Source organism: Phyllobates terribilis, unplaced genomic scaffold (genome assembly GCF_046119375.1).
Source record: "Phyllobates terribilis strain yellow unplaced genomic scaffold, ASM4611937v1 Scaffold_5__5_contigs__length_657084704, whole genome shotgun sequence".
NCBI classification, from domain to species: Eukaryota; Metazoa; Chordata; class Amphibia; order Anura; family Dendrobatidae; genus Phyllobates; species Phyllobates terribilis.
The window spans coordinates 12703738-12817145 of record NW_027362765.1 but is presented as its reverse complement, the minus strand read 5'-3'; the positions used below and the strand labels follow the sequence as shown (position 1 = coordinate 12817145).

At 48.3% G+C, this 113408-nt stretch overlaps 24 non-coding genes and 10 pseudogenes across 24 annotated transcripts; all 34 read right to left on the bottom strand.

The window, feature by feature from the left end:
• Positions 1 to 21719: 21719 nt before the first annotated feature.
• Positions 21720 to 21918, bottom strand: LOC141150773 (U2 spliceosomal RNA). Its single transcript, XR_012246890.1, has one exon. It is a non-coding gene; the product is annotated as a U2 spliceosomal RNA (small nuclear RNA).
• Positions 21919 to 22716: 798 nt separating this feature from the next.
• On the bottom strand, positions 22717 to 22808 carry LOC141151215 (U2 spliceosomal RNA; annotated as a pseudogene).
• A 1122-nt stretch (positions 22809 to 23930) lies between these two features.
• LOC141150138 (U2 spliceosomal RNA) lies at positions 23931 to 24121 on the bottom strand. The gene has a single exon (XR_012246407.1). It is a non-coding gene; the product is annotated as a U2 spliceosomal RNA (small nuclear RNA).
• A 1116-nt stretch (positions 24122 to 25237) lies between these two features.
• Positions 25238 to 25420, bottom strand: LOC141150381 (U2 spliceosomal RNA). Its single transcript, XR_012246597.1, has one exon. It is a non-coding gene; the product is annotated as a U2 spliceosomal RNA (small nuclear RNA).
• Positions 25421 to 25945: 525 nt separating this feature from the next.
• LOC141151077 (U2 spliceosomal RNA) lies at positions 25946 to 26061 on the bottom strand (annotated as a pseudogene).
• Positions 26062 to 27164: 1103 nt separating this feature from the next.
• On the bottom strand, positions 27165 to 27355 carry LOC141150152 (U2 spliceosomal RNA). The gene has a single exon (XR_012246420.1). It is a non-coding gene; the product is annotated as a U2 spliceosomal RNA (small nuclear RNA).
• Positions 27356 to 28473: 1118 nt separating this feature from the next.
• LOC141150083 (U2 spliceosomal RNA) lies at positions 28474 to 28664 on the bottom strand. The gene has a single exon (XR_012246353.1). It is a non-coding gene; the product is annotated as a U2 spliceosomal RNA (small nuclear RNA).
• Positions 28665 to 29785: 1121 nt separating this feature from the next.
• Positions 29786 to 29976, bottom strand: LOC141150151 (U2 spliceosomal RNA). Its single transcript, XR_012246419.1, has one exon. It is a non-coding gene; the product is annotated as a U2 spliceosomal RNA (small nuclear RNA).
• A 1110-nt stretch (positions 29977 to 31086) lies between these two features.
• On the bottom strand, positions 31087 to 31277 carry LOC141150137 (U2 spliceosomal RNA). The gene has a single exon (XR_012246406.1). It is a non-coding gene; the product is annotated as a U2 spliceosomal RNA (small nuclear RNA).
• Positions 31278 to 39009: 7732 nt separating this feature from the next.
• Positions 39010 to 39182, bottom strand: LOC141150169 (U2 spliceosomal RNA; annotated as a pseudogene).
• Positions 39183 to 40301: 1119 nt separating this feature from the next.
• Positions 40302 to 40492, bottom strand: LOC141150101 (U2 spliceosomal RNA). The gene has a single exon (XR_012246371.1). It is a non-coding gene; the product is annotated as a U2 spliceosomal RNA (small nuclear RNA).
• Positions 40493 to 41606: 1114 nt separating this feature from the next.
• LOC141150164 (U2 spliceosomal RNA) lies at positions 41607 to 41797 on the bottom strand. The gene has a single exon (XR_012246432.1). It is a non-coding gene; the product is annotated as a U2 spliceosomal RNA (small nuclear RNA).
• Positions 41798 to 42913: 1116 nt separating this feature from the next.
• On the bottom strand, positions 42914 to 43104 carry LOC141149955 (U2 spliceosomal RNA). The gene has a single exon (XR_012246231.1). It is a non-coding gene; the product is annotated as a U2 spliceosomal RNA (small nuclear RNA).
• Positions 43105 to 49990: 6886 nt separating this feature from the next.
• LOC141150810 (U2 spliceosomal RNA) lies at positions 49991 to 50173 on the bottom strand. The gene has a single exon (XR_012246918.1). It is a non-coding gene; the product is annotated as a U2 spliceosomal RNA (small nuclear RNA).
• A 794-nt stretch (positions 50174 to 50967) lies between these two features.
• On the bottom strand, positions 50968 to 51059 carry LOC141151292 (U2 spliceosomal RNA; annotated as a pseudogene).
• A 1118-nt stretch (positions 51060 to 52177) lies between these two features.
• Positions 52178 to 52356, bottom strand: LOC141150704 (U2 spliceosomal RNA; annotated as a pseudogene).
• An 816-nt stretch (positions 52357 to 53172) lies between these two features.
• On the bottom strand, positions 53173 to 53248 carry LOC141151170 (U2 spliceosomal RNA; annotated as a pseudogene).
• A 1131-nt stretch (positions 53249 to 54379) lies between these two features.
• Positions 54380 to 54570, bottom strand: LOC141150044 (U2 spliceosomal RNA). The gene has a single exon (XR_012246316.1). It is a non-coding gene; the product is annotated as a U2 spliceosomal RNA (small nuclear RNA).
• A 1123-nt stretch (positions 54571 to 55693) lies between these two features.
• Positions 55694 to 55884, bottom strand: LOC141150131 (U2 spliceosomal RNA). Its single transcript, XR_012246400.1, has one exon. It is a non-coding gene; the product is annotated as a U2 spliceosomal RNA (small nuclear RNA).
• A 5945-nt stretch (positions 55885 to 61829) lies between these two features.
• LOC141149697 (U2 spliceosomal RNA) lies at positions 61830 to 62020 on the bottom strand. Its single transcript, XR_012245986.1, has one exon. It is a non-coding gene; the product is annotated as a U2 spliceosomal RNA (small nuclear RNA).
• A 1118-nt stretch (positions 62021 to 63138) lies between these two features.
• LOC141150289 (U2 spliceosomal RNA) lies at positions 63139 to 63321 on the bottom strand. The gene has a single exon (XR_012246546.1). It is a non-coding gene; the product is annotated as a U2 spliceosomal RNA (small nuclear RNA).
• Positions 63322 to 65081: 1760 nt separating this feature from the next.
• LOC141150161 (U2 spliceosomal RNA) lies at positions 65082 to 65272 on the bottom strand. The gene has a single exon (XR_012246429.1). It is a non-coding gene; the product is annotated as a U2 spliceosomal RNA (small nuclear RNA).
• Positions 65273 to 66404: 1132 nt separating this feature from the next.
• Positions 66405 to 66595, bottom strand: LOC141149857 (U2 spliceosomal RNA). Its single transcript, XR_012246139.1, has one exon. It is a non-coding gene; the product is annotated as a U2 spliceosomal RNA (small nuclear RNA).
• A 9144-nt stretch (positions 66596 to 75739) lies between these two features.
• On the bottom strand, positions 75740 to 75930 carry LOC141150162 (U2 spliceosomal RNA). The gene has a single exon (XR_012246430.1). It is a non-coding gene; the product is annotated as a U2 spliceosomal RNA (small nuclear RNA).
• Positions 75931 to 77046: 1116 nt separating this feature from the next.
• LOC141150842 (U2 spliceosomal RNA) lies at positions 77047 to 77227 on the bottom strand (annotated as a pseudogene).
• A 796-nt stretch (positions 77228 to 78023) lies between these two features.
• On the bottom strand, positions 78024 to 78115 carry LOC141151214 (U2 spliceosomal RNA; annotated as a pseudogene).
• Positions 78116 to 79233: 1118 nt separating this feature from the next.
• Positions 79234 to 79425, bottom strand: LOC141150596 (U2 spliceosomal RNA). The gene has a single exon (XR_012246753.1). It is a non-coding gene; the product is annotated as a U2 spliceosomal RNA (small nuclear RNA).
• A 5552-nt stretch (positions 79426 to 84977) lies between these two features.
• On the bottom strand, positions 84978 to 85067 carry LOC141151059 (U2 spliceosomal RNA; annotated as a pseudogene).
• A 1123-nt stretch (positions 85068 to 86190) lies between these two features.
• LOC141150833 (U2 spliceosomal RNA) lies at positions 86191 to 86372 on the bottom strand. Its single transcript, XR_012246931.1, has one exon. It is a non-coding gene; the product is annotated as a U2 spliceosomal RNA (small nuclear RNA).
• Positions 86373 to 88150: 1778 nt separating this feature from the next.
• Positions 88151 to 88341, bottom strand: LOC141150042 (U2 spliceosomal RNA). The gene has a single exon (XR_012246314.1). It is a non-coding gene; the product is annotated as a U2 spliceosomal RNA (small nuclear RNA).
• Positions 88342 to 89457: 1116 nt separating this feature from the next.
• Positions 89458 to 89640, bottom strand: LOC141150311 (U2 spliceosomal RNA). Its single transcript, XR_012246563.1, has one exon. It is a non-coding gene; the product is annotated as a U2 spliceosomal RNA (small nuclear RNA).
• A 524-nt stretch (positions 89641 to 90164) lies between these two features.
• Positions 90165 to 90280, bottom strand: LOC141151096 (U2 spliceosomal RNA; annotated as a pseudogene).
• A 1117-nt stretch (positions 90281 to 91397) lies between these two features.
• On the bottom strand, positions 91398 to 91585 carry LOC141150797 (U2 spliceosomal RNA). The gene has a single exon (XR_012246908.1). It is a non-coding gene; the product is annotated as a U2 spliceosomal RNA (small nuclear RNA).
• A 14359-nt stretch (positions 91586 to 105944) lies between these two features.
• On the bottom strand, positions 105945 to 106134 carry LOC141150819 (U2 spliceosomal RNA). Its single transcript, XR_012246923.1, has one exon. It is a non-coding gene; the product is annotated as a U2 spliceosomal RNA (small nuclear RNA).
• Between the last annotated feature and the right edge of the window lie 7274 nt (positions 106135 to 113408).

The window sequence follows — 113408 nt, the reverse complement described above, 5'->3', positions numbered from 1 at the left end:
TCTTGAAAGGATTGTTAAGAAAAGGCCATTCAAAAATTTGGGAGAGATTCACAAGGAGTGGACTGCTGCTGGAGTCATTGCTTCAAGGGCCACTACACACAGACGTATCCAGGACATGGGCTACAAGTGTCGAATTCCTTGTGTCAAGCCACTCATGACCAATAGACAATGCCAGAAATGTCTTACCTGGGCCAAGGAGAAAAAGACCTGGACTTTTGCTCAGTGGTCCAAGGTGTTGTTTTCAGATGAAAGTAAATTTTGCATTTCATTTGGAAATCAAGGTCCCAGAGTCTGGAGGAAGAGTGGAGAGGCCGCAATCGAAGCTGCTGGAGGTCTAGTGTGAAGTTGCCACAATCATTGATCGTTTGGGGAGCCATGTCATCTGCTGGTATAGGTCCACTGTGTTTTATCAAGACCAAAGTCAGCGCAGCTATCTACCAGGAAATTTTAGAGCACTTCATGCTTGCCTCTGCCGACAAGCTTTTTGGAGATGGAAATTTCATTCTCCAGCAGGACTTGGCACCTGTCCACACTGCCAAAAGTACCAATACCTGATTTAAAAACAACAGTATCACTGTGCTTGATTGGCCAGCAAACTCGCCTGACCTTAACCCCATAGAAAATCTATTGGGTATTGTCAAGAGGAAGATGAGACACACCAGACCCAACAATGCAGACGAGCTGAAGGCTGCTATCAAAGCAACCTGGGCTTCCATAACACCTCAGCAGTGCCACAGGCTGATCGCCTCCATGCCACGCCGCATTGATGCAGTAATTGATGCAAAAGGAGCCCCAACCAAGTAGTGAGTGCATTTACTGAACATACATTTCAGTAGGCCAACATTTCGAATTTTAAAAACATTTTTCAAGCTGTTGTTATAAAGAATTCTAGTTTACTGAGATAATGACTTTATTGTTTTCATTGGCTGTAAGCCATAATCATCAACATTAACAGAAATAAACACTTGGAATAGATTACTATGTTTGGAATGACTCTATATAATATATGAGTTTCACTTTTTGTGTTGAAGAACTGAAATAAATTAACTTTTTGATGATATTCTAATTGAGAGAGAAGCACTTTTATCTCGATATTTTGGCCAACAACCTCCTTCCCTCAGTAAGAGTATTGAAGATGGGTCGTGGCTGGGTCTTCCAGTATGACAATAATCTGAAACACACAGCCAGGGCTACTAAGGAGTGGCTCCGTAGGAAGCATTTCAAGGTCCTGGAGTGGCCATGCCAGTCTCCAGACCTGAACCCAAGAGAAAATCTTTGGAGGGCGCTGAAACTCAATGTTACCCAACGACCTTCCTGAAACCAGAACGATCTGGAGAAGGTTTGTATGGAAGAGTGGGCCAAAATCCCTGCTGCAGTGTGTGCAAACTTGGTCAAGAACTACAGGAAACGTCTGACCTCTGTAATTGCAAACAAACGTTTGTGTACTAAATATTGAGTTCTGTTTTTATTATTATATGAAATACTTATTTCATGCAATAAAATGCAAACTATTCATGTAAAGATTCTGTTTCTGACAGTTGAAGTGTACCTACGATAAAAATTATAGACCTCTTCATTCTTTATAGGTGGGAAAACTTGCAAAATCGGCAGAGTATCAAATACTTATTTTCCATACTGTATGTATATGTGTGTGTGTGTGTATATATATACTGTAAATATATCTGCATACTTGGGCTAACATACAAATATAGTTTATATTGGGCATCTGGGGGAAGAAAAAAACCCAGGAAAGGATCCTCCAGAGGTTCTACTGGCCTGGTTGTCATTGAGAGATCATGAATTATTGTAGGTCCTGTCCCACTTGTCAGCTGACCTCCCCTGTGGCTCACTTCCGAGGTCCCATTCGATTGCATCACCATGGATCTAGTGGGGCCCCTGGTCAAGTCCGCCAGAGGACATCATTATATCCTAGTGGTACTGGACTACGCTACCCAGTACCCAAAGGCTGTACCACTACGAAACGCCTCTGGCAAGGGCATAGCCCGTGAGCTGGTCCACATCTTTTCGAGAACGGGTTTGCCTAAGGAGATCCTAACGGACCAAGGGACCCCATTTATGTCAAGCGTGATGAGGGAGTTGTGCAAAACCCTGCAAATCACACAACTCAGGACCTCAGTCTACCTCTCGCAGATAGACAGCTTGGTGGAGAGTGTTAAAACCTTGACGGCCATGTTGAAGAAGGTCATAGAGAAAACCGGCTGGGACTGGGACTGTCTACTGCTATACCTTCTGTTCTCCTTTAGAGAAGTCCCATAGGCCTCTACTGGATTCTCCCCATTTAAGCTATTATATGGCCAACACCCCTGCAGACTCCTGGACGTCGTGAAGGAGACCTGGGAGGCGGAGTCTACACGCTACAGGAGTGTAATCGAACACGTGGCTTAGATGCAAGAGAGGATTGCAGAGGTGATGCCCATTGTGAAAGAACACCTCTTCAAAGCACAAGAGGCACAGTCGAGGGTGTACAATAGATCGGCGAGGGTGAGACACTTTAACCCTGGGGATCGGGTACTGGTACTGGTACCTGCGGTGGAAAGCAAGTTCCTGGCCAAGTGGCAGGGCCCCTATGAAGTAGTCGGAAAGGTTGGCGATGTCAACTATAGAGTCCATCAACCAGGGAGAAGGATGCCCTACCAGGTGTACCACGTCAACCTGATTAAGCCTTGGCGAGATAGGGAGCCTGTGGAAGCTCCACGTTTGGTGGCGAAGACTGAAGCCGATGTGGAGGAAGTCAATGTGGCAGAGTCACTGTCACTTACCCAGAAGCAACAGTGCCGAGAGTTGCTACATCGGAACAGAGATCTGTTCTCTGAATTATCAGGTTGTACCCAAATCATAGAGCATGAGGTTCTCACGGAACCTCATGTCCGAGTAAACATGAAGCCGTATTGGATTCCGGAAGCCTGCCAAGAGGTGATCTCGAAGGAAATGAAGCGGATGCTGAGCCTGGAAGTCATTGAGGAGACCAAGAGTAGCTGGTCCAGTCCCATAGTCTTGGTGCCGAAACCAGATGGAGAATGGCGGTTTTGCAATGATTATAGGAAACTCGACGAGGTCTCAAAGTTCAACACCTACCCAATGCCCAGGGTATACAAACTGATTGAAAGGTTAGGACTGTCCAGGTACATTACCACGCTTGGCCCACAAAAGGGTATTGGCAAATTCCTATGTCCCAAGATGCCAAGGAGAACACAGCCTTCTCAATGCCAGACGGATGCTTCCAGTACACAAGGATGCTGTTTGGGTTACAAGGAGCGCCAGCCACCTTCCAGAGAGCCACGGACCGGATCCTAGCTCCTCATAAGAAGTCCGCAGCTGCCTACCTGGATGACATCGTGATCTACAGTCAGGATTGAGAAAGCCATCTGAGCAAAGTCCAGGAGATACTTGATGCTCTACGGAAGGCGGGGTTTTCCATAAACCCAAAGAAATGTGCCATGGGCATGTAGGAAGCCAAATACTTGGGCAATGTCATAGGCAGAGGCGTAATAAAGCCCCAAATAAATAAAGTCGATACGATCTGGGGGTGGCCACAGCCTTTCTCAAAAAAACAGGTAAGAGCATACCTGAGCATCATGGGCTACTACCGTCAGTTCATACCTACCTTTGGCATGACAGCCGCCCCTTTGACAGACCTCCTTAAAGGGACAAAATCGGCTATGGCTAAGTGGTCTCCAGAAGCTGAGACGGCCTTCCAGGAGCTCAAGCAAGCCCTGTGTAAGCAACCAGTGTTGGTGGCACCGGATTTCTCGAAGGAGTTTGTGATCCAGACGGATGTGTCAGATGTCGGGTTGGAGGCTGTCCTATCACAAGAGATTAACGGGGAAGAGCACCCCATAATGTATTTAAGCCGGAAGCTGACATCTTGCGAAAAGAATTACTCCATAGTGGAGAAGGAATGTTTGGCCATCAAGTGGGCGTTGGACATGCTGAGATACTACCTCTTAGGCAGAAAGTTTAGGCTGGTGTCAGACCATGGCCCACTCAGATGGATGCGTGAGAAGAAGGGGAATAATGCCCGAGTGACCAGGTGGCTCCTAGCTCTTCAGGATTTCAGCTTCCATGTAGAGCATAGGCTCAGGAAACTGCATGGCAATGCTGACGCACTGTCAAGTCCACTGTTTATTATCGGAAGGTGCCAAGCCCCCCGACTTTGGGCAGAGGAGGGGTATGTAAGATGGCCACTGGACAGGTCCTTAATGGGAGATATATATCACCAAGGTTGGTAGCTTCGGTGATGTGAAACCGGAAAAGTATGCTCCAGAACGAATAGTGCTGAGAGGGTTAATAGAGCGTATCATGGTCAGTTTTTACGAGCAGTCATAAGAGATGGGTGGGAGTAACTGCTCACATATCCCCACCCCGGGGCGTGATTTGTTGTAAATAAAATGGAGGCCAAGTATCTCATTTGGTGTCTGTTTATGGAGACATGTGGGTCTCCAGTGTGTTCGTCTGTGCTAAGTCCATGAGAACTGGACACTGACCTGTAGCGGACAAACCCGCACCATTGCATGGACATTTTGCTTTCTGTTTTCCTTTTTGTGCCGGAAAAGGCTGTCTTTTGTTTGCCTATGCTTAGCGGTTTATGAAGTCTGAATAAACCTGCCTGAACATTTTTATGAAAATGTTTCCTGTTCCTACCTGAACTGCGGCTGAGTGAGTATCAAACCCCTACAATTGGTGCTAGAAGCACGGGCAGAAATCCCAAGGGGCAGTGTGATTGCTCCAGAAAACCGTTTATGTCCCGGGTGAAGGCCGCCAGTCAGCAAGGGACGTCCGGCAGCATGGAGGAGCTGATTAAGCAACTGGTGCAGGCTAACATTCAGCAGCATCAACAGCAGCAGCAGCAGTGGCAACAGCAGCAGGCACAGCAGCAGCAGCATCAACAACCGCAGCGGCAACAGCAGCAGCAGATGCAGCAACTACAGCACAAGCAGCAGAAGGAGCTCCTGGCTGAGGTGATCCGAGGCAGGGCAACAGCCCCACCCCCTACTCCAGGTGATGACTCTCACGTGAGGAAGACGGTAAGAAGAGCATTGCAAAAGATGACCCCAGGTGATGAAGTTGAGGCGTTCCTGACGGTCTTTGAGAGGGTGGCAGAGTGGGAGAAATTGCCTCCAGAGCAGTGGGCGGAGGTGCTGGCTCCATATTTAACAGGGGAGCTGCAGAAGGCCTATTATGACCTGGCCTTGCAGGACGCATAAACCTGCCTGAACATTTTCATGAAAACGTTTCCTGTTCCTACCTGAACCGCGGCTGAGTGAGTACCAAACCCCTACAATGTATATATACAAAATACTGTATGTCCCCTCTGATGTTAGGACAGTGTGCTTTGTTGGAGGGGGTAGGACTTTGCTCAGACTGGGCATATCAAAAGCAGATGGACAATAGTTTTGTAAAGGTAATGTATAACACTTGTAAAACCAGTTCCATTCTGTCCTATCAGTTGAGGTACATCATAGTTCTCAGTCAGTGATGGGGGATGAACCATAGTCAGTGAGTGGGAGAAAATGGGAGAATATAATAGACTGGTGACATCATTCCCCCACATCTGGAGCTGGAGACACCCCACTAGGACTGGATGTAAAATCCCAAGACACATGTCCTGGCTCTCTCTTACTCCATGGACACCACGAGAACATATCTGGCTGAGTATGTACTGATCCCCTGTGACCCCTTGCTTACTTACTAGGCCCTGTTTACCCTGTGCTCCTGCATTAACCCCCTCTATTCATATATATAACTCCTTGATTTATATGTATATACATAGGTACAGTAAATAATGTTAGTCAGAAGGGTAGCTTATTGGATGTAACATGGGTGGAAAATATATTATTAGGTAATTGTGGGTTTGAGTGTGTGATATTGTTTTGCTATTACTGTATTAGTGTTGTAGCATCAGTGTATGTACATTATATACACTGCCCAAAAAATAAAGGGAACACTCAAATAACACATCCTAGATCTGAATGAATGAAATATTCTCATTGAATACTTTGTTCTGTATAAAGTTGAATGTACTGACAACAAAATCACACAAAAATCATCAATGGAAATCACATTTATTAACCAATGGAGGCCTGGATTTGGAGTCACCCCCAAAATTAAAGTGGAAACACACACTACAGGCTGATCCAACTTTGATGTAATGTCCTTAAAACAAGTCAAAATGAGGCTCAGTGTTGTGTGTGGCCTCCACGTGCCTGTATGACCTCCCTACAACGCCAGGGCATGCCTGTAGTGTGTTCTTCCACTTTAATTTTGGGGGTGACTCCAAATCCAGGTCTCAATTGGTTAATAAATTTGATTTCCATTGATGATTTTTGTGTGATTTTGTTGTCAGCACATTCAACTTTGTACAGAACAAAGTATTCAATGAGAATATTTCATTCATTCAGATCTAGGATGTGTTATTTCAGTGTTCTCTTTATTTTTTTGAGCAGTGTATATATATATATATATATACATATATATATATATATAATATAATATATATATGTGTATATACTGTGTATACAGTACAGACCAAAAGTTTGGACACACCTTCTCATTTAAAGATTTTTCTGTATTTTCATGACTTTGAAAATTCTACATTCACACTGAAGGCATCAAAACTATGAATTAACACATGTGGAATTATATACTTAACAAAAAAGTGTGAAACAACTGAAAATATGTCTTATATTGTAGGTTCTTCAAAGTAGCCACCTTTTGCTTTGATGACTGCTTTGCACACTCTCGGCATTCTCTTGATGAGCTTCAATAGGTAGTCACCGGAAATGGTTTTCACTTCACAGGTGTGCCCTGTCAGGTTTAGTAAGTGGGATTTCTTGCCTTATAAATGGGGTTGGGACCATCAGTTGTGTTGTGCAGAAGTCTGGTGGATACACAGCTGATAGTCCTACTGAACAGACTGTTACAATTTGTATTATGGCAAGAAAAAAGCAGCTAAGTAAAGAAAAACCAGTGGCCATCATTACTTTAAGAAATGAAGGTCAGTCAGTGCGAAAAATTGGGAAAACTTTGAAAGTGTCCCCAAGTGCAGTTGCAAAAATCATCAAGCGCTACAAAGAAACTGGCTCACATGAGGACCGCCCCAGGAAAGGAAGACCAAGAGTCACCTCTGCTTCTGAGGATAAGTTTATCTGAGTCACCAGCCTCAGAAATCGCAGGTTAACAGAAGCTCAGATTAGAGACCAGGTCAATGCCACACAGAGTTTTAGCAGCAGACACATCTCTACAACAACTGTTAAGAGGAGACTTTGTGCAGCAGGCCTTCATGGTAAAATAGCTGCTAGGAAACCACTGCTAAGGACAGGCAACAAACAGAAGAGACTTGTTTGGGCTAAAGAACACAAGGAATGGACATTAGACCAGTGGAAATCTGTGCTTTGGTCTGATAAGTCCAAATTTGAGATCTTTGGTTCCAACCACCGTGTTTTTGTGCGACGCAGAAAAGGTAAACGGATGGACTCTACATGCCTGGTTCCCACAGTGAAGCATGGAGGAGGAGGTGTGATGGTGTGGGGGTGCTTTGCTGGTGACACTGTTGGGGATTTATTCAAAATTGAAGGCATACTGAACCAGCATGGCTACCACAGCATCTTGCAGCGGCATGCTATTTCATCCGGTTTGCGTTTAGTTGGACCATCATTTATTTTTCAACAGGACAATGACCCCAAACACACCTCCAGGCTGTGTAAGGGCTATTTGACCAAGAAGGAGAGTGATGGGGTGCTACGCCAGATGACCTGGCCTCCACAGTCACCAGACCTGAACCCAATCGAGATGGTTTGGGGAGAGCTGGACCGCAGAATGAAGGCAAAAGGGCCAACTAAGCATCTCTGGGAACATCTTCAAGATTGTTGGAAGACCATTTCCGGTGACTACCTCTTGAAGCTCATCAAGAGAATGCCAAGAGTGTGCAAAGCAGTCATCAAAGCAAAAGGTGGCTACTTTGAAGAACCTAGAATATAAGACATATTTTCAGTAGTTTCACACTTTTTTGTTAAGTATATAATTCCACATGTGTTAATTCATAGTTTTGATGCCTTCGGTGTGAATGTACAATTTTCATAGTCATGAAAATACAGAAAAATCTTTAAATGAGAAGGTGTGTCCAAACTTTTGGTCTGTACTGTATATATTATATATATATATATATATATATATATATATAGATTTATATTTAAAGTCGCCAGCTTTCGTATAAATGTAAATGTATGTAATAGACTGCAGACTTTAATGCAATGAATATTCTTTATTGATGCATGTTTGTCTCAGTTAGTATATAGCATAAGTAACAGATAATGTTAATCATCACTAATATTTGTATATTAACCCTTTTCACCCTCGGGCCATTTTCCGTTTTTGCGATTTCGTTTTTTGCTCCCCTTGTTCCCAGAGCCATAGCGTTTTTATTTTTTGGTCAATATGGCCATGTGAGGGCTTATTTTTTGCAGGACGAGTTGTACTTTTCAGCAACATTACTAGTTTTACCATATCATGTACGGGAAAATGGGAAAAAAAATCCAAGTGCGGTGAAATTGCAAAAAAAAGTGCAATACCACAGATGTTTTTTTTTTTTTTTTTTTTTTACCACGTTCACTGAATGCTAAAACTGACCTGCCATTATTATTCTCCAGGTAATTTCGAGTTCGTAGATACCAAACATGTGTAGGTTCTTTTTTATTTAAGTGGTGAAAAAAAATTCCAAAGTTTGGTTAAAAAAAAAAAAAAAAAAAATGGTACCATTTTCCGAGACCCTTAGTGTCTCTATTTTTTGGGATCTAGGGCCGGATGAGGGCTTATTTTTTGCGCACCGAGCTGAAGTTTTTATTGATACAATTTTGGGGTAGATCTGATGTTTTGATCACCCGTTATTGCATTTTATTGCAATTTTGCGGCGACCAAAAAACGTAATTCTGGCGTTTAGAATTTTTTTATTGTTACACCATTTACCGATCGGATTAATTCTTTTTTTATATTGATAGATCGGGCGATTCTGAACGCAGCGATACCACATATGTCTATGTAGGTTTTTTTTTTTTAATTATTTTATTTTGAATGGGGTGAAAGGGAGGTGATTTAAACTTTTATATTTTTTAAATGTTTTAAATATTTTGTAAAACATTTTTTTTCACTTTTTGCTTGCTTCATTAGTCTCCATAAGAGACTAGAAGCTGCACTTGTCTGATCGGCTCTGCTACATACAGGGGATGAGCAGATCCCCTGCATGCAGCAGAAATGGTCCTGTGCTATGAGCGCCGACCGCTAGGTGGCGCTCATAGCGACCAGCTCATGACAATCACTGGGGTCTGCTGCAGACCCAGGGTTGTCATGCCCACCCGCGATCACGTGACGGGGTTGGCGATGGGCGGGGTAAGTGACGCGCTTCCTGGAAGCGCAAGTTAAATGCCGCTTTCAGAGATTGACAGCGGCATTTAACATGTTAACAGCCGCGGGTGGATCACGATTCCACCCGTGGCTGTTGCGGGCACATGTCAGCTATAAGAATCAGCTGACATGTGCTCGGTTCAGTGCGGGCTCAGCGCCGGAGCCCTCACTGAACCGGGGGTGATGGCCCAAGGCGTACTAATATGCCATGGGTCGTTAAGGGGTTAATTATTAATAGTCAAGTTTGATGTTAATAATATCGGACCCCAATAGAGGTGGAGAAAGTCCCCCTGTAATAACTATAGTTTAGAGGAAACTTTCTGCCCTATTTCAAATAGTAAAATAAGCTAATAAGACAAAACGGCCGTATGCATAAGACTGCGGGGACCCCCAACCAAGCCCTGAAGCATGCATAGTTCCTCTACCACCGCCCTTTCCCTTGCCAATAATATGCAAGGTACAACTGGATGGGTGACGGTCCGTCACAGCTTTATTAAATTCTCCATTCATTTTGTTAGAAAGACATTTAACTTTTCAAACCAGTTCGTTGCCAAATACCCTGTGTCTCCACAAAGGCAAGTTACCCAACAAGCAGAACTCTCCAACATGTCCTTTCTTTATTTCCAGGCTGCTGTGACTTGTAAATTCTCAAATTGTCCATTTTGCCGTGTTCTCATAGGGGAGGGAGGGAGGGACAATCGATATCAGGACCACCGTGGAAAAGGAAGGAGGGTGGGACTTCACTGTGTTTATATACTTATGGAACGGCTTGTGATGGCTGTCCCTTTCACTTTATTGGTCCCTCCGGGGACTTCCTATTTCTCTGGCCAGTAAGGGGAAGCGAGGGGGACCACCAAATGCCACAGCCAGGGAAGGGCCACCAGAGTCAGAGGCTCTTTTTTTTTATTCAGGGCAGCACCTGCCAGACTGCAGAGACCCCCAACCAAACCCAGACGCATTCTTAGTTCCCCTACCGACCCCCTTTCCCATGCCAATAATATACAAGGTACGACTGGATGGGTGAGGATCTGTTACAGCTTTATTAAATTCTCCACTCATTTTGTTAGAAAGACATTTAACTTTTCAAACCAGCTCGTTGCCAAATGCCCTGTGTCTCCACACAGGCAAGCTAGCGCCAACTAGTGGAACTCTCCAACATGTCCTTTCTTTACTTCCAGGCCATGGAGGATCCTGCTTACCCATACCCAGAAGGGCTGTGGAGTTGGTAAGCCAAACCTCCGACTCCAACTCCGACGCCTCAAATTCCATGACACCGACTCCAACTACGACTCCCTCATACATGGCTCATATTTAAGTGATAAATTTACTGTAGCACAGATTCATCTCAGCTAAAAGTTTAGACCCTTAAATCAGGAATAGGACAGACATTTATAGGACATTTCATAACTTTCCCAAATTCTTATGAAAAAAATATTCCCCACAAACTGCATTGAACTACTGTACCCAATTTATTATATATTTTAGGAGTTGGAGTCAGTCCATTTTATACCAACTCCGATTCCAAAATGGACACTGACTCCGACTCCACGACTCCAACTCCACAGCCCTGGTACCCAGGACTACGAACCCCACCCATCTCGTTTTGTGCTTGCTCAACTCGGTCTTGGAGCCCTGACCATAATATGTCTAGTCCAATGACTGTGAGGTGCCCTCCATCGGGCTTCATAAGCTTTGCGTTGTCCCCTCGATTCCAATCGAGGGGACAACGCAGAAATATGTTGTTTCCAATGTCGGTAAGGTGCACTCCATCTGACCTTAGCAGGCTTGCATTATCTCATTCTCATCGCCTATGGCGTATCACCACTCCACCTCTTTCTGCCTAGATTTTTCAATAGCCACTCCGTCTTGGGCTCCTTGATCGCTGCACCATCTCTGACCAAACCAATGTCCGAAATCTTGTACGAGCAAGGGTCGTTGCCCCCGGGGTGTAAGACCAACACCACCGGACCTCTTGACTCTCTTGTGTTGTCTCTCATTTCCATGAATATCTGTGGCCACATTAAACCTCCTATACCTCTCCACTTAACTGTAATCCCCTTAAAACCCAAGTTATTTTCCCCTGGGCGGCATTCAGCCATTTGGGCGTCCCAATATACAGTGGGTACGGAAAATGTTCAGACCCCTTTAAATTTTTCACGCTTTGTTTCATTGCAGCCATTTGGTAAATTCTAAAAAGTTCATTTTTTTCACATTAAAGTACACCCTGCACCCCATCTTGACTGAAAAAAAACAGAAATGTAGAAATTTGTGCAAACTTATTAAAAAAGAAAAACGGAAATATGACATGGTCATAAGTATTCAGACCCTTTGCTCAGACACTCATATTTAAGTCACATGCTGTCCATTTCCTTGTGATCCTCTTTGAGATGGTTCTACTCCTTCATTGGAGTCCAGCTGTGTTTAATTAAACTGATAGGACTTGATTTGGAAGTTACACACCTGTCTATATAAGACCTCACAGCTCACAGTGCATGTCAGACCAAATGAGAATCATGAGCTCAAAGGAACTGCCCAAGGAGCTCAGAGACAGAATTGTGGCAAGGCACAGATCTGGCCAAGGTTACAAAATAATATCTGCATTACTCAAGGTTCCTAAGAGCACAGTGGCCTCCATAATCCTTTAATGGAAGAAGTTTGGGACCACCAGAAGTCTTCTTAGACCTGGCCGCCCAGCCAAACTGAGAAATCGCGGGAGAAGAGCCTTGGTGAGAGAGGTAAAGAAGAACTCCAAGATCACTGTGGCTGAGCTCCAGAGATGCAGTAGGGAAATGGGAGAAAGTTCCACAAAGTCAACTATCACTGCAGCCCTCCACCAGTTGGGCCTTTATGGCAGAGTGGCCCGACGGAAGCCTCTCCTCAGTGCAAGACATATGAAAGCCGGCATAGAGTTTGCTCAAAAACACATGGCAGACTCCCAGAGTATGAGAAATAAAATTCCCTGGTCTGATGAGACAAAGATAGAACTTTTTGGTGATAATTCTAAGCGGTATGTGTGGAGAAAACCAGGCACTGCTCATCACCTGCCCAATACAATCCCAAGAGTGAACATGGTGGTGGCAGCATCATGCTATGGGGGTATTTTTCAGCTGCAGGGACAGGACAACTGGTTGCAATTGAAGGAAACAACATGAATGTGGCCAAGTACAGAGATCCTGGATGAAAACCTCTTCCAGAGTGCTCTGGACCTCAGACTTGGCCGAAGGTTCACCTTCCAACAAGACAATGACCCTAAGCACAGGGCTAAAATATCAAAGGAGTGGCTTCAGAACAACTCTGTGACCATTCTTGACTGGCCCAGCCAGAGCCCTGACCTAAACCCAATTGATAATCTCTGGAAAGACCTGAAATGGCTGTCCACCAACGTTCACCATCCAACCTGACGGAACTGGAGAGGATCTGCAAGAAAGAATGGCAGAGGATCCCCAAATCCAGGTGTGAAAAACTTGTTGGATCATTCCCAAGAAGACTCATGGCTGTACTAGCTCAAAAGGGTGCTTCTACTCAATACTGAGCAAAGGGTCTAAATACTTATGACCATATGATATTTAGTTTTTCTTTTTTAATAAATTTGCAAAAATTTCTACATTTCTGTTTTTTTTCTGGTCAAGATGGGGTGCAGAGTGTACTTTAATGAGAAAAAAAAATGAACTTTTTAGAATTTACCAAATGGCTGCAATGAAACAAAGAGTGAAAAATTTAAAGGGGTCAGAAGACTTTCCGTACCCACTGTATATATGAATGTCCTTGCAGCCCAACTGTTACTATCACTACTGGTACTATTACTATCGCTGCTAGTACTATTACTACCATCATTACTATAACTGCTAGTACTATTACCATCAGCATTACTGTCACTGCTAGTACTATTACTACCATCATTACTGTCAGTGTTACTACTACAATTGCTATCATCACTACTCTACTACTGCTCTTACTACCAGCGTTACTATCATTAGTAACATCACATCACAAATAGTGAGACTTCTGATATCACTACTGTTATTAATACCAATAATATCACTATTAATATTAATATTACTGACTCCTCTACTAGTGATATCAATATTGTTACCGCATCCACCACTACTTATATTACTTATATTACACCGGTTACCACCACTTCTGCTATTACTGATACTATCATCACTATTACTACTCTTATTACTGCCACTATTATTAATAATACTACTAATGTTAACCCCTTCACCCCGAAGCCTGTTTTCACCTTCCCGACCAGGCCAATTTTTCCATTCCGACCACTGTCACTTTATGAGGTAATACCAAAACGCTTCAACGGATTTCACTGATTCTGAGCTTGTTTTTTTGTGACATATTGTACTTCATGATATTGGTACAATTTCTTCGATATGACTTGCATTTATTTGTGAAAAAAATGGAAATTTGGCAAAAAATTTGAAAATTTTGACATTTTCAAATTGTAATTTTTATGCCCTCAAATCAGAGAGTCATGTCACACAAAATAGTTAATAAATAACATTTCCCACATGTCTACTTTACATCAGCACACTTTTGGAAACATTTTTTTTTTTTTTACGAAGTTAGAAGGGTTAAAAGTTGACTAGTGCTTTCTCATTTTTACCACAAAATTTACAAAACCATTTTTTTAGGGACCACATCATATTTGAAGTGACTTTAAGGGTCTATATGACAGATAATGCTCAAAAGTGACACCATTCTAAAAACTGAACCCCTCAAGGTGCTCAAAACCACATTCAAGAACTTTATTAACCCTTCAGGTGCTTCACAGGAATTAATAGAATGTGGAAGGAAAAAATTAACATTTTACTACTCACAAAAATGATCTTTTCGCCCAATTTTTTTTATATTCACAAGGGTAACAGGAGAAAATTGACACCAAAAGTTGTTGTGCAATTTCTCCTGAGTATGCTGATACCTGTGGGGTAAAGCCACTGTTTGGGCACACAGCAGGGCTCAGGAGGGAAGGAGCACCATTTGACGTTTTGAATGCAAAATTGGCTGGAATTGAGAGCGGACGCCATGTCGAGTTTGGAGAGCCCCTGATGTGCATAAAAAGTGGAAACCCCCCCACAAGTGACCCCATTTTGGAAACTAGACCCCTCAATGAACTTATCTAGATGTGTAGTGAGCACTTTGAACCCCCAGGTGCTTCACGGAAGTTTATAACGTAGAGCCGTGGAAAAAACAACAACATATTTTTTCCACAAAAATTATCTTTTCGCCCAATTTTTTTATTTTCACAAGGGTAACAGGAGAAAATGGACACCAAAAGTTGTTGTGCAATTTCTCCTGAATATGCTGATACACCATATGTGAAGGAAAACCACTATTTGGGTACACGGCAGGGCTTGAAAGGGAAGGAGTGACGTTTCGGAATGCAGACTTTGATGGGACGGTCTGCGGGCGTTTTGTCCCGTTTGGAGAGCCCCTGATGTGCCAAAACAGTAGAAACCCCCACAACTGACCCCATTTTGTAAACTAGACCCCCAAGGAACTTATCTAAATGTGTGGTGAGCACCTTGAACCCCCAGGTGCTTCACAGAAAATTATAATGTTGAAAAGGAAACTACACCCCTCAAGGAATTTATCTAAAGGCATAGTTTTATAGTAATGAGTATAATGCTTTAGGCTTTACTGGTGTATGAATTCATAATGTGGTATGTGTGAATTGTGCAGAGTACATCAGATTATAAAAGTGTGTTGTGTCAACAGGGTAAAATCAAATTTTATTAATTTTTCGCCGTGTGGTACGCTTTGAAGCAATTCTTCATGAAAAGGCCTGGTTTCTCAGGGCAGGTTTCACAATGGTAAATTGTGTCTTTTCGGATTCCCCATTTGGAGCATTCTCTGCACCGTTTTTGTGATCTTTCCTTCCTCACAGTTTGGGGAACCTCTCCTGGAAAATGCTGACCTGGGACAATACGGGCACTATCAGTTTCAGAAGTACTGGGACCTTCAACTTCCTGAGTGCCAAACATTAGGGTCTTAATGACTACCTCCTGAAACTGAAGGAAGATCCCCGTACTGCCTGCAGATCTAAACAGCACAAAAGCATTATACAGTGCTATCTGTACAATGTGCGTGGCTAATTTTTTGTACCATACTTTAGCTTTCGCATGGCACTGTATGGTTTGAGGACCTGATCTGAAAGATCTACACCCCCCATAAACTTATTATAGTCCAAGGTACAATTTGGCTTTGGGGCTTGTGTTGTTGTACCTCGGACAGTGACAAGGGAGCTGTTGTCACGGTGTATGGTGGTCAAGATAAGGACATCCCTCTTGTCCTTATACTTGAGCACAAACATGTTATTGCAGAATTGAGCTCTGCTTTCGCCCCTTCTCAGCGGTTGCCCAATTAGTGGCTTAGTGAGGTCTCTCTGATTTTTTCGCACGGTGCCGCATGCAACTGTACCTCTGAAAAAAAGGTCTTGAAGAGCGGGATGCTGGTGTAAAAGTTATCAATATAGAGGTGATAACCCTTATCCAGCAGTGGGTGCAGCAATTCCCACACAATTTTCCCACTCACCCCCAGGACATGAGGGCATTCAGGGGGGCAATCTGGGTGTCCTTCCCTTCGTAGAACCTAAATCTGTGGGTGTATTCTGAGTTACTCTCGCACAGCTTGTATAGTTTTATTCCGTACCTGGCCCTGGGCAGGTGTTGTCAGAATTTTAGCCTCCCTTTAAAATCAACCAGAGATTCATCTATATCGATGTCCCTTTGGGGGTTGTACGCCTCAGCATTATTTTTTGCTGAAGTGTTCAACTACTGGCCGAATTTTGTATAGACGATCAAAGTTAGGATCATCTCGGGGAGGACACAGCGCATTATCATTATAATGCAAACATTTTTGGATTGCTTTAAATCGTGTCCTTGTCATGGCCATACGGAATACCGGTGTGCTGTAGAGTATATCAGTAACATAGTAACATAGTTTTTAAGGTTGAAGGAAGACTAAGTCCATCTAGTTCAACCCATAGCCTAACATGTTGATCCAGAGGAAGGCAAAAAAACCCATGTGGCAAACACTAAGCTCCACATTGGGGAAAAAAATTCCTTCCCGACTCCATACGACAATCACACTAGTTCCCTGGATCAACGCCCTATCAAGGAATCTAGTATTTATAACCTGTAATATTATACTTTTCAAGAAAGGCATCCATGCCCTTCTTAAATTTTAACAGTGAATCACTCATTACAACATCATTCGGCAGAGAGTTCCATAGTCTCACTGCTCTTACAGTAAAGAATCCCCGTCTGTCATTATGATTAAACCTTCTTTCCTCCAGACGTAGAAGATGCCCCCTTGTCCCCGTCTCAGGCCTCAGAGTAAAAAGATCAGTAGAAAGGTCTTTGTACTGTCCCCTCATATACTTGTACATAGTAATAAGATCACCCCTAAGCCTTCTTTTTTCCACAGTAAATAACCCCAAGTGTAATAACCTGTCTTGGTATTGCAGACCCCCCAGTCCTCTAATAACCTTGGTCGCTCTTCTCTGCATCCGCTCTAGTTCAGCTATGTCTTTCTTATACACCGGAGACCAGAACTGTACACAGTATTATAAGTGTGGGCGCACTAATGACTTGTATAGAGGTAAAATTATGTTCTCCTCATGAGCATCTAAGCCTCTTTTAATGCATTCCATTATTTTATTTGCCTTTGCAGCAGCAGCCTGACACTGGCCACTAAACGTGAGCTTATCGTCCACCAATACACCCAGGTCTTTTTCAGTTACAGTTTTGCCCAGTGTTTTACAATTAAGCATATAATTATACATTTTATTTCCTCTGCCCAAGCGCATTGCCTTACATTTATCCCCATTAAAGCTCATTTGCCATTTATCAGCCCAAGCTTCTAGTTTACATAGATCCTCCTGTAATATAAAATTGTCCTCCTCTGTATTGATTACCCTGCAGAGTTTAGTGTCATCTGTAAATATTGAAATATTACTCTGTATGCCCCCTACAAGGTCATTAATAAATATGTTAAAAAGAAGGGGGCCCAATACTGACCCCTGTGGTACCCCACTGTTAACTGAGACCCAGTCTGAGTGTTTTCCATTAATAACCACCCTTTGTTTCCTATCACTGAGCCAATTCTTAACCCACATACATATATTTTCCCCTATCCCCATTGTTCTCATTTTATGTATCAACCTTTTGTGTGGAACCGTATCAAAAGCTTTTGAAAAGTCCATATACACAACATCCACTGCATTTCCTTGGTCCAGTCCAGAACTTGCCTCCTCATAAAAACTGATCAGATTAGTTTGACAGGAACGGTCCCTCGTAAACCCATGTTGATATTGGGTCATGAGGTTATTCTTCTTCAGATACTCTATTATAGCATAGAAACCCTCCAGGATTTTACCCACAGTAGAGGTTAAGCTTACCGGCCTATAATTTCCAAGTTCAGTTTTTGTCCCCTTTTTGAATATTGGCACCACATTTGCTATACGCCAGTCCTGTGGTACAGACCCTGTTATTATGGAATCTTTAAAGATTAAAAATAATGGTCTATCTATGACGTTACTTAATTCCTGCAGTACTCGCGGGTGTATCCCATCCGGGCCCGGGGATTTGTCAACTTTAGTGATTTTTAGATGCCGCAGTACTTCCTGCTGGGTTAAGCAAATTACATTTACTGGAGAATTTTTGTTATCACTAATCATGTTTTCTTTCATGCGATTTTCTTGTGTAAATACGGTTGAAAAAAAATCATTTAGCATATTGGCTTTTTCCTCATCCTCATCCACCATTTCACCCAGACTATTTTTAAGGGGGCCAACACTATCATTGTTTTAGTTTTTTACTATTTATGTAGTTAAAGAATATTTTTGGGTTATTTTTACTTTCTCTGGCAATGATTCTCTCTGCCTCAATCTTTGCTGCCTTGATTTGTTTTTTACATAATTTATTTAATTTTCTATATTTATTTAATGCCTCATCACTACCTACTTGCTTTAGTTCTCTAAATGCTTTCTTTTTGTCACTTATTGCGCCCCTTACAGCTCTATTTCGCCATAGTGGTTTCCTCCTATTTCTAGCATGTTTATTCCCAAGGGGTATATATTGTGCACAGGTCCTATTCAGGATGTTAATAAATGTCTCCCATTTGCTTTGTGTAGCTTTATGTCTCAGGATATCGTCCCAGTTTATTGCACTAAGATCATCTCTTAACCGTTGGAAATTTGCCTTCCTGAAGTTTAGTGTCCTTGTAACCCCTTTACTACACATCTTATTAAAGGTTACATGAAAACGTATTATTTTGTGATCAATATTACCCAAGTGACCCCCAACTCGTATATTTGATATGCGGTCTGGCCTATTGGTTAATATTAGGTCTAGCAGTGCCCCCCTTCTTGTTGGGTCCTGAACCAGTTGTGAAAGGTAATTGTCTCTCATAGTAGTCAAAAACCTATTTCCTTTGCTTGAACTACAGGTTTCTGTCCCCCAATGTATTTCAGGGTAGTTGAAGTCTCCCATAATAATGACTTCTCCTTGAGTCGCTGCTTCATCTATTTGCTTTACGAGGATATTCTCAGCTACTTCCATTATTTTTGGAGACTTATAACAAACCCCTATCAGTAATTTAAGATTTTTCCCCCTCCCCTTATCTCCACCCACAGGGACTCTACATTTTCATTAGATTCACATATATCCTCCCGCAAGACAGGTTTTAAGGATGATTTTACATATAAACACCCCCCCCCCTTCGCTTGTTTGTACAGTCATTTCTGAACAGACTATAGCCCTGTAAATTAACTGCCCAGTCATGGCTCTCGTCCAGCCACGTCTCAGATATCCCTACCATGTCATAATTATTTTCCAACAAAATTAATTCTAATTCCTCCATTTTGTTGGTGAGGCTTCTGGCATTAGTGTACATGCATTTTATGTATCTCTCTGTACCTCTATTCCTTCTTACTTTATTGACTGTTCTAACCCCACCCCCAATTTCTTTATTTGTGCCTAGGTCACTATCTGCACTGTCTTCCCCACCTATAAAATGAATACCCTCCCCCCCAATCCCTAGTTTAAACACTCCTCCAACCTTCTAGCCATTTTCTCCCCCATCACAGCTGCACCCTCCCCATTAAGGTGCAGCTGGTCCCTAGCGTAGAGTCTGTAGCCAACTGAGAAGTCGGCCCAGTTCTCCAGGAACCCAAATCCCTCCATCCTACACCAGTTCTTGAGCCACTTATTTATCTCCCTAATCTCCCGTTGCCTCTCTGGTGTGGCACGTGGTACCGGTAGTATTTCAGAGAATACTACCTTGGAGGTCCTTGCTTTCAGCTTGCAGCCTAATTCCCTGAAATCATCTTTAAGGACCTTCCACCTACCTTTAACTTTGTCATTTGTGCCAATGTGCACCATGACCGCTGGGTCCTCACCAGCCCCTCCCAGTAATCTGTTAACCCGATCAGCGATGTGCCGGACTAGAGCGCCAGGTAGGCAGCACACTGTTCGACGATCCCTGTCTTTGTGACAGATTGCCCTATCTGTTCCCCTAATAATTGAGTCCCCCACTACCAGCACCTGCCTAGCCTGCCCTACTCTCCTATTTCCCTCTTTACTGGTGCTGACACTCCTCCGGCTTTCAGGGGACATGCCTTGCTGCAGCAGTGCTACCCCTGTGCCGTCACTCCCCTCATCTGCCAACTTTGCAAACTTATTGGGGTGTGCCAGATCAGGACTAGCCTCCCTGGCACTCTTCCCTCTACCCCCCCTTCTAACTGTCACCCAACTAACGGCCTCACTGTCTTGCAGCTCCCGACTACCACCCTCCCCCACATCTACCCCAGTGAGCTGCAGCTCAGTGAGCAGCAGACTCCTTTCCATATTGTCAATGGATCTCAGTGTTGCCAGCGGCTCATTTAGATCCAGTATCTGGGCTTCCAAACGCACAACGTGCACACATCTCACGCAGCAGTAAGCAACCCCAACCGGCTGTTCAAGGATTGCATACATGTGGCAAGATGTACACTGGATAGCATTGTCAATAATGGAGCTCATTTCCTAATGGGGATTGCAATAGGCAGAATGTTAAGTAAAAAGAAAAGTAAAGAATTAATGAAATACAGACAGCAATTCAGTCCAAAGTCCTCCCTTCCAAACTCCCTGAATCCAAGTCACTGAAAAACAAGTCACACACTTACTTTCGTTCGCACTTATGCTCCGGCACACTCAGCTCGTTCACACTCGCAGATTAAGAGATTTAAAGAGTTTTTTTTTTTCCCTTTTCCAGCAATGCACCCTTCACCTCAATGCACTTCCAAAGGACTGGATGCCCAACCAGCTGCCCCTTATAAACCCTCAATTATGACCCTTTCCCCTTAATTAACCCCTTGTGAGTAAAGCTACACCTCAGGATTTTAGTGCAATGTAGTTAACCCTTAAATACACAGGTAGTAAACTAAGAAACTAAAACTGTAGTGAGAAAATAGGTTTTAAAAAGCCCAATAAAACTAAACAGGTAGAAAAGCACTCAGCAGGTCACAATGCATCAACTCACCGCAATTCACACAGGTATTTTCTGCAGGATTCCCAAATACCTCTTCACTGAAAAATAAGTCACACACTTACTTTCGTTTGCACTTACGCTACGGGCAGGAACTCCAGCGTGTCAGGTCACTCACCCGCTCCGCAGCTGGCGCTTTCCTCCCCTATGCTCTGCCTGCTTCCAGCAGAGCTTCTGGTCGTATGCTTAGGGCATGCGCGCGCACTTGCCATTACGTCCCCAGCCAATGGCTGTGGGACATTACATACAGTTGTGCTCAAAAGTTTACATACCCTGGCAGAATTTTTCCTTTCTTGGCCTTGTTTCACAGAATATGAACGATAACAGAAAAACTTTTTCTCCACGCATGATTATTGGTTGGGTGAAGGCATTTATTGTCAAACTACTGTGTTTTCTCTTTTTAAATATTAATGACCACCCAAAACATCCAAATAACCCTGATCAAAAGTTCACATACCCCAGTTCTTAATACCATGTATTGCCCCCTCTAACATCAATGACAGCTTGAAGTCTTTTGTGGTAATTGAGGATGAAGTTCTTTATTTTCTCTGATGGTAAAGCTGCCCATTCTTCTTGGCAAAAAGCCTCCAGTTCCTGTAAATTCCTGGGCGGTCTAGCATGCTGCAACTTTTAACATGAAAAATCCAATGAGGAGAAGAAAAGAAAGCCAAAAAGTCCATCCAAAAATCTGACAAACAAGCAAAAGCAACAAAAAGCATTGAATTCAATTCATTCTGATTTTAGAAACTGCATTAAAGAATTAGTGCACCGGTCCTGGAAATACTGCAATACCAGGTCAATGCGTGGAGTGGACAGAGCAAGCTCTTTTTACATCTCCCTGTTGTAAAAATCCATTTAATATATAGTCCCCAGATAGGGGACGTATCAGATATTAAACTGATAAGAACAGATTTTTATTTTATTTTTTTTTTTTTAATTTTTTATCGAAAGCCCGAATTCGTGTACAAAACCCGAGTGCGCTTAAAAAAGTGACAAGTGCCACAAAAAAAGTGCACTAGGATGCTGGTCTTCTTGAAACCCTCTCCAAAAGGAGAAGGGTCCCCCAAACCATTCCCCGTCCCTCCGAGCCAGAAGGCCACAGCGAGGAACAGGGACAAATAGCCACCTCCAGCCGGAGCCAAAGGCGACCCAATCTTACCCCCAATACCTGCCCGAGTTCTCACCCGAGCAAGGCACTGGGAGCCAAAGACTGTGCTCCCCTCCCGGAAGAGGGGAGCCAACAACGCTCTCCTCCCGAAAGAGGAGAGCCAGGGGGGTTCAGGGGGGAGCGGAACCTGATGGCCACACACTCCCCCCCTAGACCTGCCAAGAGAGGAACCCGTAAGGGAACCGCATCCCGACAAAATCCTAGTAAGGACGTGGACACACGTGAAAAAGTGGACACACAGTGACAAAAAAAATTTAAATAAATAGTGAAGGTTTCACAGTATAATACTGCCCGGACCTTCGACCGGGAATTGAAAAATTCCCCATCCTAAGGCCAGAAGGCCCGGAATAAGGGTGTGTGTGAAGAAAGAAATATTGAAGTGCTAGTGCAAATGTGCCATAAACTCAAGTGGGGTTCCCAATCCCAGTGAGTTAAGGCACCCCAGGGTCACCACTCCTGGGGCACTTCACACTTCGGGCATTCGATCTTCCCCGGCCCAATGGCGTCGATCCTGGGGGGCCATGCTTTCCACCAGATGACTATATTAGCCACCTGGCGTACTAACAAGCGCCTAAACCCCAGTGTGCATAATGTATCAATCTACTAGGGCGGCCAACATCCAAAACCGCCTTTTCGAAAGATACTACACTTGATCTTAGCCAAAAGGCCGAGAAGCGATAACCAGAATTGGTTTCGGCCCAGGGTGCCACCCTCGGATTCCGAAAAGTCCATTTGTGCAGATGGGCGCCTGGACTCCCGTTACGAAGACATGTTGTCAACCTCTAGATCCCTTACATGCCTGCACTTTTTGGCTTGCTGCTGCCGCAATCCACGCGTTTTAGATCTGCATAACTCCACCTATTTTAGCACAGCACCCTCACTCTCTGCTGTTCCCACCCGCCTCAACACCGGTGGTATGGAGGAGAACCAATTAAGGGGGGGGGGGGAACGAGCAGCTGTCTACCCTTAGCAGGAGTGTTGCTGATTACTTACCTTTCCTGCTGCTGCTGGCTGTCCAGCAGCAGACTGAAGGAGGCTGCTGCCGTGCGCAGGTATATAAAGGCTCAGAGCCTATGGTGACACGCGCAGCGTTCCATTGCCACATTCCATCTACTGCAGGCCGGATACCTGGCTGGCTAAACAGCACTGAGAAGCTCACAGAGAACACCATAAGCAACACTTTAAAAGAACGCCACAGACCAATTAACCTAACTTTTTTGGGGGGGGCTATTTTTTTATAGTCTGCAGGCTTGAAATTAAAGAACTCAGTGTTCCACCAGAGGGAGACAACGCTTCAGAAAAGCTATTGTAGCAAGCCAAAAAAGAAATTTTAAGTGCAGCACAGTAACCAGCACACATACCTGTTAGCTCAGGTGAGTTTAAAAGGCTGCAGTTGATAACAAGGGCATTTGCTAAATAGATGGTGTGTGTGCAACAATATACTGAAAAGACAATTATATTGTGCAGCTTATCTCACCACCTGTAGTTAGTTAGTTAGTTAGTTAGTTAGGTACGTGAAAGCTCCAAAATGCTTTCCTAATATGGCTGTTTATCCAAAAGGAAATATAGGGGGAGAGCTAGATAGATAGCATTGCAGTACAGTACATGGCAATGCAATGCAGAGTTGCTGAAGTTGAGCCAAAATGAGTTTGTCATCTGGCTTCTGCAACTTTTAACATGAAAAATCCAATGAGGAGAAGAAAAGCAAAGCCAAAAAGTCCATCCAAAAATCCGACAAACAAGCAAAAGCAACAAAAAGCATTGAATTCAATTCTTTCTGATTTTAGAAACTGCATTAAAGAATGAGTGCACCAGTCCTGGAAATGCTGCAATACCAGGTCAATGCGTGGAGTGGACAGAGCAAGCTCTTTTTACATCTCCCTGTTGTAAAAATCCATTTAATATATGGTCCCCAGATAGGGGACGTATCAGATATAAAACTGATAAGAACAGATACTACACTTGATCTTAGCCAAAAGGCCGAGAAGCGATAACCAGAAATGGTTTCGGCCCAGGGTGCCACCCTCGGATTCCGAAAAGTCCATTTGTGCAGATGGGCGCCTGGACTCCCGTTACGAAGACATGTGGTCAACCTCTAGATCCCTTACATGCCTGCACTTTTCGGCTTGCTGCTGCCGCAATCCACGCGTTTTAGATCTGCATAACTCCACCTATTTTAGCACAGCACCCTCACCCTCTGCTGTTCCCACCCGCCTCAACACCGGTGGTAGGGAAGAGAACCAATTAAGGGGGGGGGGGGGAAACGAGCAGCTGTCTACCCTTAGCAGGAGTGTTGCTGATTACTTACCTTTCCTGCTGCTGCTGGCTGTCCAGCAGCAGACTGAAGGAGGCTGCTGCCGTGCGCAGGTATATAAAGGCTCAGAGCCTATGGTGACACGCGCAGCGTTCCATTGCCACATTCCATCTACTGCAGGCCGGATACCTGGCTGGCTAAACAGCACTGAGTAGCTCACAGAGAACACCATAAGCAACACTTTAAAAGAACGCCACAGACCAATTAACCAAACTTTTTTTGGGGGGGCTATTTTTTTATAGTCTGCAGGCTTGAAATTAAAGAAGTCAGTGTTCCACCAGAGGGAGACAACGCTTCAGAAAAGCCATTGTAGCAAGCCAAAAAAGAAATTTTAAGTGCAGCACAGTAACCAGCACACATACCTGTTAGCTCAGGTGAGTTTAAAAGGCTGCAGTTGATAACAAGGGCATTTGCTAAATAGATGGTGTGTGTGCAACAATATACTGAAAAGACAATTATATTGTGCAGCTTATCTCACCACCTGTAGTTAGTTAGTTAGTTAGGTAGGTGAAAGCTCCAAAATGCTTGCCTAATGTGGCTGTTTATCCAAAAGGAAATAAAAGGGGAGAGCTAGATAGATAGCATTGCAGTACAGTACATGGCAATGCAATGCAGAGTTGCTGAAGTTGAGCCAAAATGAGTTTGTCATCTGGCTTCTGCAACTTTTAACATGAAAAATCCAATGAGGAGAAGAAAAGCAAAGCCAAAAAGTCCATCCAAAAATCCGACAAACAAGCAAAAGCAACAAAAAGCATTGAATTCAATTCTTTCTGATTTTAGAAACTGCATTAAAGAATTAGTGCACCGGTCCTGGAAATGCTGCAATACCAGGTCAATGCGTGGAGTGGACAGAGCAAGCTCTTTTTACATCTCCCTGTTGTAAAAATCCATTTAATATATGGTCCCCAGATAGGGGACGTATCAGATATTAAACTGATAAGAACAGATTTTTTTGATTGAAGCTGCATCCAAGGCACTGAAAAATGTGACCGAAGTCACACCAAAACAGCGCACGAGGCGAGGATTCATGTGGACCCTTCCCGGAGGAGAGGGTCCCCAATAAACCATCCCCATCCCTCTGAGCCAGAAGGCCACAGCGAGGGTCAGGGATCTCCGATGCTCTCCCTAGCCGAAGCCGGAGAAGAGCCGTTTTCGTGCTCCCAGCTTCCATCTAGGCTGCCACCCTAGTGGAGCTGGAGCCTGTGTTGGTTTCTCAGCCCAAAGCTGACCGGACCTCCGACCGGGTTTATAAAAATTCCCCTTCCTAGCCCGGAGGCCAGGAATAGGGGGGGGTTGCTCAGAAAGTATGATTGGCAAAGGTGCGGCGTGCTACGAAGCCAAGTCTTTCTGGGGTTCCCAGTCCCAGTAAGCTTGAACTCCCACCAGGGCGCCTACTCCTGGGGCACATTGCTCCAAAGCCCTCACACTTACCCAGCCTAGTGACTTCGATCCTGGAGGGCCATGTTTTCCATCAGATAACTCTATGAGCCACCTGGCGTACTAACAAGTGCACCAAACCAGTGTGTAAAATGCATCAATTTACTAGGGCAGCCCAAGGACAAAACTGCCTTTTCAAAAGATACTACACTTGATCTTAGCCAAAAGGCCGAGAAGCTATAACCAGAATTGGTTTCGGCCCAGGGTGCCACCCTCGGATTCCGAAAAGTCCATTTGTGCAGATGGGCGCCTGGACTCCCGTTTCGAAGACATGTTGTCAACCTCTAGATCCCTTACATGCCTGCACTTTTCGGCTTGCTGCTGCCGCAATCCACGCGTTTTAGATCTGCATAACTCCACCTATTTTAGCACAGCACCCTCACCCTCTGCTGTTCCCACCCGCCTCAACACCGGTGGTAGGGAGGAGAACCAATTAAGGGGGGGGGGGGAGAGCAGCTGTCTACCCTTAGCAGGAGTGTTGCTGATTACTTACCTTTCCTGCTGCTGCTGGCTGTCCAGGTGGCTGCTGCCGTGCGCAGGTATATAAAGGCTCAGAGCCTATTGTGACACGCGCAGCGTTCCATTGCCACATTCCATCTACTGCAGGCCGGATACCTGGCTGGCTAAACAGCACGGAGAAGCTCACAGAGAACACCATAAGCAACACTTTAAAAGAACGCCACAGACCAATTAACCAAACTTTTTTTGGGGGGGCTATTTTTTTATAGTCTGCAGGCTTGAAATTAAAGAAGACAGTGTTCCACCAGAGGGAGACAACGCTTCAGAAAAGCCATTGTAGCAAGCCAAAAAAGAAATTTTAAGTGCAGCACAGTAACCAGCACACATATCTGTTAGCTCAGGTGAGTTTAAAAGGCTGCAGTTGATAACAAGGGCATTTGCTAAATAGATGGTGTGTGTGCAACAATATACTGAAAAGACAATTATATTGTAGAGCTTATCTCACCACCTGTAGTTAGTTAGTTAGTTAGTTAGGTAGGTGAAAACTCCAAAATGCTTGCCTAATATGGCTGTTTATCCAAAAGGAAATAAAGGGGGAGAGCTAGATAGATAGCACTGCAGTACAGTACATGGCAATGCAATGCAGAGTTGCTGAAGTTGAGCCAAAATGAGTTTGTCATCTGGCTTCTGCAACTTTTAACATGAAAAATCCAATGAGGAGAAGAAAAGCAAAGCCAAAAAGTCCATCCAAAAATCCGACAAACAAGCAAAAGCAACAAAAAGCATTGAATTCAATTCTTTCTGATTTTAGAAACTGCATTAAAGAATGAGTGCACCGGTCCTGGAAATGCTCTAATACCAGGTCAATGCGTGGAGTGGACAGAGCATGCTCTTTTAACATCTCCCTGTTGTAAAAATCCATTTAATATATGGTCCCCAGATAGGGGACGTATCAGATATTAAACTGATAAGAACAGATACTACACTTGATCTTAGCCAAAAGGCCGAGAAGCAATAACCAGAATTGGTTTTGGCCTAGGGTGCCACCCTCGGATTCCGAAAAGTCCATTTGTGCAGATGGGCGCCTGGACTCCCGTTACGAAGACATGTTGTCAACCTCTAGATCCCTTACATGCCTGCACTTTTCGGCTTGCTGCTGCCGCAATCCACGCATTTTAGATCTGTATAACTCCACCTATTTTAGCACAGCACCCTCACCCTCTGCTGTTCCCACCCGCCTCAACACCGGTGGTAGGAAGGAGAACCAATTAAGGGGGGGAAACGAGCAGCTGTCTACCCTTAGCAGGAGTGTTGCTGATTACTTACCTTTCCTGCTGCTGCTCGCTGTCCAGCAGCAGACTGAAGGTGGCTGCTGCCGTGCGCAGGTATATAAAGGCTCAGAGCCTATTGTGACATGCGCAGCGTTCCATTGCCACATTCCATCTACTGCAGGCCGGATACCTGGCTGGCTAAACAGCACTGAGAAGCTCACAGAGAACACCATAAGCAACACTTTAAAAGAGCGCTACAGACCAATTAACCAAACTTTTTTTGGGGAGGCTATTTTTTTATAGTCTGCAGGCTTGAAATGAAAGAAGTCAGTGTTCCACCAGAGGGAGACAACGCTTCAGAAAAGCCATTGTAGCAAGCCAAAAAAGAAATTTTAAGTGCAGCACAGTAACCAGCACACATACCTGTTAGCTCAGGTGAGTTTAAAAGGCTGCAGTTGATAACAAGGGCATTTGCTAAATAGATGGTGTGTGTGCAACAATATACTGAAAAGACAATTATATTGTGCAGCTTATCTCACCACCTGTAGTTAGTTAGTTAGTTAGTTAGTTAGGTAGGTGAAAACTCCAAAATGCTTGCCTAATATGGCTGTTTATCCAAAAGGAAATAAAGGGGGAGAGCTAGATAGATAGCATTGCAGTCCAGTACATGGCAATGCAATGCAGAGTTGCTGAAGTTGAGCCAAAATGAGTTTGTCATCTGGCTTCTGCAACTTTTAACATGAAAAATCCAATGAGGAGAAGAAAAGCAAAGCCAAAAAGTCCATCAAAAAATCCGACAAACAAGCAAAAGCAACAAAAAGCATTGAATTCAATTCTTTCTGATTTTAGAAACTGCATTAAAGAATGAGTGCACCGGTCCTGGAAATGCTGCAATACCAGGTCAATGCGTGGAGTGGACAGAGCAAGCTCTTTTACCATCTCCCTGTTCTAAAAATCCATTTAATATATGGTCCCCAGATAGGGGACGTATCAGATATTAAACTGATAAGAACAGATACTACAATTGATCTTAGCCAAAAGGCCGAGAAGCGATAACCAGAATTGGTTTCGGCCCAGGGTGCCACCCTCGGATTCCGAAAAGTCCATTTGTGCAGATGGGCGCCTGGACTCCCGTTACGAAGACATGTTGTCAACCTCTAGATCCCTTACATGCCTGCACTTTTCGGCTTGCTGCTGCCGCAATCCACGCGTTTTAGATCTGCATAACTCCACCTATTTTAGCACAGCACCCTCACCCTCTGCTGTTCCCACCCGCCTCAACACCGGTGGTAGGGAGGAGAACCAATTAAGGGGGGGGGGGGAAACGAGCAGCTGTCTACCCTTAGCAGGAGTGTTGCTGATTACTTACCTTTCCTGCTGCTGCTGGCTGTCCAGCAGCAGACTGAAGGTGGCTGCTGCCGTGCGCAGGTATATAAAGGCTCAGAGCCTATTGTGACACGCGCAGCGTTCCATTGCCACATTCCATCTACTGCAGTCCGGATACCTGGCTGGCTAAACAGCACGGAGAAGCTCACAGAGAACACCATAAGCAACACTTTAAAAGAACGCCACAGACCAATTAACCAAACTTTTTTTGGGGGGGGCTATTTTTTTTATAGTCTGCAGGCTTGAAATTAAAGAAGTCAGTGTTCCACCAGAGGGAGACAACGCTTCAGAAAAGCCATTGTAGCAAGCCAAAAAAGAAATTTTAAGTGCAGCACAGTAACCAGCACACATACCTGTTAGCTCAGGTGAGTTTAAAGGGCTGCAGTTGATAACAAGGGCATTTGCTAAATAGATGGTGTGTGTGCAACAATATACTGAAAAGACAATTATATTGTAGAGCTTATCTCACCACCTGTAGTTAGTTAGTTAGTTAGTTAGGTAGGTGAAAACTCCAAAATGCTTGCCTAATATGGCTGTTTATCCAAAAGGAAATAAAGGGGGAGAGCTAGATAGATAGCATTGCAGTACAGTACATGGCAATGCAATGCAGAGTTGCTGAAGTTGAGCCAAAATGAGTTTGTCATCAAGCTTCTGCAACTTTTAACATGAAAAATCCAATGAGGAGAAGAAAAGCAAAGCCAAAAAGTCCATCCAAAAATCCGACAAACAAGCAAAAGCAACAAAAAGCATTGAATTCAATTCTTTCTGATTTTAGAAACTGCATTAAAGAATGAGTGCACCGGTCCTGTAAATGCTGCAATACCAGGTCAATGCGTGGAGTGGACAGAGCATGCTCTTTTTACATCTCCCTGTTGTAAAAATCCATTTAATATATGGTCCCCAGATAGGGGACGTATCAGATATTAAACTGATAAGAACAGATACTACACTTGATCTTAGCCAAAAGGCCGAGAAGCAATAACCAGAATTGGTTTCGGCCCAGGGTGCCACCCTCGGATTCCGAAAAGTCCATTTGTGCAGATGGGCGCCTGGACTCCCGTTACGAAGACATGTTGTCAACCTCTAGATCCCTTACATGCCTGCACTTTTCGGCTTGCTGCTGCCGCAGTCCACGCGTTTTAGATCTGCATAACTCCACCTATTTTAGCACAGCACCCTCACCCTCTGCTGTTCCCACCCGCCTCAACACCGGTGGTAGGAAGGAGAACCAATTAAGGGGGGGAAACGAGCAGCTGTCTACCCTTATCAGGGGTGTTGCTGATTACTTACCTTTCCTGCTGCTGCTGGCTGTCCAGCAGCAGACTGAAGGTGGCTGCTGCCGTGCGCAGGTATATAAAGGCTCAGAGCCTATTGTGACACGCGCAGCGTTCCATTGCCACATTCCATCTACTGCCGGCCGGATACCTGGCTGGCTAAACAGCACTGAGAAGCTCACAGAGAACACCATAAGCAACACTTTAAAATAACGCCACAGACCAATTAACCAAACTTTTTTGGGGGGGGCTATTTTTTTATAGTCTGCAGGCTTGAAATTAAAGAAGTCAGTGTTCCACCAGAGGGAGACAACGCTTCAGAAAAGCCATTGTAGCAAGCCAAAAAAGAAATTTTAAGTGCAGCACAGTAACCAGCACACATACCTGTTAGCTCAGGTGAGTTTAAAAGGCAGCAGTTGATAACAAGGGCATTTGCTAAATAGATGGTATGTGTGCAACAATATACTGAAAAGACAATTATATTGTGCAGCTTATCTCACCACCTGTAGTTAGTTAGTTAGGTAGGTAGGTGAAAGCTCCAAAATGCTTGCCTAATATGACTGTTTATCCAAAAGGAAATAAAGGGGGAGAGCTAGATAGATAGCATTGCAGTACAGTACATGGCAATGCAATGCAGAGTTGTTGAAGTTGAGCCAAAATGAGTTTGTCATCAAGCTTCTGCAACTTTTAACATGAAAAATCCAATGAGGAGAAGAAAAGCAAAGCCAAAAAGTCCATCCAAAAATCCGACAAACAAGCAAAAGCAACAAAAAGCATTGAATTCAATTCTTTCTGATTTTAGAAACTGCATTAAAGAATGAGTGCACCGGTCCTGGAAATGCTGCAATACCAGGTCAATGCGTGGAGTGGACAGAGCAAGATCTTTTACCATCTCCCTGTTCTAAAAATCCATTTAATATATGGTCCCCAGATAGGGGACGTATCAGATATTAAACTGATAAGAACAGATACTACACTTGATCTTAGCCAAAAGGCCGAGAAGCGATAACCAGAATTGGTTTCGGCCCAGGGTGCCACCCTCGGATTCTGAAAAGTCCATTTGTGCAGATGGGCGCCTGGACTCCCGTTACGAAGACATGTTGTCAACCTCTAGATCCCTTACATGACTGCACTTTTCGGCTTGCTGCTGCCGCAATCCACGCGTTTTAGATCTGCATAACTCCACCTATTTTAGCACAGCACCCTCACCCTCTGCTGTTCCCACCCGCCTCAACACCGGTGGTAGGGAGGAGAACCAATTAAGGGGGGGGGGGGAACGAGCCGCTGTCTACCCTTTGCAGGAGTGTTGCTGATTACTTACCTTTCCTGCTGCTGCTGGCTGTCCAGCAGCAGACTGAAGGTGGCTGCTGCCGTGCGCAGGTATATAAAGGCTCGGAGCCTATTGTGACACGCGCAGCGTTCCATTGCCACATTCCATCTACTGCAGGCCGGATACCTGGCTGGCTAAACAGCACTGAGAAGCTCACAGAGAACACCATAAGCAACACTTTAAAAGAACGCCACAGACCAATTAACCAAACTTTTTTTGGGGGGGCTATTTTTTTATAGTCTGCAGGCTTGAAATTAAAGAAGTCAGTGTTCCACCAGAGGGAGACAACGCTTCAGAAAAGCCATTGTAGCAAGCCAAAAAAGAAATTTTAAGTGCAGCACAGTAACCAGCACACATACCTGTTAGCTCAGGTGAGTTTAAAAGGCTGCAGTTGATAACAAGGGCATTTGCTAAATAGATGGTGTGTGTGCAACAATATACTGAAAAGACAATTATATTGTGCAGCTTATCTCACCACCTGTAGTTAGTAAGTTAGTTAGTTAGTTAGGTAGGTGAAAGCTCCAAAATGCTTGCCTAATATGGCTGTTTATCCAAAAGGAAATAAAGGGGGAGAGCTAGATAGATAGCATTGCAGTACAGTACATGGCAATTCAATGCAGAGTTGCTGAAGTTGAGCCAAAATGAGTTTGTCATCTGGCTTCTGCAACTTTTAACATGAAAAATCCAATGAGGAGAAGAAAAGCAAAGCCAAAAAGTCCATCCAAAAATCCGACAAACAAGCAAAAGCAACAAAAAGCATTGAATTCAATTCTTTCTGATTTTAGAAACTGCATTAAAGAATGAGTGCACCGGTCCTGGAAATACTGCAATACCAGGTGTAACGGGTCTGGGAGGCGGAACCTCTGAGCTACTATACAAGGGGGCGGCCCTTGTAAGGGAGCGGGTGGCGACCAGGGAAGACGGGCAGGCAGTCACAGCAGGTGACCGGGACAGTCTCTGGGTTAACGGGCTGGAGGTCACGGCAAGTGACCGGGGCAGTCTCTGGATGAACGGGCAGGAGGTCACGGCAAGTGACCGGGGCAGTCTCTGGATGAACGGGCAGGAGGTCATGGCAAGTGACCGGGGCAGTCTCTGGATGAACGGGCAGGAGGTCACGGCAAGTGACCGGGGCAGTCTCTGGATGAACGGGCAGGAGGTCACGGCAAGTGACCGGGGCAGTCTCTGGGTAAAGGGTAGGTACGACCTGTGATGGCTGAGCCTCCAGGTAGGCTAGCAGGCAGATGGTAGATGTGTGCTCCCAGGTGAGCAAGCGAGAGTCTCTGGATAAACGGGTGGTCACAGCATGTGACGGCGGAGCCTCCAGGTAGGCCAACAGACAGGCAGCAGATGAGCACTCCCAGGTGAGCGGGCAGGAGTCTCTGGAATGGCAGGTGGTCACAGCACGTGTCGGCGGAGCCTCCAGGTAGGCCAACAGACAGGCAGCAGATGAGCGCTCCCAGGTGAGCAGGCAGGAGTCTCTGGAATGGCAGGTGGTCACAGCACGTGATGGCGGAGCCTCCAGGTAGGCTAGCAGGCAGGTAGAAGATGTGCGCTCCCAGGTGAGCGGGCAGGTTGGTCCATAGACAGACTGACAGGAGTAGGAAGGCAGACCGTCGGACCTCAGGCTAGCAAGCAGGTAGGAGGAATGTCAGGCAGGAAACAGACAGCAAACTGGCAGGATTCTGGCAGGTAACTGGCAGGTAACTGGCAACGGGACCTGAGGGCTGAAGCAGAGTAGTGAACAGTGCAACAACATTGCTCGGGCACCTCCATTTTGGAGGAGGTGCCTTATATATGGTGAAGTCCTCCGGCCATTGGCCGGGGACTCCTTAGGACGGCGCGCGCGGCCCCTTTAAGAGGGGGAGAGCGCGCGCGCACCCTAAGCACAGTGGCCTGGAAGGAGCACGCGCTGCCAGCAGAGCGGGAGGAGGACTCCGGGCTCGGAGCAGAGGGGTGAGGGGAACAGCGTCCCTGCCTAGCAGAGGGCAGGGACGCCGGCGCTACAGTACCCCCCCTTTAGGCCCCCCCTTTTTTAGGCCAGAGAGAAATTTAGCTAGGATGAGAGGGGCATGGATGTTCTCCCGGGGCTCCCACGTTCTCTCTTCAGGACCAAACCCCTTCCAATCTACTAGAAAAAAGGTCTTCCCTCTTACCCTTTTGGTGGCCAGAATGTTCTCTACCTCAAATTCGTTTTCAGCGGAAACCGGAGCAGGAGGCGTACCTGTAGACTTGGAAAAAGAGTTAAGTACCACAGGTTTGAGGAGAGATACATGGAAGGAGTTAGGGATCCGCAAGTTGGCCGGGAGTTTCAATTTATAGGCCACCGGGTTGATCTGACTGATGACCTCCAGAGGACCGATGAACCGAGGCCCTAACTTATAGGAAGGAATCTTGAGCCGGACATACTTGGACGAGAGCCAGACCTTATCCCCTGGACGGAATTGAGGAGGATCCAGACGTTTTTTGTCAGCATGTCTTTTCATACTCTCGGATGACAGAAGGAGTGCGGACCGGGTGCTCTCCCATATGGAGGAAAATTTGATAACAAGAGATTCCGCAGCCGGATTGTCCACCGAGGTGGAGACGGGAAATGGGATCCGAGGATGCTGACCGAAGACTACAAAAAACGGGGATTTGGAGGAAGATTCGCTCTCGTGATTGTTGTAAGAAAATTCGGCCCATGGCAGGAGATCCACCCAGTCTGAATGGTGGGCATTAACGAAGTGCCGGAGGTAACTGGTCAGGTTCTGATTGATCCGCTCCACTTGACCATTAGACTGTGGGTGGTAAGCGGAGGAGAAGTCCAGGGTGACGTCTAGCAGTTTACAAGTGGCTCTCCAGAAGCGTGAGGTGAACTGTACCCCACGATCCGACACTATGTGGAGGGGCAGTCCATGAAGACGGGAGATGTGGCGGATAAAGTCTTTAGCCAGCTCGGGTGCAGATGGGAGGACTGGCAGGGGAACGAAATGAGCCATCTTGGAAAAGCGGTCAACGACCACCCAAATGACCGTACAGCCGGCAGAGACGGGGAGATCAGTTATAAAGTCCATTGCTATATGCTGCCAGGGGGCAGCAGGTACTGGAAGCGGAAGGAGGCGACCGGCTGGCAGATGTCTCGGAACCTTGTTGCGGGCGCAGGACACACAGGCAGAAACAAAGTCTATTACGTCATTGTGCAGGGTAGGCCACCAGTAGTGCCGGGTAATAAGCTGGAGGGTCTTTTTCTGACCGGCGTGGCCAGCTAGTTTAGACGAGTGACCCCAGTGTAGGATCTCCTCCCGATCAGGTACTGATACGAACGTCTTACCGGGAGGGAGACGATTTAGACTCACGGGAGCCACCTGCATTACTCTGGCGGGATCGATGATGTGTTTCGGTTCTTCCTCGAGATCAGACACCAGAAAGGATCGGGACAAGGCGTCCGCCTTGATGTTTTTGTCAGCCGGGCGAAAATGAAGAGTAAAATCAAAGCGAGCAAAAAACAAGGATCACCGGGCTTGGCGCGGGTTAAGTCTCTGGGCATGCTGGAGGTAAGCCAAGTTCTTGTGGTCAGTGTAAATTATTACCGGGTGAAGAGCCCCTTCGAGCAGGTAACGCCACTCCTCCAATGCCAGCTTGATGGCCAATAACTCTCGATCTCCTATGGAATAGTTGCGCTCAGAAGAGGAGAAGAGTTTGGAGAAGAAGCCACAAGTTACCATTCTCCCGGAAGATGATTTTTGGGTAAGTACCGCTCCGGCTCCAGAGGAGGAGGCGTCAACCTCCAGGAAGAACTGCTTGTTGCCATCTGGGCGATGCAGCACTGGGGCGGAAGAGAAGGCCTGTTTTAAGGAAAGAAAGGCCTCCTCTGCTTCGGGCGGCCACTCTCTGGGATTAGTGCCCTTACGGGTGAGCGCGGAAATTGGGGCAGTCCGGGAAGAGAAGTGCGGTATGAAGAGGCGGTAGTAGTTGGCGAAGCCCAGGAACCGCTGAATGGCCTTCAACCCCTCCGGTCGGGGCCATTTCTCGATGGCAGACAGTTTCTCTGGATCCATTCGTAGGCCGGTCTGAGAAATAATGTAGCCCAAAAACGGAAGCGAGGTCTGCTCAAAGAGGCACTTCTCATATTTAGCGAAGAGGTGATTCTGCCTGAGCCTGAGCAGAACCTGACGAACGTCCCTACGGTGAGTATGGAGATCCGGAGAGAAGACCAAGATGTCATCCAGGTACACCACTACGCAGGAGTAGAGAAGGTCCCGGAAGATGTCATTGACCAACTCTTGAAAGACGGCAGGAGCGTTACAGAGACCAAAGGGCATTTCCAGATATTCATAGTGGCCGTCCCGGGTGTTGAATGCAGTCTTCCATTCATCCCCTTGACGGATACGGACCAGGTTGTACGCCCCACGGAGGTCCAGTTTGGTGAAGATTCTAGCCCCCCTCAGACGATCAAATAATTCTGGAATGAGCGGAAGGGGGTACTTATTCTTCACCGTGATCTGGTTAAGGCCTCTATAGTCTATACAGGGACGGAGAGAGCCGTCCTTCTTTTTTACGAAAAAGAAGCCTGCTCCCGCCGGGGAGGTAGATTTCCGGATGAATCCCCTGGCCAAATTCTCCTCAATATATTCGGACATCGACCGGGTCTCAGCAGCGGACAATGGGTAAATACGCCCACGGGGAGGCGTAGTACCGGGTAACAGGTTGATAGGACAGTCGTATGGTCTATGAGGGGGTAATGTCTCTGCCTCTTTTTTATTAAAGACATCAGCAAATGACCAATAGGGAATCGGAAGTCCAGGTAGATTAGTTGGGGTAGGAGAAGGACGGGCGGGATGAACAGGAACCAAACAAGTCTTATGACAGTCCTGTCCCCAGCGAAGGACTTCTCCGGTCTGCCAGTCAAGCACGGGTGCATGTCTCTGGAGCCAAGGTAGACCTAGTAAGAGGGCGTGAGAGAGTCCAGGCAGAACATGAAAAGAGATGCTCTCAGAATGCAGCATTCCCACCTGCAGAGTTATGGATTCGGTGATGAGTTGGATGGGACGTGGTAAGAGGCCCCCATCCACAGCAGCGACAGATAATGGTATAGCCAGAGGTTTGGTGGGAATGCGGTATTTTTCTACCAGGGCCTGTGAAATAAGATTCCCGGCCGCTCCAGAGTCAAGTTGGGCTAGTTCGAAATAACGATTCTCCCCGCAGATAATTGAGACTGACAGCAGCAGAGATGGAGAGTATTTATTCTTGTCTAGGTCGACCTCTCTGAGCGAACCTAGACACAGGCGTTTCCCGACCTCTCCGGGCAGGTACAGATCCGGTGCTCCTTACTGCCACAGTAGAAGCAGCTCCCCTCGGCACGGCGTAAGTCCTGACGGGTTTTGACCATCTTGGTCTGGTCGACCTGCATAGGCTCAGGAGAGTGTACCTGGGGAGAAACGGAGGGAGTGACGGGTTTCTGAAAAGTAGGAGCTAGACGTGGAAACCTCCTCTCACGGGTGACTTCTTTTGCACGCTCCTGGAACCGTAGGTCAATCCGGGTGGCAAGAGTTATTAGGTCATCGAGAGTGGTAGCCATGTCTCGACCGGCGAGTTCATCTTTAATACGGCCGGACAGACCCTCCCAGAAGACAGATACCAGAGCGTCATTATCCCAGGCCAGCTCCGAGGCAAGGGTACGGAACCGTATGGCATATTGGCCCACGGTGAGACTTCCCTGACGGAGGCCCAGCAGAGATGATGCGGATGAGGTCTTCCGTCCGGGTTCGTCGAAGACTTTCCGGAAAGCCGTGAGAAAGGCAGGCAAGTCGGACACCAGGGGGTCTCCTCTCTCCCATAGAGGATTTAGCCAGGCCAGGGCCTCCCCGGTGAGATGGGACATGATGAAGGCAATTTTGGCCCGGTCGGAGTTAAACTGGTGGGACAGGAGTTCAAATTGCAGGGTGCACTGATTTATAAAGCCCCGAGCCTGAGCGGAGTCGCCTCCGAAGCGAGGAGGTGCAGAAAGCCGGGGTCCGGGGTAGGATACCATAGTATTGGTGGGCAGCGGAGCTGCCGGATTGCGAGTCATGGCACTGGCGGTGGTCGCTGGTGGAGCAGTCAGAGTGTCCAGGCGAGAATTGACATTCCGCAGGTGACCCAGGATGGACTCCTGTTGGGACCTCTGACGGGACAGTTCATGACACAGGTCCGAGAGTGAGGGAGCTTGGGTGCCACCGGGTTCCATGGCCCGAGCAAACTGTAACGGGTCTGGGAGGCGGAACCTCTGAGCTACTATACAAGGGGGCGGTCCTTGTAAGGGAGCGGGTGGCGACCAGGGAAGACGGGCAGGCAGTCACAGCAGGTGACCGGGACAGTCTCTGGGTGAACGGGCTGGAGGTCACGGCAAGTGACCGGGGCAGTCTCTGGATGAACGGGCAGGAGGTCACGGCAAGTGACCGGGGCAGTCTCTGGATGAATGGGCAGGAGGTCACGGCAAGTGACCGGGGCAGTCTCTGGATGAACGGGCAGGAGGTCACGGCAAGTGACCGGGGCAGTCTCTGGATGAACGGGCAGGAGGTCACGGCAAGTGACCGGGGCAGTCTCTGGATGAACGGGCAGGAGGTCACGGCAAGTGACCGGGGCAGTCTCTGGGTAAAGGGTAGGTACGACCTGTGATGGCTGAGCCTCCAGGTAGGCTAGCAGGCAGATGGTAGATGTGTGCTCCCAGGTGAGCAAGGGAGAGTCTTTGGATAAACGGGTGGTCACAGCATGTGACGGCGGAACCTCCAGGTAGGCCAACAGACAGGCAGCAGATGAGCGCTCCCAGGTGAGCGGGCAGGAGTCTCTGGAATGGCAGGTGGTCACAACACGTGACGGCGGAGCCTCCAGGTAGGCCAACAGACAGGCAGCAGATGAGCGCTCCCAGGTGAGCGGGCAGGAGTCTCTGGAATGGCAGGTGGTCACAGCACGTGACGGCGGAGCCTCCAGGTAGGCTAGCAGGCAGGTAGAAGATGTGCGCTCCCAGGTGAGCGGGCAAGCTGGTCCATAGACAGACTGACAGGAGTAGGAAGGCAGACCGTCGGACCTCAGGCTAGCAAGCAGGTAGGAGGAATGTCAGGCAGGAAACAGACAGCAAACTGGCAGGATTCTGGCAGGTAACTGGCAACGGGACCTGAGGGCTGAAGCAGAGTAGTGAACAGTGCAACAACATTGCTCGGGCACCTCCATTTTGGAGGAGGTGCCTTATATATGGTGAAGTCCTCCGGCCATTGGCCGGGGACTCCTTAGGACGGCGCGCGCGGCCCCTTTAAGAGGGGGGGAGCGCGCACGCGCGCGCCCTAAGCACAGTGGCCGGGAAGGAGCGCGCGCTGCCAGCAGAGCGGGAGGAGGACGCCGGGCTCGGAGCAGAGGGGTGAGGGGAACAGCGTCCCTGCCTAGCAGAGGGTAGGGACGCCGGCGCTACACCAGGTCAATGCGTGGAGTGGACAGAGCAAGCTCTTTTTACATCTCCCTGTTGTAAAAATCCATTTAATATATGGTCCCCAGATAGGGGACGTATCAGATATTAAACTGATAAGAACAGATACTACATTTGATCTTAGCCAAAAGGCCGAGAAGCGATAACCAGAATTTGTTTCGGCCCAGGGTGCCACCCTCGGATTCCGAAAAGTCCATTTGTGCAGATGGGCGCCTGGACTCCCGTTACGAAGACATGTTGTCAACCTCTAGATCCCTTACATGCCTGCACTTTTCGGCTTGCTGCTGCCGCAATCCACGCGTTTTAGATCTGCATAACTCCACCTATTTTAGCACAGCACCCTCACCCTCTGCTGTTCCCACCCGCCTCAACACCGGTGGTAGGGAGGAGAACCAATTAAGGGGGGGGGGGGGAACGATCAGCTGTCTACCCTTAGCAGGAGTGTTGCTGATTACTTACCTTTCCTGCTGCTGCTGGCTGTCCATCAGCAGACTGAAGGTGGCTGCTGCCGTGCGCAGGTATATAAAGGCTCAGAGCCTATTGTGACACGCGCAGCGTTACATTGCCACATTCCATCTACTGCAGGCCGGATACCTGGCTGGCTAAACAGCACTGAGAAGCTCACAGAGAACACCATAAGCAACACTTTAAAAGAATGCCACAGACCAATTAACCAAACTTTTTTTGGGGGGGCTATTTTTTTATAGTCTGCAGGCTTGAAATTAAAGAAGTCAGTGTTCCACCAGAGGGAGACAACTCTTCAGAAAAGCCATTGTAGCAAGCCAAAAAAGAAATTTTAAGTGCAGCACAGTAACCAGCACACATACCTGTTAGCTCAGGTGAGTTTAAAAGGCTGCAGTTGATAACAAGGGCATTTGCTAAATAGATGGTGTGTGTGCAACAATATACTGAAAAGACAATTATATTGTGCAGCTTATCTCACCACCTGTAGTTAGTTAGTTAGTTAGTTAGGTAGGTGAAAGATCCAAAATGCTTGCCTAATATGGCTGTTTATCCAAAAGGAAATAAAGGGGGAGAGCTAGATAGATAGCATTGCAGTACAGTACATGGCAATGCAATGCAGAGTTGCTGAAGTTGAGCCAAAATGAGTTTGTCATCTGGCTTCTGCAACTTTTAACATGAAAAATCCAATGAAGAGAAGAAAAGCAAAGCCAAAAAGTCCATCCAAAAATCCGACAAACAAGCAAAAGCAAAAAAAAGCATTGAATTCAATTCTTTCTGATTTTAGAAACTGCATTAAAGAATGAGTGCACCGGTCCTGGAAATGCTGCAATACCAGGTCAATGCGTGGAGTGGACAAAGCAAGCTCTTTTTACATCTCCCTGTTGTAAAAATCCATTTAATATATGGTCCCCAGATAGGGGACGTATCAGATATTAAACTGATAAGAACAGATACTACACTTGATCTTAGCCAAAAGGCCGAGAAGCGATAACCAGAATTGGTTTCGGTCCAGGGTGCCACCCTCGGATTCCGAAAAGTCCATTTGTGCAGATGGGCGCCTGGACTCCCATTACGAAGACATGTTGTCAACCTCTAGATCCCTTACATGCCTGCACTTTTCGGCTTGCTGCTGCCGCAATCCACGCATTTTAGATCTGCATAACTCCACCTATTTTAGCACAGCACCCTCACCCTCTGCTGTTCCCACCCGCCTCAACACCGGTGGTAGGGAGGAGAACCAATTAAGGGGGGGGGGGAAACGAGCAGCTGTCTACCCTTAGCAGGAGTGTTGCTGATTACTTACCTCTCCTGCTGCTGCTGGCTGTCCAGCAGCAGACTGAAGGTGGCTGCTGCCGTGCGCAGGTATATAAAGGCCCAGAGCCTATTATGACACGCGCAGCGTTCCATTGCCACATTCCATCTACTGCAGGCCGGATACCTGGCTGGCTAAACAGCACTGAGAAGCTCACAGAGAACACCATAAGCAACACTTTAAAAGAACGCCACAGACCAATTAACCAAACTTTTTTTGGGGGGGCTATTTTTTTATAGTCTGCAGGCTTGAAATGAAAGAAGTCAGTGTTCCACCAGAGGGAGACAACGCTTCAGAAAAGCCATTGTAGCAAGCCAAAAAAGAAATTTTAAGTGCAGCACAGTAACCAGCACACATACCTGTTAGCTCAGGTGAGTTTAAAAGGCTGCAGTTGATAACAAGGGCATTTGCTAAATAGATGGTGTGTGTGCAACAATATACTGAAAAGACAATTATATTGTGCAGCTTATCTCACCACCTGTAGTTAGTTAGTTAGTTATGTAGGTGAAAGCTCCAAAATGCTTGCCTAATATGGCTGTTTATCCAAAAGGAAATAAAGGGGGAGAGCTAGATAGATAGCATTGCAGTACAGTACATGGCAATGCAATGCAGAGTTGTTGAAGTTGAGCCAAAATGAGTTTGTCATCTGGCTTCTGCAACTTTTAACATGAAAAATCCAATGAGGAGAAGAAAAGCCAAGCCAAAAAGTCCATCAAAAAATCAGACAAACAAGCAAAAGCAACAAAAAGCATTGAATTCAATTCTTTCTGATTTTAGAAACTGCATTAAAGAATGAGTGCATCGGTCCTGGAAATGCTGCAATACCAGGTCAATGAGTTGAGTGGACAGAGCAAGGTCTTTTTACATCTCCCTGTTGTAAAAATCCATTTAATATATGGTCCCCAGATAGGGGACGTATCAGATATTAAACTGATAAGAACAGATACTACACCTGATCTTAGCCAAAAGGCCGAGAAGCGATAACCAGAATTGGTTTCGGCCCAGGGTGCCACCCTCGGATTCCGAAAAGTCCATTTGTGCAGATGGGCGCCTGGACTCCCGTTACGAAGACATGTTGTCAACCTCTAGATCCATTACATGCCTGCACTTTTCGGCTTGCTGCTGCCCCAATCCACGTGTTTTAGATCTGCATAACTCCACCTATTTTAGCACAGCACCCTCACCCTCTGCTGTTCCCACCCGCCTCAACACCGGTGGTAGGGAGGAGAACCAATTAAGGGGGGGGGGAATGAGCAGCTGTCTACCCTTAGCAGGAGTGTTGCTGATTACTTACCTTTCCTGCTGCTGCTGGCTGTCCAGCAGCAGACTGAAGATGGCTGCTGCCGTGCGCAGGTATATAAAGGCTCAGAGCCTATTGTGACACGCGCAGCGTTCCATTGCCACATTCCATCTACTGCAGGCCGGATACCTGGCTGGCTTAACAGCACTGAGAAGCTCACAGAGAACACCATAAGCAACACTTTAAAAGAACGCCACAGACCAATTAACCAAACTTTTTTGGGGGGTACTATTTTTTTATAGTCTGCAGGCTTGAAATTAAAGAAGTCAGTGTTCCACCAGAGGGAGACAACGCTTCAGAAAAGCCATTGTAGCAAGCCAAAAAAGAAATTTTAAGTGCAGCACAGTAACCAGCACACATACCTGTTAGCTCAGGTGAGTTTAAAAGGCTGCAGTTGATAACAAGGGCGTTTGCTAAATAGATGGTGTGTGTGCAACAATATACTGAAAAGACAATTATATTGTGCAGCTTATCTCACCACCTGTAGTTAGTTAGCTAGTTAGTTAGGTAGGTGAAAGCTCCAAAATGCTTGCCTAATATGGCTGTTTATCCAAAAGGAAATAAAGGGGGAGAGCTAGATAGATAGCATTGCAGTACAGTACATGGCAATGCAATGCAGATTTGCTGAAGTTGAGCCAAAATGAGTTTGTCATCTGGCTTCTGCAACTTTTAACATGAAAAATCCAATGAGGAGAAGAAAAGCAAAGCCAAAAAGTCCATCCAAAAATCCGACAAACAAGCAAAAGCAACAAAAAGCATTGAATTCAATTCTTTCTGATTTTAGAAACTGCATTAAAGAATGAGTGCACCGGTCCTGGAAACACTGCAATACCAGGTCAATGCGTGGAGTGGACAGAGCAAGCTCTTTTTACATCTCCCTGTTGTAAAAATCCATTTAATATATGGTCCCCAGATAGGGGACGTATCAGATATTAAACTGATAAGAACAGATACTACACTTGATCTTAGCCAAAAGGCCGAGAAGCGATAACCAGAATTGGTTTCGGCCCAGGGTGCCACCCTCGGATTCCGAAAAGTCCATTTGTGCAGATGGGCACCTGGATTCCCGTTACGAAGACATGTTGTCAACCTCTAGATCCCTTACATGCCTGCACTTTGCGGCTTGCTGCTGCCGCAATCCACGCGTTTTAGATCTGTATAACTCCACCTATTTTAGCACAGCACCCTCACCCTCTGCTGTTCCCACCCGCCTCAACACCAGTGTGTAATACTATTGTAGGAACTCGAGGATTCTGATAGCGTGGGGCAATGAACAAGCAGAGACGGGTTTCTTTAATGCAAATAATGTATTTGTGCAACAGCAATAACACCCAAAAACAATATACAGATAACCCGTAGTGACATACAATGAAATAAGTCCAGCGATATTAAGTCTTTGGAACCTATATAGCAAGTCTGCAATGTTCTTACGACGGAGTCCTGACACAAATGTGATCAAAAGGAAAGTCTAACAGACTGGTGACGTGGCCACAGGGAAGTCCAAGAACAAGTTCACAAGTTAATCCTAGATGAGGTGTAGATTCAGGGAAGTCCAGAAACAAGTTCACATTTAAGTAATATTCCAGTAAATAGTTCCAGTAGCCCTCACCGGAGGGAGTGAACGAAGGGTTAAACAACAACACAGTTCAGAGACACAGTTCTAACGGGGTGGAGTGAGGCAAGGGTTAAATTCCAAAGTCAACAGGTTAATGATAACACAGTGAGTGTAGCTTACATAGGCAGAGAATGTCCAGAGCCACAGGCGTGAAGATTAACCTGGTAAATACACACGAGATCTGGGAGATAATAGTAGGACAAGGCAGCTTGACTGAAGGGAAGCAGAAGCAGAATACTCCAGCAAGGAAGCCAGCACCTGAGCCGGGTTTTAAACAAACGAACAGGAAGTAGGGCATACAAAAACAGCAAACTCCATCTTAACAAATGGCAAAATCATTCACAAGGTTACCTAGAAAACCCGGAATACTGACATTACTCCCCCCCTAAAGACGGCCTCCGGACGGTCCAGGACCAGGCTTGTCCGGGTATCTCTGATGAAACTGAGCGACCTTGAGGGGAGCATTGATGTTACTTACTGGTTCCCAAGAATCGTTTTCGGGAGAGTAACCTTGCCATCTGACTAGATACTGAAGCCGGTTCCTATGAAGTCTCGAATCAACAATATCCTGTACCATAAATTGCTCTTCACCATCAACCAACACTGGTGGAGGGGGAGATACGATACGTCCCTGAAACGTGTTAGGAGAGACCGGTTTTAATAAAGAAACATGAAATACTGGGTGTACCTTTAAAGTCCGTGGTAGCTTCAGCCGACAGGCAACAGAGCTCACAATCCCAGTGATCTTGAATGGACCGATGAATTTCTGTCCCAGTTTCTGCGAAGGAACACCCAATCTTAGATTCTTGGTAGACAACCAAACCGCGTCTCCTACCTTATACATAGGTGCCGGTTTCCGGCACCTATCGGCCGACTTCTTGTAACGCTCCTGTGCTACGGTCAGGGTGTCCTTCAAAACTTCCAGATTACGTTGCAACACCGCCACTCTATCTTCAACCGCCGGTACCGAAATAGCAACCGGAGACCTAGGCAAAATATTTGGATGATATCCCAGATTGGCAAAAAAAGGCGTTACCTTCGTAGAACTGCTCTGAGAGTTGTTGTATGAAAATTCCGCTAAAGGAAGTAGCTTCAGCCAATCGTCCTGCAAATGACTGACATAACAGCGTAGATATTGCTCCAAGGTTTGATTTGTCCGTTCGGTCTGTCCGTTGGTCTGAGGATGGTATGCAGAAGACAAGCAAACATTAATGTGGAGCGCAGAACAAAATCCTTTCCGGAATCTAGAGGTAAATTGTATTCCCCGGTCAGAAATGATTTCATCTGGTACCCCATGCAGCCGGAAAACGTTCTGGATAACCAGATCCACTGTCTCTGTAGCTGAGGGAAGACCGGTACAAGGAATGAAATGAGCAGCCTTCGTTAAACGATCTACTACCACCAAAATAGTATTTTTACCGCCAGAGGTGGGTAACTCCACAATAAAGTCCATCGAAATAGACCCCCAAGGGCGAGACGGTACAGGTAGCGGTTTAAGAAGACCAGTAGGTGACACGCGAGGAACTTTGTACCGGGCACAAACCTCACAAGAGCGGACATAGTCATTCACATCTTTCAAACAAGTAGGCCACCAAAAAAAACGACTTAAAAATTCCTGCGTCTTCTGTACCCCCCTATGACCAGCCAATACAGAGTCATGGACCAATTTGAGAATTCGAAGTCTCACAGCCTCTGGGACATAAATACATCGATCTCTAAGCCACACACCATTCCGAAGGACAAGATTCACGTTGTCAGGTGGAGCAGCAAGAAATACGTCACCGTCATAGGCCAGCTTGATCTCCTGCCACAAGTCCCAGTCCTGGAGCACTCCTACGAAATTGGCATCAGACAAGATGGTCTTAGACGGGGTCCCAGGCACGGAGTCCACCGTATGGATTCGGGATAATGCGTCAGCTTTCCCATTATGTGAACCTGGGCGGTACGAAATAATAAAATTAAACTGGTTCAAGAACAAACTCCACCTAGCTTGTCGAGGAGAAAGACACCTGGCAGACTTAAGGAATTCCAAATTACGATGATCCGTGAGTACTACTACCTGTTGAGTTGCTCCCTGCAAATGGTGTCTCCATTCCTTAAAGGCGGAAATAATTGCCAAAAGTTCCTTATCTGCAATATCATAGTTCAGTTCAGCAGAAGATAATCTACGAGAAAAGAAGGCACACGGGTGCAGCAAACCTTTGTCTCCGGTACGTTGTGAGAGGATAGCTCCCAATGCACAGTCAGAAGCGTCCACCTCCACGATGAAAGGCAGTGCAGGATCCGGATGCATCAATAACGGAGCCGTGGTAAAACAAACCTTGAGGCGATCAAAGGCTCCCTGAGCTTGCGAAGACCATACAAACTTCTTCCCCTTCTTGGTGAGGAGAGTGATGGGACGGACAACTTCTGAGAAATTTCAGATGAAACGTCTATAAAAGTTAGCGAAACCAATGAATCGTTGTACCTCTTTAATGTTTCCAGGTACCGGCCAGTCTAAGATTGCCTGGATCTTGCTAGACTCCATATTCAATCCCTGAGGAGAAATAATATAGCCTAAAAATTGGATTTCAGAGCAATGAAATTCACACTTTTCGAGTTTGATGTACAAATGATTATCTCTCAGACGTCTAAGCACGGTCTTAACATGTTCCCGATGTTCCTGTAAGGAATCAGAGAAGATCAAAATGTCATCCAGATAAATTACCACATATTGGTCCAATAAATCCCTGAAAATATCGTTGGCTAAATATTGAAAAGCAGCAGGAGCGTTACAGAGTCCGAATGGCATCACCAAATATTCATAATGTCCATACCGGCATCTAAAAGCTGTCTTCCATTCGTCTCCGGGACGTATACGAAGTAGATAATATGCCCCGCAAAGATCTAATTTGGTAAATACTTTGGCCTGGCAAACTCTTTCCAACAATTCCGGAATTAGCGGCAACGGGTACCTGTTACGAATGGTTACCTTATTTAACTCCCGGTAGTCAATGCAGGGTCTTAGAGTCCCATCCTTCTTCTTTACAAAGAATATAGGGGCTCCCGCTGGTGAAGAAGATGGTCGGAAAAACCCCTTGGCTAAATTCTCATCTATATATTCTCGTAATGATTTTAATTCCGGAGCCGCCAGCGGGTAAACATGGCCGAAAGGAATCGCTGCCCCAGGAAGCAATTCTATGGGGCAATCATACGGTCTATGTGGGGGAAGTTGATCTGCCTTCCTCTTGTCACAAACGTCCGAGAATTCCTGGTAAACCAGAGGGAGAGTGGGTACCTGTATTGCCTCTTCCAAATTCTGGGTGACTGGAACCGCTACCGTTGGACTGATGGTAGGACTACACTTCGGGAGGAAGGATATCTCCTTGGTTTCCCAATTGATGTTTGGATTTTGAGACCGTAACCAGGGAATTCCTAAAATTACAGGAAAATGAGGAGAAGATATTAACATGAATGAAAGTGTTTCTTGATGGTCTGGTTCCATCTTACACTCCAGAAACACTGTCTCCCTATCTACTGGTCCAGAAACTAATGGGGAACCATCCACCGTTTCCATAGTGACTGGTGAAGCTCTTAGTTGCGTCTTTATACCATGTTCCCTGGCAAAAGAAGAATCCATGAAATTCCCACCTGCTCCAGAGTCTATCATGGCAGAACTTGATATCCACTGTCCCTCCCACTGAATCTGAATAGGAAGAGAACAATGTGAATATTTCTCCCCTTGGTCTTTAGGGGAAGTCGGCATCAATATAGGGGGTAAAACAGCATCTAGATGTAGACTGGTCTCCGAAACTTCAGATTCAGCGTCAGTGTTATCATAATCCCCTACTACCGCCAACACCTTGTTGGGTCGCCTGGGACATTTAGGACAATTGATAAGGAAATGGTCTGATTGGCCACAATATAAACATAAGCGCTCACGGAGACGGTATTCGCGGCGTTCATTACTCTCACGTTTTTGTAGCGAGTCCACCTGCACAGGCACCTCCTCGGCCTCCCGCAAGTTTTTGCCTGTGATTTCCCTAGACGGAAGAGAGAAATTAGTGATGCGATTTACAGCTGCCCATTTTTCTTGTCTGCGTTCAGTTAGACGGATATCAATACGTACACAGTGTTGTAAAAACAACTCAAACTCCTGTGGAGACTCTGAACGAGCTAGCTCATCCTTGATTGCACTGGACAAACCCTTTCTAAAGATTGGCAATAAAGCATTGTTATCCCAGCTGGTGTCCACCACTAACCTTTTAAATTCAGTAACATATTCTATGACTGAACGTTTCCCCTGGCGTAAGGAAAGCAAGGCAGATTCAGCGGTAGCACGGCGGTTGGGATTGTCGAACATTTGTGCCATGGCTGTCAGAAAATCATCCAAATTATTTAGACGGGTATCATGACTTTCAACCATAGGATTTGCCCAAGCCAGTGCCCGTGAGGTCAACAACATGATAATACATAGAACCTTAGATCTATCAGACCGGTAATAGGAGGCATGTACATCAAAGAATAATATACATTGGTTAACAAACCCACGGAATTGACTTTGGTCACCATTAAACCGGAATGGAGGCATTTTGGGCATACTAGTGGATGATGTAGGCTCAGTAGGTAAGGCCTCCCGGACTTCTAACTTAGTACGTAGATCTTGGAGAGCCTGACCAAACACCTGTGCGTTGTGGTCAACCTGGGATGCCATGTCTCTAATCTTATTGTGTAAAACCTCTATCTCCTGCTGCAAGGAGTTAATTATGGTGAACACCTTGTCTGCCCGTGTCTCCGTCATTGCCCCAGCAGAATCCTCTTTTTGGCTGGAGTATCCTGTAATACTATTGTAGGAACTCGAGGATTCTGATAGCGTGGGGCAATGAAGAAGCAGAGACGGGTTTCTTTAATGCAAATAATGTATTTGTGCAACAGCAATAACACCCAAAAACAATATACAGATAACCCTTAGTGACATACAATGAAATAAGTCCAGCGATATTAAGTCTTTGGAACCTATATAGCAAGTCTGCAATGTTCTTACGACGGAGTCCTCACACAAATGTGATCAAAAGGAAAGTCTAACAGACTGGTGACGTGGCCACAGGGAAGTCCAAGAACAAGTTCACAAGTTAATCCTAGATGAGGCGTAGATTCAGGGAAGTCCAGAAACAAGTTCACATTTAAGTAATATTCCAGTAAATAGTTCCAGCAGCCCTCACCGGAGGGAGTGAACGAAGGGTTAAACAACAACACAGTTCAGAAACACAGTTCTAATGGGGTGGAGTGAGGCAAGGGTTAAATTCCAAAGTAAACAGGTTAATGATAACACAGTGAGTGTAGCTTACATAGGCAGAGAATGTCCAGAGCCACAGGCGTGAAGATTAACCTGGTAAATACACACGAGATCTGGGAGATAATAGTAGGACAAGGCAGCTTGACTGAAGGGAAGCAGAAGCAGAATACTCCAGCAAGGAAGCCAGCACCTGTCCAGCAGCAGACTGAAGGTGGCTGCTGCCGTGCGCAGGTATATAAAGGCTCAGAGCCTATTGTGACACGCGCAGCGTTCCATTGCCACATTCCATCTACTGCAGGCCGGATACCTGGCTGGCTAAACAGCACTGAGAAGCTCACAGAGAACACCATAAGCAACACTTTAAAAGAACGCCACAGACCAATTAACCAAACTTTTTTTGGGGGGGGCTATTTTGTTATAGTCTGCAGGCTTGAAATTAAAGAAGTCAGTGTTCCACCAGAGGGAGACAACGCTTCAGAAAAGCTATTGTAGCAAGCCAAAAAAGAAATTTTAAGTGCAGCACAGTAACCAGCACACATACCTGTTAGCTCAGGTGAGTTTAAAAGGCTGCAGTTGATAACAAGGGCATTTGCTAAATAGATGGTGTGTGTGCAACAATATACTGAAAAGACAATTATATTGTGCAGCTTATCTCACCACCTGTAGTTAGTTAGTTAGTTAGTTAGTTAGGTAGGTAGGTGAAAGCTCCAAAATGCTTGCCTAATATGGCTGTTTATCCAAAAGGAAATAAAGGGGGAGAGCTAGATAGATAGCATTGCAGTACAGTACATGGCAATGCAATGCAGAGTTGCTGAAGTTGAGCCAAAATGAGTTTGTCATCTGGCTTCTGCAACTTTTAACATGAAAAATCCAATGAGGAGAAGAAAAGCAAAGCCAAAAAGTCCATCCAAAAATTCGACAAACAAGCAAAAGCAACAAAAAGCATTGAATTCAATTCTTTCTGATTTTAGAAACTGCATTAAAGAATGAGTGCACCGGTCCTGGAAATGCTGCAATACCTGGTCAATGCGTGGAGTGGACAGAGCAAGCTCTTTTACCATCTCCCTGTTCTAAAAATCCATTTAATATATGGTCCCCAGATAGGGGACGTATCAGATATTAAACTGATAAGAACAGATTATTATTTTTTTTTTATCGAAAGCCCGAATTCGTGTACAAAACCCGAGTGCGCTTAAAAAAGTGACAAGTGCCACAAAAAAAGTGCACTAGGATGCTGGTCTTCTTGAAACCCTCTCCAAAAGGAGAAGGGTCCCCCAAACCATTCCCCGTCCCTCCGAGCCAAAAGGCCACAGCGAGGAACAGGGACAAAAAGCCACCTCCAGCCGAAGCCAGAGGCGACCCAATCTTACCCCCAGCACCTGCCCGAGTTCTCACCCGAGCAAGGCACTGGGAGCCAAAGACTGTGCTCCCCTCCCGGAAGAGGGGAGCCAACAACGCTCTCCTCCCGAAAGAGGAGAGCCAGGGGGGTTCAGGGGGGAGCGGAACCTGATGGCCACACACTCCCCCCCTAGACCTGCCAAGAGAGGAACCCGTAAGGGAACCGCATCCCGACAAAATCCTAGAAGGACGTGACACACGTGAATAAGTGGACACACAGTGACAAAGAAATTAAATAAATAGTGAAGGTTTCACAGTATAATACTGCCCGGACCTTCGACCGGGAATTGAAAAATTCCCCATCCTAAGGCCAGAAGGCCCGGAATAAGGGTGTGTGCGAAGAAAGAAAATTTGAAGTGCTTGTGCAAATGTGCCATAAACTCAAGTGGGGTTCCCAATCCCAGTGAGTTAAGGCACCCCAGGGTCACCACTCCTGGGGCACTTCACACTTCGGGCTTTCGATCTTCCCCGGCCCAATGGCGTCGATCCTGGGGGGCCATGCTTTCCACCAGATGACTATATTAGCCACCTGGCGTACTAGCAAGCGCCTAAACCCCAGTGTGCATAATGTATCAATCTACTAGGGCGGCCAACATCCAAAACCGCCTTTTCGAAAGATACTACACTTGATCTTAGCCAAAAGGCCGAGAAGCGATAACCAGAATTGGTTTCGGCCCAGGGTGCCACCCTTGGATTCCGAAAAGTTCATTTGTGCAGATGGGCGCCTGGACTCCCGTTACGAAGACATGTTGTCAACCTCTAGATTCCTTACATGCCTGCACTTTTCAGCTTGCTGCTGCCGCAATCCACGCGTTTTAGATCTGCATAACTCCACCTATTTTAGCACAGCACCCTCACCCTCTGCTGTTCCCACCCGCCTCAACACCAGTGGTAGGGAGGAGAACCAATTAAGGGGGGTGGGGAAACGAACAGCTGTCTACCCTTAGCAGGAGTATTGCTGATTACTTACCTTTCCCGCTGCTGCTGGCTGTCCAGCAGCAGACTGAAGGTGGCTGCTGCCATGCACAGGTATATAAAGGTTCAGAGCCTATTGTGACACGCGCAGCGTTCCATTGCCACATTCCATCTACTGCAGGCCGGATACCTGGCTGGCTAAACAGCACTGAGAAGCTCACAGAGAACACCATAAGCAACAGTTTAAAAGAACGCCACAGACCAATTAACCAAACTTTTTTTGGGGGGGCTATTTTTTTATAGTCTGCAGTCTTGAAATTAAAGAAGTCATTGTTCCACCAGAGGGAGACAACGCTTCAGAAAAGCCATTGTAGCAAGCCAAAAAAGAAATTTTAAGTGCAGCACAGTAACCAGCACACATACCTGTTAGCTCAGGTGAGTTTAAAAGGCTGCAGTTGATAACAAGGGCATTTGCTAAATAGATGGTGTGTGTGCAACAATATACTGAAAAGACAATTATATTGTGCAGCTTATCTCACCACCTGTAGTTAGTTAGTTAGTTAGTTAGGTAGGTGAAAGCTCCAAAATGCTTGCCTAATATGGCTGTTTATCCAAAAGGAAATAAAGGGGGAGAGCTAGATAGATAGCATTGCAGTACAGTACATGGCAATGCAATGCAGAGTTGCTGAAGTTGAGCCAAAATGAGTTTGTCATCTGGCTTCTGCAACTTTTAACATGAAAAATCCAATGAGGAGAAGAAAAGCAAAGCCAAAAAGTCCATCCAAAAATCCGACAAACAAGCAAAAGCAACAAAAAGCATTGAATTCAATTCTTTCTGATTTTAGAAACTGCATTAAAGAATGAGTGCACCGGTCCTGGAAATACTGCAATTCCAGGTCAATGCATGGAGTAGACAGAGCAAGCTCTTTTACCATCTCCCTGTTCTAAAAATCCATTTAATATATGGTCCCCAGATAGGGGACGTATCAGATATTAAACTGATAAGAACAGATTTTTTTTTTTTTTTGAAAGCCCGAATTCGTGTACTAAACCCGAGTGCGCTTAAAAAAGTGACAAGTGCCACAAAAAAAGTGCACTAGGATGCTGGTCATCTTGAAACCCTCTCCAAAAGGAGAAGGGTCCCCCAAACCAATCCCCGTCCCTCCGAGCCAGAAGGCCACAGCGAGGAACAGGGACAAATAGCCACCTCCAGCCGAAGCCAGAGGCGACCCAATCTTACCCCCAGCACCTGCCCGAGTTCTCACCCGAGCAAGGCACTGGGAGCCAAAGACTGTGCTCCCCTCCCGGAAGAGGGGAGCCAACAACGCTCTCCTCCCGAAAGAGGAGAGCCAGGGGGGTTCAGGGGGGAGCGGAACCTGATGGCCACACACTCCCCCCCTAGACCTGCCAAGAGAGGAACCCGTAAGGGAACCGCATCCCGACAAAATCCAAGTGACATGTGGACACACGTGAATAGCTGACACACAGTGACAAAAAATATAATAAATAAAATAAATAGTGAAGGTTGTTTCAGTGTAATACTGACCGGACCTCCGACCGGAAATTTCAAAAATTCCCCATCCTAAGGCCAGAAGGCCCGGAGAAGGGTGTGTGCTTAAAGAGTGAAACGAAGTGCTTGTGCAAATGTGCCATAAACTCAAGTGGGGTTCCCAATCCCAGTGAGTTAAGGCACCCCAGGGTCACCACTCCTGGGGCACTTCACACTTCGGGCTTTCAATCTTCCCCGGCCCAATGGCGTCGATCCTGGGGGGCCATGCTTTCCACCAGATGACTATATAAGCCACCTGGCGTACTAACAAGCGCCTAAACCCCAGTGTGCATTGTATCAGTCTACTAGGGTGGTCAACATCCAAAACCGCCTTTTCGAAAGATACTACACTTGATCTTAGCCAAAAGGCCGAGAAGCGATAACCAGAATTGGCTTCGGCCCAGGGTGCCACCCTCGGATTCCGAAAAGTCCATTTGTGCAGATGGGCGCCTGGACTCCCGTTACGAAGACATGTTGTCAACCTCTAGATCCCTTACATGCCTGCACTTTTCGGCTTGCTGCTGCCACAATCCACGCGTTTTAGATCTGCATAACTCCACCTATTTTAGCACAGCACCCTCACCCTCTGCTGTTCCCACCCGCCTCAACACCGGTGGTAGGGAGGAGAACCAATTAAGGGGGGGGGGGGGAACGAGCAGCTGTCTACCCTTAGCAGGAGTGTTGCTGATTACTTACCTTTCCTGCTGCTGCTGGCTGTCCAGCAGCAGACTGAAGGTGGCTGCTGCCGTGCGCAGGTATATAAAGGCTCAGAGCCTATTGTGACACGCGCAGCGTTCCATTGCCACATTCCAACTACTGCAGGCCGGATACCTGGCTGGCTAAACAGCACTGAGAAGCTCACAGAGAACACCATAAGCAACACTTTAAAAGAACGCCACAGACCAATTAACCAAACTTTTTTTGAGGGGGCTATTTTTTTATAGTCTGCAGGCTTGAAATTAAAGAAGTCAGTGTTCCACCAGAGGGAGACAACGCTTCAGAAAAGCCATTGTAGCAAGCCAAAAAAGAAATTTTAAATGCAGCACAGTAACCAGCACACATACCTGTTAGCTCAGGTGAGTTTAAAAGGCTGCAGTTGATAACAAGGGCATTTGCTAAATGGATGGTGTGTGTGCAACAATATACTGAAAAGACAATTATATTGTGCAGCTTATCTCACCACCTGTAGTTAGTTAGTTAGTTAGTTAGTTAGTTAGTTAGGTAGGTGAAAGCTCCAAAATGCTTGCCTATTATGGCTGTTTATCCAAAAGGAAATAAAGGGGGAGAGCTAGATAGATAGCATTGCCGTACAGTACATGGCAATGCAATGCAGAGTTGCTGAAGTTGAGCCAAAATGAGTTTGTCATCTGGCTTCTGCAACTTTTAACATGAAAAATCCAATGAGGAGAAGAAAAGCAAAGCCAAAAAGTCCATCCAAAAATCCGACAAACAAGCAAAAGCAACAAAAAGCATTGAATTCAATTCTTTCTGATTTTAGAAACTGCATTAAAGAATGAGTGCACCGGTCCTGGAAATGCTGCAATACCAGGTCAATGCGTGGAGTGGACAGAGCAAGCTCTTTTTACATCTCCCTGTTGTAAAAATCCATTTAATAAATGGTCCCCAGATAGGGGACGTATCAGATATTAAACTGATAAGAACAGATACTACACTTGATCTTAGCCAAAAGGCCGAGAAGCGATATCCAGAATTGGTTTCGGCCCAGGGTGCCACTTTCGGATTCCGAAAAGTCCATTTGTGCAGATGGGCGCCTGGACTCCCGTTACGAAGACATGTTGTCAACTTCTAGATCCCTTACATGCCTGCACTTTTCGCCTTGCTGCTGCCGCAATCCACGCGTTTTAGATCTGCATAACTCCACCTATTTTAGCACAGCACCCTCACCCTCTGCTGTTCCCACCCGCCTCAACACCGGTGGTAGGGAGGAGAACCAGTTAAGGTGGGGGGGGGGAACGAGCAGCTGTCTACCCTTAGCAGGAGTGTTGCTGATTACTTACCTTTCCTGCTGCTGCTGGCTGTCCAGCAGCAGACTGAAGTTGGCTGCTGCCGTGCGCAGGTATATAAAGGCTCAGAGCCTATTGTGACACGCGCAGCGTTCCATTGCCACATTCCATCTACTGCAGGCCGGATACCTGGCTGGCTAAACAGCACTGAGAAGCTCACAGAGAACACCATAAGCAACACTTTAAAAGAACGCCACAGACCAATTAACCAAACTTTTTTTGGGGGGGCTATTTTTTTATAGTCTGCAGTCTTGAAATTAAAGAAGTCAGTGTTCCACCAGAGGGAGACAACGCTTCAGAAAAGCCATTGTAGCAAGCCAAAAAAGAAATTTTAAGTGCAGCACAGTAACCAGCACACATACCTGTTAGCTCAGGTGAGTTTAAAAGGCTGCAGTTGATAACAAGGGCATTTGCTAAATAGATGGTGTGTGTGCAACAATATACTGAAAAGACAATTATATTGTGCAGCTTATCTCACCACCTGTAGTTAGTTAGTTAGTTAGTTAGTTAGGTAGGTGAAAGCTACAAAATGCTTGCCTAATATGGCTGTTTATCCAAAAGGAAATAAAGGGGGAGAGCTAGATAGATAGCATTGCAGTACAGTACATGGCAGTGCAATGCAGAGTTGCTGAAGTTGAGCCAAAATGAGTTTGTCATCTGGCTTCTGCAACTTTTAACATGAAAAATCCAATGAGGAGAAGAAAAGCAAAGCCAAAAAGTCCATCCAAAAATCCGACAAACAAGCAAAAGCAACAAAAAGCATTGAATTCAATTCTTTCTGATTTTAGAAACTGCATTAAAGAATGAGTGCACCGGTCCTGGAAATGCTGCAATACCAGGTCAATGTGTGGAGTGGACAGAGCAAGCTCTTTTACCATCTCCCTGTTCTAAAAATCCATTTAATATATGGTCCCCAGATAGGGGATGTATCAGATATTAAACTGATAAGAACAGATACTACACTTGATCTTAGCCAAAAGGCCGAGAAGCGATAACCAGAATTGGTTTCGGCCCAGAGTGCCACCCTCGGATTCCGAAAAGTCCATTTGTGCAGATGGGCGCCTGGACTCCCGTTACGAAGACATGTTGTCAACCTCTAGATCCCTTATGACGCGCCCCCTGGGCCATGTTGTTAGGGATACCCGGAGCCGGATCAGATGGGGGTTGTAGTCTCCGAGTGGCTGTGACCCGGTCCGTGCCCAGGGTGTCAAACTCAGTGTGCGGCAGTCCTTGCAGATGTTCTTAGTGTCGACTACGCCACCCGTTGATTTGCGGTCAAAAGGCCGCCGCTGCAGGATGGTCCGCTGAGGCTGGTGGTGTGTGTGCAGCTGTGGTAGTATAACCCCCAACGGGAGGGGTATAGCCTCAGGGGGTCAGACGTGGAGGATGATGGTTGTGAAGGTGCAGCAAGGAGACTCAGAGTCAGGAGATGTAGTTCAGGGCTTTTACTTACTGGTGTTCTTTTGGTCACTCTGGCCTTGAGTGACCACCCGAGCCATGCTGCGTCCACCAGGTCCTGGACTCGGCCAACCCCCAGGCAATTCTGGAGCGTGGTCCTGAGCTCCTTTCTGACTCTCCCTTCCTCTGGCCGTTCCCACCAGGGATCCACTTTTGGCCGGCTCCCTCGGGTCTCTTGGTGGTCAAGCCTCCTCTGGGCTCCCTGACCCTATGCTCGGTGTGCCTTTCTAGTGGATTTGGTGAGGGTCGTGGCAGATCCTGCCCACAACCTCCGGTTCCTGGTTAAGGTTCGTTTTGGCCTCTGCCAGCTTGGGTTCCGGTACCCTTGTTCGCCAACCCCTCACCCTTCTGTCCTTATTCTCGGATCTTGGGGTTCCTTCTTGTTTCCTCTCTGGGTCCTTCTCACTCCTCTCTCTCTCTCTCAGCAGGCTCTGTCCTGGAGCTGGGCCCAGCCGGAGCCACAGCTCCCTGTCAGCCCTCCTGGCTGAGCTCCTCTGCTCTGCTCCTCAGGCTAAAGACTCTCACTGACTGACTGACCCTGTTCTAAGATGGTGCCCACCTTATATACTCCCTCTATGTGTGAGCTCAGGTGACCAGCACCCAATGAGCTCCTATCTTTACCCAGACTACTCCCCCTATCTGCCCCTACACTACTGGGATGTTCCACCCCCCTCCCACTCCAGCCAGGGACAGACGCAGTCGTACCTGCACATAAACTGGTGGGAGTACCGTTGATCTGTCCCCCGGAAATGGGATGTATGTAGTGCATGCAGCCTACTAGCTCAGTTCCACACTCCATCCTTACCCGGGAGTGGAATACCACACCTCTGGCTTGAGGTGTAATACCCCTGTAGCAGCCGAGTCCTCAGGGTGCTACATTCCCCCCTGGTAAATCACAGCACGTCCTCGGGCTGTAAAAGAATAAAAACATCCACAAACATACAATTTTTTTCAAAAACATCATAAACATATAAAACATTATATATATATCATCAGCATAAAACTTTTCATAGTAAACATTCTTGTTCCTCCGGCCACGGTGCAACTTGTGACCGGGTAAAGTGCAACAGTCTCTTGTAGTAAAAACAACAGTTTCCTATAAAACCGGTAGGGGGCGCCTTAGAAAGCGCAACTATATACAAGGGAAGGTATGGCCGCTCTCAGTCCTCGGCCAGTGGGATTAGGGATGGCTGCTCACAGTCCTCAGCCTGTGGGGAGATGGGACACACTGTAACAGTTCACTGGTCCCAACGGGGACTATATTTTAACTAGCAGCAGTACTTATAACAGTTCTCATACCGTACTCTAATAACGGCGTCCTCCTGATGCTTCCTCCCTGTATTCTTCAGACCCGGCCGGGTCCTCTTGATCCTCCTCACCCCGTAGCTCCTTCTCAGTAAGTCTATGCACGTGCAGGGCATATGGGCCCTTGGCGCACTGATGCCGGGTGAAGGTGACCTCATCACCCAGGTATAGGTCACGACCTCTGTGTCCCTCCGGCAGATGACTTTCAACGTCTCTGCGGGTGACAAAGACGTCGCCGGGGGTCTTGTGGTCCCGGATGAAACCCCACCCGTGCTCCAACTGGAATTTTATTACAGTCCCGCTGGCACGGGGACCGTGGGCAGCACGGGGGTTTCTGCGGGCTCGGCTCTTCTGCTCGGCGCTCTTCACTTGGAGCCGCTCCTCGCGGACCCGCCTCTCTCGTCGCTCTCTAGCAAAAACCTCCAATTGTTGCTGGCAGCACTCCGCACGCTGGGCTGCGGCTGCCCGGGTCTCCTCGGTGAACCCTATGAGGTCTTCTCCGGTGGGGTCCCACGCAAACTGCGCTTCCTCCAACGAGAGTGGGGTGATCTTGGCGGGCGCCGGAGCCGGGATCAGGGGCTCATCCAGGGGTCTTTCCTTCCGGAGTCGGGGATGGTGATACTCCGGTGGCCACACAAAGGGCTGCCCATCCGGGCATGTGTGCTGGGCAAATAGGTCTTCACCCAGGTGTGGCGCTGTGGACGTTGAGGGCGCTGTTGTGGTGGCGGTGCCCGGTTTCACCAGGCCTTGCGACCAGGCCTGGGGCACCCTGAATGTAAAGGGCACCGTGAAGACGGCGGCGCCCGGGGTTACCTGGCCCAGTGACCAGGCCGGTGGCTCAGTGGAGGTAGAAGGCGCTGTTGGCACTGCGGCGCCCGGGGGCACTCGGCCTTGCGACCAGGCCGGTGGCGTCTCCTGCTTGGCCGTGCTCTGGATCGAGGCGCGTGACGTCACAGGGGGCGTGGCCGCGGCTCCGGCCGCTTGAGGCCTAGCTTGGAGCGATGACGCAGCGGCTACGGGAACGGTGAGTGGGGCTTCGGGCTCTGCGACGGGGAGCTGGGGCAGGTTTACGGCTTCTGGGCACGGGATATTGTCGTCCCCATTACCTGCCTTCATCTCTTCGGCTCCCTCCGCGGCGTCGTCTCCAGCCGTCGTCCCTCCTTCGCCGTCCTCAGAGGTGGACTTGCTCCTCGCTGCGGGTGGCATGCTTCGCTGGCAGGCTCCAGCCTGCAGGGCCATCTCTCGGGTCCACTCCGCCAGTGTTTCTCGCTGCACCCGGGCCATCCTTCGTGCGAGGCCCTCCAGCGCGGTCTGTGCACGCTCCCGATCTCCGGGGAGCTGCGCCAGGATCTCCAGCAGGCCTTCTGGAGTTGTCGCTTGCAACAGGCTCCTGAACACTGGGTCGGTGCTGCCTGCCTCTCCCTCCATCTCCGGGTACGGCTCCTCCAGACTCCTCCAGGCTGCTCCCATCTTCTCTCTTTTGTTCTGTCTACGCCCATACTGAGGGCGGTCCTGGGGTAACTTGGTGATTGTCAGTTCCAGGGGCAGTTCCCTCACGCTGATGGACATATCAATCATCACAGTCTCTGCTGGTGGGGGCGGTTTCCACTTTTGGCGCCATTTCCGATCCTGGCCCACGATGGGAGGTGGCCTTTTGCCATCCTCTGGCTCGCCCATAATGGCGTCCGCTCTGCCAAGGCGGGAAATCTTCTCAGATGGCGGGAACCGCTTCCCAGTGGCGGGAAACACTGCAGATGGCGGGAAAAGACTGCAGATGACGGGCAAATGGCGGGAACTGATCCGAGATGGCGTCCGATGGCGGGGACCCTCTGGAATTGGCGGGAGACTTCGTTTTGAGGTAAATGCGAATTTTTCTTCAGGCACGCAGTACCCGGTTGTTGCGGGCACGTGATCCTGCCGACTACGCCAAAGTTGACGCGCCCCCTGGGCCATGTTGTTAGGGATACCCGGAGCCGGATCAGATGGGGGTTGTAGTCTCCGAGTGGCTGTGACCCGGTCTTTGCCCAGGGTGTCAAACTCAGTGTGCGGCAGTCCTTGCAGATGTTCTTAGTGTCGACTACGCCACCCGTTGATTTGCGGTCAAAAGGCCGCCGCTGCAGGATGGTCCGCTGAGGCTGGTGGTGTGTGTGCAGCTGTGGTAGTATAACCCCCAACGGGAGGGGTATAGCCTCAGGGGGTCAGACGTGGAGGATGATGGTTGTGAAGGTGCAGCAAGGAGACTCAGAGTCAGGAGATGTAGTTCAGGGCTTTTACTTACTGGTGTTCTTTTGGTCACTCTGGCCTTGAGTGACCACCCGAGCCGTGCTGCGTCCACCAGGTCCTGGACTCGGCCAACCCCCAGGCAATTCTGGAGCGTGGTCCTGAGCTCCTTTCTGACTCTCCCTTCCTCTGGCCGTTCCCACCAGGGATCCACTTTTGGCCGGCTCCCTCGGGTCTCTTGGTGGTCAAGCCTCCTCTGGGCTCCCTGACCCTATGCTCGGTGTGCCTTTCTAGTGGATTTGGTGAGGGTCGTGGCAGATCCTGCCCACAACCTCCGGTTCCTGGTTAAGGTTCGTTTTGGCCTCTGCCAGCTTGGGTTCCGGTACCCTTGTTCGCCAACCCCTCACCCTTCTGTCCTTATTCTCGGATCTTGGGGTTCCTTCTTGTTTCCTCTCTGGGTCCTTCTCACTCCTCTCTCTCTCTCTCAGCAGGCTCTGTCCTGGAGCTGGGCCCAGCCGGAGCCACAGCTCCCTGTCAGCCCTCCTGGCTGAGCTCCTCTGCTCTGCTCCTCAGGCTAAAGACTCTCACTGACTGACTGACCCTGTTCTAAGATGGTGCCCACCTTATATACTCCCTCTATGTGTGAGCTCAGGTGACCAGCACCCAATGAGCTCCTATCTTTACCCAGACTACTCCCCCTATCTGCCCCTACACTACTGGGATGTTCCACCCCCCTCCCACTCCAGCCAGGGACAGACGCAGTCGTACCTGCACATAAACTGGTGGGAGTACCGTTGATCTGTCCCCCGGAAATGGGATGTATGTAGTGCATGCAGCCTACTAGCTCAGTTCCACACTCCATCCTTACCCGGGAGTGGAATACCACACCTCTGGCTTGAGGTGTAATACCCCTGTAGCAGCCGAGTCCTCAGGGTGCTACACTTACATGCCTTCACTTTTCGGCTTGCTGCTGCCGCAATCCACGCGTTTTAGATCTGCATAACTCCACCTATTTTAGCACAGCACCCTCACCCTCTGCTTTTCCCACCCGCCTCAACACTGGTGGTAGGGAGGAGAACCAATTAAGGGGGGGGGGAACGAGCAGCTGTCTACCCTTAGCAGGAGTGTTGCTGATTACTTACCTCTCCTGCTGCTGCTGGCTGTCCAGCAGCAGACTGAAGGTGGCTGCTGCCGTGCACAGGTATATAAAGGTTCAGAGCCTATTGTGACACGCGCAGCGTTCCATTGCCACATTCCATCTACTGCAGGCCGGATACCTGGCTGGCTAAACAGCACTGAGAAGCTCACAGAGAACACCATAAGCAACACTTTAAAAGAACGCCACAGACCAATTAACCAAACTTTTTTTGGGGGGGCTATTTTTTTTATAGTCTGCAGGCTTGAAATTAAAGAAGTCAGTGTTCCACCAGAGGGAGACAACGCTTCAGAAAAGCCATTGTAGCAAGCCAAAAAAGAAATTTTAAGTGCAGCACAGTAACCAGCACACAAACCTGTTAGCTCAGGTGAGTTTAAAAGGCTGCAGTTGATAACAAGGGCATTTGCTAAATAGATGGTGTGTGTGCAACAATATACTGAAAAGACAATTATATTGTGCAGCTTATCTCACCACCTGTAGTTAGTTAGTTAGTTAGTTAGTTAGTTAGGTAGGTGAAAGCTCCAAAATGCTTGCCTAATATGGCTGTTTATCCAAAAGGAAATAAAGGGGGAGAGCTAGATAGATAGCATTGCAGTACAGTACATGGCAATGCAATGCAGAGTTGCTGAAGTTGAGCCAAAATGAGTTTGTCATCTGGCTTCTGCAACTTTTAACATGAAAAATCCAATGAGGAGAAGAAAAGCAAAGCCAAAAAGTCCATCCAAAAATCCGCCAAACAAGCAAAAGCAACAAAAAGCATTGAATTCAATTCTTTCTGATTTTAGAAACTGCATTAAAGAATGAGTGCACCGGTCCTGGAAATACTGCAATACCAGGTCAATGCGTGGAGTGGACAGAGCAAGCTCTTTTATCATCTCCCTGTTCTAAAAATCCATTTAATATATGGTCCCCAGTTAGGGGACGTATCAGATCTTAAACTGATAAGAACAGATACTACACTTGATCTTAGCCAAAAGGCCGAGAAGCGATAACCAGAATTGGTTTCGGCCCAGAGTGCCACCCTCGGATTCCGAAAAGTCCGTTTGTGCAGATGGGCTCCTGGACTCCCGTTACGAAGACATGTTGTCAACCTCTAGATCCCTTACATGCCTGCACTTTTCGGCTTGCTGCTGCCGCAATCCACGCATTTTAGATCTGCATAACTCCACCTATTTTAGCACAGCACCCTCACTCTCTGCTGTTCCCACCCGCCTCAACACCGGTGGTAGGGAGGAGAACAAATTAAGGGGGGGGGGGAAACGAGCAGCTGTCTACCCTTAGCAGGGGTGTTGCTGATTACTTACCTTTCCTGCTGCCAGCAGCAGCAGACTGAAGGTGGCTGCTGCCGTGCGCAGGTATATAAAGGCTCAGAGCCTATTGAGACACGCGCAGTGTTCCATTTCCACATTCCATCTACTGCAGGCCGGATACCTGGCTGGCTAAACAGCACTGAGAAGCTCACAGAGAACACCATAAGCAACACTTTAAAAGAACGCCACAGACCAATTAACCAAACTTTTTTTGGGGGGGCTATTTTTTTATAGTCTGCAGGCTTGAAATTAAAGAAGTCAGTGTTCCACCAGAGGGAGACAACTCTTCAGAAAAGCCATTGTAGCATGCCAAAAAAGAAATTTTAAGTGCAGCACAGTAACCAGCACACATACCTGTTAGCTCAGGTGAGTTTAAAAGGCTGCAGTTGATAACAAGGGCATTTGCTAAATAGATGGTGTGTGTGCAACAATATACTGAAAAGACAATTATATTGTGCAGCTTATCTCACCACCTGTAGTTAGTTAGTTAGTTAGTTAGTTAGTTAGGTAGGTGAAAGCTCCAAAATGCTTGCCTAATATGGCTGTTTATCCAAAAGGAAATAAAGGGGGAGAGCTAGATAGATAGCATTGCAGTACAGTACATGACAATGCAATACAGAGTTGCTGAAGTTGAGCCAAAATGAGCTTGTCATCTGGCCTCTGCAACTTTTAACATGAAAAATCCAATGAGGAGAAGAAAAACAAAGCCAAAAAGTCCATCCAAAAATCCGACAAACAAGCAAAAGCAACAAAAAGCATTGAATTCAATTCTTTCTGATTTTAGAAACTGCATTAAAGAATGAGTGCACCGGTCCTGGAGATACTGCAATACCAGGTCAATGCGTGGAGTGGACAGAGCAAGCTCTTTTTACATCTCCCTGTTGTAAAAATCCATTTAATATATGGTCCCCAGATAGGGGACGTATCAGATATTAAACTGATAAGAACAGATTTTTTTGATTGAAGCTGCATCCAAGGCACTGAAAAATGTGACCGAAGTCACACCAAAACAGCGCACGAGGCGAGGATTCATGTGGACCCTTCCCGGAGGAGAGGGTCCCCAATAAACCATCCCCATCCCTCCGAGCCAGAAGGCCACAGCGAGGGTCAGGGATCTCCGATGCTCTCCCTAGCCGAAGCCGGAGAAGAGCCGTTTTCGTGCTCCCAGCTTCCATCTAGGCTGCCACCCTAGTGGAGCTGGAGCCTGTGTTGGTTTCTCAGCCGAAAGCTGACCGGACCTCCGACCGGGTTTATAAAAATTCCCCTTCCTAGCCCGGAGGCCAGGAATAGGGGGGGGTTGCTCAGAAAGTATGATTGGCAAAGGTGCGGCGTGCTACGAAGCCAAGTCTTTCTGGGGTTCCCAGTCCCAGTAAGCTTGGACTCCCACCAGGGCGCCTACTCCTGGGGCACATTGCTCCAAAGCCCTCACACTTACCCAGCCTAGTGACTTCGATCCTGGAGGGCCATGTTTTCCATCAGATAACTCTATGAGCCACCTGGCGTACTAACAAGTGCACCAAACCAGTGTGTAATATGCATCAATTTACTAGGGCAGCCCAAGGACAAAACTGCCTTTTCAAAAGATACTACACTTGATCTTAGCCAAAAGTCCGAGAAGCGATAACCAGAATTGGTTTCGGCCCAGGGTGACACCCTCGGATTCCGAAAAGTCCATTTGTGCAGATGGGCGCCTGGACTCCCGTTACGAAGACATGTTGTCAACCTCTAGATCCCTTACATGCCTGCACTTTTCGGCTTGCTGCTGCCGCAATCCACGCGTTTTAGATCTGCATAACTCCACCTATTTTAGCACAGCACCCTCACCCTCTGCTGTTCCCACCCGCCTCAACACCGGTGGTAGGGAGGAGAACCAATTAAGGGGGGGGGAACGAGCAGCTGTCTACCCTTAGCAGGAGTGTTGCTGATTACTTACCTTTCCTGCTGCTGCTGGCTGTCCAGCAGCAGACTGAAGGTGGCTGCTGCCGTGCGCAGGTATATAAAGGCTCAGAGCCTATTGTGACACGCGCAGCGTTCCATTGCCACATTCCATCTACTGCAGGCCGGATACCTGGCTGGCTAAACAGCACTGAGAAGCTCACAGAGAACACCATAAGCAACACTTTAAAAGAACGCCGCAGACCAATTAACCAAACTTTTTTGGGGGGGGCTATTTTTTTATAGTCTGCAGGCTTGAAATGAAAGAAGTCTGTGTTCCACCAGAGGAAGACAACGCTTCAGAAAAGCCATTGTAGTAAGGCAAAAAAGAAATTTTAAGTGCAGCACAGTAACCAGCACACATACCTGTTAGCTCAGGTGAGTTTAAAAGGCTGCAGTTGATAACAAGGGCATTTGCTAAATAGATGGTGTGTGTGCAACAATATACTGAAAAGACAATTATATTGTGCAGCTTATCTCACCACCTGTAGTTAGTTAGTTAGTTAGTTAGTTAGGTAGGTGAAAGCTCCAAAATGCTTGCCTAATATGGCTGTTTATCCAAAAGGAAATAAAGGGGGAGAGCTAGATAGATAGCATTGCAGTACAGTACATGGCAATGCAATGCAGAGTTGCTGAAGTTGAGCCAAAATGAGTTTGTCATCTGGCTTCTGCAACTTTTAACATGAAAAATCCAATGAGGAGAAGAAAAGCAAAGCCAAAAAGTCCATCCAAAAATCCGACAAACAAGCAAAAGCAACAAAAAGCATTGAATTCAATTCTTTCTGATTTTTGAAACTGCATTAAAGAATGAGTGGAGCGGTCCTGGAAATGCTGCAATACCAGGTCAATGCGTGGAGTGGACAGAGCAAGCTCTTTTACCATCTCCCTGTTCTAAAAATCCATTTAATATATGGTCCCCAGATAGTGGACGTATCAGATATTAAACTGATAAGAACAGATACTACACTTGATCTTAGCCAAAAGGCCGAGAAGCGATAACCAGAATTGGTTTCGGCCCAGGGTGCCACCCTCGGATTCCGAAAAGTCCATTTGTGCAGATGGGCGCCTGGACTCCCGTTACAAAGACATGTTGTCAACCTCTAGATCTCTTACATGCCTGCACTTTTCGGCTTGCTGCTGCCGCAATCCACGCGTTTTAGATCTGCATAACTCCACCTATTTTAGCACAGCACCCTCACCCTCTGCTGTTCCCACCCGCCTCAACACCGGTGGTAGGGAGGAGAACCAATTAAGGGGGAGGGTGGGGAACGAGCAGCTGTCTACCCTTAGCAGGAGTGTTGATGATTACTTAACTTTCCTGCTGCTGCTGGCTGTCCAGCAGCAGACTGAAGGTGGCTGCTGCCGTGCGCAGGTATATAAAGGCTCAGAGCCTATTGTGACACGCGCAGCGTTCCATTGCCACATTCCATCTACTGCAGGCCGGATACCTGGCTGGCTAAACAGCACTGAGAAGCTCACAGAGAACACCATAAGCAACACTTTAAAAGAACGCCACAGACCAATTAACCAAACTTTTTTTGGGGGGGCTATTTTTTTATAGTCTGCAGGCTTGAAATTAAAGAAGTCAGTGTTCGACCAGAGGGAGACAACGCTTCAGAAAAGCCATTGTAGCAAGCCAAAAAAGAAATTTTAAGTGCAGCACAGTAACCAGCACACATACCTGTTAGCTCAGGTGAGTTTAAAAGGCTGCAGTTGATAACAAGGGCATTTGCTAAATAGATGGTGTGTGTGCAACAATATACTGAAAAGACAATTATATTGTGCAGCTTATCTCACCACCTGTAGTTAGTTAGTTAGTTTGTTAGTTAGTTAGTTAGGTAGGTGAAAGCTCCAAAATGCTTACCTAATATGGCTGTTTATCCAAAAGGAAATAAAGGGGGAGAGCTAGATAGATAGCATTGCAGTACAGTACATGGCAATGCAATGCAGAGTTGCTGAAATTGAGCCAAAATGAGTTTGTCATCTGACTTCTGCAACTTTGAACATGAAAAATCCAATGAGGAGAAGAAAAGCAAAGCCAAAAAGTCCATCCAAAAATCCGACAAACAAGCAAAAGCAACAAAAAGCATTGAATTCAATTCTTTCTGATTTTAGAAACTGCATTAAAGATTGAGTGCACCGGTCCTGGAAATACTGCAATACCAGGTCAGTGCGTGGAGTGGACAGAGCAAGCTCTTTTTACATCTCCCTGTTGTAAAAATCCATTTAATATATGGTCCCCAGATAGGGGACGTATCAGATATTAAACTGATAAGAACAGATACTACACTTGATCTTAGCCAAAAGGCCGAGAAGCGATAACCAGAATCGGTTTCGGCCCAGGGTGCCACCCTTTGATTCCGAAAAGTCCATTTGTGCAGATGGGCGCCTGGACTCCCGTTACGAAGACATGTTGTCAACCTCTAGATCCCTTACATGCCTGCACTTTTCGGCTTGCTGCTGCCGCAATCCACGCATTTTAGATCTGCATAACTCCACCTATTTTAGCACAGCACCCTCACCCTCTGCTGTTCCCACCCGCCTCAACACCGGTGGTAGGGAGGAGAACCAATTAAGGGGGGGGGGGAAACGAGCAGCTGTCTACCCTTAGCAGGAGTGTTGCTGATTACTTACCTTTCCTGCTGCTGCTGGCTGTCCAGCAGCAGACTGAAGTTGGCTGCTGCCGTGCGCAGGTATATAAAGGCTCAGAGCCTATTGTGACACGCGCAGCGTTCCATTGCCACATTCCATCTACTGCAGGCCGGATACCTGGCTGGCTAAACAGCACTGAGAAGATCACAGAGAACACCATAAGCAACACTTTAAAAGAACGCCACAGATCAATTAACCAAACTTTTTTGGGGGGGGCTATTTTTTTTATAGTCTGCAGGCTTGAAATTAAAGAAGTCAGTGTTCCACCAGAGGGAGACAACGCTTCAGAAAAGCCATTGTAGCAAGCCAAAAAAGAAATTTTAAGTGCAGCACAGTAACCAGCACACATACCTGTTAGCTTAGGTGAGTTTAAAAGGCTGCAGTTGATAACAAGGGCATTTGCTCAATAGATGGTGTGTGTGCAACAATATACTGAAAAGACAATTATATTGTGCAGCTTATCTCACCACCTGTAGTTAGTTAGTTAGTTAGTTAGTTAGTTAGGTAGGTGAAAGCTCCAAAATGCTTGCCTAATATGGCTGTTTATCCAAAAGGAAATAAAGGGGGAGAGCTAGATAGATAGCATTGCAGTACAGTACATGGCAATGCAATGCAGAGTTGCTGAAGTTGAGCCAAAATGAGTTTGTCATCTGGCTTCTGCAACTTTGAACATGAAAAATGCAATGAGGAGAAGAAAAGCAAAGCCAAAAAGTCCATCCAAAAATCCGACAAACAAGCAAAAGCAACAAAAAGCATTTGACTCGCCCCCAGGGCCGTGGGGCATTCGGATCCAGGCAATAGGGAACGATGGGAGTAGTAGTGGCAACCCGGTTCCGTGGCTCAGGGTGGTCAGGCCAGTCGTAGTCCGTTTTGTGCTGTTGGTTTTGTCCGACTACGCCACCCGTGGATTTGCGGTCATTAGGAACCGCCGCTGCAGGGCAGACCGCTGGGGCTGATGATATATGCAGCTGGGATGGTGTGACTCCCCACGGGAAGAGTGCGGCCCCAGGGCAGTGTAGTGAATGGTGGGAGTGATGGTAGTGAGAGTCCAGGTGCTGATAGTGCTGGAGGAACAAGGAGCACACAGACAACAAGTTGCAGTCCAGGGTCTTTACTAAAACAGGTAAACTGACCCATAAACAGTCCCGGCTAGGAGGGGACCTGGATGTCTGAGAGCAACGGGGAAACTGGCCCTGGTCAGGGTGAGGGTGTAGGCCTACCGTGGTTTCTGCGCTCCTTCTGGCTATCTCCTCGTTATAGGGTAACAGCCCACGTTTCCGAGCTTTCCGTGTATTCTCGCCTGTATGGCCTGCGACGTGGGTTCCTTTCTGCTCCCAGCCTTGTATGGCTTTACTGGTCCCTTCGGTTGTGGCAGGGCCTCCAGGCTTCTTAGGCCAAGGAATATACAGTCCCTTGCGGACTGGTTATCTGCTGGAGGATGTAGAATCCTCTCAGCCTCAGACACCAAAGTCTGGTAAAGTCAGTCTCTTATCTGCCAAGACAGGCTTGCTTCGCCTCTTGTCTCTGGCTTGTGGCTCTCCTCCTGCCACACTTCCTCTTAGGTGCCGTGCAACTGTCTGTCCCTGCTCTGCTCTGGGACAAGTCTCAGTGCTGAGACAGGCCATCAAGTTCTCTCTAACCCTGCCCCCAGCACCAGCTTTTATAGGGGCAGCCTGCTCCCCCTACTGGCCTGAGACAGGAGGCATTGCATGCTAATGTTCCCCTGACTAGAGAACCTCCCCCTTGCTCTCAGACACAGCTTTATTTACACTTGTGGCATCCAGGCCAGGGTGACACATTCCCCCCTAGTGAAATTTAGTACTCCGGGACTAAACAATAAACAAAGACAATATGCATAACAATAAAACATTAATAGACAGACGACGCACAAATTGAGTTCTTAAGGTCACAGTGTGGCCTGTGACCGGGTGTCCATATCACCAGCACAACGGGGAGCCTTAACCAGGTGGGGGTCTGTCCTACCCCAAGTCCTTTACAGTCTTAGTTCATTCCTTGGTTAGGGTCCGAACGCAGTCCATACAAGGTCCCGGTTATACAAAGTCCATAACCGTTGAGTCCTTACGGTAGCTGCAAGAAACTGAAACACAGAATTACCAAATATGCATGTAACTTTGCAAACAATTCAACATTTGGTAACAGGGTTATTTACAATTTTAGTACACTCTATATTCTCCAGCGAGCGGGTATCTGCCCTTTTGTGCTCCTGGTTGATCTACGTAGCCCACTGTCTGGTGGTGGACCAACCTGGCTTTCCCCACTAGCGTTAGGGATACAGCTACCAGCTGGGTGTACAGGTAGGGCAGGCAGCTGTCTGCGGGTCCTTTGGCTTACCGCAGGCATGGCAGGCTCACTGTCAGCAGAGGGTTGACTCTCCTGGGCTGCTGGTACAGGCTCTTCTGCCTCTGGAACTGCTTGCTCCTCTTCACCTTCCGGCTCTGGTGTTGGTTGTTGCTGTGCCGGTTGCAGGAAATGCAGGACAGGTACCACTATGGCATCATTTATGCGAGTCCAGGACTGAGGGAACTCTCCGAGAACGGTGCTGATCATTTCTTCCTTGTCCTCTGCGGGTTCAAGGTCACTCTGATCCTCTTCTGCACTACTGAGTTGCTCGGGGCATCTTTTGAGGTGGTCTCTGGAGACGGTGCTAGTGGTTTCTCCTCCGTCCTTGGTGATTACGCACACCTTTGGGTTGTCGTGGTCAGACTGCAGTACGGTGTAGGGTTCCCTTTCCCACTGGTCGTCCAGCTTGTGTAGCCTTCTTTTTCGCTTTAGGACTTGCTCACCAGGTTCTAGGGGACCAGCAGGGGCGTGTTGATTGAAGAGTTTTTCTTGCCTCTCTCTCACCTGGGCCAGGCTCTTCTCCACACTCTCCTGTACCTTCTTGTACTGCAGTTGCCTTTCCGTATCCCAGTCCGCATCCGGGGAGGTGTCCTCAGGTATTAGGACTCCCATCTCCAGGTCTACGGGCAGCTTACCTGGTCTAGATCGCATCAGGTAAGCCGGGGTGCAGTTTGTAGCATTCACCGGGATATTGTTGTATAGGTCTATTAGGTCCGGCAGTTTTTCTGGCCACAGGCTGCGTTCCTCCAGGGGCAACGTCTTCAGGAGATCAATGACTATATTGTTCATCTTCTCACACATCCCGTTGGTTTGGGGGTGGTAAGGCGTTGTACGAATCTTCTTACAGCCATAGAGGTTGCAGAACTCCTGGAAGATTTCAGCCTCGAACGCTGGACCCTGGTCTGTCAGGACTTGTTCCGGATACCCGTGTGGACGGCAAGTATTGCTGGAAGGCTCTGGCCGCTGTTTGGGCTGTCAAGTCTTTTACCGGGACCACCACGAGAAAACGGGAATAGTGGTCCACGATTGTCAGGGCATAGATGTATCCTGACCGGCTTGGAGCCAACTTGACGTGGTCTAGAGCTACCAGCTCAAGAGGCTGCGTGGTGACGATGGGCCTCAAGGGTGTCTTCTGGCTGGTGCGGTCCTTCCTCCTCAGGTGACAAGGGCCACAGTCTCTGCACCATTTTTCTACAGCTCCTCTCAAGCCGACCCAAAAGAACCTTCCTCTTAGCAGGAACTCCAGTTTCTTCCAACTGAAGTGTCCCGCTCTGTCATGGTAAGCCCCCAGGACCATAGCTGCATCTCGCCTTGGGACCACGACTTGCCAGGTCAGCTCGTGCGTCCGGTGGTTGACAATCCTTCTGCACAACTTGCCTTCGTAGAGGAACAGCTTGCTCTTCTCTTTCCATAGCTGCTTGGCTTCCTCTGGGGCATCTGGATCCAAGCGGGCATCTTCCCGGGTCAGCAGATCTTTCACCAGGCGGATTGCAGGGTCACTATCTTGGGTCTCGGCCCAGCTGTGGTGAGGTAGGGGATTGATCATCACAGTTGTTAGATCCTCCTCCTTCACGCGGTGAGAGTGTTGAGCGGCTCCATACCGGTGAAACGCGGGGAGTTCTACCTCCTCCAGCTCTTCTGGGTCTTCGTCACCCTCAGGTAAGTGAGGCAATCTTGATAGGGCGTCCGCGTTGGCATTGGTTTTGCCTGCCCGGTACTTGATCACGAAGTCATAGTTGGAGAGACGGGCCATCCACCGCTGTTCCAGGGTACCCAGTCTTGCATTGTCCAGGTGTGTCAACGGGTTGTTGTCCGTGTACACGGTGAACTTTGCGGAGGCCAGGTAATGCTTGAAGCGTTCCGTCACGGCCCACACCACCGCCTAGAATTCTAGCTTGAAGGAGCTGTAATTCTCCGGGTTCCTCTCGGTGGGCCTCAGCTTCCGGCTGGCGTACGCGATCACCCTTTCTCTGCCCTGTTGGTTTTGGGACAGTACGGCTCCCAGTCCCACATTACTGGCATCTGTGTGGAGAATGAAAGGCTGGCCGTAATCAGGGTAGGCCAGGATCTCATCCCCCGTGAGGTCCATCTTTAGCTGGCGGAAGGACTCCTCTTCCGGTTTATCCCACTTGAAGGGTGGCTTTTGACTTCTGGACTTAGACTGTCCGATCAGGAGGTCCTGCATAGGAGCTGACATCTTAGTGAACCCGGGGATGAACCTTCGGTAGTAGCCTACCAATCCGAGAAACTGTCTCACCTCTTTGATGTTCGAGGGGCTTGGCCAGCTCTTGATTGCCGTGACCTTGTCAGGGTCGGGGGCCACTCCTTCCGCGCTTACCACGTGCCCTAGGTACTGGACCTTTGGTTTCAACAGGTGACACTTCGATGGTTTCACCTTCAGGCCGTAGCCTGCCAGGGCTTCGAACACCTCGGCCAGGTGCTTTAGATGGTCCTCGTAGGTTTTCGAATAGACGATCACGTCGTCCAGGTAAAGGAGGACCGTCTCGAAGTTTCGGTGCCCTAGACAGCATTCCATCAGCCGCTGGAAGGTCCCTGGTGCGTTGCAGAGCCCGAAAGGCATGCCGTTGAATTCGCTCAGTCCCATCGGGGTGGTGAAGGCGGTCTTCTCCTTGTCAGCTTCTGCCACAGGAACCTGCCAGTACCCGCTAGTAAGGTCCAAAGTAGAAAAGAAGTTAGCTGATTTTAGTGCGGCTAAAAACTCTTCTATTCTAGGCAGCGGATATGCGTCTTTGAGGGTGATACGGTTGATTTGTCTATAGTCGACGCACATTCTCATGGTGCCGTCTTTCTTTTTCACCAGAACCAAGGGGGCTGCCCAGGGGCTACAGCTGTCTCTAATGACCCCAGCTTCTTTCATCTCTCTTAGCATGCCCTTTGCATTCTGATAATGTGCAGGGGGTACATGCCTGTGTCTCTCTTTTATTGGTGGGTGGCTCCCTGTGGGGATGTGGTGTTCTATCCCTTTTACTCTGCCGAAGTCTAGCGGGTGCTTACTAAAGACTCTCTCGTACTCCTGTACCACCCGGTAGACTCCTTGTTTTTGGTGCAGGGGAGTGGAGTCAGCACCCACGTGGAGTTTCTGGCACCAGTCCTCCTTTTGTTTCTGGGAGCCATTACCCTCCGCCTGTGGAGATGGAGGCAAGGCTTCCACGGCCCTGATAGCTTTGTGTTCGACAACAAACAGTTTGGCAAGTGTAGCGTACCTGGGTAAGTGTACATCCCTCTCCCCAATGTTGAGGATGCGGACGGGCACCCTCCCATGACGGACATCAACCACCCCCCGGGCTGTCAAAATGGTGGGCCTGCTGTCTGAGTACACGGGTTCTACCATGGCTTGGTAGTCTCTACCTCTCAACCTGATTGCAGTCCGACACCAGATCATCATTTCACTTTTGGGAGGCATGGAAATGGGGAATGGGTCACTCAGTCTTACGCTACCGATCTCACCACCAGACAGTTCTACCTGCTGCCGTCTCATCAGGGCTTTTATCTCCTTGTTGAGGACTCTCTGTTGGCTGGAACTAGCATTCACCGCCACCTGTTGTAGAATTACAATTACCTCTGAAAGACAATTTTCAATTACATTAGTACCCACAGTTATTTTAGGGTGACTTTCACGACGGTCAATGTCCACAATAATTACTCCCTGTACCGGCAGTTCAACTTTACCAATTTTAATGGTCATCTCCTTGAACCCCATCTGCGGCACGGGTAAGCCATTACTGGCGATGATGCTCAAGTTACTGTCTGGATACCGTGTGATATCAGCATCAGTCCAATACTGCTTAAAAAGTACATAAGGGATAGTGGTTACTTGTGACCCAGTATCCAGCAAGGCGCTCATGGGGATACCGTCCAGCACCACGGGTAAAACCGGGCGCCCCCCAACGTACTTATTACGCCAATTGTAAGGGCCTGGTGATCTTATGCCTGGGGGTTGGCCCTCTGCCCCAGGTTGGACCCGTTTAAATTACAGTACCTGGAAATGTGTCCGGGCTGGTTGCATCGACGGCAAATGGGCTGTCCATCCTCTGCGTAGTGGTCTGTGGGCCTCCCTCGGAACGACGGGATCCTCCTCTGTCGACGCCACGGGACATCCTCCGGACTTGAAGCCAGCTCGATGGGTCTTGACGGGTCCACTTGTAACGCCTGGACGGTCCTGGTCAACGCCGCGACGCTCCTGGTCAGCTCCTGGACTTGGTGGTGCAGGCCCTTCGACGGGGCTTGGTTCAGGGCCTGTGCATCAGCCCCCACGGGGTCCATAGAGGAGGGCGCTGCCTCCTGGTGGTAGGTGAGAGTAGGGCGCCGGGGGTTTATAGCGCCACTGGTTGCAGATTCACGGAGCACCCTTATGGCCCTGTCCTTAAATTGGGCAAAGGTCAGGTCGGGGTTCTGAAAGAACATGAGGCGCAGTTGGGCCCTGTGGGCGCTAGACAGCAGGCCTTCTATGAATTGCTCTGTCAGTAGTTTATCCGTTTCCTGCACGCTGCCAGGGTCAGTTTGTTGAATAGCCCTCAAGGCTTCCTGCAGATTTAGGGCATAGTCTCTGATGCTGTCCTGTGCCCGCTGCTTGCATCCATAGAATCTCATTTTAATCTCAGCGGAGGTACGTGTGTCAAAGGTACCCCGCAGCCGGGCCAGAATACCCTTTACAGTTCTTTTCTCCTCAGTGGGCCATGATTTTACCTCCCTTTGGGCTGTGCCAGTTAACTGCCCTGTCAATATGCTGACCTTCTGTTCCTCTGTCAGGGGGTAAACCTGGAACAAACTGTACAGCCTTTCCTTAAAGTCAGTTAGGGCTTGGGGCTCCCCTGAGTACTTGGGCAGCCAGGCCGCTCCAGGGATGTAGGGCAGGGAAAAGGGCATCACCGCTGCTGCAGCTGCGTTGGTGGTAGTGGGGGCCTCTGTGTCCGACATCTTCCTTCCCCCCTAGTCAAGCGTGGCCTACCTTCCGACGATCCTCTTCTGTAGGCCGCGGCTCCGCTGCTGCTGCTATGGACGAGGACCTGGCGTTGCGTCCTGATGACGTCAGCGTCGCTCTCTCTCCCTTCCAGGACCTTGCGCAGCGTCGGTGCGTGGGGTGGAGCTTTGGATCTCGCGCGGTTTTGACGTCCACGCCCCTCTTCTTCCCGTGCGGCGTCCTGAAGATGGCGTCCGATGGCGGGAAGCAGCTGCGGATGGCGGGAAGACGGCAGAAGACGGTGGGAAACGGTCCAAGATGGCGTCTGATGGCGGGAATCGGCTCCGGATGGCGGGAAACTTCGCCACAGGTAAGTTACAAAAGTCTTTTTCAGGCACGCAGTACCCGGTGGTTGCGGGCACGAAATCCTGCCGACTACGCCAAAGCTGACTCGCCCCCTGGGCCGTGGGGCACTCGGATCCGGGCAATAGGGAACGATGGGAGTAGTAGTGGCAACCCGGTTCCGTGGCTCAGGGTGGTCAGGCCAGTGGTAGTCCGTTTTGTGCTGTTGGTTTTGTCCGACTACGCCACCCGTGGATTTGCGGTCATTAGGAACCGCCGCTGCAGGGCAGACCGCTGGGGCTGATGATATATGCAGCTGTGATGGTGTGACACCCCACGGGAAGAGTGCGGCCCCAGGGCAGTGTAGTGGATGGTGGGAGTGATGGTAGTGAGAGTCCCGGTGCTGATAGTGCTGGAGGAGCAAGGAGCACACAGACAACAAGTTGCAGTCCAGGGTCTTTACTAAAACAGGTAAACTGACCCATAAACAGTCCCAGCTAGGAGGGGACCTGGATGTCTGAGAGCAACGGGGAAACTGGCCCTGGTCAGGGTGAGGGTGTAGGCCTACCGTGCTTTCTGCGCTCCTTCTGGCTATCTCCTCGTTATAGGGTAACAGCCCACATTTCCGAGCTTTCCGTGTATTCTCGCCTGTATGGCCTGCGACGTGGGTTAATTTCTGCTCCCAGCCTTGTATGGCTTTACTGGTCCCTTCGGTTGTGGCAGGGCCTCCAGGCTTCTTAGGCCAAGGAGTATACAGTCCCTTGCGGACTGGTTATCTGCTGGAGGATGTAGAATCCTCTCAGCCTCAGACACCAAAGTCTGGTAAAGTCAGTCTCTTATCTGCCAAGACAGGCTTGCTTCGCCTCTTGTCTCTGGCTTGTGGCTCTCCTCCTGCCACACTTCCTCTTAGGTGCAGTGCAATTGTCTGTCCCTGCTCTGCTCTGGGACAAGTCTCAGTGCTGAGACAGGCCATCAAGTTCTCTCTAAACCTGCCCCCAGCACCAGCTTTTATAGGGGCAGCCTGCTCACCCTACTGGCCTGAGACAGGAGGCATTGCATGCTAATGTTCCCCTGACTAGAGAACCTCCCCCTTGCTCTCAGACACAGCTTGATTTACACTTGTGGCATCCAGGCCAGGGTGACACACATTGAATTCAATTCTTTCTGATTTTAGAAACTGCATTAAAGAATGAGTGCACCGGTCCTGGAAATACTGCAATACCAGGTCAATGCGTGGAGTGGACAGAGCAAGCTCTTTTTACATCTCCCTGTTGTAAAAATCCATTTAATATATGGTCCTCAGATAGGGGACGTATCAGATATTAAACTGATTAGAACAGATACTACGCTTGATCTTAGCCAAAAGGCCGAGAAGCGAAAACCAGAATTGGTTTCGGCCCAGGGTGCCACCCTTGGATTCCGAAAAGTCCATTTGTGCAGATGGGCGCCTGGACTCCCGATACGAAGACATGTTGTCAACCTCTAGATCCCTTACATGCCTGCACTTTTCGGCTTGCTGCTGCCGCAATCCACGCGTTTTAGATCTGCATAACTCCACCTATTTTAGCACAGCACCCTCACCCTCTGCTGTTCCCACCCGCCTCAACACCGGTGGTAGGGAGGAGAACCAGTTAAGGTGGGGGGGGGGGAACGAGCAGCTGTCTACCCTTAGCAGGAGTGTTGCTGATTACTTACCTTTCCTGCTGCTGCTGGCTGTCCAGCAGCAGACTGAAGGTGGCTGCTGCCGTGCGCAGGTATATAAAGGCTCAGAGCCTATGGTGACATGCGCAGCGTTCCATTGCCACATTCCATCTACTGCAGGTCGGATACCTGGCTGGCTAAACAGCACTGAGAAGCTCACAGAGAACACCATAAGCAACACTTTAAAAGAACGCCACAGACCAATTAACCAAACTTTTTTTGGGGGGGCTATTTTTTTATAGTCTGCAGGCTTGAAATTAAAGAAGTCAGTGTTCCATCAGAGGGAGACAACGCTACAGAAAAGCCATTGTAGCAAGCCAAAAAAGAAATTTTAAGTGCAGCACAGTAACCAGCACACATACCTGTTAGCTCAGGTGAGTTTAAAAGGCTGCAGTTGATAACAAGGGCATTTGCTAAATAGATGGTGTGTGTGCAACAATATACTGAAAAGACAATTATATTGTGCAGCTTATCTCACCACCTGTAGTTAGTTAGTTAGTTAGGTAGGTGAAAGCTCCAAAATGCTTGCCTAATATGGCTGTTTATCTAAAAGGAAATAAAGGGGGAGAGCTAGATAGATGGCATTGCAGTACAGTACATGGCAATGCAATGCAGACTTGCTGAAGTTGAGCCAAAATGAGTTTGTCATCTGGCTTCTGCAACTTTTAACATGAAAAATCCAATGAGGAGAAGAAAAGCAAAGCCAAAAAGTCCATCCAAAAATCCGACAAACAAGCAAAAGCAACAAAAAGCATTGAATTCAATTCTTTCTGATTTTAGAAACTGCATTAAAGAATGAGTGCAGCGGTCCTGGAAATGCTGCAATACCAGGTCAATGCGTGGATTGGACAGAGCAAGCTCTTTTTACATCTCCCTGTTGTAAAAATCCATTTAATATATGGTCCCCAGATAGGGGACGTATCAGATATTAAACTGATAAGAACAGATTTTTTTTTTTTTTTATCGAAAGCCTGAATTCGTGTACAAAACCCAAGTGCGCTTAAAAAAGTGACAAGTGCCACAAAAAAAGTGCACTAGGATGCTGGTCTTCTTGAAACCCTCTCCAAAAGGAGAAGGGTCCCCCAAACCATTCCCCGTCCCTCCGAGCCAGAAGGCCACAGCGAGGAACAGGGACAAATAGCCACCTCCAGCCTGAGCCAGAGGCGACCCAATCTTACCCCCAGCACCTGCCCGAGTTCTCACCCGAGCAAGGCACTGGGAGCCAAAGACTGTGCTCCCCTCCCGGAAGAGGGGAGCCAACAACGCTCTCCTCCCGAAAGAGGAGAGCCAGGGGGTTCAGGGGGGAGCGGAACCTGATGGCCACACACTCCCCCCCTAGACCTGCCAAAAGAGGAACCCATAAGGGAACCGCATCCCGACAAAATCCTAGTAAGGACGTGGACACACGTGAAAAAGTGGACACACAGTGACAAAAAAATTAAATAAATAGTGAAGGTTTCACAGCATAATACTGCCCGGACCTTCGACCGGGAATTGAAAAATTCCCCATCCTAAGGCCAGAAGGCCCGGAATAAGGGTGTGTGTGAAGAAAGAAATATTGAAGTGCTAGTGCAAATGTGCCATAAACTCAAGTGGGGTTCCCAATCCCAGTGAGTTAAGGTACCCCAGGGTCACCACTCCTGGGGCACTTCACACTTCGGGCTTTCGATCTTCCCCGGCCCAATGGCGTCGATCCTGGGGGGCCATGCTTTCCACCAGATGACTATATTAGCCACCTGGCGTACTAACAAGCGCCTAAACCCCAGTGTGCATAATGTATCAATCTACTAGGGCGGCCAACATCCAAAACCGCCTTTTCGAAAGATACTACACTTGATCTTAGCCAAAAGGCCGAGAAGCGATAACCAGAATTGGTTTCGGCCCAGGGTGCCACCCTCGGATTCCGAAAAGTCCATTTGTGCAGATGGGCGCCTGGACTCCCATTACGAAGACATGTTGTCAACCTCTAGATCCCTTACATGCCTGCACTTTTCGGCTTGCTGCTGCCGCAATCCACGCGTTTTAAATCTGCATAACTCCACCTATTTTAGCACAGCACCCTCACCCTCTGCTGTTCCCACCCGCCTCGACACCGGTGGTAGGGAGGAGAACAAATTAAGGGGGGGGGGGGGACGAGCAGCTGTCTACCCTTAGCAGGAGTGTTGCTGATTACTTACCTTTCTTGCTGCTGCTGGCTGTCCAGCAGCAGACTGAAGGTGGCTGCTGCCGTGCGCTGGTATATAAAGGCTCAGAGCCTATTGTGACACGCGCAGCGTTCCATTGCCACATTCCATCTACTGCAGGCCGGATACATGGCTGGCTAAACAGCACTGAGAAGCTCACAGAAAACACCATAAGCAACACTTTAAAAGAACGCCACAGACCAATTAACCAAACTTTTTTTGGGGGGGCTATTTTTTCATAGTCTGCAGGCTTGAAATTAAAGAAGTCAGTGTTCCACCAGAGGGAGACAACGCTTCAGAAAAGCCATTGTAGCAAGCCAAAAAAGAAATTTTAAGTGCAGCACAGTAACCAGCACAAATACCTGTTAGCTCAGGTGAGTTTAAAAGGCTGCAGTTGATAACAAGGGCATTTGCTAAATAGATGGTGTGTGTGCAACAATATACTGAAAAGACAATTATATTGTGCAGCTTATCTCACCACCTGTAGTTAGTTAGTTAGTTAGTTAGGTAGGTGAAAGCTCCAAAATGCTTGCCTAATATGGCTGTTTATCCAAAAGGAAGTAAAGAGGGAGAGCTAGATAGATAGCATTGCATTACATTACATGGCAATGCAATGCACAGTTGCTGAAGATGAACCAAAATGAGTTTGTCATCTGGCTTCTGCAACTTTTAACATGAAAAATCCAATGAGGAGAAGAAAAGCAAAGCCAAAAAGTCCATCCAAAAATCCGACAAACAAGCAAAAGCAACAAAAAGCATTGAATTCAATTCTTTCTGATTTTAGAAACTGCATTAAAGAATGAGTGCACCGGTCCTGGAAATACTGCAATTCCAGGTCAATGCATGGAGTAGACAGAGCAAGCTCTTTTACCATCTCCCTGTTCTAAAAATCCATTTAATATATGGTCCCCAGATAGGGGACGTATCAGATATTAAACTGATTAGAACAGATTTTTGATTGAATATATCTTTTATTAGCACAAAAAATAAGTTAACAGACAGTGTACAGTGCCGCAGCCCAGTACACACAGAATTCTACATCATATTTACATAGCATGAGGATACGACGCACTAACTAGACACATCACACCCCTATGCTACACAAAACACTCAATCTGAAAGAAAAAGCATGTCAATCAATACAGTACGACGAACCGTGATAAGGGATGGGGATTGGGAAAAATGGGATGGGGAGGGGAAAATCACAGGCCCGAAGCTTTATTGAAAGACAAGACACATAAGGGGAGAGGGGGAGGAGGGGTTTAGTCCTCATCCTCGTCCTCCGGACCGTCCACGATGGAATAGTCTCTGAGCAGGCTGTGGATCAGCCTGCGGCAGTCCTGGATGGACATCCTCTCCCTCCTCAAGATGAGCCGGTTCCTGGCGACCCAAACGGCATCCTTGAAGCAGTTCATAAGGCGCCAAGCCTCCTGGATGGCTCCGACGGTATGAACCCCAGGGAAGAGTCCGTAAAGCACAGAATGGTGCGATAGGCTCGCCCTGGGGACAGAGTTCCTCAGGTCGTCCTCAAGGGCAGTCAACAGGCGCTGTGCAAATCCGCAGTCCCAAAAAGTGTGCAAAGATGTTTCCTCCACGAAGGGGCACCTTGGGCAGTACCGGGTCTTGCACAGGTTCCGGGCATGCATGAATGACCGGACGGGCAGTCCGCCCTGAATCGCCATCCACGACAAGTCCTTGTGCCCGTTGGTCAGCCTGTCAGACGACACATTTGTCCACACAGTCTCCAGCGTGTCCTGGTGAAGTCCTGTGATGTTCTCCACGTCATCCTTGGCTCTGATGAGCTTGTGGATAGTTTTGGGCTTCCACAAGTCGGGCTTGAGTCCATCCAGTTGATGTTCCCCCACAAATCGAATGACGTCTCCGTAGAACCATGGCGTCATCCAGTTGTAGGGGAAGGAGCTGTCCCACTTGTCCCAGCCGAGTCGCCTCCAAAGAGGAAGCAGGAAGAAGCGAGACATGGACCTGCCCGCGGAGCCATTCTTGACTTGCAAAGTCCGGCGGACACAATCACACACAAAAGAGGATCGCAGGAGGGTGGGGATATCTGGAACGCCCTTCCCACCCTTGCGAGGCTGCTTGTACATGACGGCCCGCCTGACTCTGTCCATCTTGGATCCCCAGACAAAGTGAAACACTCTCCTGGTAATGGCCCTGCACACAGTGACGTGTGGGGGCCAGGCCTGCGCCGTGTACTGCAAGACGGGCAGGACCTCATTACGCAGGACGAGTGCCTTACCCTCACAAGTGAGGTGTCTGAGGCTCCAGAGTCCGATCCTTTGCTTCACCTTGGCAAAGCGTTCTTGCCAGGACTTGATAGCCGCTCCTTCCTTCCCGAACCAGACTCCCAGCACCTTGAGGAAATCCGGTTGAATGTTGAAGGGGAAGGGGGCGGAGGAGGCCGGCTGCCAATCCCCGAAGAGCATGGCTTCCGACTTCCTGCAGTTGACTTTGGCCCCTGAAGCCCGGCCGAACCTCTCACACGTCTGGACGAGGGCGTCGACTGAACCACGATCAGCGCAGAAGACAGTGACGTCGTCCATGTAGAGCGAGCACTTGACCTCGTGTCGTCCCGGACCCGGTGCGGTGATCCCTCTGATCTCTCCATTCTGCCGGATAGCCTCTGCGAAGAGTTCTATAACACAAACAAAAAGAAGAGGTGATAGAGGGCAGCCTTGTCTGACCCCAGAGAGGACAGGGAAGGGGTCAGTCTTCCAGCCGTTCACCAACACCGAGCTGTGGATATCAAAATACATCAGACGGACATACGAACAAAACATGTTACCCAAACCTAACCGGTGCAGAGCTCGGCCCATGAACTCGTGGGAAACCCGGTCGAAGGCCTTCTCCTGATCCAAGGAGACCAGGGCCGCGTGTGCGCGGCGGACCTTGATGTACTCGACCGTGTCCCGCACGAGAGCGAGGCTGTCTGCGATGCGACGTCCAGGGATGCCGCAGGTCTGGTCCGGGTGGATGATCCGTCCTATGACCGTCTTAAGTCGTGTCGCCATCGTCTTGGCCAGGATCTTGTAGTCCACGTTGAGCAGAGTGATGGGACGCCAATTCCTCAGGTCGCACCTCTCTCCCTTCCGCTTGTACAGGATCGTGACCATTCCTTCCCTCAAAGATGGAGGCATTCTACCCTCCACCACCATCTCCTCGTACAGGTCCAACAGGTCCGGACAGATGAGGTCTCCCAGCGCTACATAGAGCTCCGCTGGAAGACCATCACTGCCCGGGGTCCTGCCGGTCCTAAAGGATTTAGCGGCAGAGAGCAATTCGCCCACCATCAGAGGTTTGTCCAAGGCTGCCGTGCCTGCAGGATCAAGATGGTTAGTGATACCTGACAGGAACTTATCAGCAGCGTCGGGGTCGGTAGTCTTGTGGGAGTAGAGTTCGCTGTAGAAGTCGCTGACGACCCTCATCACGTCCTCCTTCCCACGTCGCATGTTTCCGCTCTCGTCTCACAGCTCGTTCAGGGGCGTGTGACCGGCATGAAGTTTCCTGAAAAAGAATGAGTTACATTTCTCACCCTTCTCCAGATTCTCCACTTTGGAACGGAAGACGATTCGCTTGGACTCCTCCTCAAAGTGCCTTTTCAGGCTCTTCTTGGTCTCCTCCAGCTCCTCCCTCACGTCCCAACCGCAGTGAAGAAGGTCCTGCAGCGACCGCAGCTCGCGCTGCAGCCCTCTGAAGTCCCTCCTCTTCTCACACGCCTGTTGTCGACCCTTGGCCTGAAAGAAACAGCGAAACTCAAGTTTAACATATTCCCACCAATCAGAGACTGTTTGGAAGCTACCCTTGTAGGACTGCCACATTGCGTAGGCTGCTCTCAGCTCCTCCACGACTTCATCCTGAGCCAGCAAAGCACAATTCAGCTTCCAGGAGCCGGGGCCGGACGGAAAACCGTCGCCGAGGACACCTTGTAAGTGAATGGCTCTGTGGTCGGAGAAGAAGCAGGGGACCATCGAGTGCCTACTCTGCCTGACTGCCCGAGAGGTGAACACAAAGTCAATCCTGGAGCGGAGTGAGCCATCGGGTCGGCTCCACGAATAGTTCGTGGAGCCTCTCCCCATGGAGCCCACCACGTCCTGAAGAGAGGCCTCGGTTACCATCTCGATGAGCAGCTTGGACGTGATGTCCAACTTGGCAGATGTGCCAGAACTACGACCATCCTCCTCGATGGGGCAGTTGAAATCCCCGGCCATCACTAAGGTCCTGGTGGTGGCAAGCTGAAGCCGCAGGGTCTGGAAAAGCTCCAAACGCTCATTCTTCAGTGGGGACGCATACACGTTGATGAACCTGACAGGTTCTCCCGCCCAGTTGAAATCTACAACAAGAGCCCTGCCGCAGATGAGCTCCTGGACGGACTCAAGCGTGAATGCGCCCCCCCTGATCAGAATTGCGACCCCCGCAGACTTGCAGTCACCCCCACCGGACCAGTAGGATGGACCGTGGGACCACTCCCTGGCCAGATGTTTGAAGGACCTAGAGGAGGGAAGGGAACATTCCTGCAACATATAAACATCACACAACTGGGAAGTAAGGAAGGCATAAATAGTCTGACGTCTGAACTTGTCCTTGATGCTCCTGACATTAATGGAAAATAAGTTAATATTAGCCATCATGTAGGGAAAAAAGAAAAAGTTAGCGCAGGCAATACACCTTAGTTACCACTCCGGTCGGGTGGTCCCTCGTAGGTGTTGACTGCTGGTGACGGGATCACCAGCAGGCCCTCTTCCTCCATCTGGTCAAGCAGCGCGGCCTCGATCTCGGCGACCACCAGTTCCTCCTCTTCTGGCTCGGCCACCAGGGTCTCAACCATGTGCTCCATCTCTTCTGGCTCAGGGAGGGTATCCTCCTTTTCGCCTACGAAATCCAGAATCTTCTTTTTGGAGGATTCAGTAGCAGGGCTGTCCTCCACCTTCCTCTTTCCCCGGGTTGGAACTGGGGAGACAAGAAGGGGAAAATCCTCCTCGGAATAGATAGCGGCAGGTGGAGGAAAGGTTAATTCCACCGCTACCATGGTCTGGGGAGGGAGAGTGGCTGCCGGGGCAGGGGAAAGGACACCTGCTGAGGAGTAGGGGAAGGAGGAAGAGGAAGTGGAATCCTCAGCAGGGGTGGCCGGGGTGGGGGGGGATTGGACGGGGGTGGCAGGGGGAGGGATCGAGAGAGGGGTGACAGAACTCTTACCCTCCTTTGACTTTTTCTTCTGCTTTGGAGCTGCTGGGACCGTCGCTGGGGCTTTGGCCACCGACTCCTTGACCGCTTTGGCCTTGGTCGTCTCGGCCTTGGCCGCTGGGGCCTTGGTCGTCGCGTCCTTGACCTTCACAGGCCTGGTCGTCGGGGCCTTGTCCTCCGGAGCTGGGGTTGTCGCAACCACCGATGCCCAGGATCTCTCACGCTTGGGGCAATCCTTGTACAGATGAGCCGCCAGCCCACACAGGTTGCAGGACGTCTTCTTCGGGCAGTCCTTCGAGCTGTGTCCCGTCACTCGACAAATCCTGCAGGCATCCTCCTTGCAGTCCTTCATCTCGTGGCCGTTCCTGCCGCATCTCCTGCAGTTCCGCGGCATGTCCGGGTAATAGATGAGGCCGTAGGAGTTGCCCAGGGAGAATGTCGGGGGCAGGTGCCGAAGTCCGTCTGAGTACGCCAGGTCCCTGTGAAGTCTAACGGTTACCGACCACTTACCTGTCCAGAAGCCGAGTCCATTCAGGATGTGAGAGGGTTCCTTCACAACCAAACAGAAGCGTCTCAGGAAGGTACAGATGTCTTGGCCTGGGGTGTGCGGGTTGCGCATGGAGACCGTGATCCTTCTTTCGTCCCTCTGGATAGGGCAGCTACCTGTAAAGGCAGAGAAAGAATTATCCGGTCCTTTTGCGCTTACCATTTCCCAGAACCTCCTGCAGGTGTTCACAGTGGCGAAGGTGACGAAGAAGATCCCCGTCAAGAAGGTCTGGATGCTGAGGGTGTCCGACCTGGAGAAGCCTCGATCCAGCAGCATCTTCTGGCAGAACACGTCCGAGGACATGTCCGGCACCCTCCCATCCACTTCCTTCAGCTTCAGGGCCACCGTCTGCCGCATCCATGGCTCCAGGGCTGGAGCTTCGTGGCGGGGCTTCTGGGGTCCCTTCTGCTGGCCAGTCGTGGAGGCAGGGTCCTTGGGGTCAGAATCGGCTCCTGGCTGGGCCCTCCTGGCTGTCCCCTGCTCCAGGCTCTTCTTTTCGGCCTTCCTCGCAGCGCTTGCCATGGCTTTCCTCCTGCAGTTACTTCTTGGAGCTGGATCTGGAACTCTTCCCGAAATGGGTGGAGCTATGCAGATTCTTCTCCCGTCGTGTTCTGGACAAATTCCCCGAAAGGTCTTTGTCTCGATGATTTTCTTCCTCGAAGATTCCACAGGACAGCCCGATTCTTCTCCGAGTCTTCGTCTTCTTCTGGATTCTTTAGAGCTTCTTCCTCCCACCGATATCCGCCTTCCTTCTCCGATGTCAGCTGGGCTCCGAAGCTCTTCTCCTTCCGAGTTCGATGGCTCTCGTCAAGTGTAGATCGTAGCTCTTGCGTTCTTAAAAGAACAGATACTACACTTGATCTTAGCCAAAAGGCCGAGAAGCGAAAACCAGAATTGGTTTCGGCCCAGGGTGCCACCCTCGGATTCCGAAAAGTCCATTTGTGCAGATGGGCGCCTGGACTCCCGTTACGAAGACATGTTGTCAACCTCTAGATCCCTTACATGCCTGCACTTTTCGGCTTGCTGCTGCCGCAATCCACGCGTTTTAGATCTGCATAACTCCACCTATTTTAGCACAGCACCCTCACCCTCTGCTGTTCCCACCCGCCTCAACACCGGTGGTAGGGAGGAGAACCAATTAAGGGGGGGGGGGACGAGCTGCTGTCTACCCTTAGCAGGAGTGTTGCTGATTACTTACCTTTCCTGCTGCTGCTGGCTGTCCAGCAGCAGACTGAAGGTGGCTGCTGCCGTGCGCAGGTATATAAAGGCTCAGAGCCTATTGTGACACGCGCAGCATTCCATTGCCACATTCCGTCTTTGCAGGCCGGATACCTGGCTGGCTAAACAGCACTGAGAAGCTCACAGAGAACACCATAAGCAACACTTTAAAAGAATGCCACAGACCAATTAACCAAACTTTTTTTGAGGGGGCTATTTTTTTATAGTCTGCAGGCCTGAAATTAAAGAAGTCAGTGTTCCACCAGAGGGAGACAATGCTTCAGGAAAGCCATTGCAGCAAGCCAAAAAGGAAATTTTAAGTGCAGCACAGTAACCAGCACACATACCTGTTAGCTCAGGTGAGTTTAAAAGGCTGCAGTTGATAACAAGGGCATTTGCTAAATAGATGGTGTGTGTGCAACAATATACTGAAAAGACAATTATATTGTGCAGCTTATCTCACCACCTGTAGTTAGTTAGTTAGTTAGTTAGTTAGTTAGGTAGGTGAAAGCTCCAAAATGCTTGCCTAATATGGCTGTTTATCCAAAAGGAAATAAAGGGGGAGAGCTAGACAGATAGCATTGCATTACAGTACATGGCAATGCAATGCAGAGTTGCTGAAGTTAAGCCAAAATGAGTTTGTCATCTGGCTTCTGCAACTTTTAACATGAAATATCCAGTGAGGGGATGAAAAGCAAAGCCAAAAAGTCCATCCAAAAATCCGACAAACAAGCAAAAGCAACAAAAAGCATTGAATTCAATTCTTTCTGATTTTAGAAACTGCATTAAAGAATGAGTGGACCGGTCCTGGAAATACTGCAATACCAGGTCAATGCGTGGAGTGGACAGAGCAATCTCTTTTTACATCTCCCTGTTGTAAAAATCCATTTAATATATGGTCCCCAGATATGGGACGTATCAGATATTAAACTGATAAGAACAGATTTTTTGATTGAAGCTGCATCCAAGGCACTGAAAAATGTGACCGAAGTCACACCAAAACAGCGCACGAGGCGAGGATTCATGTGGACCCTTCCCGGAGAAGAGGGTCCCCAATAAACCATCCCCATCCCTCCGAGCCAGAAGGCCACAGCGAGGGTCGGGGATCTCCGATGCTCTCTCTTGCTGAAGCCAGAGAAGAGCCGTTTTCGTGCTCCCAGCGTCCAGCTAGGCTGCCACCCTAGTGGAGCTGGAGCCTGTGTTGGTTTCTCTGCCCAAAGCTGACCGGACCTCCGACCGGGTTTATAAAAATTCCCCTTACTAGCCCGGAGACCAGGAATCGGGGGGGTTGCTCAGAAAGTTTGATTGGCAAAGGTGCGGCGTGCTACGAAGCCCAAGTCTTTCTGGGGTTCCCAGTCCCAGTAAGCTTGGACTCCCACCAGGGCGCCTACTCCTGGGGCACATTGCTCCAAAGCCCTCACACTTACCCAGCCTAGTGACTTCGATCCTGGAGGGCCATGTTTTCAATCAGATGACTCTATGAGCCACCTGGCGTACTAACAAGTGCACCAAACCAGTGTGTAATGTGCATCAATTTACTAGAGCAGCCCAAGGACAAAACCGCCTTTTCAAAAGATACTGCACTTGATCTTAGCCAAAAGGCCGAGAAGCGATAACCAGAATTAGATTCGGCCCAGGGTGCCACCCTCGGATTCCGAAAAGTCAATTTGTGCAGATGGGCGCCTGGACTCCCGTTACGAAGACATGTTGTCAACCTCTAGATCCCTTACATGCCTGCACTTTTCGGCTTGCTGCTGCCGCAATCCACGCGTTTTAGATCTGCATAACTCCACCTATTTTAGCACACCACCCTCACCCTCTGCTGTTCCCACCTGCGTCAACACCGGTGGTAGGGAGGAGAACCAATTAAGGGGGGGGGGGGACGAGCTGCTGTCTACCGTTAGCAGGAGTGTTGCTGATTACTTACCTTTCCTGCTGCTGCTGGCTGTCCAGCAGCAGACTGAAGGTGGCTGCTGCCGTGCGCAGGTATATAAAGGCTCAGAGCCTATTGTGACACGCGCAGCGATCCATTGCCACATTCCATCTACTGCAGGCCGGATACCTGGCTGGCTAAACAGCACTGAGAAGCTCACAGAGAACACCATAAGCAACACTTTAAAAGAACGCCACAGACCAATTAACCAAACTTTTTTTGGGGGGGCTATTTTTTTATAGTCTGCAGGCTTGAAATTAAAGAAGTCAGTGTTCCACCAGAGGGAGACAACGCTTCAGAAAAGCCATTGTAGCAAGCCAAAAAAGAAATTTTAAGTGCAGCACAGTAACCAGCACACATACCTGTTAGCTCAGGTTAGTTTAAAAGGCTGCAGTTGATAACAAGGGCATTTGCTAAATAGAAGGTGTGTGTGCAACAATATACTGAAAAGACAATTATATTGTGCAGCTTATCTCACCACCTGTAGTTAGTTAGTTAGTTAGTTAGTTAGTTAGTTAGTTAGTTAGGTAGGTAAAAGCTCCAAAATGCTTGCCTATTATGGCTGTTTATCCAAAAGGAAATAAAGGGGGAGAGCTAGATAGATAGCATTGCCGTACAGTACATGGCAATGCAATGCAGAGTTGCTGAAGTTGAGCCAAAATGAGTTTGTCATCTGGGTTCTGCAACTTTTAACATGAAAAATCCAATGAGGAGAAGAAAAGCAAAGCCAAAAAGTCCATCCAAAAATCCGACAAACAAGCAAAAGCAACAAAAAGCATTGAATTCAATTCTTTCTGATTTTATAAACTGCATTAAAGAATGAGTGCACCGGTCCTGGAAATGCTGCAATACCAGGTCAATGCGTGGAGTGGACAGAGCAAGCTCTTTTACTATCTCCCTGTTCTAAAAATCCATTTAATATATGGTCCCCAGATAGGGGACGTATCAGATATTAAACTGATAAGAACAGATACTACACTTGATCTTAGCCAAAAGGCCGAGAAGCGATAACCAGAATTGGTTTCGGCCCAGGGTGCCACCCTCGGATTCCGAAAAGTCCATTTGTGCAGATGGGCACCTGGACTCCCGTTACGAAGACATGTTGTCAACCTCTAGATCCCTTACATGCCTGCACTTTTCGGCTTGCTGCTGCCGCAATCCACGCATTTTAGATCTGCATAACTCCACCTATTTTAGCACAGCACCCTCACCCTCTGCTGTTCCCACCCGCTTCAACACCGGTGGTAGGGAGGAGAACCAATTAAGGGGGGGGGGGAACGAGCAGCTGTCTACCCTTAGCAGGAGTGTTGCTGATTACTTACCTTTCCTGCTGTTGCTGGCTGTCCAGCAGCAGACTGAAGGTGGCTGCTGCCGCGCGCAGGTATATAAAGGCTCAGAGCCTATTGTGACACGCGCAGCGTTCCATTGCCACATTCCATCTACTGCAGGCCGGAAACCTGGCTGGCTAAACAGCACTGAGAAGCTCACAGAGAACACCATAAGCAACACTTTAAAAGAACGCCACAGACCAATTAACCAAACTTTTTTGGGGGGGCTATTTTGTTATAGTCTGCAGGCTTGAAATTAGAGAAGTCAGTGTTCCACCAGAGGGAGACAACGCTTCAGAAAAGTCATTGTAGCAAGCCAAAAAAGAAATTTTAAGTGCAGCACAGTAACCAGCACACATACCTGTTAGCTCAGGTGAGTTTAAAAGGCTGCAGTTGATTACAAGGGCATTTGCTAAATAGATGGTGTGTGTGCAACAATATACTGAAAAGACAATTATATTGTGCAGCTTATCTCACCACCTGTAGTTAGCTAGTTAGTTAGTTAGGCAGGTGAAAGCTCCAAAATGCTTGCCTAATATGGCTGTTTATCCAAAAGGAAATAAAGGGGGAGAGCTAGATAGATAGCATTGCAGTACAGTACATGGCAATGCAATGCAGAGTTGCTGAAGTTGAGCCAAAATGAGTTTGTCATCTGGCTTCTGCAACTTTTAACATGAAAAATCCAATGAGGAGAAGAAAAGCAAAGCTAAAAAGTCCATCCAAAAATCCGACAAACAAGCAAAAGCAACAAAAAGCATTGAATTCAATTCTTTCTGATTTTAGAAACTGCATTAAAGAATGAGTGCACCGGTCCTGGAAATGCTGCAATACCAGGTCAATGCGTGGAGTGGACAGAGCAAGCTCTTTTTACATCTCCCTGTTCTAAAAATCCATTTAATATATGGTCCCCAGATAGGGGACGTATCAGATATTAAACTGATAAGAACAGATTTTTTTGATTGAAGCTGCATCCAAGGCACTGAAAAATGTGACCGAAGTCACACCAAAACAGCGCACGAGGCGAGGATTCATGTGGACCCTTCCCGGAGGAAAGGGTCCCCAATAAACCATCCCCATCCCTCCGAGCCAGAAGGCCACAGCGAGGGTCAGGGATCTCCGATGCTCTCCCTAGCCGAAGCCGGAGAAGAGCCGTTTTCGTGCTCCCAGCTTCCATCTAGGCTGCCACCCTAGTGGAGCTGGAGCCTGTGTTGGTTTCTCAGCCCAAAGCTGACCGGACCTCCGACCGGGTTTATAAAAATTCCCCTTCCTAGCCCGGAGGCCAGGAATAGGGGGGGTTGCTCAGAAAGTATGATTGGCAAAGGTGCGGCGTGCTACGAAGCCAAGACTTTCTGGGGTTCCCAGTCCCAGTAAGCTTGGACTCCCACCAGGGCGCCTACTCCTGGGGCACATTGCTCCAAAGCCCTCACACTTACCCAGCCTAGTGACTTCGATCCTGGAGGGCCATGTTTTCCATCAGATAACTCTATGAGCCACCTGGCGTACTAACAAGTGCACCAAACCAGTGTGTAATATGCATCAATTTACTAGGGCAGCCCAAGGACAAAACTGCCTTTTCAAAAGATACTACACTTGATCTTAGCCAAAAGGCCGAGAAGCGATAACCAGAATTGTTTTCTTCCCAGGGTGCCACCCTCGGATTCCGAAAAGTCCATTTGTGCAGATGGGCACCTGGACTCCCGTTACGAAGACATGTTGTCAACCTCTAGATCCCTTACATGCCTGCACTTTTCGGCTTGCTGCTGCCGCAATCCACGCGTTTTAGATCTGCATAACTCCACCTATTTTAGCACAGCACGCTCACCCTCTGCTGTTCCCACCCGCCTCAACACCGGTGGTAGGGAGGAGAACCAATTAAGGGGGGGGGGGAACGAGCAGCTGTCTACCCTTAGCAGGAGTGTTGCTGATTACTTACCTTTCCTGCTGCTGCTGGCTGTCCAGCAGCAGACTGAAGGTGGCTGCTGCCGTGCGCAGGTATATAAAGGCTCAGAGCCTATTGTGACACGCGCAGCGTTCCATTGCCACATTCCATCTACTGCAGGCCGGAAATCTGGCTGGCTAAACAGCACTGAAAAGCTCACAGAGAACACCATAAGCAACACTTTAAAAGAACGCCACAGACCAATTAACCAAACTTTTTTTTGGGGGGCTATTTTGTTATAGTCTGCAGGCTTGAAATTAAAGAAGTCAGTGTTCCACCAGAGGGAGACAACGCTTCAGAAAAGTCATTGTAGCAAGCCAAAAAAGAAATTTTAAGTGCAGCACAGTAACCAGCACACATACCTGTTAGCTCAGGTGAGTTTAAAAGGCTGCTGTTGATAACAAGGGCATTTGCTAAATAGATGGTGTGTGTGCAACAATATACTGAAAAGACAATTATATTGTGCAGCTTATCTCACCACCTGTAGTTAGTTAGTTAGTTAGTTAGGTAGGTGAAAGCTCCAAAATGCTTGCCTAATATGGCTGTTTATCCAAAAGGAAATAAAGGGGGAGAGCTAGATAGATAGCATTGCAGTACAGTACATGGCAATGCAATGCAGAGTTGCTGAAGTTGAGCCAAAATGAGTTTGTCATCTGGCTTCTGCAACTTTTAACATGAAAAATCCAATGAGGAGAAGAAAAGCAAAGCCAAAAAGTCCATCCAAAAATCCGACAAACAAGCAAAAGCAACAAAAAGCATTGAATTCAATTCTTTCTGAGTTTAGAAACTGCATTAAAGAATGAGTGCACCGGTCCTGGAAATGCTGCAATACCAGGTCAATGCATGGAGTGGACAGAGCAAGCTCTTTTTACATCTCCCTGTTTTAAAAATCCATTTAATATATGGTCCCCAGATAGGGGACGTATCAGATATTAAACTGATAAGAACAGATTTTTTTTTTTTTTTTTTTCCTCAGACGAGGAAATTCCACAGTCTATGGAAACCAGACAAAGGAAAATTCCATCAAAACAGCTGCGTCAAATCCAATACGCAATTTGCTGTCCCCATCATCATCGGAAATATTTATTTCATATTTCAAAACAACAATAACAAAAATCAAGAGGTACTAACAATATATCTCCACTTTTTAACTTTCCATATTCCCTCCTGTGATGAACCTGTAGCCGCCATCTTGGTAATGATAAATCATATCCAGGGATGGCCACACTTCAGCAGCCCCCACCCTTGGGACCTTCTGTTAAAACGTCAACTAGATAGTTTCCCCCCATCCAGGCTCCTGTAAGATAAGAAGCCTACTTAACACTTGAATGCTAGGAGCTTCAAAGACTTCGAGAGGAAACACAGCCAGCAGGGGGGGGTGCTTCGTCTATCTGTACCTGACCATTTGTCCCATAGGACTAGTTTCTTTGTCTGTCACAAGCATGGAGGCATAAGATATAGAAACATGAAAAGTACACGCATGTTGCGTGGGATGGGCCAATAAAAAAATATCACGGCGTCCCGGAGCCATTGCGCACACAAGCCTCCGCGGTAGACGTTTGTACGTGCTCTGGAAGCCAAGATATAGCGCTGAGCCATTCCTGAGGACCGTATGGTATCATAATTGATATCAAAAGGTCGGTTACGGCGGCCCGAATCCATGGGAACCCCTGGGGGTATCATGAGACCATCCCAGAAGAAGTTATTGGGTTCCTTAGAATTTGGGCTTCTGATCGAAGTTAGACCTGAGGGTGGAGACTGAGCCAGCTGACCTCACCAGCAGTGGGCGGGACGGGGCAGGTAAGATAGCAGGACAGACAAGAGATAAGTCAGTCTTGACCCAAGAGTGGGGTGCTGAACATCTGAGCACCAGCTGAGGCCACCAAGGGGAGGAGCAGTTTGACCATGCGGTGGTAGGCCTCAGCCTGTAACAAAGAACCGTGCCTGCGACCGCAGAATCCTCTCCCTGCGTCACAAGAAAATCAAGAAACCGGTAACTGATATGCTGTGGTGATTCTGTGTGTTGTATTCCATTGTTGTATAGTTTAGCCTGACCTTATACCTGTGTATATTTAGTTGTATATCGTGTATCTAGTGTATTATTATAATCAATTACCTCAAGTAATTGTGGGCCTGCCTTTTATTCTGCATAACGAACGCACGTCCGTGTGAGCTCGGCTCAAGCCAAAAACGCTACCCAGGGTTGGTTCCTGACCCGATATAGGCCCATTCACGGACTGGGCGTGTATCTAAAATAGGGACTGGTGGCAGCATACCAACTGGGGATTGGGGAAGGCTGGTAGTGACGGTCGGAGGTTCAGATATATATATTCCTGGCGCGGCCAAGGAAGATATATATACCGCCCTCACTACAGAGGGCCCCGATACCCAGTAGGTTACAGGACAGTCTCCCTGGCGACCGCTTATCCTAGGTGCAGTTCCTTGACTGACCTGAGGCTAAGAGGGCGCTAGCGAGTTGTGCTGTGTAGTGACGTTACGGTTTAGTGACGTTGAAGGGATAACACACTACCGTGTTCCCTGCGCTGGTTGCAGCTACCTGGCACTACTTTCTCTAGGTGCAGTACCTTGACTGACCTGAGAGGTAAGGGGGCGCCAGAGAGCTGCACCCACCGGCCGGCTTTCATCACATTGGTGGCAGAGCGGTGGGATTGCAGAATAATAGTGTTGTGGGACCCCTACTCCCAGGCACTAAAGACTGCCAGTGGTAACTTCCACTGCTGGAGTCTTAAGGTCAGCCCAACGTTAGACGGTCAGGCTAAAAGTATAACAAGGTGTGTGCAAACTCAGGGTTGCAGCGGTGTCGGTTACCAAGATGGCAGACGGCACCAGGAGCAAGACCCTGCAAGAGGCTAATGCTACGGTCCGTGTGGCAGGAGGGGAGGACATTGTTACTCATGGCGAGGAGGAGTCCAGCCCGGGCACCTCAGGGAGCCAGTCCCCAGTATACGGTCCCGCAGTGGGCTGCCCACCACCTACCCAGCCCAGCCTGTCCAGATCACAAGCCCTTTTACAAGCGGCTATGGCAAGTCTCCAGTCTCATGGCGATGCCGTCTACAAAACCCTCCTGGCAGCATCAGAGAAGGCAGCGGAGGAGGAGCGTGCAGAGCGGGCTGCGGAGCGGGCTGCGGAGCGGGCTGCGGAGCGTGAAGCTGCAGAGCGCCGGGAGGCTGCGGAGCGTGAAGCTGCAGAGCGCCGGGAGGTTGCGGAGCGTGCAGAGCGAGCTGCGGAGCGCCAGCACCAACTGGACCTGGCCCAGCGGGGGCTTCCGCTAGAGCAACCAACCCATCAGGAGACCAAGTCGTCCAAAGTCCGAGCTGAGGACTTCCCTCTACTGGAGAAGGATGGGGACCTGGACTCCTTTCTGGTGGCATTTGAACGGACCTGTCTTCAGCACCATCTGGCCCGGGATCAGTGGGCCAGATACCTGACCCCCCGTTTGAGGGGTAAGTCCCTGGATGCCTTGGGGGACTTACCTGCCGGGGAGGTACAGAACTACGACTGCATCAAGCGGGCCCTGATCCGGCAGTACAACCTCACTCCCAAGTCGTACCGCCAGAAGTTCCGGAGCCTGCTGCGTGGCCCCAAGGACACCTGGACCGATCATATGCGGGCGCTGTTGAGAGCCGCAGAGCACTGGACCTCGGGTCTAGCGCTTACTACCCGCCAGGAGGTCCAGGAACTGTTCGTCACGGAGCAGTTCTTGTGGAACTGCCCAGAGGACCTCCGACAGTTCCTCCGTGACCGAAAACCAACAGGGGCTTCTGCTACAGCCGCCCTGGCAGACGAGTATGCCAATAACAGGGCGCCTGAGCTGAAGAAGTCTGCCAGCAGCACCTGGAGAGGGGGTAAGCCCAGTCATGCCCCTGTTTCCCCGGCCCCTAGAACACAAGGGGTGTATCCCCCTGTTGCCCTCTCCAGGCAAGGACCAGACGTAAGACGTTGTCATCTATGCAACAAACCAGGACACTTTAGGGCTGAGTGTCCCCAGCGCCAAAAGACCCCATCCCAGTCCCAGAGAGCGCCCAATGTTTTGTGTGTGGGAGGGGGTGGTGGTAGGTCCCTGGACAACATCCAACCCGTCACCATAGGCCGTTCTGCGGTCATGGGACTGCGGGACACTGGCGCTGAACGAACACTGGTACGGCCTGAGGTGGTGTCCCCCCAGGACTTGGTACCAGGAAAGACTCTTTCCGTCTCCGGGGTTGGAGGCGTGGAGCCGGCACTTCCCGTTGCCATGGTGTATTTGGACTGGGGTGCCGGAAGGGGGATGCGGGAGGTGGGAGTAACGCCAAATATTCCCGCAAATGTTTTATTAGGGACCGACTTGGGGCGTCTAGTATCGCAGTATGTACCCTCTGAACCCCCAAGTTCGGCCCCCCAAGAGTGTATTGATTTGTCTGCTGCTAATGCCAACCATGTTGTATGTAGTGTGTGTCCTGCCGAGGAGGAGGGAGTGAAACCTGAGGGTAACACCTGCACAGACACAACACAAACAGGGTTAGTGAAAGCAGGTGGGGAGTGTGGGGATGCCCGCAGAGGTGCTCAGCCGGCGTGCCGTGACCTCTTGTCCTCCAGTGAGGGAGGGGGCGGGCAGGATTCTGTAGAGGGAAGCTCAGGGATGGAGAGGGGGGCAGCTACCGGCAGTGTAGGGCTCCCAGGGGTATCCAGGCTGCTGAGTATAGGCCCACTGCAGGGGGAGGAACAGGCCATGGGAGGTGGGGGTGTCCCAAGAGAGGAGCCGCCAGGTAAGACCCCAGGGCAGGAGTTCCCCACATCCGAGATGTCCAAAGGCCTAGGAAGCCTGCCTGATCGGGCGGCTTGGTCAGAAACAGAGGGGAAGCAGGCACTACCCACGGTCACAGCGGTCATAGCCGCTGTCACCAGGAGTGGGAGCGCCGGAGCCCAAGGAGCCTTGCAGAGGTCCGACGGCTTCCCCACTTCTGACCAAGTGTCTGCCGGGTCAGACAGCGGCCAGGTGACATGCCCGGAGGGGCTGACGGAGGATGTGGCAGTTTCGTCGATTCTGGCCACATCAAGTCAGGAATTTCAGGCTGCGTTGGAAGCAGACGACAGCCTGAAAGCTCTCAAGGAACAGGCGGCACAGCCTCCCATGGAGTCAGACTGCGAGCGTGTGGTCTGGGACCAGGGACGGCTGTACCGGGTAACGGTCCAGCAGGGTTCACCGGAGGCGTGGCCCAGGGACCGACAGTTAGTGGTACCCTATCCGTTCAGGGCGGAATTGTTGCGGATCGCACACGAGATTCCGATGGCCGGACACCTAGGGATCGCTAAAACCAAGGCCAGGATAGCTCAGCATTTCTACTGGCCTGGGATGGGAGCCGCGGTGGGTGCCTACTGCCGTTCGTGTGACACCTGTCAGAGGGTGGGGAAGGCGGGGCCGCGCCCCAAAGCCCCACTGGTAACTCTGCCAATCATCGAAGAGCCTTTCTCGAGGGTCGCTGTGGATCTTATTGGACCTCTGTCCACTCCCAGCCACTCCGGGAAATGCTTCATACTCACGGTAGTGGACTATGCCACCCGGTACCCGGAAGCGGTAGCTTTGTCGTCCATTCGGGCCGACAAGGTGGCTACCGCCTTACTGGAGATCTTCTCCAGAGTGGGTTTCCCCCAAGAAATGCTCACCGACCGAGGGACCCAGTTCATGTCGCGGCTGATGGAGTCCCTCTGTAAGCAAATGCAGGTGCAACATCTGGTGGCCAGCCCGTATCACCCACAGACTAATGGCCTGTGTGAGCGGTTCAATGGCACCTTAAAGCAGATGCTTAAGATGTTGGTCGACTCCCACGGGAGAGACTGGGAGCGTTACCTCCCACACCTCCTATTTGCTTACCGGGAGGTTCCGCAGGCCTCAACGGGGTTCTCCCCCTTTGAGCTCCTGTACGGGCGACGGGTACGGGGCCCCCTGGCTCTGGTGAAGGAAGCATGGGAAGGGGATTTGGCCACCCCCGAGGTGTCGGTCATCGAGTATGTCGTGCGCCACCGGGACAGGATGATGGCCTTGGCAAAGCTGGTGCAGGACAATATGGCCCAGGCCCAGGCCGACCAGAAGCGGTGGTACGACCAGAATGCTTGTGAGAGGACCTACCAGGTGGGTCAAAAGGTGTGGGTACTGGTCCCCGTACCACAGAACAAGCTTCAGGCAGCCTGGGAAGGTCCCTACTTCGTGCACCAGAAACTCAATGCCGTCACCTATCTGGTCACCCTGGATCACGCCCGTGGAAGGAGGAAGGCCTTCCACGTGAACATGATGAAGGCTCATCATGAGCGGGAAGCGACTGCCCACCCAGTGTGCAACCTTCCCGAGGAAGGAGAGGTAGAAACCCTCCTGGATCTGCTCACCCAAGCCAAGGCGGGTGGGTCCATCGAGGATGTGGGGGTTGGCCACCAGCTCACGGAGGACCAACGGTCCCAGCTGGGGACCACCCTGCACCCCTTCCGGGGGCTGTTCAGCAGCCTGCCCGGAAGGACTGAGATGGCTGTCCACGACGTGGACACTGGCGATCACCCGCCGATCCGGCGTTCAGCATATCGGGTCTCTTTCGAGGTGCAGGGAAACATGCGCCAAGAGATAGACGAGATGCTGAAGCTGGGGGTGATCCAGGCATCCAGCAGCGCGTGGGCCTCGCCTGTAGTCCTCGTACCAAAGAAGGACCGAACTACACGGTTCTGCGTGGACTACCGGGGGCTCAACGCTGTAACGGCCACCGATGCGTTCCCCATACCACGCATCGATGACCTGCTCGATCGGATGGCCGGGGCTAAGTACCTGACCATCATGGATCTGAGCCGGGGGTACTGGCAGATTCCTCTGACCCCCGCGGCAAGGGAACGCTCTGCCTTTATCACCCCTTTTGGACTGTACGAGTCCACAGTGATGCCATTCGGCATGAAGAATGCCCCTGCCACTTTTCAGCGGATGGTCAATACGCTGCTTGAGGGACTTGAAGGGTACGCGGCTGCGTACTTGGACGATATTGCAGTCTTCAGTCCCACTTGGGAGGATCACCTAGAGCACCTGCGGCAGGTGCTCGGTCGGATCCACCGGGCAGGCTTGACCATCAAGCCGGAAAAGTGCCAGCTGGGCATGAGTGAGGTCCTCTACCTGGGTCACCGGGTAGGCGGGGGGGTTCTGAAGCCAGAACCGGGGAAAGTGGATGCCATCGCATCCTGGCCCACTCCTAGGACCAAAAAGCAGGTGATGTCCTTCTTGGGGACCGCCGGGTACTATAGGAGGTTCGTCCCACACTATAGCACCCTGGCCAAGCCCCTGACGGACCTCACCAAGAAGAAGCTGCCCGTCGCAGTCGACTGGACAGTCGCCTGCGAGACAGCTTTCGGGGCACTCAAGGCCGCCCTAAGTAGCTCCCCTGTACTGCAAGCTGCCGACTTCGACCGGCCGTTTGTGGTACAGACCGACGCCAGTGACTTTGGCCTCGGTGCTGTGCTAAGTCAGGTCAACACGACAGGCCAGGAACATCCTGTCTTGTACCTGAGCAGGAAGCTACTGCCCCGGGAGGTGGCTTACTCCGCGGTGGAAAAAGAATGCCTGGCAATTGTATGGGCCCTGCAGCGTCTGCAGCCCTACTTGTACGGAAGCCATTTCACCGTGGAGACGGACCACAACCCCCTCAGCTGGTTACACACGGTCTCTGGGTCGAATGGCAGGTTGCTACGCTGGAGCCTCGCTCTCCAGCAGTACCACTTCTCCATTCGCCACAGAAGAGGCCGTGACCACGGTAACGCTGACGGGTTATCCCGGCAAGGGGAGGGTGCAGAAGGACGCACGGGGGAACACAGGAATGTGCTACCCCCTCGCGCCCTCGTATAGGGGGAGGTGTGATGAACCTGTAGCCGCCATCTTGGTAATGATAAATCATATCCAGGGATGGCCACACTTCAGCAGCCCCCACCCTTGGGACCTTCTGTTAAAACGTCAACTAGATAGTTTCCCCCCATCCAGGCTCCTGTAAGATAAGAAGCCTACTTAACACTTGAATGCTAGGAGCTTCAAAGACTTCGAGAGGAAACACAGCCAGCAGGGGGGGGTGCTTCGTCTATCTGTACCTGACCATTTGTCCCATAGGACTAGTTTCTTTGTCTGTCACAAGCATGGAGGCATAAGATATAGAAACATGAAAAGTACACGCATGTTGCGTGGGATGGGCCAATAAAAAAATATCACGGCGTCCCGGAGCCATTGCGCACACAAGCCTCCGCGGTAGACGTTTGTACGTGCTCTGGAAGCCAAGATATAGCGCTGAGCCATTCCTGAGGACCGTATGGTATCATAATTGATATCAAAAGGTCGGTTACGGCGGCCCGAATCCATGGGAACCCCTGGGGGTATCATGAGACCATCCCAGAAGAAGTTATTGGGTTCCTTAGAATTTGGGCTTCTGATCGAAGTTAGACCTGAGGGTGGAGACTGAGCCAGCTGACCTCACCAGCAGTGGGCGGGACGGGGCAGGTAAGATAGCAGGACAGACAAGAGATAAGTCAGTCTTGACCCAAGAGTGGGGTGCTGAACATCTGAGCACCAGCTGAGGCCACCAAGGGGAGGAGCAGTTTGACCATGCGGTGGTAGGCCTCAGCCTGTAACAAAGAACCGTGCCTGCGACCGCAGAATCCTCTCCCTGCGTCACAAGAAAATCAAGAAACCGGTAACTGATATGCTGTGGTGATTCTGTGTGTTGTATTCCATTGTTGTATAGTTTAGCCTGACCTTATACCTGTGTATATTTAGTTGTATATCGTGTATCTAGTGTATTATTATAATCAATTACCTCAAGTAATTGTGGGCCTGCCTTTTATTCTGCATAACGAACGCACGTCCGTGTGAGCTCGGCTCAAGCCAAAAACGCTACCCAGGGTTGGTTCCTGACCCGATATAGGCCCATTCACGGACTGGGCGTGTATCTAAAATAGGGACTGGTGGCAGCATACCAACTGGGGATTGGGGAAGGCTGGTAGTGACGGTCGGAGGTTCAGATATATATATTCCTGGCGCGGCCAAGGAAGATATATATACCGCCCTCACTACAGAGGGCCCCGATACCCAGTAGGTTACAGGACAGTCTCCCTGGCGACCGCTTATCCTAGGTGCAGTTCCTTGACTGACCTGAGGCTAAGAGGGCGCTAGCGAGTTGTGCTGTGTAGTGACGTTACGGTTTAGTGACGTTGAAGGGATAACACACTACCGTGTTCCCTGCGCTGGTTGCAGCTACCTGGCACTACTTTCTCTAGGTGCAGTACCTTGACTGACCTGAGAGGTAAGGGGGCGCCAGAGAGCTGCACCCACCGGCCGGCTTTCATCACACCTCCGCATCCACTTCCCCTCTCCTCTTTTTGTCCCATAGGAAACACACATACATCTTCCCCAAAATCACCTTCACACTATCCTTTACAGCAATTTCCTTCCTTTTAAACACATACACATTCCTCACATCCCATAACACTTCCTTTATACATGCAAGCATCAACCACAAGACTCTTTCCTTCGTCCCATCACATATTCCCAAACCAAACATAAACAACTCCAAAGACAACAAATTCACACCACACAATTCTTTACACAAAGGCCACATTCTCCCAATCACATCTCTAGCATACTGGCAATTCCAAAAAACATGCAACACACTTTCCCTTCCACCACAGCCATTTCTTGGACACATTTCACTCCTCACCAAACCTCTATTCCTCTGAAACTCTCTCACAGGTAATACTCCATGTAAAGACTGCCACACCACCTCACTCTGTTTGTTGGTCATACCACTCATCCGCACTTTCTTCCAAACCTTCTGCACATCACCACCCCTAACCATATTTATTCCACATTCTACCTCTCTACATTCAATCATCCTATACACAGCCTTCTTATTCTCCAGCAATCTCACATCTGCATCACACAGTTCATACCTCACCAAAAACTTATAAACCCACACATACCATACAGGCACCTCAAAAGCAATCGGACATCGCAAATCCCTTTCTCGCCACTTTAAACGAAACAAATACGCTCCAAATAAATACCTACACATAGATGAAAACTTTCCATCCGCCCTAATCACTTTCAAAACAAACACAACGATATTCACACCAAAAAACACGTCCAAATTCGGAAAACCCAAACCACCTTTTTCCACTCTTTTAACCAAAATTTCTCTCCTAGCTCTCTCCATTTTCGAGTTCCACAAAAAAACAAATAAAATTCTATTCAAGCTTCTCATACACATATATCCTGGTGGAAATACTACCGCAATATATAAAAATATTGGCAACACCACACTCTTAACAATTAAAATCTTCCCAAAAAAGGATAAACTCCTCAATTTCCAAAAATTCAACTTCTGCTCAACTTTTCCTTTCGCATCATCCCAACTTTCTTTCCCATCCAAACTCTCTGAAAACTTCACACCCAACACTTTAATAGGTCCATTCACTACATTCACACCTACATCCCTACTTAAACTTCCGCCTCCAAAACCCTTACACTGACTCTTTTCCCAATTCACTTTAAACGTAGATGCACCACAAAAAAATAGACACTAACAACTTCACCCGCCTCACCGAACATTCAGAATCACATAATACACACACGTCATCCATATAACCACTCACCTTCCATTCTTTTCCTCCACCTCCCGGCACTTGCACACCACGAATTACCTTATCTTTCCTCAGCATACACAACAATGGCTCAATTGCACAAATATAAGCTACAGGGGACAAAGGACACCCCTGTCGCACACCCGAAAACACATTCACTTTCCTACCCACATACCCATTCATTAAAACACAGCTATAAACACCCGCATACAAACTTCTCACTCGCCCAACAAAATCAGCCGGAAAACCCATTTTTAACAACACTCTGAACAAAAAACCATGCGACAACCTATCATAAGCCTTTTCAAAATCCAAACTTAACAAAAATACACTCTTCTTACGACCCATGCAATCGCATAGACAATCTCTTAACATACACACACACTCATGAATCCGCCTCCCAGGTACCGCACAACACTGCTCATCCCCAATCACACTCTCTATCACATCACGCATCCTATTAGCCATAAGTTTTGCATAGATTTTATAATCACAATTAAGTAAAGTTATTGGCCTCCAATTCCTCAGACTTTTCAAATCCCCTTTCTTAGGAATTAACACAACCATACCTGCACGCATACTCTCAGCCACCTCCATGTTTCCCCACATATACTTACATACATCCACAAAGTCCTTACCAATCACACCCCACATCACACGATAAAATTCTACTGGGAGGCCATCCTCCCCCGGCGTCTTATTCAAAGCCATACTACACATAATCTTCCATACCTCATCACCAGTCACCTCACCCATCACTCTCTCTCTTTCTGCTTCACTCAACTTACTCTCTAACACACTCAAAACATCATTCTCCAAACATTCATCCCTCTGTTTCACTGCATACAGATCCTCATAAAACTTAGCCACCTCTTCACACATATCCTCTCCACTCACCTCACTTCCATCTGCTCCATACACCACGCTCATACTCTGTTTCTTTCCAAAAACTTTTTTAAAGAAAAGCCGAGAACATTTCTCATCCTGCTCCATCTTATCAATCTTTGCCCTAAACACTATGCTTCTCCTTCTCTCCAACAAAAACTCACTAATCTCCTTTTTTACCTCTAAAATATCCTCCTCCACCTCAACTCCTCCTTCCCTTAACTTATACAAAACGCTCAACCGCGCGTTCAGTTTAACAAAACTCTCTCTTTTAATTGCTGCATACTTGTATCCTAAATTTTTAAAGAACATTTTTGTTTGTTTCTTCACCCAGTCCCACCACTCACAAACATTCCCGAACTCATTTTTATGCTTACACCATTCTTCATACCGCCTTTCATACTCCTTTCTCACATCTTCATTCTCTAACAGTTTAACATTTAACTTCCACAATCCTCTCCCAAACACTCCATCAACTTTTATATCCAACTCACACAACATACACACATGATCTGAAAAAAGAACGTTTTCCTGCCTATAATTAACAGAAACCATATTTTTAGAAATAAAACAATAATCCAATCTGGATTGTACCCTACCACTCTCAGAAAAGAAAGTGTTCAACAAAGGATTCATGTTACACACCCGCTGCATATCACACAACCCAAAATCATTCACTAACTCCAATAATGCTTTCCCAGACACATCCACATTCACTCTCCCCACATCACAATTCATATCACCCACAATTACCACAGGTATTCTTCCTGGAACAAAAAGCTTAATTTTTTCAAATAAATTTTTGCGCTCATTTTTTTCAACTGGCGCATAAACATTAATAACACAAAACTTTACATTCTTGTATACAAAATTAGCAAGGATACATCTCCCCACCTCAATAACCAAATAATCACTCAAAACAACCTCCCTTCCTTTAACCAAAATACCCACACCATCATTCTTATTACATGCACTCCCCGACCACACAGACGCTCCATAAGACCATTCATCCCCTTTCACACCATCCACTACCCCACATTCTTGTAAACAAAAAATAGATGCATTTTGCATAGCTAAAAACTCAAAAATAGCAGCTCTTCTTACTTTACTTTTAAACACTCTTACGTTTTGGGACACTATGGTAAATCCCATAATACTTCTACTCCTTCACCAATTACACAAAGAAATAGCCTTTGGCCTAAACCAAAGCTCACAAGAGGACAAAAAGAAAAAACATTTACAATATTATATGGTGACACTATCCAGCACCACCACTATCCTCCTCCGCCATCAGAACAGAACAGCTGGTTTCCGACCCGCTGGCTTCACCACCCACACTCCTCATTCTGGCAGTTCTGATCTTCCTCTGAGGCTCACTAAAATCTGCATCATCACTGCCCCCACCATCCTCCCTACGACTCTTCTTTGCACCCCTATCATCCTCCGAAGAAAAATCTTCAATGTTTTCAGGACCCGAAGGGTGTTCAGGACTCTCGGGTTCCGAGATTTGCACTTCACATCCTGTTGCGTCCATTGCCTCTCCAAAAGTCATCATCTCAGGCAGCTCAGCCTCCACCACCCTCCTAGATATTCTCGCAGACACTGCCTTTTTCTCCACCTTTGCCACTTCCCTCCAGAACTCCTTTTCTTCCCTCCGCTTCTTCCTCATTTCTTCAGCAGAAGAAGAACATGGTCTCAGGGACACCTCCTCTGGCGCCGTAGAGGGAGAGGCTCTACCAGTTTCCCGCCTCCTTCCCTCTCTCTCCTCCCTCTCCAATCTTTTCAGCACTTTCAGTGCGCTTGCCATCTGCCTCCTCTCCAGCTCCTCCTCCTTCTGTTCTTTATCAGAACGTCTAGGTGCACTCCTAGGACAGTCCTTATACATGTGATCACTACTCCCACAGACATCACAGGACTTGGCCTCTGGACACTGGTTGGCCATATGCCCCTCCTTTCTGCAATTTCGGCAACACTGCCCTTTAAGGCATGTTACCATGGTATGTCCGAAAGAAAAGCATCTACGGCAAAACATGGGCTGGCCTGGGTAAAAGAGGAAACCTCTATGGCCTGCAACGGAAAAATTTGATGGAGGGTGTCTAAAGCCCCCCACACTGTCAGGATCCCTTTTCAATTTCACACGGAATTTATACTGACAGTTAAAGTTTCCTAGACAATTGACTTGCTTCACTCCCTTCCGCACATATTCACAGTAGCGTGAGAGGAAGCACTCCAGCAACTCAGGGTCTGTAAAAGGGTTATAGACAGTCACAGTCACCTCCTTTTCTTGCAGACCAAACAAAGGTTCCCATCTAACTCCTTCCAAGCAGGGGTCACTAGAGTGACCACGGAGCCATTCAAAGACATTAAGGCAAACATCCTGGTCCATAAAGGTAACGTCATAATTACCTTGACGTGAAAATTCGCTGACACTGAAGATCTCAGTACGTCTTGCTCCAGCTTTGCCTTCAACGATGTCTTGGACAATGAAAACCACGTTGTTCTTGTTCTGGTCAGATGGATCCACGGACAAACGGATGGTGTTCTTCACAAAAGACATCTTGGATTCTGTCGGTATGGAATACCACAGGAAAAAGCAGAAAAGCCTCCACAAAAGGGTCCGGATTCCTCCAGGAGACTCGCACCAATCAAGATACAGTCATACGATCGCAGCCAAAAGGCCGAGAAGCGATAAGCAGAATTGGTTTCGGCCCAGGGTGCCACCCTCAGATTCTGAAAAGTCCATTTGTGCAGATGGGCGCCTGGACTCCCGTTACGAAGACATGTTGTCAACCTCTAGATCCCTTTCATGCCTGCAGTTTTCGGCTTGCTGCTGCCGCAATCCACGCGTTTTAGATCTGCATAACTCCACCTATTTTAGCACAGCACCCTCACCCTCTGCTGTTCCCACCCGCCTCAACACCGGTGGTAGGGAGGAGAACCAATTAAGGGGGGGGGGGAAACGAGCAGCTGTCTACCCTTAGCAGGAGTGTTGCTGATTACTTACCTTCCCTGCTGCTGCTGGCTGTCCAGCAGCAGACTGAAGGTGGCTGCTGCCGTGCGCAGGTATATAAAGGCTCAGAGCCTATTGTGACACGCGCAGCGTTCCATTGCCACATTCCATCTACTGTAGGCCGGATACCTGGCTGGCTAAACAGCACTGAGAAGCTCACAGAGAACACCATAAGCAACACTTTAAAAGAACGCCACAGACCAATTAACCAAACTTTTTTGGGGGGGGCTATTTTTTTACAGTCTGCAGGCTTGAAATTAAAGAAGTCAGTGTTCCACCAGAGGGAGACAACGCTTCAGAAAAGCCATTGTAGCAAGCCAAAAAAGAAATTTTAAGTGCAGCACAGTAACCAGCACACATACCTGTTAGCTCAGGTGAGTTTAAAAGGCTGCAGTTGATAACAAGGGCATTTGCTAAATAGATGGTGTGTGTGCAACAATATACTGAAAAGACAATTATATTGTGCAGCTTATCTCACCACCTGTAGTTAGTTAGTTAGTTAGTTAGTTAGTTAGGTAGGTGAAAGCTCCAAAATGCTTGCCTAATATGGCTGTTTATCCAAAAGGAAATAAAGGGGGAGAGCTAGATAGATAGCATTGCAGTACAGTACATGGCAATGCAATGCAGAGTTGCTGAAGTTGAACCAAAATGAGTTTGTCATCTGGCTTCTGCAACTTTTAACATGAAAAATCCAATGAGGAGAAAAGCAAAGCCAAAAAGTCCATCCAAAAATCCGACAAACAAGCAAAAGCAACAAAAAGCATTGAATTCAATTCTTTCTGATTTTAGAAACTGCATTAAAGAATGAGTGCACCGGTCCTGGAAATGCTGCAATACCAGGTCAATGCGTGGAGTGGACAGAGCGAGCTCTTTTACCATCTCCCTGTTCTAAAAATCCATTTAATATATGGTCCCCAGATAGGGGACGTATCAGATATTAAACTGATAAGAACAGATTTTTTTTTTTTTTTTTTTCTCCTCAGACGAGGAAATTCCACAGTCTATGGAAACCAGACAAAGGAAAATTCCATCAAAACAGCTGCGTCAAATCCAATACGCAATTTGCTGTCCCCATCATCATCGGAAATATTTATTTCATATTTCAAAACAACAATAACAAAAATCAAGAGGTACTAACAATATATCTCCACTTTTTAACTTTCCATATTCCCTCCGCATCCACTTCCCCTCTCCTCTTTTTGTCCCATAGGAAACACACATACATCTTCCCCAAAATCACCTTCACACTATCCTTTACAGCAATTTCCTTCCTTTTAAACACATACACATTCCTCACATCCCATAACACTTCCTTTATACATGCAAGCATCAACCACAAGACTCTTTCCTTCGTCCCATCACATATTCCCAAACCAAACATAAACAACTCCAAAGACAACAAATTCACACCACACAATTCTTTACACAAAGGCCACATTCTCCCAATCAAATCTCTAGCATACTGGCAATTCCAAAAAACATGCAACACACTTTCCCTTCCACCACAGCCATTTCTTGGACACATTTCACTCCTCACCAAACCTCTATTCCTCTGAAACTCTCTCACAGGTAATACTCCATGTAAAGACTGCCACACCACCTCACTCTGTTTGTTGGTCATACCACTCATCCGCACTTTCTTCCAAACCTTCTGCACATCACCACCCCTAACCATATTTATTCCACATTCTACCTCTCTACATTCAATCATCCTATACACAGCCTTCTTATTCTCCAGCAATCTCACATCTGCATCACACAGTTCATACTTCACCAAAAACTTATAAACCCACACATACCATACAGGCACCTCAAAAGCAATCGGACATCGCAAATCCCTTTCTCGCCACTTTAAACGAAACAAATACGCTCCAAATAAATACCTACACATAGATGAAAACTTTCCATCCGCCCTAATCACTTTCAAAACAAACACAACGATATTCACACCAAAAAACACGTCCAAATTCGGAAAACCCAAACCACCTTTTTCCACTCTTTTAACCAAAATTTCTCTCCTAGCTCTCTCCATTTTCGAGTTCCACAAAAAAACAAATAAAATTCTATTCAAGCTTCTCATACACATATATCCTGGTGGAAATACTACCGCAATATATAAAAATATTGGCAACACCACACTCTTAACAATTAAAATCTTCCCAAAAAAGGATAAACTCCTCAATTTCCAAAAATTCAACTTCTGCTCAACTTTTCCTTTCGCATCATCCCAACTTTCTTTCCCATCCAAACTCTCTGAAAACTTCACACCCAACACTTTAATAGGTCCATTCACTACATTCACACCTACATCCCTACTTAAACTTCCGCCTCCAAGACCCTTACACTGACTCTTTTCCCAATTCACTTTAAACGCAGATGCACCACAAAAAATAGACACTAACAACTTCACCCGCCTCACCGAACATTCAGAATCACATAATACACACACGTCATCCATATAACCACTCACCTTCCATTCTTTTCCTCCACCTCCCGGCACTTGCACACCACGAATTACCTTATCTTTCCTCAGCATACACAACAATGGCTCAATTGCACAAATATAAGCTACAGGGGACAAAGGACACCCCTGTCGCACACCCGAAAACACATTCACTTTCCTACCCACATACCCATTCATTAAAACACAGCTATAAACACCCGCATACAAACTTCTCACTCGCCCAACAAAATCAGCCGGAAAACCCATTTTTAACAACACTCTGAACAAAAAACCATGCAACAACCTATCATAAGCCTTTTCAAAATCCAAACTTAACAAAAATACACTCTTCTTACGACCCATGCAATCGCATAGACAATCTCTTAACATACACACACACTCATGAATCCGCCTCCCAGGTACCGCACAACACTGCTCATCCCCAATCACACTCTCTATAACATCACGCATCCTATTAGCCATAAGTTTTGCATAGATTTTATAATCACAATTAAGTAAAGTTATTGGCCTCCAATTCCTCAGACTTTTCAAATCCCCTTTCTTAGGAATTAACACAACCATACCTGCACGCATACTCTCAGCCACCTCCATGTTTCCCCACATATACTTACATACATCCACAAAGTCCTTACCAATCACACCCCACATCACACGATAAAATTCTACTGGGAGGCCATCCTCCCCCGGCGTCTTATTCAAAGCCATACTACACATAACCTTCCATACCTCATCACCAGTCACCTCACCCATCACTCTCTCTCTTTCTGCTTCACTCAACTTACTCTCTAACACACTCAAAACATCATTCTCCAAACATTCATCCCTCTGTTTCACTGCATACAGATCCTCATAAAACTTAGCCACCTCTTCACACACATCCTCTCCACTCACCTCACTTCCATCTGCTCCATACACCACGCTCATACTCTGTTTCTTTCCAAAAACTTTTTTAAAGAAAAGCCGAGAACATTTCTCATCCTGCTCCATCTTATCAATCTTTGCCCTAAACACTATGCTTCTGACGCGCCCCCTGGGCCAGTGCTGTTTGGGGATTACCCGGAGCCGGATCAGATGGGGGTTGTAGTCTCCGAGTGGCGGTGACCCGGTCCGTGCCCAGGGTGTCAAACTCAGTGTGTGGCAGTCTTTACAGATGTTGTTAAAGGTCCTTAATGTCGACTACGCCACCCGTTGATTTGCGGTCATAAGGCCGCTGCTGCAGAAGGGTCCGCTGAGGCTGGTGGTGTGTGTGCAGCTCTGGTAGTATAACCCCCAACGGGAGGGGTATAGCCTCAGGGGGTCAGGTGTAGAGGATGGTGGTTGTGCAGGTGCAGGATGAATCAGCAAGAAGACTCAGAGTCGGGCTGTGCAGTTCCGGGGTTTTTTACTTACGGGTGTTCTTATGGTCACTCTGGCCTGAAGCGACCACCCGAGCCGTGCTGCGTCCACCAGGTCCTGGACTCGGCCAACCCCCAAGTAATTCTGGAGCGTGGTCCTGAGCTCCTGTCTGACTTTCCCTCTCTTCTGGCCGTTCTCACCAGGGATCCACCTATGTCCGGCTCCCTCGGGTCTCTTGGTGGGTACACCTCTTCTGGGTTCCCTGACCCTATACTTGGTCTGCCTTCCTGGTGGATTTAGTGAGGGTCGTGGCAGATCCTGCCCACAACCTCCGGTCTCTGGCTAAGGTGTGCTTTTCTCTCTGCCAGCTTGGGATCCGGTACCCTAGGTGCCAACCCTTCACCCTGTTGCTTGTATTCTGGGGTCTTGGGGTTCCTTCTCCTTCTCTCTGGGTCCTTCTGACTCCTCTCTCTCTCTTGGCCTTGGAGCTGGGCCCAGCCGGAACCACAACTCCCTGTCAGCCCTTCTGAGCTTCTCTGCTCTGCTCCTCTGACTCAACTCTGACAGACTGACCCTGATCTAAGATGGTGCCCACCTTATATACTCCCTCTATGTGTGAGCTCAGGTGACCAGCACCCAATGAGCTCCTAGCCTTACCCAGACTGCTCCCCCTATCTGCCCCTACACTACTGGGATGTTCCACCCCCCTCCCACTCCAGCCAGGGACAGACACTATCATACCTGCACAAAAACTAGTGGGAGTACCGTCGATCTGTCCCCCGGAAATGGGATGTATGTAGTGTATGCAGCTAACTGAGCTCAGTTCCACACTCCATCCTTACCCGGGAGTGGAATACCACACCTCTGGCTTGAGGTGTAATACCCCTGTAGCAGCCGAATCCTCAGGGTGCTACACTTCTCCTTCTCTCCAACAAAAACTTACTAATCTCCTTTTTTACCTCTAAAATATCCTCCTCCACCTCAACTCCTCCTTCCCTTAACTTATACAAAACGCTCAACCGCGCGTTCAGTTTAACAAAACTCTCTCTTTTAATTGCTGCATACTTGTATCCTAAATTTTTAAAGAACATTTTTGTTTGTTTCTTCACCCAGTCTCACCACTCACAAACATTCCCGAACTCATTTTTATGCTTACACCATTCTTCATACCGCCTTTCATACTCCTTTCTCACATCTTCATTCTCTAACAGTTTAACATTTAACTTCCACAATCCTCTCCCAAACACTCCATCAATTTTTATATCCAACTCACACAACATACACACATGATCTGAAAAAAGAACGTTTTCCTGCCTATAATTAACAGAAACCATATTTTTAGAAATAAAACAATAATCCAATCTGGATTGTACCCTACCACTCTCAGAAAAGAAAGTGTTCAACAAAGGATTCATGTTACACACCCGCTGCATATCACACAACCCAAAATCATTCACTAACTCCAATAATGCTTTCCCAGACACATCCACATTCACTCTCCCCACATCACAGTTCATATCACCCACAATTACCACAGGTATTCTTCCTGGAACAAAAAGCTTAATTTTTTCAAATAAACTTTTGCGCTCATTTTTTTCAACTGGCGCATAAACATTAATAACACAAAACTTTACATTCTTGTATACAAAATTAGCAAGGATACATCTCCCCACCTCAATAACCAAATAATCACTCAAAACAACCTCCCTTCCTTTAACCAAAATACCCACACCATCATTCTTATTACATGCACTCCCCGACCACACAGACGCTCCATAAGACCATTCATCCCCTTTCACACCATCCACTACCCCACATTCTTGTAAACAAAAAATAGATGCATTTTGTGACGCGCCCCTGGGCCTGTGTCGCGCTGCGTTGCGCACGCGGGAGCTTACCCGGAGCCGGATCTGTTTAGGGTTGTAGTCTCGTGGCGGTGACCCGGTCCGTGCCCAGGGAGTCAAACTGGACGGCAGTCTGTTAGCGGTAGAAAACGGTTGATGACTACGCCACCCGTTGAATGCAGCCAGGGGGCTGCTGCTGCAGGGCAGACCGCTGAGGCCGGTGGAAGGATGGTGCAGCGTGATAGTATAACCCCCAACGGGAGGGGTATGGCCTCAGGGCAGCCGACGTGGATGATGGGGGTAGCAGGAACCACTCAGAGACGGTATGGTAGCGTTCAGGGTCTTTACTGATAACAACGATAGACCCTCCCGGAGTACTTGCTAGCGAACGGGGCCTGGTCAGTCCTTGAGCAGATGGGATCTCCCCTGGCCAGGCGTAGTTGTAGGCCTCCCAAGCTGACTGTACTCTTCTGGCTACCTTGCTAGAAGCTGATGTAAGTAGCCCACGTCCCTGAGTGTACCGTGTGGTGCTCACCCGTATGGCCGGTGACTCGGGGCCTTCGGGCTTCTGGGCCAGGGGACCTGAAATCCCCTGCCTGACGGATTCTGCTGCTGGGTAGAAGTTAGTCCCCACAGCCTCGGACTCCGGGTCCGGTAAAGAATCTTCTTAGTCAGGGCGAGCTCTTTAGCTGCCAGCCCCTGACTCCTTGTGACTCTGCTGCTTCCTATGCTGCTCTTGTCTCTGCTCTTCCTGGACTCAATCACTCTGCCTCAGCCCCGGGTTTATACAGGGGAAGTTCTTCCCCTCCCAAGGCTGGGCAGGAGGTGTGGCATGCACAGGATCCCTGACCAAAGGACCTCCCACCTGCTCTCAGACGTAATATCTCTATCACTGTGACAACCAGACCCCTGGGGTGTCACACTCCCCCCTAGTGAAATTTAGTACTCCGGGACTAAACATTTTTTAGAAAAATATAACAAGGTATATCAAAGAACAATAAAATACAATAAGGAAACACAATAAGATGGTCACGGATGTCCGCAACCGGGTGCAGTCTTTGAAGAAAAGCAAAGGTGTCCATTTCACCAACACAGGGAGACGTAACCAGGTAGGGGTCTGTTCTACCCCGAGTCCTTGACAGTCTTTAGTCCATCCTGGGTTACGCTCCAACTATATACAAGGATTCCCGGTAAATCCACCAAGGATTCCTAAAAACAACTAGAAATACAAAATTACACACAAGCAACTATAGACAGGTAAACATTATAAAATAGCTTAAACATTTAGATCCTCCAACGTGCGGGTAACTGGCCTCTAGTGGCCCTAGTGGACCTACGGAGCTGACTGTCTGGCCCTGAACTACAGGGTGTAGGAGCTGTCAAGGGTAAACTGGGCAGCTGTCTACCGGCTCTTTGTCTCACTAGGGGTACGGCAGGCTCACTATAAGCAGAGGGTGGATTCTCCCGTTCCGCTTGGGTGGAGTCTTCTGCCTCCTGGACCGGCTGCTCTTCCAGCTCTACCCGTTGCTCCGTAGGTTCTTGGGATGATGGTTGGAGGAAGGTGAGTACGGGTACCACAACTGCACCATTGACTTGAGTCCAAGACCGAGGGAAGTCCCCGAGCACGGTACTAACCATATCTTCCCTTTCTTCCACGGGTCGATGGTCTTCCTGTTCCTCCTCAGGGTTCCTCAGTTGTTCGGGGCACTTCTTCAGGTGGTCCCGGGATACAATGGCTGTGGTTTCCCCTCCGTCTTTACTGATGGTACAGACCTTCGGGTTCTCGTGGCTTGAGGGCAGTACGGTGTACGGGTCCTTCTCCCACTGGTCGTCCAACTTGTGGAGCCGTCTCTTCCTCTTCAAGACCTGCTCTCCGGGTACCAGGGGAACAGCGGGAGCATACTGGTTGTAAGTCTTCTCTTGTCTTTCCCTAGCCTGACAAAGACTTCGCTCCACGCTCTCCTGTACTTTCCGGTACTGCTGCTGCCTCTCTGTGTCCCAGTCTGTTTCTGGTGAAGTGTCCTCGGGCGTCAGGACTCCCATTTCCAGGTCAACAGGTAACTTACCAGGTCTTGCCCTCATTAGGTAAGCCGGGGTACAGTTGGTGGAACCTACCGGGATGTGGTTGTATAGGTCCACCAGATCGGGCAACTTCTCAGGCCACAGACTGCGTTCTTCCAGGGGCAACGTTTTTAGAAGATCCATTACCACCTGGTTCATTTTTTCACAAAGTCCATTAGTTTGCGGATGGTAGGGTGTCGTCCTTATCTTCCGGCAGCCATACAGATTACAGAATTCCTGGAAGACCTCCGCTTCAAAGGCAGGTCCCTGGTCCGTCAGCACTTGGTCCGGGTACCCGTGTGGGCGGCAAAAGTGCTGCTGGAAGGCTCTAGCTGCTGTTCGAGCCGTTAAGTCCTTGACGGGGACGACAACCAGAAACCGGGAGTAATGATCCACGATGGTTAACGCGTAGACGTAGCCACTTCTGCTGGGGGTCAGTTTTACATGATCCAAGGCCACCAGTTCCAACGGTTGCCGGGTGACGATGGACTGCAGGGGAGTCTTCTGGCTGGCCCGGTCCTTCCTTCTCAGATTGCACGGGCCACAGTCTCTGCACCACTTCT